Source organism: Amblyomma americanum, chromosome 9 (assembly GCF_052857255.1).
Source record: "Amblyomma americanum isolate KBUSLIRL-KWMA chromosome 9, ASM5285725v1, whole genome shotgun sequence".
In the NCBI taxonomy this organism is placed as follows: domain Eukaryota; kingdom Metazoa; phylum Arthropoda; class Arachnida; order Ixodida; family Ixodidae; genus Amblyomma; species Amblyomma americanum.
In genome coordinates, this window is record NC_135505.1 from 145,517,910 (window position 1) to 145,623,770 (window position 105,861).

General features: G+C 45.3%; 6 protein-coding genes across 11 annotated transcripts; 2 read left to right on the forward strand and 4 right to left on the reverse strand.

The window, feature by feature from the left end:
• Window positions 1-15,707: 15,707 nt before the first annotated feature.
• LOC144104748 (protein-lysine N-methyltransferase SMYD4-like) lies at window positions 15,708-19,466 on the reverse strand. Its single transcript, XM_077637917.1, has one exon. The coding sequence runs from the start codon at window positions 19,048-19,050 to the stop codon at window positions 16,729-16,731; it is 2,322 nt and encodes a 773-aa protein (XP_077494043.1). The 5' UTR covers window positions 19,051-19,466; the 3' UTR covers window positions 15,708-16,728.
• Window positions 19,467-28,684: 9,218 nt separating this feature from the next.
• Window positions 28,685-67,653, reverse strand: LOC144104749 (uncharacterized). 5 transcript variants are annotated; one of them, XM_077637922.1, is made up of 12 exons: window positions 67,074-67,653; window positions 63,144-63,379; window positions 59,541-61,589; window positions 55,414-55,585; window positions 51,221-51,364; window positions 48,274-48,370; window positions 45,112-45,230; window positions 42,461-43,151; window positions 36,876-37,277; window positions 33,598-33,713; window positions 30,184-30,262; window positions 28,685-29,042 (listed from the first exon to the last, which is right to left on the reverse strand). In XM_077637922.1, exons 1-12 carry the CDS (start codon window positions 67,443-67,445, stop codon window positions 28,942-28,944), a joined length of 4,578 nt encoding a protein of 1,525 aa, XP_077494048.1. In that variant the 5' UTR covers window positions 67,446-67,653; the 3' UTR covers window positions 28,685-28,941. The 5 variants fall into 5 exon arrangements, with proteins under 5 accessions (XP_077494048.1, XP_077494047.1, XP_077494046.1 ...); XM_077637921.1 differs by having other exon boundaries at window positions 30,184-30,259; window positions 33,598-35,858; XM_077637920.1 differs by having other exon boundaries at window positions 33,598-35,858.
• A 216-nt stretch (window positions 67,654-67,869) lies between these two features.
• Window positions 67,870-75,786, forward strand: Fibp (acidic fibroblast growth factor intracellular-binding protein). The gene is made up of 9 exons (XM_077637923.1): window positions 67,870-68,067; window positions 68,293-68,491; window positions 68,944-69,070; window positions 71,420-71,520; window positions 72,811-72,944; window positions 73,995-74,170; window positions 75,232-75,318; window positions 75,402-75,499; window positions 75,616-75,786. Exons 1-9 carry the CDS (start codon window positions 67,983-67,985, stop codon window positions 75,692-75,694), a joined length of 1,086 nt encoding a protein of 361 aa, XP_077494049.1. The 5' UTR covers window positions 67,870-67,982; the 3' UTR covers window positions 75,695-75,786.
• On the reverse strand, window positions 75,536-77,227 carry pen-2 (presenilin enhancer, gamma-secretase subunit). The gene has a single exon (XM_077637924.1). The coding sequence runs from the start codon at window positions 77,099-77,101 to the stop codon at window positions 76,796-76,798; it is 306 nt and encodes a 101-aa protein (XP_077494050.1). The 5' UTR covers window positions 77,102-77,227; the 3' UTR covers window positions 75,536-76,795.
• Window positions 77,228-80,586: 3,359 nt separating this feature from the next.
• Window positions 80,587-90,099, reverse strand: LOC144104754 (protein YIPF4-like). 2 transcript variants are annotated; one of them, XM_077637926.1, is made up of 7 exons: window positions 90,015-90,099; window positions 88,026-88,258; window positions 86,903-87,074; window positions 85,707-85,878; window positions 84,335-84,412; window positions 83,599-83,712; window positions 80,587-80,981 (listed from the first exon to the last, which is right to left on the reverse strand). In XM_077637926.1, the coding sequence occupies exons 1-7, from the start codon at window positions 90,044-90,046 to the stop codon at window positions 80,844-80,846; spliced, it is 939 nt and encodes a 312-aa protein (XP_077494052.1). In that variant the 5' UTR covers window positions 90,047-90,099; the 3' UTR covers window positions 80,587-80,843. The 2 variants fall into 2 exon arrangements, with proteins under 2 accessions (XP_077494052.1, XP_077494053.1); XM_077637927.1 differs by lacking the exon at window positions 90,015-90,099 and having other exon boundaries at window positions 88,026-88,644.
• tos (Exonuclease tos) lies at window positions 88,874-101,867 on the forward strand. The gene is made up of 11 exons (XM_077637925.1): window positions 88,874-89,189; window positions 89,474-89,593; window positions 89,734-89,857; window positions 89,949-90,086; window positions 90,854-91,069; window positions 92,180-92,370; window positions 94,042-94,138; window positions 95,385-95,595; window positions 97,003-97,168; window positions 99,459-100,468; window positions 101,679-101,867. The coding sequence occupies exons 1-11, from the start codon at window positions 89,029-89,031 to the stop codon at window positions 101,783-101,785; spliced, it is 2,541 nt and encodes an 846-aa protein (XP_077494051.1). The 5' UTR covers window positions 88,874-89,028; the 3' UTR covers window positions 101,786-101,867.
• Window positions 101,868-105,861: the final 3,994 nt, after the last annotated feature.

Sequence of the window (105,861 nt, forward strand, 5' to 3'; positions counted from 1 at the left end):
GTTCTGGTAGTCCTGTCATTGTAGTGGTAATAGTAGTAGCGGAAGGAAAGAGTACTAGTAGCAGCAGCAGGAGCTCATTAGTATCCACCCAAGCGAAGCCATATACGGCTACAAATTAAGCAAAGCTACACAGCTTTCTCAGAAACTTCTCAGTTGAAAAATTCCTCCTGGTTCATGGTACAAAGCACGGAAAACGAATCCTTATGGCTGCGCTTTAGTAATTATTCCCCTATTTTCAATACTTCTCCACCATGGGGGATCCCTTTAAACATTGGACTAGTAGTCGAAGTATTAGTCTTAGTAGTGATTCTAGTAGCCAAAGTATTCGTATTGTTGTAGTATTAGCAATGACACCAGCACAGCAGCAGCAGTAGTAGTAGTAGTAGTGATAATAGCAGCATATCTATCGTAGTCGAACACTCAGCGGTGCCAGCCCTCTGCATGGATACTGTGACCTCCTTTTGACCTCTAAGAACATAGTACAGTTGAGTCTCGTTATAACGAATTTGAAGGAGCCCGGCGATTACCTCGTTATAGCCGTAGCTTCGTTATATCCCGTGTTGACCGAGCTTCCAAGGGGAATCGTCATTCCTTCGTTATATCCATTATTTCGTTATAAAGCGTTTCGTTATAACGAGGTTGGACTTATTCATGATTATTCAGATGTTTATGAGGAATTCATTATCTAAAACAAACACTGTTAGCGATCGGCTGTTACTGTGGTGGGAAAAAACACTACACTATATAAGTTTATATATATATATATATATATATATATATATATATATATATATATATATATATATATATATATATATATATATATATATATATATATATATATATATGTATGAAGGGGGCCAACAGTCACCGAAACCAAGGTGCATAGGGGAACGTTAATTTTTTTTTTTTAATGTGTTATGCTTATGAGTGGGATAATAATACTTAGATTAATAAATTGCTTAAAGAAAATTACTTATAAAGCAGCAGAAAAAACAACCATGCCGCCGGTGGGATCCGAACCCACGACCTCCGAATATCGCGTCCGGTGCTCTTACCAACTGAGCTACGGCGACGGCTGTCCAATCTGCTGCTCTCGTGGGTATTTATGTTTACTAGGTGTAAGCGAGCCTTGAGAGTGTTCACCAGCGCCACCCTCGACCATAGCGGCGGACGTAGCACGTCCTGTAATACCGCGAGCGTGACGTAGAACGTCAACTAACGGTGAGGGCGGAAACTGTGCGAGAGCCCTCTTATGCTACCTATGGCATCAAGACTGCCAGAACCGAGACCCTCGTTAAGCTATTAGCAGACAAGTTAAAGGAAATGAGGGGCCCGTTTGACAAATGTATGAAGGGGGCCAACAGTCACCGAAACCAAGGTGCATAGGGGAACGTTAATTTTTTTTTTTTAATGTGTTATGCTTATGAGTGGGATAATAATACTTAGATTAATAAATTGCTTAAAGAAAATTACTTATAAAGCAGCAGAAAAAACAACCATGCCGCCGGTGGGATCCGAACCCACGACCTCCGAATATCGCGTCCGGTGCTCTTACCAACTGAGCTACGGCGACGGCTGTCCAATCTGCTGCTCTCGTGGGTATTTATGTTTACTAGGTGTAAGCGAGCCTTGAGAGTGTTCACCAGCGCCACCCTCGACCATAGCGGCGGACGTAGCACGTCCTGTAATACCGCGAGCGTGACGTAGAACGTCAACTAACGGTGAGGGCGGAAACTGTGCGAGAGCCCTCTTATGCTACCTATGGCATCAAGACTGCCAGAACCGAGACCCTCGTTAAGCTATTAGCAGACAAGTTAAAGGAAATGAGGGGCCCGTTTGACAAATGTATGAAGGGGGCCAACAGTCACCGAAACCAAGGTGCATAGGGGAACGTTAATTTTTTTTTTTTTTAATGTGTTATGCTTATGAGTGGGATAATAATACTTAGATTAATAAATTGCTTAAAGAAAATTACTTATAAAGCAGCAGAAAAAACAACCATGCCGCCGGTGGGATCCGAACCCACGACCTCCGAATATCGCGTCCGGTGCTCTTACCAACTGAGCTACGGCGACGGCTGTCCAATCTGCTGCTCTCGTGGGTATTTATGTTTACTAGGTGTAAGCGAGCCTTGAGAGTGTTCACCAGCGCCACCCTCGACCATAGCGGCGGACGTAGCACGTCCTGTAATACCGCGAGCGTGACGTAGAACGTCAACTAACGGTGAGGGCGGAAACTGTGCGAGAGCCCTCTTATGCTACCTATGGCATCAAGACTGCCAGAACCGAGACCCTCGTTAAGCTATTAGCAGACAAGTTAAAGGAAATGAGGGGCCCGTTTGACAAATGTATGAAGGGGGCCAACAGTCACCGAAACCAAGGTGCATAGGGGAACGTTAATTTTTTTTTTATTTTTTTTTTATTTTTTTTTAATGTGTTATGCTTATGAGTGGGATAATAATACTTAGATTAATAAATTGCTTAAAGAAAATTACTTATAAAGCAGCAGGGTGGCGCTGGTGAACACTCTCAAGGCTCGCTTACACCTAGTAAACATAAATACCCACGAGAGCAGCAGATTGGACAGCCGTCGCCGTAGCTCAGTTGGTAAGAGCACCGGACGCGATATTCGGAGGTCGTGGGTTCGGATCCCACCGGCGGCATGGTTGTTTTTTCTGCTGCTTTATAAGTAATTTTCTTTAAGCAATTTATTAATCTAAGTATTATTATCCCACTCATAAGCATAACACATTAAAAAAAAAAAAAAAAAATTAACGTTCCCCTATGCACCTTGGTTTCGGTGACTGTTGGCCCCCTTCATACATTTGTCAAACGGGCCCCTCATTTCCTTTAACTTGTCTGCTAATAGCTTAACGAGGGTCTCGGTTCTGGCAGTCTTGATGCCATAGGTAGCATAAGAGGGCTCTCGCACAGTTTCCGCCCTCACCGTTAGTTGACGTTCTACGTCACGCTCGCGGTATTACAGGACGTGCTACGTCCGCCGCTATGGTCGAGGGTGGCGCTGGTGAACACTCTCAAGGCTCGCTTACACCTAGTAAACATAAATACCCACGAGAGCAGCAGATTGGACAGCCGTCGCCGTAGCTCAGTTGGTAAGAGCACCGGACGCGATATTCGGAGGTCGTGGGTTCGGATCCCACCGGCGGCATGGTTGTTTTTTCTGCTGCTTTATAAGTAATTTTCTTTAAGCAATTTATTAATCTAAGTATTATTATCCCACTCATAAGCATAACACATTAAAAAAAAAAAAAAATTAACGTTCCCCTATGCACCTTGGTTTCGGTGACTGTTGGCCCCCTTCATACATTTGTCAAACGGGCCCCTCATTTCCTTTAACTTGTCTGCTAATAGCTTAACGAGGGTCTCGGTTCTGGCAGTCTTGATGCCATAGGTAGCATAAGAGGGCTCTCGCACAGTTTCCGCCCTCACCGTTAGTTGACGTTCTACGTCACGCTCGCGGTATTACAGGACGTGCTACGTCCGCCGCTATGGTCGAGGGTGGCGCTGGTGAACACTCTCAAGGCTCGCTTACACCTAGTAAACATAAATACCCACGAGAGCAGCAGATTGGACAGCCGTCGCCGTAGCTCAGTTGGTAAGAGCACCGGATGCGATATTCGGAGGTCGTGGGTTCGGATCCCACCGGCGGCATGGTTGTTTTTTCTGCTGCTTTATAAGTAATTTTCTTTAAGCAATTTATTAATCTAAGTATTATTATCCCACTCATAAGCATAACACATTAAAAAAAAAAAAAAATTAACGTTCCCCTATGCACCTTGGTTTCGGTGACTGTTGGCCCCCTTCATACATTTGTCAAACGGGCCCCTCATTTCCTTTAACTTGTCTGCTAATAGCTTAACGAGGGTCTCGGTTCTGGCAGTCTTGATGCCATAGGTAGCATAAGAGGGCTCTCGCACAGTTTCCGCCCTCACCGTTAGTTGACGTTCTACGTCACGCTCGCGGTATTACAGGACGTGCTACGTCCGCCGCTATGGTCGAGGGTGGCGCTGGTGAACACTCTCAAGGCTCGCTTACACCTAGTAAACATAAATACCCACGAGAGCAGCAGATTGGACAGCCGTCGCCGTAGCTCAGTTGGTAAGAGCACCGGACGCGATATTCGGAGGTCGTGGGTTCGGATCCCACCGGCGGCATGGTTGTTTTTTCTGCTGCTTTATAAGTAATTTTCTTTAAGCAATTTATTAATCTAAGTATTATTATCCCACTCATAAGCATAACACATTAAAAAAAAAAAAATTAACGTTCCCCTATGCACCTTGGTTTCGGTGACTGTTGGCCCCCTTCATACATTTGTCAAACGGGCCCCTCATTTCCTTTAACTTGTCTGCTAATAGCTTAACGAGGGTCTCGGTTCTGGCAGTCTTGATGCCATAGGTAGCATAAGAGGGCTCTCGCACAGTTTCCGCCCTCACCGTTAGTTGACGTTCTACGTCACGCTCGCGGTATTACAGGACGTGCTACGTCCGCCGCTATGGTCGAGGGTGGCGCTGGTGAACACTCTCAAGGCTCGCTTACACCTAGTAAACATAAATACCCACGAGAGCAGCAGATTGGACAGCCGTCGCCGTAGCTCAGTTGGTAAGAGCACCGGACGCGATATTCGGAGGTCGTGGGTTCGGATCCCACCGGCGGCATGGTTGTTTTTTCTGCTGCTTTATAAGTAATTTTCTTTAAGCAATTTATTAATCTAAGTATTATTATCCCACTCATAAGCATAACACATTAAAAAAAAAAATTAACGTTCCCCTATGCACCTTGGTTTCGGTGACTGTTGGCCCCCTTCATACATTTGTCAAACGGGCCCCTCATTTCCTTTAACTTGTCTGCTAATAGCTTAACGAGGGTCTCGGTTCTGGCAGTCTTGATGCCATAGGTAGCATAAGAGGGCTCTCGCACAGTTTCCGCCCTCACCGTTAGTTGACGTTCTACGTCACGCTCGCGGTATTACAGGACGTGCTACGTCCGCCGCTATGGTCGAGGGTGGCGCTGGTGAACACTCTCAAGGCTCGCTTACACCTAGTAAACATAAATACCCACGAGAGCAGCAGATTGGACAGCCGTCGCCGTAGCTCAGTTGGTAAGAGCACCGGACGCGATATTCGGAGGTCGTGGGTTCGGATCCCACCGGCGGCATGGTTGTTTTTTCTGCTGCTTTATAAGTAATTTTCTTTAAGCAATTTATTAATCTAAGTATTATTATCCCACTCATAAGCATAACACATTAAAAAAAAAAATTAACGTTCCCCTATGCACCTTGGTTTCGGTGACTGTTGGCCCCCTTCATACATTTGTCAAACGGGCCCCTCATTTCCTTTAACTTGTCTGCTAATATATATATATATATATATATATATATATATATATATATATATATATATATACGAACGCCAATGAATCGACCTTGTCGCCGCTGTCATAGTTTCTGGCCGAAACGGAAATTATTACCCCCCCCCCCCCCCCCACACACACACACACACACAGTGGTCGCTCACTGCCTGGCATTCTCCTACTGAGTTCAAGGTCGCGGGTTCGACTCCGGTCGCGCCGACTCTGTTTTCATGGAGGCGGATTGCGAAAAAAAGACGCCCGTTTACTGCGACTTCGGTGCGCGATATTTGTGGTCGAAACTATTCTGGAGCCCTCCACTTTGTCTTGGCATCGCAATGCATAGCGATGCTTTGGAGCGGAAAAATCCGCCAATCTTTTTTTTTTTCATGGTCTACTTGAAGATGTGCTCGATATATTAGAAAAAAAGAACCTTTTTTTTGGTCTTGAATAATTTCTTGAGTGAAATTTGATGTAAATCAGAAAAAAATAGTGTGGGCGTTCTTTCCGTCGAATGCACCAAGTGCTCAGCGGCTTGGTGAATTCCAACCGAGCAATAGGCGCCCGAACATTGTTCACAGGGAAACGAATTGAAGAACCAATGTATTTCGAAACATTTTTTTCCGTACACCATCAGTCAATGGAAAAAAACTACCACAACGGCAACCATGAAATGTTCGTGAATGTCAGCCCGAGATGTCACTTCGGGCTCTGTTGTTAGATGTGTAATGGATTGCTTGGTTGCCATTTTTTGTTTCTAATTTTATTATGTGAATATATATATATATATATATATATATATATATATATATATATATATATCCTTGCAATGGCGTCATGCAAACATTACTAATCCCTCTCTTTCCTGCAATGCCTTTGGATGGAGCAGGTATGTGTGAATGACTCAATTAATAGATCGATCGATAAACCAATCAAGATGAACAACAAAACTTCACTGAAGTGAGACTTGCAACATAAGAAAAAGCTGCGTGAGAATGACTATACCACGCAGTGACAGTCGTGCTCGCGAAGCGCACGGGCGCCCGCCATGTTGCGAACGTGACTTGCCGACGGTCCTCCATGGACTCGGTCCCTGATTGGCTGAGACGCGGGTCGCAGCATCAACAGTGCTGCACGGCTTCGGGAAGGCACGGCACAGTGCTCATACATACGAATACGGCCAATTTGCCCGGCTCCCGCGAGCTTTAGTTAGCTCGGAGGCGTGCTTACATAAGCCGCCGGCAGCGGGCACAAATAGCAGGGTGGCGACGGTAGGGACGTATTTAGCTCGTAAATGGAGCTAAATTAGGCCAGCGGGTCTCGTATAGAGTACTATAAGCGTCTTCACTACGACAGCTATGTGCGTATATTGTGGTGGGCTGCGTGTTTCGTAATGACGCCCACCGTCTGCGCCTTATATTTTTGCACCGTTAAAGAACAAGGCAGTGCAGGGGGTTGTATTGGCGTGTTTTTTTATTAATTATGACTGTGCGCATATCATTTGCAACGGTATTATAAGCAGGACAAAGGCAAGGAGACAGAAACGCTTGATGCAGAACACGGGCTTGCTTATAATAATAATTGGTTTTTGGGGAAAGGAAAGGGCGCAGTACCGGTCTCATATATCGTTGGACACCTGAACCACGCCGTAAGGGAAGGGATAAAGGAGGGAGTGAGAGAAGAAATACAGAAAGAGGTGCCGTAGTGGTGGGCTCCGGAATAATTTCGACCACTTGGGGATCTTTAACGTGCACTGACATCGCGCAGCACACGGGCGCCTTTGCGTTTTGTCTCCATCGAAACGCAGCCGCCGCGGTCGGGTTCCAACCCGGGAACTCCGGTCCCAAATCCAGGGGCGGGTTTAGAAAGGTAGAGAAGCCGTGCCCTGCCTTATAAAGCCAGTGCACATGAACTTGTGGCTACTAAGCTAAGTCTGTTATTTGGACCAACATGTGTCCTTTGTGAAGAGAGTTTAACGAACCACTGTGCACGCATACACGAGAGAGCGAGTTGAAAAGCTGTCTCCTCCGACTCGCCGCGCACATGTCTCCGCTAGGACTTGTGCGTTGTATGAGAGAAAGAGGGGGAAGGAAAGGTGGGCATAGGTTGACAAAGAGCTCCTTGATATTACCATGGCAGCTGCATAACTTTCCAGGACGTCAAAGAGGTTCCTCGGTCTGGGCAGCAGCCCGTGTCTGGCTGAGCAGCAACACCTCTCAATGTTTGTTTGTTTGTTCACTGGCGACAACTACAAAACAACACTTGTCAAGCGCTTGTCAGTCGTCATTTGTGTTTCTTCTCGGTCCTTGTCCAAGTTTTGCGCCCACTTCTTTTATATCGACACCTAGCCACACCTTATCTTACTAAATAAAAGCTACTCCTCTCCATACACAGATCAATGCCGAATATGCGGCAACTACTCTACTCTGCTACACACGACAAAATGCCACTCTCAAGGGGACTTCCCCCGCGGTCATTGTATTAGAAACGGCGGTCTGATTGGGCCTAAATTCGGCGGTTTCCAGATTGTCGCGACGCCCATGGTCAATAACATAAACTGTTTTAAAGTTGCAAACTCCGGGACTGTTGATGAAAGCACAACCGCCAGGCGACAAGATCAGTGAAACAGGTGATTAACAACAATCCGCGTAGTCATAACATAAATGGGAATGGGCACAGAAAAACAGATACATAAAAACAGACAAAGGGGGGGGGGGGGGGGGGGGGTGGGGGGCTTTTCATAGGTATTACATAAATGAGAGCGGGAATTCAAAAATACATATATAAAAAACTTTGGGGCCTTCTTAACTAGATTCTTAAAAAAGAAAATGCGATAGCATACAGGGGTGGGCCGACCTACAAATTTTCAACTTTGGCGGTGCCCTCTGATTGGTCCACTGGCGGTCTCACGGTGCTGGTGACGTCACGACTCTCCCAATCGCGTTCATAGATCGGTGGGCTCATCACATCTCTACTGCCGCAGTGGTGCAGCGATTAAGCGATGCGCGACAGCAGGTTGCTGTTACAAACACAACCACTGGTGCGAGTTGCTCTTCCCGAGTGTGTGTGTAAAAATAAAATTAATGAACAGAATAAATTGCAGTTAGCGGGGCGGGCCCTTATTCCAGGAACCTGTTGGCTTTTGTCGCCGCTCTTGCACGAGCCAAAGCCGGTCTTTCTGGAGTGAGCTGGCAGCGCCGCCTCTCGGTGCTCACTTGTTGGGTGATTGATATTTTCGCAATATCTGGAGATATCGCGGTATCTCATGCGCAGCGCCACGGTGGGCAGGTGGGAGCTGCATTGAGTTTGGCAGCGGTGGACAGTTTGCTCACGGTCCGGTGGTCGGAGGTGGGCATTTGACCTCAAAAATCTGGACCTCACCTCAACCTCAAAAAGAATTTGCCGACCTCACTCATCCTCAACCTCATCAGTTGAAGTTGAGGTCTCCTTACACGCCCTCACCTCACTTTTCCTGAGGCCACTGCTGACATCACTCAATTTCACCTCAGCCTCAAGTTGTGAGGTTGAGGTCGGCTGCTCGACCCAGAAAACAAACGGAAAACAAAACAAAAAACGATTAAGAAGTTTTTCAGTTAAAAACAATTCTGAGAATCCTGCGAGACAGGAAAGCCAAAATGATGATTGTATTATTTAATAAAGTGTGTACAGACACTACTGATGTGCACGCAATAGGAGAAGCTTATAATCTGGGATGAACCCTCAGAAAGCATATGGCCTGCGGTCAGGGGTGTCCCATACGCGGTTACCACCAGTACATCGGTAGGTACTTTATATGTGTCAATATTTCGCAACCTGCTTCGTGTATGCTTGTTCGTATTGGAAGCCTCTCGCTCAATCACGCACGAACCGGCAACTGACAAACACAGCCCTTCTACACCATCTACCAGAAATTGGGAGGGGGAGGTATGGAAAAAAAAAACCCGCCTAAGTGCTCATACGCCTCAACAGAATTCTGGGTACCATTTCGTCAACCAGTCTGAGACAAACTGCTTTAAATCAATCACTTGTTTTCCCTCAAAACTGAACTAATCAATGATACGCCAGCATCCTCGCTGCTTTTTACCCACGAGCCCCGTGCGAGCATTCTGCGAAGACTTTTAAGGTGAACAATCGGTCTCTGCAAAATAGTTAAATGAAATATAACGTATAGTGCCTGATCGTCTGCAAGGCACCCCGCCAACCTAACTGATCCTATGCGAGAAAAGAAAAAAAAAGAATGATTAGAAACATACACACAAAAATCGCTCACTAAAAACAGAAGGAAACAACAGTGTGTCCGATTAAACGTCGTATTACAAGGTTTGAAACAGCGACTAATCAGCACAGCGCAATAATATAATCAGTTCCATTCACACATCTTCATTTAATAAAAGGAAAAGGAATCAGCTACCACATCACCATACACTCATTATAGGTTTGCATTTTTTCGCCGCTGCAACACCGCTATGCTGATACGTTCACTTCCTGCTGCGGTGTGTCGGCATAATAAGCGAATTTCTGAGTAGGAACAAGGAACTGGAGATGAAAAGAGAGGTTATTCGGAAGGATAAAAAAAGTGAAATTATACTTGCATCTGCTTGCATTACGGAAGGGGAATATACAGAATTGGTGTGAGATTCGAAAGGGGAAGTTACCGATCAAAAGCTTCGACGGTGTTATACAGGTTTTTCTGGCTTCGTGCTTTTTTAACCAAATCGGCAGGTGTCCTTATTAAGAACCACCTGAATCACATTCTCTCGCCTGTGCCGACTACTCCAGTTTCTGTTAAGTCAGCTTGTAATGTACAGCAGGATCCCCTTTATTCGACTTCAAGGCACGAGCCATGACGCCAGCGCTGGCAACGAGCATGAACACGAAGCAGTCTTGCTTGGGGCCATCCGCGCTGCGGTAAATTTATTGCGTGCTTGTTGTACTGAACTTATTTGTTTGTGGCATCAAACAAGGCAACCGCGGGTCAACGTGAGTTAGGTGCTTTGCGCGCTCCCGGGAGTTCGAGCCGACCGGCAGGCAGCTACGGATGCTACGCCAGCGGGGCCAGGGGGAGGGAGAGTGGCGTGCTGTGACAGTAACGCTCCTTCCGGGAAGACCAGAGGGGTGCGTACTCCTCCTGTCGGCTCGGGCTGAACGGACATTACGGCGCAGCACCGGAAGCTAAGAGGGAACTGTGGCATCCTTTTTTTCCAAACAGGGGAAACCAAACACCAAGCGTCATCACTGCATGAACATTGCGGCGGTGCCCTGCAACTCGGCTGCGGAAGCGGCACTCGTCGGAGTAAGACGTGGTAACTGCAAAAAGTCTCGACCTCACTGAATGACGACCTCACTCAACCTCAAACTCACGCGTGAGGTTGAGGTCTGATTTGCTGACCTCACTCACAAAATTTCTAGCCGCCGCCGACCTCACCTCAACCTCACCTCACTACGTGAGGTTGAGGTCGACCTCATGAGGTCGAAACCTATTAAGGTTGCCCACCTCTGGCGGTGGTCAACCACAACTCTCTCGAACAAGGTATTTCGCGGGGAACTTCAAATTTTGCGGTGCTTTCTTATTGGTCTATGGGGGTCACGTGACACTGGTGACGTCGTCAGGTAACTAACCAATCAGGAAATTTAGTTAGGGAGAAGCAAATTCTTGAAACGACAGCCTAAATGCTGTCGTAGAACGTTCTTGCAGGCTAGTTGATTGCAGGTAGCACTGCGCGAATAAAACAAGGAAAGGAGGCATAGAAATGAAAACGACATAGGCGCAGCTACGACATATTACGTCATCGTGACGTTCACTATGGCTCAACTGTCGCTGGTAGTGGCTGCGCCTCAGAGAAAACACGCTCAAGTCTCCGGTCATTTGCGCAGTGCAGCGCGCACTCGAAAAAATAAAATAAAATGAAAATTGGTTTTGGGGGAAAGGAAATGGCGCAGTATCTTCCTCACATATCGGCGACACCTGAACTGCGCCGTAAGGGAAGGGAGGAAGGTGGAAGTGAAGGAAGAAACTGGTGCCGTAGTGGAGGGCTCCGAAATAATTTCGACAATCTGGGAATCTTTAATGTGCACTGACATCGCACAGCACACGGGCGCCTTTTGCGTTTCGCCTCCATCGAAACGCTGCCGCCGCGGTCGAATCCGGGCACTCCGGACCGCACGACTGTATCCCTTCTCCTGCGGCGCGGTTCAGGTGTCCGCCGAGATGCGACAGATACTGCGCCATTTCCTTCCCCCCCCCAAAAAAAAAAATTTCAATGGGTACAAAAACAAGCTTACATTTTTAGAACATCAGAAATCATAAATCCTCGAATACTGGCCGTTTGGCATGCTTTCCCGACAGGCATGTCGTAATAAACTGCATTTCATGGGCCGCAGTGCAGTGTGACGTCACTCGACACGAGAATTGCGCACGACTGCAGTACATACGACTGTGCTTGTACCGCCGAGCGCGTGACCTCGACATCGAGACGACCCCTCGGGGCGATTCGTCGATCCCGGCGCGTTGCAGCGCGCCTTCCGAACAGTGCACCCAATGCGGCGGACCCGAGGCGTGTCTCATACCTCACGCAACTTAATCCAAGGCCACGGATGTCTCACGCGAATGTGGGTCGGCACAAGGAGGTTCCTGCAAGGCCCGTCCTATTGTTCGTTCGCACTCTCCCAACGCTTCTTGTCACGCCATCCGCGACACTCTACCGTGGCGCAATTTTTCATTAACCAGGTCGACAGCGGCACCGTGCTATTTTTTCAACGTGCCTTTACAGCTTCCTGTATATCCTCGCCGCGGTGGCAACAGCTTGGAAGAATACCGCTACCACGACAACTCGAAACAATTGTCGGGACCGGCTGATAGGTATAGAGATACCTCAATTACCTGCATCCATCCAGATAACCGTTGCACTGTTACGTTTATGGACGAGCCAGTTTGAGCTACTCGGCAAACGTGACGTTCTTCCATCGCCCTGAGACCCTCTCGCAGTATATGCATAGGACACAGGACCAGGCATAAAGTACTTATGGTTTTACTGCGACGGCTTTCACGCAGTACTCTTCCCTCAGCCATTGCCAGATATTTGAGGTAGGCCCTCAGCAGTTCAATTTGAGACTTGAACTCAAGACTATCATCAAATATGCAGCATAAAACGTCACAGATGTGTTTTAGACAATTATTTTTCGTCTTCTTCTATAATTAAGACAGATACGGTAATTAAGCATAAATAACAATGATAATGCAAGCTGTTTATTAGTGCTTTTTTTTGGCAATTGGAAGTCCAACGAGGATCAAGGAGAGAATGGAAATGAAATGAAGAAAGAAAGATACAAATATATGTGCATAAATGAGAATTAGCCTCTACCGCGAGTAACTGTAAAGTCACTAAAGCATAAAAAATAGTCAAGCGCTGTTGAATTGAAACGATCAATAAAGGAATAAGGCTTATAAAGCAGTAAACAATGTCTGACTAGAAGCGTCACCCCCGCACACACACCCCGCAGAAAAAAAAAGAAACGCTCCAACTTTCCCGTTTTCACATTTTTAGTTTCCACTCAACCAAGCATTGTTTTTCAAAAGCAGATAATTAACCGAGTTGCGTGATTACCGGATCCTAATCCCGAGTTCGAACCCGACCGCGGCGGCTGCGTTTTTATGGAGGAAAAACGCTAAGGCGCCCGTGTGCTGTGCGATGTCAGTGCACGTTAAAGATCCCCAGGTGGTGGAAATTATTCCGGAGCCCTCCACTACGGCACCTATTCTTCCTTTCTTCTTTCACTCCCTCCTTTATCCCTTCCCTTACGGCGCGGTTCAGGTGTCCAAAGATATATGAGACAGATATTGCGCCATTTCCTTTCCCCAAAAAACCAATTATTTATTTAATCCCCCGCCCCGTTCGCAGCGTTGTTTCGAATTTGTATCCCATTTGTAACGCACATACCGTTTCGAGGTTAGATGTTCATTTTTAAAAGTGGGCGTTAGAATCGGTTTTTCTCGCTCTGCTAGTTCACACTCTCACGCGAAGTAGCAGTTAGAAACTCCCACGACTTTCAAGCACTAAGGCACAAAGGCGCCGCTATTCTTAGCCTTTCCGGTGTCTTATATAAAACACAGTATGCAATCCGAGTAGCAGCCTGGTTCGCCGTCGGTCGTTAACTGCGTGCAGCTTCCTGTTAAGCTTCCTTACGTTCACCGTGATATCAAACTTCCTGTTGGCTTTAGCGACGGCACCTCACCACGAAAATGACACGAAACGGCGCGCCTCTGAAGTTCTGGGCTCTACAATAGCTTTTGGAATGCTTTTTGGGGACCGCAGTTCGACATCTGTACAAGTGCATCGAAGGCCCGCGTTAGCGCTAGGTGGCACACGCTGGCTAAAACTAGTAAAATGAAAGTTTTCTTCCGCAACGGCCAACACTGCACAGTGCTGCCCGGTTACAGTTCTGGCCACGGGCGAAGGAACTTCCGAAAAACAATGTAGGTATACGCCCGCCGCGACTGTCATCGCGTGTCCGCATTGCTATCTCCCCAGCACAGCTGGGGCTGCAGCAAAAGCAACAACCCCAATGCCCGCACACGCAAGCTCTCGAAGCGAACCGTGCGGGGAGGAAAAAGAAAGGAAAATCTGCGTTCTTCCTCTTTCGAAGCGCTGTGCCGGGGCAGTGGCTCGGCTGATTTACGGCCCTGCCCGTGGGAATGAGATCACGTGGGAGAGGCGGACGTGCTTCGGTCCGCGCTGCTGCCTCCTCCTGACGCCAGGCGCAACACTCGCCCGGGCCGAAATCGAGCGGCTCCGTTTCGTTCTTTGCAGTACGCGCCGTTGCCTGGCCCCGCCCGGGCGCGACCCAGATCGGCTACGGCGAACCGCGACGAAAAGAAAAGCGCCGGCCAGCGGCAGCCAGGTGCCCATTAAGCTCGCCAAGGACTGCGCGGCATTCCGCGGACTGTAGGCGTACGCGAACCGACCATTCTTCCATGTTATACCACCTTAGAACGCGAGGAAAATTACCTCCTAAACTCAAAATAACCACGGTAAACACATTTCGCCATTCATAACAATTCACCCTTTTGTACTTCATCCAGTTATCTCAGAAATCGGTTCAAGGAGAGCATAATAAACAATAAATACCAGCATTCTGTACTCACATAAGTTCCTCCAGCAATTTCATCGCAATTTGTGCTCTGTTTGTTAACGTACTACCCCGACTGATCTTTGTGTTATAATGTGGATGCATGATAGTGAATTTCTATGGTGCAAGGACATTTGCAGCCAAGCAGCACCATGGCACAAGGTATTTTCGTTTGCTCAAGATGGTGTCAAAGACCCATTTCCCAAGCATTTCACCCTAAATAAGCCGAGCACCAGGCAGGGGAAAGAGCTGTACCCCTTGTATCACAGGTGAGTACCCAGCGCGGGCAGATGCTCAACCACTAGGCCACCGCTGCGGTGCTGTTATAATGTTCACACTTGCTTTTCTTGGCTTATATACTATCACAGCTGTTACTACTCTGGTTGATCCCTGTGTTATAATGTGGATATATGTTCACACTAGCTTTTCTTAGCTTATATACTATCACAGCTGTTACTACTCTGCTTGATCCCTGTGTTATAATGTGGATATATGTTCACACTTGCTTTTCTTAGCTTATATACTGTCACAGCTGTTACTACTCTGCTTGATCCCTGTGTTATAATGTGGATATACGTTCACACTTGCTTTTCTTAGGTTATATACTGTCACAGCTGTTACTACTCTGCTTGATCCCTGTTATGATGTGGATATATATTCACACTTGCTTTTCTTGGCTTATATACTGTCACAGCTGTTACTACTGTGCTTGATCCCTGTGTTATAATGTGAATATATGTTCACACTTGCTTTTCTTAGCTTATATATTGTCACAGCTGATACGTAGGAATGTGCAACTCTTTGCTATTTGTTACACTGCCTTGTCGACATTACCAGAGAACTGAGAACTTTTTCATGCAAGCCATCCGTTTGCCTTAGCTTCCCCCTTTCATGCAAAGGAAAAATAAAGAACTGCAACATATGAAATTTCACGCAGCATTTAATATTGTGTGAGGTGCACAATTCTTTTCACTGGTATGGATGTGTTGTAGTAACAAAGTACCCTCTCTCTCTAGAAGTTGTTAACCAGTCCTGTTGCTCCACTGCCGAGCTCAAAACTCATCTCAGACACCTGTTGTACATTCTCGATATGAAACACTGCAAATACCAAGTCTATCTCGGCAAGATGGGCTATTAGTTTGTTAAACAAAAAAAAAAATGGATTTCTCACTAAAAGCAGGTTGAAATGAGAATGGACAGGCCTCGAGATGATTTCAGTAAAGTAATATTTACTACGGCATGTCTTTCATCATACAACATTACATTTCAAGCCTTCAAGCTCACATGTACAATATGACAACTGCAGTTTCAATAGCAAGTACTAATCACATTGACATCAACGACCATGCATTACGCATGGAGGTACACTATTTTCCTAGCAAATTCTCTTGAAATTCTGCAGCATTAAAGATATACCTACTATTCATGAACTGCACAACAAAAAGGGCAGGTAGGAATACCAATTTATTTTTTTTAGTTACTAAAGCTGGCAACTCAATCAATATATTTGCCCTAACAGTCGGGCAAAGTATCTGCAAGGAAAAAACGATGCTTATATAGCAGGCAGTTGACGCAACTGAAAATTGTCACACAAAATCTAAAGCCTATTCAATATGCACAGCACGCTCAGCAAAGAACAAGCATGTACCCACAGGCAATAAGCTGGTGCGCATTTCGAAGCCCCAGGGGAAAGTACTCTCATATTCGAGCATAGATATGCAGTTCAGCACCAGCCGACACTCAGTACACTGGGTGCACTTTGAGCAACTGTTTTATGTGCTGCACATATGTAAAAATGTGCTACACACTAGCCCATGTTTCTGCACTGAAACCTGAAGCCCAATTTCCTTCACAACAGCAGAACAACTTCCCTGACAATGTACTTCTTATAATGGCACCAAAGCTGTGGACAGCCTCATGGATTACCCTGTTAAGACACATGCCTGAAATGCACATTTTCATATCGTACTGCTAGACAGCTCACAGTGCTAGTATTAATACCAAAAGTCTCTTCATTCCACGTGCAAAATAGACAATAAAAGGATTACAGTTACCATTTGTAACACTAAAAAGAAAAATTTCCTATTGTATACTCACACTCACTGGCTTGAAGAGTCTTATGTATATAAGTGCAGGAAACACACAACACCCAATTTGCAGGCAGTGCACGCACAAGTCAAAGTCATGGAACGTAAAAAAAAAAAAGCTTCGAAAACACTTTTATGGAACAATCTCAGGACACGGTAGCCAGCATTCTTCGTTTCGCCTGCAGATCCCGAGTTGTGTGATGCCTCCTCCCATAGTGAAGAATGTAAATAGTCATTGCTTCATCAATTACAGCATCGGCATCCCTTATGAGGTGGTCAATCTCTTCAGCAGATGCCTCTTGCCGGATCGCCTGGGGCACAGCGTTAACAAGCACGTCAGAGAGCTTCTGAAGCTCATTGGCAAGCTCAATGCTGTTCTCACCATATATCTCACGGATTGCGTCAACAGCAGGTCTCAGCACATCACATGCTGAACGAAAATCGCCAATAGCACAGAAACATTTTGCCACCATGTCTTTGGCTTCCAGGAGCTTCAAGTTGTGTTTGTACATCAACTTTTCCCGTGCTTTCAAGCACTTGTTGAGGCGCTGCAGAGCTTCCAAGTGGTTCCCCTTCTCAGCAAGCTGCACGCCCTGCACATAAAGGTCATGCATTCGAAATGCCTTCTGCTCACGTGCAAGGCACTCCTGAGTTGTGCCACAGTCCAGACAGGCAGCTTTTCCACCATCATCCGGTGTATTCAGTGGGCCATCACAGTACTCGCATTTCAGGGCCTGCAAACGCTGTTCAGCGTCTTCACCAGCATTGCAGGCCGTGCAACCACAAGTGAAGAAGTACTGCTCCTGCAGTGTCTGGCGTCGTTCTGCAAAGGACATCCTCTGGTAGTGAGGGCCATAGCAGTTCAAGACTTCTTCTCCGGCTGCAATCTTTCTCACGGCTCTCACCACAAGAGTCGAGCCGCAAGGGAAGTTTGAAATGATGTTCGGGCTGCAAGCATGGTTCATGAGACTTGCACTTGGGTAAATGGCTGTGGCTATTCGAACCTGCTCAGTTGTAACCACCACGTCGTCTTCCTGTGTTGTCCTCGACTCCAGAGAAGTAATAGCATGAGCATTGCATACAAGCTGCTGTATGTGGCGTAACAGGAGGCCTCCAGCAAAAGTTTTTAAAGCAGCGAGATTAGGTTCTTTCACGGGCAGGCCTGAGTGGTGGTTAGAACCATTCCTTCCGCTGAGACTCAGCATTGAAGCCTTTGAAGCCACGTCATCCAGGTTGAAAAATTGGACTTGATCCAGAAGCAAGTACAGTAAAGCTGCTGTTAAGGAATACTGTAGCATGTCATCGGCATACATTTTCTCAGAATGTGTCACCAATTCATACACAGTGTTGTAACTGTACTCGCTAGCTTCGTCATCCCCTTCAGCAAGAGCCCGGTAGAACTGAGTGAGGTTTGCCAGACCTGTGACAAGCAGAATCCTGATCGCCAAATGTGCAATACCTACAGAGTACAAAAGGTTCAGGTTGCCACATTCCCACTGGTGGTACACGCTCCAGGACTCCTTGGCACAGCTGAAGGTACAGTACCGAACTTGGTTGCACTGTGAACACGGGACAGCGTTCTGGAGCCTCTTGTGACAGTGGTGACAGTGGGTCTTGGTGTGACCGGGTAGCAGAACCGAGGCGTATGGTTTCTCGACGAAAATGGCGTCTCCAGTCCGCAGATCCCGGTTCGCCACCACAAACCGTCCCTTTTCCGTACTGTACAAGATGTCCACAGCACTGGTGCAGTTGGGCACAGAATCGTGTACGCCGTGCGCGACACTTGGCACCTGCGATTCGTCGTCGGGGTCATCTTCGTCACTCGGAACGGGCGGTGTCTGGTTAGCTGTGCACGCTTGTTTGAACAAGTCGATTTCCTTTGCCTGCTGCGCATGCTTTCTACTGTCCAACCCCGCGCGTCGAAGAGCTTTGCTGGCCAAGTCGAAGTTTTCTAGGGCTTCTCTGGGCTTCCCGAGGCGGAGGTAGCACTGGCCCTTCCGCAGGTACAACTTATAACGTAGATGGTTGGGATAGCCAAGTTCGATAGCGTAGCGGACGTCGCACAAAGATCGCTTGTACTTGCCTGCATGAAAGTACGCGGCGGATCGATTTGCGAATCCCAGCGAGATCTCTTCGGCGTGCCCTTCGGCGTCCGGCGTGTCCGGGAATGGAGCCGACAGAATGCTTTGCGTATAAAACTCGGCGGCTTTCGCGAACTGCTTGCGGTTGAAGCAGATGTTCCCCTCGCTGCGAAGTTCGGAGGCCTTCTCCCAGAATTTCCGATGCTTCGACGAGCAGAGAACGGCGAGCCAGTGCTTGATGCGCGGATGGGCGACTTCGTGGCGAAGGCAGAACCTGACCCGCTCTTCGTTCGTCTCAAGCGCGCTGAAGAGGGCGAAGCCGTTTCCCTGGCGTATGCGCTCCGCCGTGCCGTCGAGAACGTCCTGCCAGGTTTCGATCTTGGCCATCGCGAGACAATGCTCCCCGCTGCTGACCTACGCGAGCGAGCGAAGAACAATGCTCATGCTCGGCGAGCAGCCGGCCGTTTGACCAAGCGGACGGACAAGTCGGCCCCAGCGGCGCACAGACACTACACACACTTGGCAGTGACCCCAACACGCGTTCACGGCAGGAGCGGCGGGGCACCGCTATCAGACACGACAGCTGCGCACGTGATTTCGGAATTAAACGTCGTCGGCTGTTTTGGTCGGAGCAATTTCCGTGCGCCTGCGACCGCTCGAGCTGTGTGCGGCCTTCGCGTCGTCGAGTTCCCGGGGCGAGATCCAGCGCAACAGGTTTGACTCGCCACTCGCCACACGACACGAACAGTGGACTTCCGCGTTTTGGATTGGCTGCGGCTGTGCGCGGCTAAGGTCGGCTAATGGCTTGGCTCGTTGCCAGACGAGCATTTTTCACGGCCTCCGATAGCGAGGATTCCCACTCACTTTGCGCCAGCCCAGCGCTCCAGGTGTACTCATTTCCACAGAGGCATTGTTATGCAACAAATTTCGCGGAGGGCAAGTGACAACTGTAAATGCTGTGTTTAAGTGCGACCTGAATAGCTCTCTGGGGCTCTTAACGGTGAGAAGTGCTGTGCCTTTTGTATTGCTGAAAGCTTACAGCGTGAACTCTAGCACGTAAGAAGAGAAAATAAAGAATGCAGATCCAAGTCATTGCATTTCGCCTGTCTTGACTCCCGCTGCTTGTTATCTGAAGACAGTGGGTTTTCTTTTTTTTCACATGCACCGGTGAAATCTAATCACGTCTTTGTTCTCATTTCATAGGGCTTACGAAAACCGTACCTTTTTTTCTTTTTCGTGGTTATTTTTCTTCGTGCAATTCTCAGCGCTTTGGAATGGTCAGTCTTTTTTTTCTTTTGATCAAATGATCCTTTCGACACTTTTCTTTATTATTATTCACCGCGTGTTGCCTCAAGGCTTGTGCTCAGCTCTAAAACAACATTGCGCTCCGAGAAGATTTAGCGAGAGGTTTTAAGCAGTCATTTTGACTGCCACCGTTTATTTTAATGCACCTTATTGCTAATTAACTATAACAGAGATAAATTAGCTACTTTTGCTATCCTTTAGCTTAAATTTTTGAAGTGAAAGTTGTAGAGTGTGATAAGTGCAGTGTTCCGTGATGCAGATGTGAAGTAAACTTTTAAAGGAACTTCCGCTGTTCATTTATTTTTCCTGATAATAGTAAGCACATACACTTTAGGTCGGGTGCCGTAAAATAAATAAAAACAGCAGGTACAGTTTGTATCCTACTTAGAGAAAATGCAGACGCGGCAGCTATTCGCGAAGTGCGGCGACCACGCATTTCCTGCCCCCTTTGAGCGTGACACGTGTTGTATACGTACTTGTGGGATTTTTTTTGTCAAATATTTTGTCCGCGCAAAAAAAAAAATGCATCGAACGAGCAGAAACTACTTGGTGTAGATTTATTTGAGTGACACTGCCCAGATGCGATAATTTTCTGCAATTATGTGCGAGGCGAAATAATTAGTCGCACTTATAGTTCGCAATTCGCTAACGTGCGCCGCAACAGAAGTGAGCATGCCTTTTCCGCCCGTTTCAAACGGTCCAGGCATGCATTACCTGTTCCCTGATTGGTGCACGAATGCGACGCTTCCCAAGCTGCACAAACGCTTATCCCATACTCATTGCAACGCGTGAGCGTTTACGGCAGCTGGCTCCGGTGTTTATTCGTGCATGCGGGACGGTGAAAACCATTTTCGACTTCAGGCAAGCTTATCGCACAAGGTGGACTCAATCGAAGTAGCGAAGAAAATCACATCGACCGACCTCGTCGCGCAAGGTCGGCCAAGAATAAACGCCCTAATTATACTTCCAAAAGTGGCGGTTCTATGTTGCTCTGAAATGTGATTATTCGCAGGGCTCGCAACAATAAATTGAGATATTCACCCGTTTCTTTCAAGGTGACTGCATGTTATAAATAAAAAGCAAGTCGATGCACGTAACAAGGTCTTATAACCGGCCGACTGAGATGCCCTTTAGAACGAAAGCTTAGCATGTATGCGATTGCGCGTGCCATAAAGTAGCCTATGTTAAGAGACGTTCTCATTCGCGAAGGACCTTGTACTTCATGGCAGAATGATGTTTAAGTACTGGCCGTTTTCACGAGTCGGTCGAGATCCGCAAGGTGCACTAAACTTTCAACTGCGTGCTGCTGCGCAAATGAGGTTCTCACCCAGGTTGTTTCACGGGAGCTCGGCTCCAGAGAGGTACCCCGGTTTCATAGCACTGCCATTCGACAGATTGACTGCCTAGAACCTGACAGGTGGCTCAAAATATGAAGTGTAGAGAGGTATAATTGCTCTCGCTCAACGTGCGTCAAGAAACTCCTCCTCGATGTATAGCTATGGCTGAAGGATCTAAATACTAGCATCTTCGTTCCCCCTCCCCTTCACCCTCACAGGGTTGAAGTGGCAGCAATGCACATATGTGAACAATAGCCAAACAACTGAGGCACAGTTGCAAGCTTTCTTTATGTGCGCAATAGAGCATCTGCATGGGGAACGAAATAATTGAGAATATATTTCGCGAATGTGATGTACATCTTTTTCGCCATGGGCTTACAAGAACATGAAGGGGCCCAAAGTAACGGTTAGCTTCCCTTTTCTATCTGCCAAAGACACCAGGCAAACCATTGCATGGTCGCATACAGGTAGGGGTTAGAGTTTTCGGTTTAAACCGATGAAAACCGAAAAAAACGCGTCGATTTCATTTTTTGAAATTCGGTTTCGATCCAAAAGGGTCAATATCCTAGGACATATATGCCATGCTTGCTGGCTGTTGAGTATGAGTACAATGGGTTATAGGAGAGAATGTGCAGAAGCCAGGAACGCGGTGAGATTAAGTAGTGCAGCTTACGTCTTGAGGTGTTGCTCCGCTATTCTTTAGACGCACGCCGGGTGCAGACCAAGGGGCTCCGCAGCGCCTTCTGCTCACACTGTCATCACGTTCTTGGAGCCGTTAGTCGTTTAAGGAGGTTTTCTTCACGTCATGTATAACGTATAGTTCTTTGCAATCGAAAGCATTGTTCTTGTAAAGCCCCTTGCACTTGCATTTATTGCCGTCGTGATCGTTTTTTCGGCACGAAGGCTACTAGCTAGAAGGACTTGGTGCCATTAGAGGAAATTGCATGTGCGATTCTTGACAGTTGATTTCACCTGTTTTTATTGTTTATTTTGTTTTTACATAAGTTTTAGAAATAAACTGGTTTTGTCTTGTGGCCCGATTTACATAAGTTTCTAGAAATAAACTGTTTGTCTTGTGGCCCGATCATTTAACTTCTGCCCTCTTAGCTTTATTTCTTAAGGCGAGAACGTTTGTAACCAGTGCCTAAAACACGACTATTTGTGTATTAATCACCGCACAGGCATGCCACATATACCAGCGAAACAAAAATGATGCTCGGCGCCCAGGAATGACGGAGCCCAAGGACACGTTTGACCCTGTGAGAAATAACTCGCCAAAAAAGGCGAAAACTGCACTGTGAAATAAGCGCCGAATTTCCAACAAAATAAAAACCGAAAAGTCCAACTCCTACATAAAGGCTGCAGGGACAGACCAGTTGACTGTTAAATCCAAAACACGGACTCGTGTTGAGCATTTCTCTATGCAGAACATTGCCAGAAAAATATGAACTCACCCTGGTTCGCGCACTTCCCCTGCAGTTGTCTTCGACATATCCTAATCAAAATCAAGAGGAAGAAATGGGCTTGGGGAGGGCATGTAATGCGAAGGCAAGATAACCGCTGGAAGGGTAACGGAGTGGATTCAGAGAAGGCAAGCGTAGCAGGGAAGACAGGTGAACGGCCTCACTTTTAAGGCACTTAGCACAACCCACGCGGAGGAGGTAACAATCGCCCTAGCCGCCTCCCACGCTCAATCTAAATTCATCATATCCGACTCGCGAGGGGCTTGCCAGAATTAGGAACTGGGCTGGATAACGCCAACAGCGCAACGAATACTTCGGAGAGCAGCTCGGGATCTGGACTCCACGACCCGATTTCTCATTTGGACTCCAGGCCACCAGGGCCTACCAGGGAATGAGGCCGCCAACTCGGTTGCCCGCGCACTCACTAACCGGGCCCCCGACGTAGACCCTACCGATCTGGACCAGGACACCTATCCTCTGTTAACGTTCAAAGATATCTCTGCTTATAACCGGGACTCGCACCGTCAGTACCCGGATCCTCTCAAGGGGCTAGGGAAAGCGGACGAGAATACTGCTTAGACTTTTTACTAACACTCTACTGTGCCCGGCAGTGCTCAAACATTTCGACACTTCTTTCTCTAGCCTCTGCTCTTTCTGTGGGGAGGTGGCCGACACGTTCCACATGGTCTGGGCATGTCAACACAATCCTTCTCTTCCACCCCTAACCCCTTCCCGAGAGGGCTGGGAGGCGGCCCTCCTCAGCTGCCTGGATGCTTCACCACCACCACCAGGGTTTGGCACAGACGATAAAAGAAGCGACAAAGACAAGTACGTAGGTTGCGTACAATAGTTTATTTACACAGACAAAAAAAGAACATTGGGGGTGGGGGGAGAAAACTCGCAGGCCTTTTTCGTCTGACGACTAAAGTGGGCCCTGTTATGCCTCCCTAACCCTGCTCAATGCGCGGAACACGTGCGTCTCGATGCACGCGAACTAGGCTATAAGGGCGCTCACCTATCGCAGCCTAGAAAATGTGGACACATACCTTGAGCTTTCCAGGGATCACACTTGTCGAGGACCAGTAATGTGTGCGTTCATGGTAGGCATTTTTGTGAACGGGCCGGCAGAAATTTTCGGCGCAAGATGCATTTCTATATCAGTAGACCTAACACTAGCCTGACATCACTATTTGGGGTCATACTGTGAGAAGTAAAATGACACTGCCCAAACCCTAGGCGCACTAGTGCGAAGTTTTTGTAAGAGATGGAAAAAGGGCGGGAAGAGTTGTCACTACTGTGAAAACAGGCGGTTTCTTGAAAAAAAAAAATCATTTACAAAGCTGCGATCCCAGTGACCTTTGTATCACTGTAATATCTATGAAGCTGCAGCTACAACTATTCCAGAATACCAATTAAGGGATGGGCTAGTTGGTTTTCAGCAGTTATATTCGTCTCATGGTTTAGAGGGTTTAACGTCCCAAAGCTACTTAGGCTATGAGGGACGCCGTAGTGAAGGGCTCCGGAGATTTTGACCACCTGGGGTTCTTTAACGTGCACCGACATCGCACAGCACACGGGCCTCTGGAATTTCGCCTCCATCGAAATTCCACCGCCGCGGCCGGGATCGAACCCGCGTCTTTCGGGTCAGCAGCCGAGCGCCATAACCACTGAGCTACCGCGGCGGCTTTATATTCATCTCATTTAGCGCAAAACACAGAACGAAACACGTTTTGTCCTGTGATAAGATATGATGACTACAACTGTTGTATATATGCAGCCCCGTGAACCTCCGGGATGTCTACGTCGAGTACACAGCCAGACATAATTAAAAGCAACGAATCGGTGTACCGCTCTAAGAGCGGCATCAGTTGTTGTTCAGTTCACTCTACTGCCATCAGCAAAACAAAATGCAGTTTTGCCGCTCACGTGACATCAGGGCAGCTGGACACTGCATGCGTGTGTAATGGCAAGCCACTCAGCTTACGGACACTTGTAGAACCGATGTGTTTAGATCTAGCTCGTTTCGGTCTAAACCAGTTTGTTTCGTTAAGCTTTTTGCTACCCCTTGGATCTTAACTGCCGCTGCAACGTATGTACGGAGCATTTAAATTGCTGAAAATGGCTGCTAACGTGGACTAGTCCCATGTAGCGCGCCAGCATATCATGGCCTTAGCTCAGGCACGCTTTTGAGCGTCACTAGCTCAGAAAAAAATTTGCTGCGGTTCAACTCCTGCTGAACCTGGGTAGAGAGCGAAAGCTGTAGTGTATCGGGCAAGTAGACGCGGCTTGGCCACTGTAACGTTGAGTGCGTTCAGCACACTGGATAGGCAGTGCGCCCACCCTGCCAGTTAAATTAATGGTTGCTCGCGAGAGCTTGGTCACCCAATGAACGCTGCGGCTTATTGGTGCTGTGGCGCGTCTGACACAATGCGGTCAGTGATAATGCATGCAGCCCACATTTCTCACCACTGCCATGTACCTCAGAGCGCAATTGAGGCGTCCACTGCCACAGGGAGGCAGCTATGCGCCCTCCTTTCCTCAAAATGACCCGAGTCTAGAGCGTTGTCAACGCCAACGAACACAAAGAACGCTGACTGTCTATAGCTTCAGTGGCGCGTTTCTGCTACAACGTTGTGAATGCCAACGCATGCAGCGCACATCTGTCACTACCGGCACATGCGACAGACTTAGGTGTCCACCGTCCCAGAGGGCGTTATGCGCCTTTCCTTTGGTTCGGAAGAAAATTTAAGATTGGTTTTTAAAATTGGTTTTGAAGAAAGTAAATGGCGCAGTAACTGTCGAATATATGAATATATATTTCGGGGACCCCCATGACCGGTTTTGAGGAAAGGAAATGGCGTAGTAACTGTCACATATCAGTGAACCGAACCACGCGATAAGGGGTTTGACCTCTGGCTCACTTGAATATCAAAACCGCAAGCACCGCGAAATCGTTGAGAGGTAGCGTACTGAAGCTTTCCCTTCAAAAATAAGCTGCGGTTTAACTACTACTGAATCTGGTTAAAGAGGGTAAGTTGTGGTGTAACAGGCAAGTAGACGCGGCTTGGCATCTGTAATGTTCAGTGTTCCCCACACTGGACAGGCAGTGTGCCCACCCTGACAGTTAAATTAATGGTTCATCGAGAGAGGTTAGCCACCAAATGAACGATAGGCCTATTCTACTGCCATCTACCGGCGAATCGAAAGGTCAAAGGTCAAGAGGTGCGACACCATGGTGGACCACATATGGTACGACCTATAGCCACACTTGACCTCTGGCTCACTTGAACGCCAACCGGCGACGCACGGCGAAATCGGCTTCACCTAGCGCAGTGAAGCTTTTGCTTCAAAAGTCCACATGGTACAAAAAGTGGACTGTTCTTTGTCTAGCCCCGAACGTAAGTAGGCAATACAACGATTCAGGGTAAATTCAACAGTGGCACATGGAAGTAATAAACCTTGCAGCTTGTCGGTCACAATGAAAATCAGCTACAAAGGCGGCACATTCCGTTCATGAACACATAAGGCACCGAAGACGGCGACACAAACGCTGATACCGGAGTAGCAGCTGACTCGCAATCGCAAGAGTCGCCGTCCTGGCCCAGTCACGAGACTGTACGGCGACAGCCGGAGTTCACAGTCTGAGTGCCAAGAGAGAACCACTGAGCGTGCGAAAGGTTCCCTCTTGCAGACAAAATACCTGGCTTTCCTCAGCAGCAATGCTACAAGCATCTGCCTTAGTTTTGATTTTTGAGAAAAGGGAATGGCGCAGTATCTGTCTCACATATTGGGGGAACCTGCACCCCCTGTAAAGGATGGGATAAAGGAGGGAGTGAAAGAAGGAGTTGTAGTGGAGGGCTCCGGAATATTTTCAACCACTTCAGGATCTTTAATGTGCACTGAAATTGCACAGCACAAGGGCATCTTTGGCGTCGCCTCCATCGAAATGCAGCCGCCGCAGTCGGGTTCAAACCCGGGTGCTCCGGATCAGTAGCCGAGCGTCCTAACCACTGAGCCACCGTAGCGGGTAGAAACAGAGGCGAGCGCCCGGTTTCGGCGGCGGCTAAGTGACGTCACAACGCGCCTGAGTACATTACATGTGCAGTGAACTCATTTGCGCGTTGCACGGAACCTTACCCCACGCAAGTTGTGCGGTGTGCATTCGATTAATGTATATATTTGAAAATATAACCTTCTCCACTAACGTTTCTTGCTCCCCCAATCTCTGTGCCACCTCCCTTTCTGCTACCTTGTCCATTCCTGCCAGCTACTTATCCCCTGCTTGATTATTATACAGCGGTTTCCACGGCCAACAACAATCCCTTTCCTTCCTTCTTTCTTTAAAAAATCTGGGCCCTTTTTGCCGACGCGACATGACCATATCATGCTTTCGCATTAATAAAAACTACTACTTGTCAGGCCAAGTGCTGCTCGCAAATCACGGCTTCCCCAGTGTTTGAACACCTGCAACAAACATACTTATGTTCGGTAATCGGGAACAAACATTTGCGTGACAGCACTTCTGCAGTCAAATGCATAGCACAGACATTTGCAAAAACATCCCTTCCGAACGTACAGATAGAACCAGCACGGCAAAAGACAATGCGGGGCCAATGTCGGCAGCTCGCCACGTGGACCAATATGAGTGGCCAACTTAACGCGGGGGGCGTCAGTGCTGCCACGGCACAAGGAAATTACAACACACCCCTCAAAGCACATCCAATATGTAACTTGCATCCCACCGTAACAGTTTAATATGTAGTAATGTCTGTTCTTGGACCAGTTTGCAAACTTTCGTCCCTTCCTGCTTGCCAAGTATGCCTCAAAAGGGCAGAAGCCCGTTGACTTCCTCTTCAGTGGTGAACTGAGCCCTTCTTCCACTGAATTCAGGCATAACAGAAAACATCAGAGGCGTCCGTCTTCAACAAGCAAGAACAACCACAAGTACCAGTCAGTGGCATGAAATTAAAAAAGAATTTGCAAAGAAATTCAAAATTTTGTTTTTAAAACCTCATGCAAGTTCGGAAATTTCTGCATATACACACACCGACAGATGCAACAAATCAGTGTCTGATGCAGTGTGCAGAACGAAAATAAAGGACGTGAGGAATAGCTTAGTGACTGCAGGGCATCTCACTGACTGTGCGCAATAAAACAAGCCATTCCTTTAAATGAACTAGATAATCTGGCATGGTACACTTCATAGATTAAATAAAGAATTAGCTAGTTGTACACTAATGACAAAGCTCAAAATGTAGAACACTGAAACTACAGAACTTTCATTACAATCACACACAAAAACTAGGGGATCCATGTCTAAGGGCAAACGCAACAATAACAGATTAGGGGATGAAAGCATAACACTTGAAAATGCACCATTTTCAAAAAGTTTTGAGCAGCTAAATAAACTGAGCCATTAGACTTCTGCAATGATCACCGTAAAGCTTGATGATCCAAGAGAAACGATAATCCAAAGGCGCTGACGTTTCACTCCAGAAGTGATCGAAGAGAATTTCTGCTGCACTTCCCTGGTGATGGAGGTGCCAATACTTTCTTCAAAACCTACCTGGTGACACCATACCTTTATGAAAAGGCTTGCTTGCCCACAATTCTGCCCCGAAAGCCAAGAAAAAGAAAGAAGGGCTGAACAAGGCACTCACAATATTAATTCGCATGAAATATTAGTAGTCACAGGAGAAGGCTCATAGCAATAGAACTTACGCTCACAACCTTTCCTTGAGCGAAACTTGAATGCCATGGCGTCTTCACGTTGAATTCTGTTTGCTATTATTATCCTGCACACATTTAATTTGCAATAGTTCCATGTTCTTTCCTCTACAAGTGAGTGGTCTTCTATGTATAATGTCTTGTATGCGTTACCAAGGGTTTCTTATATGGGGACTCCATGCGGCCGTGTGGGTAGAATGTGCCTTTATTGAATTCATGAACATGTTACTTACAGAAGAAAAGAATCATGAAAAGAGCCTGGTGGTTGTACAATGCTACAGCAATACATAGCAAACATAATGTAAAGACCACTGCTCAGTACGGTTTACCAGCAAAGAAATTTTAAACAAGGACACGATGCGCACTGAAATGGCCAACACAACAAAAGTATGTAAGGCACACTAAAAAAAAAATGAGAATACACCATGAATCATGTCTGTCCCAAATCATGCTTGATCCATGACAACCATGTCGTCGTCTTCATTAAGCGCCACCTCATCCGAGCATTCATCCACCACCGCGAAGTCTCCGTCTGGGGTGCATTCATCTGCGATTTTCATTTCACAAGAAATAACGCATGTTAAACGTAAGCAGTGTGTTACTCACGCTTAATTAATGTTCATTCAAAACCTCACTCCATGGTATAATTCTGAACTTGTGACAGGAAAGGATGCACAAATTATATATAAGCAAATAAAGAGATCACATTATCCTATGCAACATCCCCTGATAGTCTCAGCACTCAGCAGGCACGACAGAATTCACTTTTTTTTTTTCATGCCATTTGAGAAAGTACCAGCACTGGGCAGTATTAGCGTAGGTGTTTACAATCAATTGCAGATAGTAATTACATATGGACCAAGCCTACTTGGCACACACATACAAGTTCACTGATTTCGCAGAAAAAAAATACTCCAACACAATTATTTCTTCCCAACATTATATTGTTTGGCCGAGCCTTGCATAAAGTCTTGATGCTCAGATCAATTAAATTTTTTATGAAAACTTTCTCTGAGCGCAATCAGATTTAGCTTCTCAAATTTTCACAAGTACACTTATGAGTAGCATGTTTATGTGATGAATAAGTACAGCTGAACACAAATCAAATGATCTGCATAGCTGTATATTTATGGGCAGCAGAACTGATGAACACTCTTGAGTTTTACATTCTGGTTGGATGCTATCTTCTCAATAAAGAATAGTCTTGGACCATCAGTTGCAGAAGCTACCTGTCAGTATGCTTACAGAACACGCAAAACATAAAGTCTAAAACCTACAGGCAATGTAGTTCTGGGATACAGTAAACTGCATTCAGTGCCATAATGATGCTTCACAGAGATGCTAGTGCAAAAAAACATTTTAGCTAACAAATAAATTTATTTGCGCGTTTCTCCTTTTCAAAATTCTCTCCACGACTGCAGACATCGCTGCTGAATAAATTTTTGAGTATTTTTGAATAAAGGTGCCAAAAGCTTCTTCACAATTCGCAATTACGACGGACATGGCAGACTGTATAATTTCCTTTGCAGGCCTGAGTTACAAGATGCCAACCAAAAAGCAAGACAACAGGTGCAAATGCACACAGCATACTGTAAAAAGTCAAGCTCCTCCAAATTGGCTGCACTACAGACACGCAACACCACATGTACAGTCACACACTGAAAGGATAATGCGCTGTGAATTCGCACCTTCTAAGGCGTCTCTGGCGTCATCAAGCACTGGCTCGGCAGCAACAAGTGACGCGTCTTCGAGTGGTGCTTCAACCTGCTGATTTGATCGTCCCAAACGGTTTTGCAGGGACATGGGACGGAAGAAAGACAGCAAACACATGCAACTTTTAGTACAGTTGAAAAACTCAGGCACCTATAGAGACAGCAGGTTATGAACAGATCACTGCAGTACTCAAGGAGCAATAGGCACACCTGCCTAAGAGAACGCACACTTTATACCACGTCCACTAGAAATGGCGCAGAGACGACCATCTAATGTGCAAGCTTACAAAGAAGCAAGCTTGTATGGAGGCCACATACATGTTAGCCATCTGCATATTTATCTTTTATTTGCAAAGCTTTCTTGAGAGCCTGTCAGTTCAAGGTAAAAGAAGTTCAATTTGGCTCCATTCCAAGAGGACAAAAAGAAAACCTCTTGACATTCTTTTAGCCAGGGTGCCAGCATGAGTTAAGCACATCCTTGGCAGTAAGCCAAGATCACTGGAAAGAGGCAAGTGACTATAAAGAGGGTACTTACGCTGGGCCATCACACCGAGACATATCGGGTTTAGTGCGAAACAGCTACTTCGCAATTCACCAGTACTGCTCTGATGGCAATTGCAGTCTTTAAACATCCAACATCCAGTGGTGTACTTCGCACAAAAAGCGTCCCCCAACACGTCTCTCAGTTCAGACGATCATGCCACGTCGCCGCCTGCCGCTTTTTTCTGATCTGTACGGACTATTGCCAGACAGCTAGGCTCCTTTTCGCACGCCTAAGGCTAAAATACGGCCTCCATTTGCTAAGCGATACAACAGTGGCTACAAGTGTAACTGCTGCAGTAATGCCAAACTGACATCCGGCCACGCAGGTGTGGCACCTTCGACAGGACGTGCCGCTATCAGTCACTCAGCATGTGTGCATCTTGAAACAAGGTGTTCAAAATTTGCTGAAAGAGAAGTGAAAGTTATGCAGTGCTGCGAGAACACTTTGGGTGTACAGCAGAGCACTGCTGACATTTAAAAAGAGACAAACAAAGACAGCAACACGCTCATCCGTACAAACAGGCAGAACAAACAGCACCTGCAAAGCAGCTATCAGGCAATTGTAAGAAGCAGAAGATGGGATTTTACTCATCTGCAGCACATCTGCTAAGCGGGCAAAGAGATGACCATCAGCATCACCACACCGTGGGTACAGCAGGCTCATAATGCTGATTACAGCTGTAAATTAATGCTGTTTGATTCAAAGAGCCATTCAAGACAACTGAATGTTTTCATTCTTTTCAGAAATGGCTACCTGCAAAGTGCAAATTTCACTAAGAAAAAAAATTTTGCACCATGTAACACTTGAATCAGTGGTTGTTAACGTGAGGTGGCATTTGCATGAGCAAGCAGTCGCCTTCTTACAGAGAGTAGCGAGCCATCCTGTAAGCTTCAGTCTAGCATCACCAATGCTAAGAAACACTGCCAAGGGTGACGCCTCTCTGAGTATCATAAACTCTTGGGAAATTTGGCGCATGACACCAAAGTCAGAAACCGAACAAGAATTCCAGCTGTTGCTATCTACCAATACCAGCAAGCATCAATGTCACAGCAAAACAGGCACAGCAATCTATGTAGTGACTTGTCACCTCAAGTAGCATGCCTAAAAAGGACAATGTAAATACAGCACCGTACAAATACTGTTGCTTCTTGCAGCCCATTCTATAAATAACTAAAAAGCAGTTTTTCAAAGGTTACCAGATTGCAAACTATATTTCGGAGGAATCACACCACCATTTAGGGACTACCTTGATGCTTTATAAAAGAGCAGCATTTTATGCAGTCAATATGATTAACGAGTGCAGACTGTCTCCTCCTTCAGTTAGCAGTACTCTAGCAAACAAAGTGCAGTGCATCCTGGCCTCAAAATGACTACTGGGCAGCAAGGCCACCACATGGGTAGTGTGCTTGGTCATAATACCATGGTGGCATTTACCGATGTCGGCTCAGCGCGTGGTGCTTTTCTGTCATATAAGAAACAACCTCTTGTCCTTGCAGTAAAGTATATGTGGCAGATGGATGTGCGAAGCCCAGAACAAGCAATAGGTGTACCCACTGTCCCAGTACACGTATAGCGTTCACATGCTACAGAAAAGAGCGGCAAGAATTGCACGGGCCTCTGGTTACAGTAATGACATGCAGGTCTACACACCTGAAGGCATGATCCAGCTTTCTTTAATGTTCAGCACAATGACATACTTCCCTTTGACTTCACTGTGTGGGTTGGCAGCGAGACTGATAAAAATGGCCCTAGACTCTTTTTACAATGTGACAGCAATACAACAGAACAGAGGGTTCAAACAACTGAACCATCAGCGCAGCGCTGTGGCCGAACACTGCGAAGCATGTGACCACCGAATTGACCTTGACGGCACTATTGTACTGGAAACCGAAGCTAATCTACGCAGGAGGCTTCTACTCGAGTCGTGGCACATCCAACATGCACGGAAGAATGTTAATCGCTCCCTGGGGACACTTTTCTCTCCTTACATCCATGGTTTGCGTCCACTGACCCGGAACTCTTCAACACGAGGGCTTAAAAAGCCAAGCTGCACCTCGCCCGTAGTCACATCATGAAGAAGGGACCGAGCCGGTCCCGAAACATTGTGTTTTTAAAAAATTAACTTCGTTGGTGTCAGTCATCTTTCCACTAAATTAAATTTCCCAACCAGACAGACTTCTGTCAAATGTTTTCTTTTGAATGCTAATGTCACTTACACAGTCAACACATCAGCCTAATTTGGCTAATCTGAAAGCTGAGTCCCTGCCTTTTTGCAAGGCTAAGCAACAGTAAACTCTCCATGTCATATTAGTTTAGTTTACGGGACTTAAACATCTCAAAGCGACTCAGGCTATGAGGAATGCCGTAGTGAAGAGCTCCAGAAATTTCGACCACCTGGGGTTCTTCAACGTGCACGTCGCACAGTACATGGGCCTCTAAAATTTTACCTCCATCGAAATTAGACCGTTTGCAGGCAGGATCGAACCCATGCCTTTCGGGTCAGCAGCCAAGTGCCATAACCACTGAGGCACCACGTGGCTTTTCCATGTTATATATGCATTTCACTAGCACCATGTAGAATGTTAGTGTCACTAGAAGCCATGTCTTATCTGCCTCCTTTCTAAAACAGGGGAAAAAGAAGGTGGCCTGAGCAACAACACATAATGGGACATGGACAGACTGCCATTTCCTACGCACTTCCTCAGCTGTCAATTATGCTTTGAAAAAAAAAAAAAACTGAAAACAGAACTTTATAGCCTACGGTCAGCTCTCCACAAGGGCCACTAGCAGAAGAAAGCATAGGCAGCAGCAGGCACTGAGGTACATGCTAGCCTGTGGGAACTCACCAGCTCTGATTGGAGCAGCCCGGTTTCCGGCCGCTGGCCTCCTTTGCCAAGCCCACCGTCTTCAACTTCTGCGTTCTCTTGGGTTGCCGCCACTGCGCTCGTCGCCAGCAACTCCGCTGCAACAGAGGTGCTGTTAAAGAGGCTCTTCCCCGGCTTAGTGTTGTCGAGGTCAGCCACACACAAAATGGCCGCCTTCCAGTCAGGGCAGTCGTCCAGAAGACTGTCTAAGCCCAGTGTGGGGACCGCGGGCACGGAACAATCTGTGGATGGCTCATCAAAGGACATGAAAGGAGCCTCGGCATCAGATCGGCAGCCAAACGTCTCGTCAGCAGTGCCGAACTCCATGCAGCTCTCGTCTGCATCGATCATCGCTTCCGGCTGCCCTGCTGCCCTGGCCACACTGTTCAGCACTTCCGCCTTATTTAAGTCAGCACCTGCCTGCTCTTCACAGGAGACAAACTGAGCCACACCATCATCTCCCGAGTGTGTTGGCGTGTATTCAGCGGTACAGGCAACTTCTTTATCTTCTGGGACTGACCTTTCAGTGCTTTCGCCTGGCGTCTGTGTAAAGGAAGCATCCTCCACAGCAGGTTCCTCTCCCTCAAAACCGACTTCTTCATTCATGGCTGCGGACGGGTGCTTCTTAGGACCTCCATCTTCAACGCTCAGTAGTTCTGCTTCAGTGGCAAGCGGCACACTTTCTTCTGAAAGCGCTTTGTCATTTTCCACAGTAGCCTCTCCACTGTTATCGTAACTGGCTTCCATACTAGCAGAGACATTGTTCCCACCAGCGTCTTCAACAGCAGTAGTTGAAGACTCATCAACCTGATTACTGAGGATTCCCGACACTTGGTCTAGCACGCCGCTTGAAATCCTACTGGAATCCTCTGCTCCGCTGTCAGCTTGACTCAACTCTTCTTCGATAATCTTAACACTCAAAGCAGTGTCACCAGCCGCATCCTCGCCCATTGAGGACCCTTCCCGCTGGGGACCAACACTTTCGCTTTCAGCGGAGAGAATTTCACCCTCCGCTAGTTCTCGAACACACAAAGCTTGCAAATGAGCACCTGCACTCTCCTGCTCTGCCTTCGCAACTGCAATATCTGCCTGATCCATGGATGGCACCCTGCTACCCTGCTTCTCATCGGCTGCCTCCGTAGCTTCTAGGAAATTTCGGCCGCTATCTTCAGCTAGCTCGCTGTTTCTGCCACCTTCAATATGTGCACCTAACGGTGGAAGTGTTTCCGGTATTGGCGAAACAAAGCTAGTAACACTCACTTCTGGTTCTCCCCCTACTTGTGCGCTCAGTGCATTGCTAGCTTCCCCACTACCCAATTCCTGCATTTCCTGAACTGGCTCAGAGGTATTGCCGACAGTGGAGCTGGCTGTGGCTGTTTCAGCCACTGTACAGGAAGCTTCTGCTTTGATAGAGGCTTTACTGCCGTCATGATTTGTGGGAACATCGGAGGCAAGGTGAGAGGTCAATGTCACTTCAGCCTCATCTCCAGAACTTGTGGCACACTTCAGCTTATCATCACTGTTGTATGTGACAGAGGCGGGTGCATTGGAATCGGTTGTAGAGGTATTGCCGACAGTGGAGCTGGCTGTGGCTGTTTCAGCCACTGTACAGGAAGCTTCTGCTTTGATAGAGGCTTTACTGCCGTCATGATTTGTAGGAACATCGGAGGCAAGGTGAGAGGTCAATGTCACTTTAGCCTCATCTCCAGCACTTGTGGCACACTTCAGCTTATCATCACTGTTGTATGTGACAGAGGCGGGTGCATCAGAATCGGCTGCAGGCTCCTTCGGCACTGCCGGCTCTGATGATTCGGTTGCTTCTGGCGCCACACTTGGTGCCACACTGGTTTGGTCCACGCTGCCCGACGCAGTACCTGAAATGGTAGCTTCTGTGTCTTCTGCTTCCGGTTTCACTTCTGCAGAGGTGACCACCCTGGTGGCTTCCACATCACTTGTGGCGGCCACAGACTCGGCGTCGCCTCCACCCGATTTCGCAGGTCCCTCCGCAGTTGCACTGGTCACATGTTTCCCATCACCCGAGCCGAGAGAAACCACAGAACCTTGCACGGGCTTCACGGGAGTTGCGCTGATTGGAGCCGCGACACTCTTAATGGCGACGCCAGTGATTTTCTGAACGGGCACGCGCCTTGCCATTGTTGCCGGTGACGGCGGTGGCAGCGCTGATGGCACCGGCTCGGCAGGTGGCGGCGGAGGGGGCAGCCGCAACACTTGCAGGGGCACCACTGTGTTACATGTAACTCTTTTGTTGCTGGGCCTGACGTAGCCAGCATTTCCCATAAAAGGTCTGCCATGGTTTAGTAAATGAGGCCTTGCATGCAAGGAAGCTGAAATGAGTTTCGGAGGCATCGCATTAGGCCGCTGCAAGGGGCTACAGAGCGTAAAAGGACGTTAGGGCATTACACGGTCCATACAAAACACTCCAGCGGCACACTGCATTAAAATTTAAACTGGTTAACCCATTGATGCCTCGTGTGCTTTGCATTATCCCACTCCGGAGGCAAATGGCTCGCACGGTTTGACAATGCTTGGGCATCAAAATAGGCACATAGCCACACGTGGCCGTGGTGCGCACCGTGGAGCCACACACTTCCCGACGTGATGAAAAACAAAGCACAAATGATAGCTTAGGCACTACAGCAAGCCACTCTGTGTTATTACAGCTGCACTTCCCACTCTGCGTCACTCCAGACTACAGTAGAGGAAAAAGTGACCGGTGCCTAATGCTTGTAGGTGCCTCTGTAATGTGTGCTTAACACTTCCAATGCAAACCTAAGCTGCCAATCTACTCTGCTCAATGCATTCCAATCATTTCTGTACAGCTGGCAGAGAAAGGGTGAGTTGAAAGAGTGTTTACGTTATAAAACATCTTAGTATCAGCTGTTAGGGAGGTTATGTATGCTTAGTAAGGGGGGGTGGGTGGTTATGGTCATGTGCAAAGAGTTTGATGGGTCGCGTGCCCTTACTATGTGATGACGTCATTTCAAGTGGATGACAAACATGAGATCTCGGGGAAGCCCGGCTAGAGCAGAGCACTGTGCTAAACGATACGTCTTCAAAACTATTATCCAGCAGCAGATGGTGCAAAGTGCAGCGACTATAACTACAAGCAGCCTGAATGAACAGCTTTTCGTTCGACACTACAGCCAATGCAGAAATAATGAAAGCAAAGCATGTCTGTGATGAGATAGCATGGCAGCCTGCAAAAATAATGCGTTGAGTCACTGGGATCAGATGCTCACCTGTAGGCGGAGGCACGTTCAGCGGAGCCATGGTTGGCGGCGGCACTGTGGCAAGGTACCGGGGTGATGGCAACAGGGTGCGTTTGGGCGGCGGGACAGGAAACATGGGTGGGGGCACCGACAGGTTGGGCAGCTGTACAGGGGATGTCGGTGGTGGCGCCGGACCAAACGCCGGTGGTGGCTTCACTGGAGCAATCGGCTGGATGTCGTCGCGCTCAATGCCAAGCAGCTTCAGGTCCATGTCCTCTTCAGACATGCTCGACCCCGGTAAGGGCAGCAGCGGCGTCTTGGTCACGACACCAGACTTGAGCGCCTGCTTCCGCGACACTAGCATGGCAGATGTTGGCGGTGCCGGAGTTGGTACCGTTGGGGCAACACTGGTTACTGGCGTCGGCAACAGGCCTGGGGTTGCAAAACAAGGCAGACCGAATGCCATCTCAATCTACCAATTGCTGCAGTCTGCCTATAATCCTCACTCTTCAAAGAAGTGATGACACTGTTTTTCCATTTTTTCTTACTTGTTCTATTCAATTTTGCAGAAGATTGGAAATACAAAAACTAGCCTTAATGGCTGTTGCCCAAAAAAATCTGTACATGAGGAGCAGTCCTCAATAAAAGTATCGGCTAGGCTACATAAACGCAATAGAACAGCAAGTTGGGATAGTTGTGCTCTGGTTCTCTGGATAATTAGTTTACATGGATCAACCAAATGTGTGCATATATTGTGTTATGACACCAGTCCTGTTTTCGAAGCATGGAAGAGTAGCCTCCCCTTGACTGGTGAATATCAAAACCAAGGTGAATGAAGACGAATTGGAGGCATTCGTTAGATAAAAGAGATGAAGCGTTTGGCTGGATTTTCAGCTAACTAGAATGTGATGCAGACACACAAACTGCAAAACTGAAATGTGCCAACTGACAACCATAGAAGTAGAGAGAGATCCAAGGTGCAAGGTTTAAGCGAGCTGCTGGGCCTCCCTTAAACAGTTTGCCCTCAGAAAAAAGAAAGTGCATGCGTGATTAATAAAGATTATAAATGGATGCTTGTAAGTAGCTATTCACGTCTTATTAAAGCTAGCAACTAGGCTAACTGATCAATTTTGCTCACGATGACTAACTCAACTATAGTAAGTGCCCCATGTTGAAGACCAGTTTAGCAGGAACAACCTTCAATTCAGCCATTTTTTCTGGACGGAGACAAATGCAATTACAGCTATAAAGAGATACCGCAAAATAAAATAGAGGGACAATATCTAATAGAGGATGGAAGTTAAAAATCTGTCACCATTTTGTAAACCAGTCAAACTACCACGTTAAGGACACACTGGTCTAAACTGCAGGCTTGTCCCAAGAAGTTGTTTGCCTCACTGAGCCTTATTCAACCCCACCTCAAAGAAGGTAAAAGATACAGACACAAGCCCATTGCTTTTTGTGAACATTACATCATTCCGTCCACTTAAAGCTGTCAATCAGTGCAGGCACAGGCTGCCATCTAGAAGCCACTCTGTTTAGAGCAGCTGGCGGAGTGACTGATGTGGTCTGGCATAGGCAAGGATGACCTTTTCTTTAGTCAGCTCAAATTTTAAAAAGCCACGCGGCTATATGCCAAGCAGGTGTTCCTTGCAATTACGATGCCATAAATGTGGCACGAATGGCAAAGAATGGCACAAAAGCTGCAGCTATTACGCAAATGATTGCAGAGATGCGCAGGCATTCAAAACCAAATCACTGGCTAAGCACATTTAGGCAAATGGAGCCCAAATTGCTAACCACCAGATGTAATAAACTTTACTGCTAGTTGCTGGACAAGTGCTATGAATCTGTTTTTTTTTCTTCTTCTTTTCAGGTGGTCAGCACTCATCTGAAAGCACTTGTGAGCCACGCTCACCCAACATTAGCCTCACTGGCCGTGTGTTGTGAAACCATTTACACCTAAAAAGAGGGCTATGGAAAGCAGGTAATCAAGGCTGCCTCTTTTTGCATTGCAGATGATTTAGAACAGCTAAAAAATTTTCCTGTTAGTCGTGTCAAGCACTTCCACACATGTATTACATAAAATTCTTATGGCAAACCATGAATACAGAGCCACGAGCATGACTACACCCGAATTCAGAAACATTAATAGACTGGGCCACCTAAAAAGCAACCACCCATTGCTCTGCATAGCATGTTTCTGAATACATTTGCTGTCCAATAAAATGGCAAGCTGTGCAATCGAAAGAAAAATGATCAAGAAAAAAAGAACAAATTTACCTTATTTCATCATTCAACCTCACAGATGAATACACTGCACTTTGTAATCCTGTTTGGGGTACAGGCCCTCACTGTAGCAACAGTGAACTGGACTCTGAGCCTGGCTGCTTCAAAACTCACCACTATAACTAAGTCCATTTTAACTCTTCATTAAACCGCATTCAAAAATCACCCCAAATGATTACAGCGACTGCTATGATTACAAATGGTTCCTTGAATATGCAAGTTCGTCAACACATAAAGCTGCGTGCACTCCACATGCTTATCACCCAAACTACTGTCTGTGAAAAATCAAAACTGATGATCCACTAATACACATATTCACAACTCCATGCCTGCAGAAGTGCGAACAGTTGAACAGCGAGTACAATTACGTTCTCCCTCTTCCCAAGAACTCTCTTAGTTGTCTCGACAAAAAGGTGCGACAACATTCTGTGAGCAGATCACTTAACACTTCTGAGCAACATAGCCTCAAGACTGCCCAACAGCCAAAAAAGTGACTTCGGAAATGTGCTTTCCAATCCCCTGCAACATCCCCTTTGAGTCATGCACCATAAATGAAGTTCTTGAAATGTTTTCCACGCTTTGCATCAACTAAACCACCTCCAGACGCTGGTATGATATGGCATGGTACATGGTGTTTAATGTCCCAATGCTGCACATGGACTATGAGAGGCACCATACTGGAAGACTCCCGATTAATGTTGAACTCTTGGAGTTCTTTAACGTGCACCAGCATCGCACAGCACACTGGCATTGTTGCATTTTCCCTCCATCGTAATGTGGCCGCTGAAGCTGGGATTCGATCCCATGACCTTGGCTTTAGCAATTGATCAACACCAGAGCTACAAATCCCCCGCGGTGGGTACCTCAAGATGCTAAAAGCAGCTTGGATAAAATCAAGCCACTCAAAGATGATGTAGGGCTTGGAATCGGATCTCTCTGGTGGCAAGATGCACTGAAGTTGGCATCCTCCACTGCTCTTGCACTTCTCTGGCCAAATGCTGCAATCCATATGAATTGAGGCTCACCTTGACAAAGCTGATGGCAGGTGACAAGAGGGCAATGTGCAAGGGTAATTCCTTCAGCCAACTCCCGAAAATGTGACCTTTTTATCCCCCAATGTTCTACTGTGTTTCCCACGCTGCCTTACAGACGCTGTATGCCTCTAGTGTACTGCCCCGAGTAAACTACGAAACACAACGTTTGGATAACCGAAGGAAATGATCCATGCCTGCCACAAATGCACATCAGGTCTGTTCATTTCCCACTAGAAAACTGCACACACAAGCATCACGATACTGAAGTAATTAGCAGGTACCAACACTTGAAAGCCCCCTGCCAATGCAGAGTAGATGCTGGTAAATGGCCAAGCCCAAGAATTTTTACAAACTTTCCTCATTGACAGTAACGTCTTCCCATTGTAAGGCAAAGGTACCTGCTAGAAGCAATGGCAGCTATGTGCCTTCTTTCAGGTCATTGCCATGTTTTTGACTTTTTGCCATAATTCTCAACTGCTCGACTTGATTTGCAAGTGTGCCCGACATGGCCCATTCCGAGGCTGCACACAGCCTACGCAATCAAACAACTGTTGTCTGTCTGTATTTTCAGTTTCTCCATGTGGTTTCTCCATGTGTGGTTTTGTTTCTTCAAACCATGTTCAAAGCAAGTGGAGCTCTTCAAAGAATAGTGACACCAAATTCTGGCTACATGATTTCTTCTTTGCAATGATGTCTAATGATGGATCACCACATGGTATTCACTTTTGACTGGTAAACAATTTAAAACTAAATTCCTCCTCACACACTGTTTTCAGTTTCAACATTTGAACGATGACTGTGACGAGAAAGTTCAGCACAGGTTACGTGAGGCATAAATAGTGAGGTATAATTGCTGCTTAGGTGTTTTAGTTCACTACAACACTGAAGCCAGCTGCTTCAAGAGCTGGAATGACAACAAACTAACAAGCAGTGGGTACATCACAGTCTTTTTGTGCCTCACAAGACCTATACTAAACTTTGATGTCACAGCTATTGTTCAGCTGTTGACACTGACACTGAAACAGCACGAGAGTAGAAATTAAATATGTTAGGTACCAGCCTTAGGCAAATACCACACGATGATACATCTGCACAAATGTCTTATGCATTACAAAGGAGAAACATCATCAAAATAACTTGGTGTCAATACTCCTTTAACAAGAGAGACACTGATAGTTTGCAGCAGCAGCCCGCTAAGCAACGATTTAGGGATCGCCTTTTCAGAGCCATGAACAGCTGTTCTTTGCATGAATAGCAAGTGCAGCACGAGTCGCAAGGGAGCGTGTGCATGTGCAGTAGCACCAGCAAATCAATGGTTGGGCCAAGTACTGGGCTGAGTTCAATGCACAGCACAAGGAAAAAACATACCTGACAAGGTTATAGCGTGTAGCGGCAAATAGCCTCCCTGAATAGTTACATTAACAGTGCACAGCAAAAACGCGCCAAGTTGGCATGCGTTACAGCTATGGACTTGGCATGCCTGGTTAAGAAACCTAGGAGTGTTTACCTAGACAGGATGACTGCTGTCACTTAAGTATGCATCAGAATAGACTAAAGAGTTCCTCTAGCATTTCAAAAGCTGGGTAGCAACAAAATTGCCTCGGCCAAACTACTTGAACTCAATGCGATTCCAGCAATAAAAATTTAGAACTACCGTGTTGCCAGTGCCCTGCAGCTTCAATGGTAATGGAAATCTAATGCTTATAGAAGAACATTAAAATGTAGCAAATGAGACCAGTCAGTCATGGCTGTGCAGGTTCAATACTAACAGGCTCTTAAAGCATGGCAGCATCTGTCAACGACCTTATGTCAGAGTGAAAAAAAAAAGAAGCCAAGACAGAACACCACGAAATGAAAGCTTGGGAAAGAGAAGGCTACGAGCGAATCATGTTCAGCTCGAAGCGATATTCTTGATAGCTTGCAAACTGACGACTTGCAGCAATACAGCAATGCCCAATGTCTCATGTAGTAGTTCCGTGTGTCGGTGGATTGCGTAGGCCATATGCAGGGACAGAGGCCGGACAGCTGAGTACAGGCGAAAAGACAAAGACCAGGCACCACATACTTTACTTAATATAAGATTCAGCGGCTTTTATTCCTACACTGCATGAAGGCAAAAGATACAGTTGATACGAGACGGACCAGAGCTGCACAGATGGCTCGCTTCTTTAACGAAACAAAAATTAATGATGAAGTGCAGAGGGTAATCCTCACTTTAAAAAAAAAAAAACGGACTTTAAAAATGCAATCAGAAAAAGACCTTAGTGAATGACTTGTCGAGTTGAAACTGACCCGGCTTTTCGGAAGCGGAGTTGGGAAGCGGAATCTCCATGGATTCTTCATTTTTCTTGGCTTCTTCTACAAGCTCCGCAGCCGTAGCCGAAGCCAAGTTTGGAGGCAGCGCTGGGCCGTATGGCTTGCTCTCTTCCTGCTTTGCTGTTGTCGCTGTTGCAGCCGCCCCGACTTTGGGTTTGCCGGACAGGAAGGACGGCCGGAAACAGGGCGCCTTGCCGATGATCACAACTGGAGTCTGCTTGGGCGGCTGCTTCTGTGTTTTCTGACCCTTGAGGAGCTTCAGCTTGATTCCGCATCCACCAGTGTTTGCCCTCGAGGGTGGAGGCGATGCCGACTTGTCGCCACCCTTCTTGGGGCTCACGTCCGAGTCATCCAGCTCCTTGACCGAGCGGCTGTTCTCGCGCTCTGCTTTGAGGAGTTCCTCGCTCTTCCGCCGGATTTTTTCCTGCTCTTCCTTGCGGCTAGACTTTGAGCGCTTCGATGAAAAATTGTGCTCGAACGAGGACGGTGCCGTCGGGGAGCGCGAGCGAGACCTCGACTTGTCCCGCTCCTTTTCAAACTTCTCTTTTTCTTGCTTTTCCTTCTCCTGTTTCTTCTTCTCCTTCTCCTCCTTAATGGCGGCCCCAATGGCAATGTCCTTCTCCATCTTCCAGCGCCGCTCATAGAACGGATTTAGCAGTATGTATTTCTGCAAGAGACAAGAATGGCTCGAGATGCGACACTGCACAACCTAAATGTCTGAATTATTTCTGCTCTCACAGCAAAACAAATGACCAAGCCACTGAGGTCTGGCACAAATAAAAAATTAAAAAGGAATGGCAAAAAAATGCGGGAGCATTCATGAGCTCATCACTAATGTAGGGCTCGCTTGGTAACCCATGCCTTGTTTTCAGGTGTAGAAAAGGAACATCGATGGAACCACTGACTACTAGTTAACTATCACTTAGGCACACAACAATGAGCAGTTGCAACTAGCTGTCCACTATGGAATAAACTATTATCCACAGACTATAAATAACTAGTACTGACCACACCACTCATTTACTAACTTCGACTTACTAACTACTGTGTTGACGGTATGATCAACATACTATGCAAACAGATAGAATTTATTACCACATTTTAACCAATCACTTGACAATGGCAAAATAACTCCAACTATTAGAGGCTTGTAACTGACGTGAGTCTCTCGCCAAACAGCTTCAATGTGAGCACGGAATTCCTCGGGCTGGTGGCCCAAACTGCCTTTGCATTCAAATAAGATTAAAATAAAAATGAGCCCTGGTAACTTGCAAAACCTCTTTGCACTGATAACAGCCGTGACACTGAACACCTTGGATGCATGTCAAGGGACGACATGTTCTTTCTTTACTTCTGTTTACACAAACTTTAGCTGCAATGACTGCAGCTGAGCAACAATAAAAATATCTCTGGCACCTTCTGACATAAGACCACCTACACTGCACTACATGGTGACAGATCAGTCCACAGCCTGACTAACTTCAGCTCACAGTGAGTGTTTTTTACGTGAATAAGAAGCCCTTAAGGCATTTTAGTAAGCGTGTTAAACCAAGGCACAAACTGAACCACTTCCAGACAAGTGCACTTGTTATGCCAGACTGAGCCAAGCCCACAGCTCACATTAGAAGTTTTTCACTCAACAACTAAACCCACCTAGCAGCTACAACCGAGCTTTCTCATGTAAAGCCTTAGTAAAAAGTTTAGAGCCCAATAGGTTTTGCTTCCAAGCCGTGTAGTGTGACTCGTGTGATATCCAACGCAGAGGAAGCACGAGAAACACGGCCTGGCCCAGAAGCAACCCCCACCTCTCCTTGGACTTAAGCTTATGACAAAGGGCGATGGACAACATTCTGAATCAAGCTCACATCTAGTGTTCAGTGTATGGGGCTATACATATGGCTTCACATTTGAACTTCTGCTGATGAGTGTACAAAGCAACGCAAACAAAACCAAGGTTATTTCATCCCCCACAAAAAAAAAAAAAAGACGATGCGACAACAAAAGCTAGCAAAGCTAGCTTGGGTATTTAAAGCATCCTTTGTACTAGCAGGACAAATGGCGGTGATGTTAAATCAACATGTATAACTTTAAACTGAGACAAGGCCAGGTTACAGCAAGCTAACACTTGCACTCCACGAATCCATTTGGATGCTTCAGCATAACTCTATGGCAATCCTCCACCACGAAATCAATATTTCAGTTTGTGTTATTTGGTTCATCGCATGATACAGGTAATGGTAAAACTAGTGCAACTAAATGCGGACATCAAACATGCACACAAGACATGCCACAAGACAAGGCTGGCATCCACTCTATCATTGCTCAAAATCAGTTGCTGGCCGAGTTGGTATTTCATGCTTTCACTCACACAGCGTGAAGAGCGTGAAGACGAACACGGACAAGAGAGGAGACACCACAAAGCGCTTTGTGGCGTCTCTCCTCTTGTCCGTATTTGTCTTCGCGCCATGTGAATGAAAAGCCTGTCCTTTGATTTCCTCATATAGCTGCACTCATTTTATCTGCATCCTCTATTACTACCTTCTTTGTTAGAATCCATTTCCCCTGCATGGCAGCCAACTGTACTCTTAACAGTAACGCAGACGTGCAAACGGGCGCTGCCCACGTACCGTGTAGTTCTGATTGTGCTCAATACTGTGCAGGTGATTGCGAGCCATCGCAGAGTCCCCACTCATCACCTTGCAGAGCTTGCAGTAATAGCCGGAGATTCCGACCAGGAACTGGACACCTGCAGGACAGTAGAAGACAAGCAACGCCATAGGGGTCGGTGAGCAGTACTTCCCGAAAATTCGACAAGGTTACCTACCCGCAACCACTGCAAAGCTGGCCGGGGAAATTAAAAAAAAAAATGCAGCACCATTTTTAGAATCAAGGCAACCATAATTATGGCGATTTATCCCATCTGTGCAAACTGCAAATTGGTGCGAGGGTAGTACCACACTGGCCCACAAATATGAAGATAAAAGGAAGAAAGAGGGGTCATTAAAAGGTGCAGCTTTTTTAGTGAAAACCCCCACCCGAATGGAGAGATTGACTTCTTCCATCCCTCCGAATAAGGCATTACAACGGCAATGCAAAATAGCAAGGGATCCCTCTCTTGTCTGGGAGAACAGTGGCCCAGTGTGTATACCCAGTGACCACACTGCCCTGGTGCAGAAACCATGGATGAGGGCATTGCTGGCTGATCTAACCACTGCTATGCCCGACTGCGTCAACTTGTAAGGTTAAGACCACTCATGGCACCACATACAATGGTGCTGCATTCTTCACCAGCAGCTGCATGCAACTTGGAATCATGAAGCTTGAAGAAATAAAGATGTCTCAATTACTCATTAGCACCCACCAAAGCGCGGCCATATGACTACAGAGGAATGCTATAGAACTCTCACAGAAACATTAGGACTAACACTGCTCCCCCTTCAAGCTGGTCATCAATTCAAACTTGGCCTGCTCTCTGCCAGCCGTCCCAGTTAGCTTGGACAGACAGACAGAGCAACTGCATGGACAGGCCCCAGGCTTGACCCCTGGACCAGGGCAAATTTTTCTTCAAATGCACGCTTCTTGTGTAAGCTGTACAGTTTTTCTTTACAGCCACACTGGCACAACTGGGTGGATGTTAATAATTACTCCCTTACTTCGAATCTACTCCACCTTGGGTGTTTACCCCAAGCATTTTGGAGTAATCATGAAGCCTGAAGCCGGAGTTTATCAAAAAGAAATATCTTATTACAGAGGAAGACTTCTAGGTTGAGTAAAATAGATAACAGAATTTCCTATAAAACTGTGGACACCAAGACAGGTTAATTCCATTATTCTTCAGTGCCAATGCAAGGCAATGCAACTGTGCATACAAATTTCCTTTTTTTGTCCAAATAATGCTGCAAATACTTTGCACAGCTAATAGTTTTTCAGCGCAATGGCACACAGTCAAAGAAAGAAGAGAAGGACGAACACAGCGCTGTATTTGTCCTTCTTCTCTTCTTTGGCTGTGTGCCGTTGCGCTGAAAAACTATGAGCTTCAATCAAGAATACCAACTAGCCGAAGAACTAACTCTACTGAAGTACATTTTGCACAGGCTGTTTGAAGAGTTATTCGTTGTTCTAAACATCTCTGAGATGCACAACCAAGAAAAAGTAGGTCTTCTAGAAAACTTACAGCCACGACACTCTCCAAAGGACGCTTATTCAAATATTTGACACTACACAAAATTGTTTACTGCTCTAATACACAGTACAAAAACATGCACCATCTACGTAACTCAAGCTAAGCATTCCTGGCAAGTAAAACAAAACTAGAGCCATGCCTATCCCTATCATATTGTGATAGGCAAGACGAAAGCTTTATCTACTATATATCTGAAGATATCAAACATTAGCTATTCCGATATGAAGAAAAATGCTGCAATGCGAACATAGCTGGCAGTTATAATAAAAATATATTTTTTTCCACTAGCACACAGGCTCTTAGGCACCATGACACCATACATAATGATGAGAACACACAACTACGGTTCCATGACTCGGTCGAGCTTCTCCCATGTGCCAGGCTATATAAGTGATAAGTACTTTATCCCGAAATGCACGAGGACTAATATTTATCCCAATGAACTTGGAACACAAGCCCAAGCCAGAAATGAAATAGCAGAGCTGACAAACTATTGGCAAGGCAGAAAACTTTGTCTTTGCCGACACACAGGTGGCAAAGTTGCAGTCTGCCTCAGTGACATTAATTGCAGCACTCAGGGTCACAAAAAAGGGCAAATGCACGCAACAATAAATTACTATTTACCATATGCATTGTACAAAAGGCTATGAGAGACGCAGCATCAGCGCCTGCATTTCACACCTACAGCCCAAACAAACTCGAAGTGTAGTTTATACGCATGGCCATTTTCTTTATCAATTTGCAGACCTCCCGTACATTGAAGTCGCAGTATAGTCCAAGTGTCCAGAAAGAACTCGTCATAGTAAAGCCGGCTAGATTTCACACACTAAAGGCACAACAGAAGCAAAGCGTTTGTAAACAATTGAGTTATGATAAATTACGCGAGAACATGTCCTTTACTTGGAGACTAGAGAAAAGACTAAGCAAGTGCTCATTAAGTTAAAACAGGATTTAGACACGGCACGTGACATCACATAAAATGTTGCCATCATCCTGAAAAAACTCTTAGCTGGAAACTTATTTTCACACACGGATATAAGCCAGATGTAAGCACTACACTTAGGTCATGGCAAGTGCCTCTGTAATGCACTTGTAAGCCATAAAGATCCATAACATGAAGGAAGCTTTCATGTGGAGCAAATGATATATATCCTGCAGGTGAGGTACCTAAAGTTTAGGATAATGGCTGTATTAAAGTTTATTCATACTCACACTAGAGATAAGCAGCAATAGGGCTACATTTACATGCTTCTAACAAACTTCAGCTGCACAAATACTTTAAGCAGGTTTTGTGTATCTCGGACTGTGTTCCAATTTCCAACACTTATCGCAAGCCTAATTTAAGCCTGTAATTTGTTACAATATTTTTGGGGCATCCAGCACTGCTCTCTAGGTGTTTTCTGCGCCTTCTGCCATGTCACTAAAATGAGTCTCCTCATACAACTGCTATCTGCCAAGCGACCTGTTATAAAACCTTTCTTGTGCACCCGGTTCAATGCAGGACTCTGTCCAACCTGCACGCCTACCAAATCTCAGTGATGCTTTGCAAACGCGTGCTCAAGAAGTGCTTAACAGAGACAGCGCGAGTCAAAGCTAATTAACTTACCTTTGACTGCAGACACAATTGTACGATGGAATTTTTGGGTTCCAGCCTGCTGCTGCTTCTCAGCCTCAGCCCATGGGCGTTCGTGAGATGGCGTAGCCTGTGGGAAAATGGCAATAGCCACCATCAGTTTCTAGATGATGAGCATTACTGAACAAAAAAAAATGGCAATAAATAAACCACTTCTGCGCAGTGGGATGTTCTTGCTGCCATGTGATTGGTTTCTTTTCACACCCACAATAGTTAAATTTAAGAACATCATCATGCAGTACTCTATCAACCGAAACCATTGCACACAGTACGCAGAGGTTGTAGCTTTTATCCCACCAAAGTGCGGCTGTCTTTTCTTTTATTTTAGTAAGATCACACTGTACGTAAACGATTATGCAACTCATTTTTCACCCTAATCAACACTGCGCTATATAAAGGAAGTTACTTTCCCCTATGCTGCCACTGGTTTCAGTGACTGTTGACTTTTTTTTCCCTACACACAGGCACCCACAAAAGTTTTCGGAACATGGAAATTTAAGAGAAATGATGATGATGCTCGTTTACGCATGTAGCTATGAACTGAAGGGTGTGTTTTGCACTTCCCCACTAGACCTACACAGTGCACCCCTCAGGGCCTGGCCACATCTCTATACACAGTTTGATACATCAAGTACAACGTTGTGAAAGGTATGGAAGTAGTCCACATGAAAAAATAAAGCGAGGAGTATTGCTTCACATTTGTTTTGCGGCCGAGTGGTCTCGGGTATGAGGAAAAAACAATGTGTCGTTATCAATAACAGCTTATAACAGATGCGTCATGTAATAAGTATGCAGGCAAAGCATTTGTTATTTTTTGCTCACCACAGGGAATGCATTACTTTTTCATCGCAGATGTAGGCAGCACAAACAAGAGCGCTAGCTTTGATAGTGTTGCACCTGATGCATGAAATGGGGTACAGGCAGCAAGGAAATTCAGCTTTACCGTGATTTTGGCATTCCAGAAAATTTTGTTGGCACCTGTATATCCTAATGTACCCCTCATCCACTTACCCTTGTCTTCTCCCCAGAATTATTACTCAATCTAATGTAGCCAAGAAAAGCCTGACTTTTTTTTGTTAATATGCACCCTCCAGCAATGCCTTAAATGGACACTAAAAATGATTTCCAATAAATTCAGACCTTTTTCCAGCGAGTGTCGCCAGAGCATGTTAAGTGCATTTTTCCACACTTTTAATAGTTCTAATGAAGTCACTTGTAATTAGTGCCAGCTAAATGCACTGACGATGTCATCTGTAATGTCCCCACAGAAACTCTGACAGCCTTTGTTGACTCTGACAGCCTTGTTGACAGAACCCATCTGTCTGGCCGAACTCTTTGAGGTGCTTTGTAAACAATTGTTTGCATTGTGAATTCAGAGCTTTTTGTGGGAGTGTGCAACAGCTAGCAGAGATTCCTATGTTCCAGATGTACCTTTTATATCCAAAATGGGCCCAGTAAATGACATTACCCAAAATAATGAGCCTAGTAGCACGTCTTCCTCCTATTTTTACACACACAGGTTTTGGTACCCTTAATAATGGTTTTTGTCCTCTGCATCATGCTCATCTTCAAAATAAACAATTTCGACCCCCTGATCCCTCAAGTACTGCTTGGACAAATCATGGTGCTTTGACGTTACAATTCCTAAACATTGTGACACTTTGTACGAAATTTTGTACATACCCTTAAAACAAGTACTGTTGCTGTTTTCCAGCGCAAACCAAACTAACTGTCTTTCTTGAGGTCCGCGCTTAGAAAAGTACACTGCTAATTACGCCGATCTACTCAAGTCAATACGACTAAAATTATGCATGATCTACTACCACATCAAGCAAGTAGTTAACACAAGTGACAGTGACATCCCCTATTTTTACATCTTGCAAACACATGAAAAACTTACAGAGAACAGCCGCATGTTACAACGGAGTTTTGAACAGTTATTCTACAATGTGTAGCAATTATTGAAATTCAATTCAGTAAAAAATTATTTTTTTTTGCCTCCTTTTCTTGCGTATTACAAACTCCAGGACATACAAAAGCTTATCACAATGGTATACTAAGGAGATCGTAAATGAATACTATTAAAAAAAAAAAAAGCTTTTGAATGCACATGCTAGAAGCAAGCCTTTAACTGTTCTATTAAGTGTGGCAAGCCAGAATCGAGCAGCCTTCTGTTGAACAGCTAAAACAAAAGAAGAGTTCCTGAACGGGTAATAAGCGCAGCATTTCGAGCCCATACTATGATTCATACCTAGTTTTACATTTTGATAAAAAAAAAAAAGAATGCTCACGGATCTCTTGCCCTCATCAAAGAGAAAGCAACAAGCTATGCCATCCAAGTCCCTGAATGTACTGCGAACACCACAGATGAGTCACAATACCATAGATGTCACCACACCCCATCGGCCAGAAGGAGTGAACGTCCTAACCCTTTGCCCTGATTTGTCAGAAGGCAAACACGTGGCACCACGAAGTGACAAATGGCATCTATCTTTTTTGTTACGATGATGGAAAAAGAGGAAGCCACCATGACAAAGCTATACCTGTTGAAAACAAGAAGCCTAACAAGTATACACAAGCGAAAAGCAGTAATAAAAAAGTTAACCAGAACAGAAACCTGCAACACCACAGATGCCAATCACAGCACATATGCAGTCAGCGCCTGTGGTGTATTCAGTGTTGCTTTCTGTTATGGTCAGCTTCATTTTTACTGCCTTTTACATCATTTCAACAGCTATGAAGAGGTGTTTTACTGTGTGTCTATCAGTAAATGGGATAATACTAACAATACCAAAAGAGTACTATTCAGTATATGTACATATAGAGGCCTGCTAAGCAGAATATGAAGAATTTAGAGTACACCATGTAAATAAAGCACTATGTGAAAAGTACAGAGTACATTGACATGCCAGCTGCTTACCTCCTTGTGCTTGGGTGAGTGCAAGTGGCGGAACATATCGTTCATTGACGGCAACACCACGTTGCACGTCTGGCACCAGTGGTCGCGTGGGTCTTCGTAGACAAACTTGATGCCAGCCGTGTCGGGGCTCTCGGCAGCCAGAGCCTGTCAGAGCCAGATCCGCCCGGTGACGTTCGCCCACAATGTGCCCCACAACACAATGTGCCTCACAATGCGCTTCATAACACGACGAGTGACCCTCCTTTTTCTCTCAACACACGACGCACGCTGCCTAGGCTTCCCTAGTTGTCATCAACAGCGAACCTGTCACTGACAAGAAGGCACCAGAGTCAGGCTCCTCAGAACCACCACTTAACAATCCCAATTCATGCAAAAGCTACATATAAAGAAGTACAACTACTACTACTACTACTACTACTGCTACTACTACTACTACTACTACTCCTCATAGAACTAATAAGCAAAAGTAGGCAAAGGTATGAAACATTATCTATCTATAGGGAGTATTCACCACTGTCACAGCAGCCACCATTTTGTTGTCTACAGACACTGCAAAAGGCCATCGGTGTATCCAAAGGGATTATTCCTGCTCCAGCCTGCACTGCTGAAGCTACATGCTGGACAACAAAGTGGTGCCAACGAAGCACGAATACCCCCTATTGCATCTGTGCCTTTGGCTGAGTCTGTAATGTTCAGCAGAAAACAGCAGTAAATGCCGTTTTCTCAGCAAAATTGGCTTCTATACATTATACTGGATGTCCCAGCTGAATGTAACCAAGTTTTTAAAGCGATTGAGTGTCCTAGTCTGCAGTGATATTTTTGTTCTGCAAAATTAGAACTAACTAGCCAACTTTTTAAATATTGGCCTCAGGAAAAAAAAGTGTCATTTGAAAGGTGTACATCATTTGAAGAACAGCCAGCTGAGATGTCAGCAACGAAGTACCACCTAAGCAGCTTCATTTACCAGCACCAAAACAAAGCGCATAAAATTCAAAACCTACCACTTTAAAGTGGTGCATACTGAATGCCCCAAGATGCATTGTCAGAGAGCCTCTTGTCTTTGGAATGCTGTCTCTGACGGGGCTTCGCATTCGCACTGGGCATGGGACATAAGGTAAGAAAATTTTTGTCTCTCCGAGATCACGCCTGGGCGTTAAGTACCATCGCTGTCAAGTGGTAGATTTTGAATCTCACACACTTTCTTTTAGGACCAGTAAGAAAAGCTGCGCAAGCGGTACCTTGTTGCGAACATTTCAGCCAGCTGTGTTTCAAGGTTATCCACAATTTTCAAATTGACACTTTTTTCTCACGCGAATATTGAAAAAGTTACTGTGCAGAACGAAGAAATTATGCAGACTAGGCTACATGACTGTCAACACTAAGTTTCACTTGCCTAGGTTACTCCACCTTTTTCACCTGGCATGTGCATACACCACGAGACAAAAGTTTATGGAAGGCTATATTAGAAAAAAAATTCAATTCCAGTGACGTCTTTCCATGCATCCTGGAATAGATATATACAGCCCAATTGTGATTGTGCTAATCACACATCACACCCTCATGTCTCAAGCAATACGCCACGGATACAAAGAAACAAATTTTTCGACAGAGGCGCCTTGCACAAAATTTGGAGAGTGGGTGTGCCTCTAAGATGATTAATGACAACTTGTGAATGTTTCCTAGAGATAGTAAGCGCAAGTTGTCATGGGTTTTCTAGTGGTATTTAGCAGTCTTTGCAGATTTTGTGGATACTACTGGCTTGGCAAACTTTGATCAACTGAAAATGAAACAAGCACAGCCGGCCATTTGACCAGGTGAGACAATTAAAGGAATTGCACTAATGCAATCATAAAGTTATCCAGCTAATTGCAAATAGATAGGCTTAAAACAAAGTTTCAACGAGAGACAAAAGCATTTCATGCTTAAGCCAGAAGGCAATAAAACTTTGACAAGCACTACATCAACAAGCTCGAAACAAAGCATGTTGAAAACGGTAGTTGGATGCTGTCCTAATCATGCCCAAAAATAAAAGAGCAGACAGACAGAAGGCAGCAAAAAGTAATGTGAAACAGGAGCTCAGAATCTCCAACTGTCCGCACCACTTCAGAGAAGCGGCTTTGCACAAACTTAACCACCTGCATAAATTAATGACAGCACCCCTTTTTAATACAATACAGTTCTGCCTAAAAAGTTTCAATATCTAAGTGTCTCGAGCTAAAATGCTGTACACATCTCACAGCCATGGTTACAATGTTAGCTTCCTTCCCTGAAAGTAGAACAAAAGACTAACAGATATCACAAGAAGCCATAAAATGCTGCCCTGATGAAATCATGAGAAGGTCGTTAGAGCAAATAATTCATGAAGAAACACGGAGAAACTTCAATGCACATTATTAGAGTGAAAGAAGAGCGCAGCGATACCAACTAGCAATCGCCCTCCTTCTCTGCAAATGCATACAAGTGTAGCACTGTGCAAACAAAACATGAAGCAACAAGAAAACACAAAGATTGTTAGGTGCCTAATCAAAATACGCAGAGCTGTCATAAAAATCAAATACCATGAAATGAAAACACATTAAGACATCAGATTAAAAATTAACAGGACTGCTGGTCAGTTTCCTTAGTTACAATTGCCACCGCTGTGCCTCTGCCCTGCAGTGGGCGTAGTCAGGCTGATGCTGATGATGACACTTTCACCATTCTAATACCAAATCAATTCAGCCAAATAACTCTACTTCATGTTCATAAAATGCCTTGACAACTTAGAAAGTATGGTGACAGACAAAGGACTGACACTAAACATCCAGGTATCTGTTTATCTTGTATATGAATGATACTGCTGTTTGTTAAAGGAGTAGCGACACCAAATTTTTGGTTTCAATATTCCCCCTACCCCTCCCCTTGAAATGGTGCATATAAAACTGGTATGCATAGATCGCCAAGTGAAATTTGGAAATTTGGCTCCAACACTTACATCTGCCTATCCAAGAGCTAGAACGATAACGAATGAACAAACAGTTGTTGCATTGCGATTTTTGGATGCCTTAAGCAACCTCAACATTGTCTCAACTAAACCATAACAGACTCCTAGTTTCGCATGGTGATCCATGTTTACTGATGCCTTGGGCAGAAAGAATACACAACTTAAATTTGGTGTCCTACTACTCAAAACTAAAATTGCCATCGTATTTAAGTGACTTCTGGGCAAGTTGGTTTTAATTTTCGGACAAAACTGTAGCATCAAAAGTAAGTTCACACACAAAAGAGGACACATTACAAAGCCCCGACACTGTAAAGCAAACTCTATTGTGGCCACATCTTTTTATGTTGCAGTTAAGTTAAAAAAATCCTGAACTTTATTTCTTTACTGTAGCCTATTAATAGAATGCCTTGAACACAACTTCCCTATTTTTTTGGCAAGAAAAGGTGTATTTTAGGCAATAAACTCCAGAACAAGTGAACTCTTAGTCTGTTGCTGAGCAAATACATCACCTGGCCATCAACCAAGACAATCATCCTGAAACTGCACATCATGAACGAACAACCTGTCCAGCATAATGACACATAGCAGTTGCCCTTTTTTGTCATTTAGATGTTTCTTTGCACATCATGCTCTAAAAAACTATGCATGTATGTATTACACAAATGGACTGCTCAAACAAACTCTCCTCATTGATGTAAGCATCATTCTGAACTCATCATTAGCTGAAAGCAAGAACATCAAATTGCAACGCTAACCAGTACTTAAGATTATTTCGTTCCAAGTGCCGACTCAAACTGGGACCACCTGCCTGCCAATAACACCTACATATACCAGAACTTGTAGCCTTCAAATCTGTCCTTTTATATAACATCGTGAAATCTCTCCTAGCACTGTTTACTTAAACTATTTATATTTAGACTTGGGTCTGTTAGACATTACTATAATGCCTAATGGCTCTGAAGTAACAATAACAAAAAAAACAGGTGTAGATGTGAGACTTCCCTACCCTGCTGCTGGTGGTGCTTGACATCCAATTCTAATAATTATGCATCAATTTCCTTATTGACGTGGCAATGCTAGCAGCTAAAAGACAAGGTCAGCAGATGAAATAGAGTCAACTGGAAGCTTAGTGCCAGTCCTTTCCCTGCCAGTATGTGTACATTTTCTGCGCAGTGCAGAGAAGGGCCCCGGCCCCAGCCGGCTTGCTCACCTCTTCCTCCTGCCTCTTCTTGTAGGCAATGGCCTCCAGCTTGACCTTCTGCGAGACCTTGAAGATCTTGCGCGACACCTCCTCCATGTTGCTGTTCACTTCCAGCACCTGCTTCTTCACATCTTCGTACATGCTGCTGCTCTCCAGCAGCAAGGGGTCCCTGTGGCCGTCCCTTAAGAGAGCGCCCCCAACCCAGCGCTGTAGCCATGCCCTGTCCATGCACACTCGGTTGCCCACCATAATTTGAGGACCAATTTTAGAGCAGGAACAGTCAAGGACAAAAAAAAAAAAAAGGGAAAATGTCCAACCAGTGCTGTCACTGAGAGCAGGTCTACAGCGTGGTATGCTTCCTTTCTGCTTCACTTGGTTCCTCGTATGGCCCAGAGCATTTAGCAGAACAGAGCATATGTTAAGATAGGTTATAGCTCTGTCACATGGGCGAACTCAATGCCCAACGAAATTACCAATGGCCATCCAGATGCACTGCTACCACACATTAAATTTCAATGATCATTCAGTAGTGAGCGTGCAATCCTACAGATGGCACTAGTAGTAGCAACACTGCGTGAAAACAAGTGATGCAGTAATAAAACGAGCCTATTATTAAAGACTTGGGTTTTTGGAAGAAGCTATTCAAATACTTCACGGTTCGGCACAATCCACAGAGAACGAAGGTGAGACGACAATGGGCAATGATGCGCACTTCGTTTCGGAAGCATTCATTTTGCAATGGCAAAGCTGCCGCAGAGAAGTGACTGCCTTTGTTGCGTTCACAGCTGTGTTGCGTTGCAGCACTTGTGGGGCACTTCTATGGCTATGCCGCGCAACAAGAACAGCGTCGGTTTGTTTACATATGACCACCAGACAGTTTGTGGAGCTGTCTTCGTGACAATCGAACAAAAATTTAGGTCACGACCTGATTAGTCCTTTAACCGCCAACCACGAGCTGTAGTCTTCATGGAAGATTATACCAATCAATATCACCAATGACGAGTCACACTTGTCCAGCCTGATGTTATGCTGCTCTCACTGCCAAAGACGAGTTATGGCCGGCAATTGTGTAGCTTGCAATTTTCAGCACCAGAGGGCGGAAGTTGTCTATGAAAAAAAAGACCTTTCGCGCCTTTAGCACAATTTAAGCTTAAGCTTGATAACAGGCATTTAATAATGATGTCATGCATGAAGAATGCCGGCAGTGGCGACGTCCCTAAAAAAAAATAGAGCTGCTGCTTTGATCAGTTCCGACAGCAGCATTGCTGGCGACCTAGCATTTGTTTCCTACAGTGACTCTGACTTTGCGAGCTGAAGACGACTTCAGATGATGACAAGAGCGACAGCGATGACGGTGATGCGCTGTGTGGAGCACTTTAACTACTAACAATGAAATCTTGTTTGTGTAAGAACAACTCAACATCTGTGCACTTTGTAGTGTGTTACAGTGTATCAGGTCAATAAATACGGCGCATTTCAGTACGTTGTAACATATTCCTATGGCATGCATTGATGGAAAGCCGCCCTCAGGAGCAGCTTTTTCTTTTTTAATTTCTGCGTTCATTCTAACCAGAAACCAATAAAGTAATATATTCTCAGAATCAAAATTACATGAAAAAAATGATTACTTAAAAAATTTGGAGATCTAGTTCGTTTTCTGGGAATTAATTTAGCAGTTAAAAGGTTAATGTGGTTTAAAATTTTACAATTAAGTCAAAATGATTTTGTTTCCTTCAAAGTTGATAGCACGCGAGACTGCTCTGAAGGGTCCTTGAGATTCCTATGACTTTTTGCAAACCTCTGTTCAGTCGATCCCGTATCAAGTTAAACGGTCACTGAAAACTGCCGTGGCGTCGGTTGATCCCCGTTGAGTTCAATGTCCATTGCCTAAATGGGCATTGAAAGTGCCCGTGCAACACAGGTATTAATGCAGCATAAGAGACTAGCAGGCAGTAGTCATGGAAGGTATCCCAGACTTCTTGCCCTTCCCCAAGGGCAAGCAGCTGTCCCCCATCCCTTCCATCCCTTGTCAGTGTACCCACATCCACCTAGACTGCATGACCACAGATGGCACATGCCCTGGTCCACATGTCAGTTATGGACATGCTCTCTTTTCGACACTAGGTGGACGTCGGACCTCTTCGTGAAGACATGCAGTGGTAGCATCATATGGCCCAGAATGTCTCGCATATTGCTACCATGCAGTAAGGAACAAAAATAATTTACGGGTTTCAAGAGCAAAGTGTAGGGAGCAACTACACAACGGGGGACTCTGGATTAACGTTGGCCACCCGGTGTTCTCCGATGTGGGCAGTTTTGGCTTAGCCGCGAGTACTACGCATCTCGTGCCACTGCCCGTTCTTGCCAGGTCGTAGGAAGCTCCAGATATTTTAAAAAACAACACTAAACCGCATTGAAAACAGTTCCGCCAAGAAATTCTTGGACTCAGCCCCGTTTACCCTGTTCCCTCGCAATGGTGGGCGCTTTCCCGAATGAGCAGTAGGTAGGGAAAAAGCAAACTTCCGGGAACCTCCGGGGAGTGCATTGCCGGCATTGCAGCAAAACACAAAACCACACTGAAACTACACGAATGTTGGCAGTTCAGTTTACCGCATACCAGGAAAGTCACAGGTCGCAGGGCCATTACCAAGAGTAGAAGGCGTGGAAGATGCACTGTTTTATCGCTATTTACTTCTACTTGTCGCCAACTGCTGGCACCACAACTGCATCATTGTGCATCCACTACTTTGAGCTGCGTGCACAACGCGATGCCATCCCACGGAAAATGTGTTGCCAAAGCGTGCAAGGAAAGTTTTCAACTGCGCAGGAAGTCCATGACAGGAAGGTAACCAAAGATGGAATCACAAAAAGCTACTGTACACACTTATGTGAGGGTGTGGTCCTTACACGGGACCAGAATTTTTCCTTAAAACTTTTCCGACTAAAGCAGAGCCCTCATCATAATACCTTTTTTATGCTGCAACACGCATTTTCGTGACGAATTAGTGCAGCACTCCCTGCAAATCCTTCAAATGCATAATGCACTGAAAAAATGAATGATAGGACGTGCACCTGACGACCGCAGTAAATTAAGTGCATGAAGTAATACAGGCTGCCAATCAGTTTACCAGCAAACGTCACGAGATTTTAAGCTAAGATCAAGACCCTCCAAATATCTGGTGCTCGAATCACAGTAATGCCTTGTCCGACGGTTCGAAGTGGCGCGACACATACGTGGAACCCGCGGCTGTCAGCGTGAGGTGGGGTTCACCTGGTCTGGTTTTTGCACTCTTCGCTGTCAAAGGCCTTGCGGAAATCAAAACTCCATTTTAATGTGACATTATTGTATGACGGTTAATTGGTAACAAAGTTACTTCTATAGTAAATCACGACTATCAAAGCATTTCTGCTGTGGCTTCAATGCAAAGCATGCAAGGCCTCTGGGCACCACGCGAATGGTGCGCTCCTACGGTGTGTATCACCGAAGCCCGGCAAGGAAATAGGCCACTAGAATGGGTACTCCCCATTCTAGTTTTTTTGCACAGCAGAAAGTTTTGTCTTATCTGGTGCGAACGCCGAGCGCACAAGATGAGTTGGCAGCGCTGAGGCACTGCATGTTTGTGGTCCCAGGCAGAGTCCGGCACGTGGGACGACACGTGCGTGGTCGTACAGTGTCACAGACAGTTATCGTCTATCAGCTCCCAGTATAACGAACCATGCGGGGAATTATTTTGGCTGACTTTTTTTTTTCCCCCGAATTACCGGCTGCCAAGTTGGGGGTGCGGCCCTTAGATGAGTATATACGATATGTCTCAAAGATAGAGACGCTCCCAGGGCAAGGGGGGGGGGCGGGGGGGGGGGGGGGGGGGGGGGGGCAGAAAGGTCTCTTATTTGTCACTTTCTTCTGGCCCACGCGAGATGCAACTTTCAGAAGCGGGCGTGAGGAGGGCACTGACTTATATTCAAAATTGACTTGTATGGGGCAATTATTCCCTGAAGCTTAAACAAAACTCATCAGTGGGCTAGTTGTTGCCCGGTTTGATGATCGGGCCAGGAAGGTGTGCAAAGAGCAGAAGCAGACATAACAGCAGCATCTCCAAAGCACTGGGATGCCCTCACAAGATGGCCAGACTCACCGATCATGCTGCCGCCGCCGCATTATTTCATTTTGGATCTTCCCCAGCCGCACGAGCTCCTGCTTGAGAAGATTGATTTTTTCCCTGTAACTGTCCTTCGTCTCGACAAGGCGCAGGTAGTTGTCAATCTCCTCCTGAGTCACCGTCTGCTGCTTCTTGGCGATCACCACGTTGCTCTCTTCCTGCTTAACGGATGTGCACAATGACGCCTCTTGTTTCACTGGCACCATGGAGTCATCCATCCCACTGTGGAGTGGCACAACGCGGAGGTTGGAGCGCGCCTGCTGCTGCTGAGATGCTGGAGGAGGGTAGGAATAGTCCGGTGGTGCCTGGGCAGGCGGTGGGTATCCAGCAAAATAGGGTGCTGCCTGGGGTGGTGGAGCACTGATGGGAAAGTTTGGTGGCGGGACAGACAAATTTGGCGGCGGGATCAGAGGTGGACCAGCAGACTGCTCGTAGTAGCCAGGTTGTGTCGGGGGTGCCGATCCCTGATAGTACGGTGTTTGGGATGAAGGGTGCTTGGGCGTTCTCTCCAGGCTGCTTCGTCGCGGCCTGGGTGGCGGACTCTCGGGACTCCACCGACGTCCTGGAGTCCGGCCCTCTTGCCTTCGGGAGACGTGCCGCGGCGGTGGGCTCGGCGACCAGCGCTTTCCCATCGAGCGGTCTGATGACGGCGAGAGGCTGTTGGCTGGTGATGGAGAGTATCGACGTGCGGATGGCGTCGCAGCCCCGCGGTAGTAAGGACTCTCGCGTCGCTCCCTGCGGTATGACGGTGGTGAAGGTCTACGATAGCTATCACCAGGGCTTCGTCCACGCCGTCGGTGACTTGGCGAGTAACTTTCGCGCCGACGCTTGACAGGACTTGGGCTACGAGCAGCTCGGATGTAAGAACCCTCCTCTGAGGGTGACCTCAACCTCTTGCGCTCACGCTCGTAACTGTCCTCCTTGGCTTCCTTCTCTCGGCTAAGCATCATCTTCAGCTCGCGCAGTTCTTGCTTCATCGATTCAATGGAGTTGAAGCCCAACATTGATTGCTTGGATGAGGATGATGGTTTGGGTGCGCGTGAAGCCATGGGCGGTGGGCTTGGATTTGGTGATGGCGTCCGATGCCTCTGTGATTTCCAAGAAGTCTCCAACGGTTCTGGGTCATCGGGAATGCGGTCCATCATGCGCCGGCTGCCTCGCTGGACAGGAGGTGGCTCAGGAGTGCGCTGCTGCTTGCTCTCGAGATACATCTTTCCCGCCCGCACTGACTCGGCAGTTTTGCGTCGATCAAACGGAAGCTTTAGGTCGATGGTCAGGTCTGACACATCTGGCGATGCGGGGGCGGCACAAAAGCGCTGCGACGTTGGCATCCATGACTCTTGAGGCAGAGGCTTCTTCCTGGGCGGTTCTTCGATGAAAGGCTTTTTTTCCTGCACGGATGGCGTACGCGCTGCACTCGGAGCTTCGTCTCCGTAGAGGAATGCGTCTTCGTCGTCAATGTTGTCATCGATGCCTAGACCCGGAATCAACGTGGATGATTGCCGTTGGCTCCTGCTATTCTCTCCGTGAAACCTTGACTCCGCCTGCGAACCTCCGTGGCTCTCTGAGAGCAGGTCCGCATACAAGTCAGTGCGCGAGTCGGGCCGGTGCGACTCGGGACGTGAATCGGGGCGACGATCCATGCGCAGGCTGCCACCACCGCTTTTGCTGTCCCGGCGGTCCTCCCACGCATCACGCCGAGGTTCATATTCGTCAACATCCGGAAAGATGTCATCAATGGGTTTCTTTCGTGTTTCCACAGGTGTAAACGATGAAACGAGCTTGCCTCCCCCTGCTTTCCGCGTTGACTCCGAGCCACCTTTGCTGGCTATTGGGAACAGAGGCTTGGGGAGGTCATCGTAAAGGTCCTGCGGCGCTTGGTCTTCGTGGTCAGATTCCTCCGGTGAACGTGTGCCGGAGTAGCTCTGAATTGCCTTCAGAGCAGAACTGGAGCTCCGCGGTGAGTCGAGCTTGTCAAGGCCAAGCTTCTGCTTCTCCTTTAAGGCTAACTCCAGCAGCTGGGCCCTGCACATATTTGTTCACACGCTTATTTAAAATACCACACAAGCCCCATTGTGAAATGCAAGCAACTTCTGTGTTTTTCGTCTAAGGTCCTTTTTTTTCCCTCACATAACCTTTCTCCACTCTGTTACTTTGTCTTTGTACTACCAGAAATATCCCTCATTATTAATTAAAACAGTTCAATGCAACTGCATCTCAAAGAGTGCTGAATCACCATTCTGTTTAGTAGAGGGAGCTTGTACTTACATACAACATACCCAACACTTGACAAGCTCGCACGTAAAAGTGACCAATGACGCTGCCTTAGAGCCCACTTTCACCTCAGTGGTGCGTTATATCCAGACAGAATGCATACTGCCCATGCAAGCTCAAATATTTAAAATTTCACACTGCAGTGATGGCAAAATGCAATTTGAAGCAATTTTCAAAGCACCAACATTTACAATATGGAGCATTTTGGGGCAAAGGAACATCGGTTTAGAAGCAGTCTGGAGCATTAAAATTTCCAACCTGGAGCACTTTCAAGCAATAAAACATGAATTTAAAAGCACTCAGGATTATTTACCTTTTGACTTCCAAATCTCTTAGGTTGGCAAACAACATTGCAAAGCTTGAGTGTCATGTAAAGGTGCACTACACCATTAAATTTGTCATAATCAGCACTGAGTCACACCTGACGGGTCTTCAGTTTCAAGTTTTATACTCTATAACTAAAAAGGAGAAACCTTAGCAAAATTTGCCATTAAATGTTTACTTGAAGAGCACATACTTTGCATATATATCTATTTTGCATACACAAAAGAGGTTCCGATGAGTTTTCATGTCTTATGGACACCTACAATATGGTGGAAGAAAACCACTTGCTGCAAGAAATGATGGAAAGGATCTTGATAGGTGTAATGTTGAAAGATAAAAGGGCAGCAGAAATTAGGCAGCAAACATCAGTTTCTGATGGTCACCTAAAATTGCGATGATGAAGTGCATCAAAAGAGTGGAGACAAGCATTGTCTGCGTGCTTTCTTGCCTGTTACTTTGTTCCATGCTACTTTGCACATTATGAAGAGCATACAACACTACAGATTAGACAACCAGTGAAACATTAAAGTGACAAAAAGAATGATGAAAACAAAAATCACCAACAGACGTTTCTACCTATGTGAGAGCAGTTTGTGGTAGTGAAAAGCACTATTTCGCATCGCTGCGTACAGAGGGCACCACGGGTCCATAGAGTGCTGAACAGTGTAAGCGCTAGTTCGTGCCACTGCCTCTCCCCTTTCCTCCTTCGTGTTACGCCGCCACCGCGGAACAGAAAAACATGCCCTTGACAGCTCTCACAGTAAAAGAACGAGAAGGAAGAATGAGGAAGATCACAGAAAAGGATCAGATGGAGTTAATCCGGCAAAGAGGTTCATGGATGAAGGGTAGATGTGGTCGTTGACACACACAGACAGTTGGACAGGACTGGGAGAGAGGTCTTCACCCAAGTGTCCCTTAATTCTGAGGATAATGAGAGAGGTAAAACCAATAGTCGCCAAAGAGGACGCAGCCACCACCAACCTGAATCCCGAGTCCCCCGAGTCCTTAGGCTTGTGCTGTGGGGTCTTGGGCCTTGAGACTCCATAGTCCCTGGATGATTCATAGGGGCTGTCATTGCGAGCGACTGGGCTCAGGCTTCGACGCGTGCTGGCCAAGCTCGGAGCATCTATGTAGCCAGACCGTGTCCTAACTGGTGTTTTGGGCCTCAGCAATTGCTCTTTCTCCTTGTTGATTGACTTTGTGACGGCGGCAGCAATCTGCGAGTAAACAATACAGTGCCGTTCAAAAGCTGAACACCACATCCACCTTAAGGCGTGAACTGTTATCCACAGAGGCGAAAGCATTGAAATTTTCAGATTTCATTATGGAGCGCGTCAAGATTGGACAAAAAAAAACTTTCCGTCCTCTCAGACGTTAAATTTTGCGGTTTCTGCACACCTCACTTCTACCCACATCATAACTCCACACTGGTTTTAGGATCTCAATTATGCTGGTTTTTACTTATTCATGTCATAATAACTAGTCATGTAAACAAATGAGCACATTTGAAGTGTTTTAAACCACATGCAGCTACAAAAAGAAAATGCACCGTGACTGGAGCAGTACCTGAGCTACACGATTTTTTGCACTTATTTTGCATGCTTGGCTTCAAATTGCTCTTTCGATTTCGCGTGTTCTGAAACTTTATTATAATAGTATGACATTCTGTAGGTATGACATTGTGTACGACACATGTACAAATGTACACGCCATCCTTGAAGGGGACATGTACTACCATCCCTTTGTGGGCAAACTGTCGAAAACTTTGTAAAAATTCGAAACCACGACCAACTAGTTGGAAGTGCTTGACTGGTAGGCAAAAATAAAATGCACATCTGCTTTCAGTACAAAAAATAAATTATGGGCGAGAATTGAAACTATGTATGCATACTAAAGATACTTAAGGTTAGCAATAACAGCTCGCAGACCAGTGTCTGCCTTTAAATAATCATGACCCGGTGAAATTCATAATATTTGGACGGCAGCTGGTGGCCAATTAGTCGGCAGCAATGTAAAGGGTCAACTTCTGGCTTGGCCTAATTGAAATAAAGCAGTTTGTTGCAGCTTCTTTTTGTGAGAAGGTGGAACCAATTTGCTGTCACTTTCTTCTTCCTCCAGCCTAAGTCATCACTTTCAATTGCAGTTTAAAGAAGAGAATTGGTCTCATTCAGTCAATAAGCAACAAGCCAACTTCACTCCATTTCAGACCGCACCCCAACAGCTCACCCAACTGCTGTTTTGACAAGGGAAAGCCTTTTGTTGCTTGATATCCATTACAAAGCGTGATAGTACCCACACTAGTACACCCTCACTGGTCCTAACCATAGTCCAATACATCCAATTCAACTCAAGAATGCAGCGGCAAATACCCCTGAAGGAGGCCCTTCAGCCAATGGATTACGACATGGTAATCGGCGCCGACTGTTTGTGGAAACCTTGCACCCGTTTTTGGATAAACCTCACGGAGAAACCAGGTAGGACCAACGTGCTTCAGGCCGAAACTGATAGGTGCAGCCAATCAAGCAGTCCAGCAAAGTCTGTCAATCTGCCGGGTGGAGGCCAGCGTGACGCTTCCGGTCAAATTCGGAGCTCTGCCTACCTGTATCGCCTTACAGTTATCAGCTTTGCGCGTCAACACGGACCTAACACCTCTCACATAATGCAGTGAATATGAAGGGCAGCAGGTGTTGAGTTCAGTTCAAAGCACGATTTGCTTGCCAATAGTCTCTCTCCAAGTCGGGACTACGGACGACACAGCATGCCGAGGAGCATACATTATTCTTCGTAGTTACAAAATTGAATACAAGAAAAATGCATGCAGTCTGGAAACTATTCCTGACATTGCAAAGCAAGCAGGAGCCAAGATTGTCATGCGCCAAATTAGTCGCTGGATCAAACCCAGGCAATGCCGACCGCATTTCGAAAGAGGCAAAATGCAAGAATGCCCCCATGGCGCACAATATGAGCACACGTTTAAGAACCCAATGCAGTCTAAATTAATCCGGAGCTATGCATTATGCATGGCCCGCATAGCCTATCTGATGCTTCAGCAATGCCTGCTGCTAATACATGCTTAAAAGGGATATAACCAGCCAAAAAAAAAAAAAAACAGCACACACAACTGGACAAACAACAGATATGTTTACTGAAAACAGACTACTGAAAAACAACAAAGCATGCAAAACGTAAAAAACGCTGTTGAAGATCCCTAAGTGGTCAAAATTATTCCAGAGACCTCCACTACCGCACCTCTTTCTTCTTTCACTCCCTCCTTATTATGTCTACAGAGATAGCCAGACAGTTACTGCCTGCGCCATTTCCTTTCCTCAAACCCAATTTTCATTTTCATGCTGCCTGCCGTAGACGAACAGCGACTTCAACAAACATAGCAGACTACCCACTCACAGGAGCCAAAAAACTCAGCTGAACTCTTCAGCGTCGGTTAGCAAAGTGGAGCTTTGGGCTAGTTGGTATTGCATTTTGAGAAAGAGACTTAGTGCAGAACCACAGAACGAAGGAAGTAAGACAGGATGAGCGCTAGTTCCGTCTTCTTTTAACATACAAGCAAATCTCCTCATCTGCTTATCTGAATCTGGTGACAAGCTCGGTGAAAACTGACATGTTCAAGTTCCATTCATATAAGGTCAATACAAATGTATGTAATGATTTGAAACATTCATCAATAATCATAATCACAAAAATGTAACAACCAAACCAGGAGACAATGTCTGATGAGAGTACACAATGCACACTGTCAACAATCAAAAACAAAAAGAAAATAATAGGAAGCACCTCAGTACACTTAGAAAAGCTAGTAGGCATCTTTAAAACGCCTCGCAAGTTTTCCTGCGCTTCCACTTTTCTTGCGCTCCAGTCAGAGAGATTAATGCGTATTCTCATAGCAGTAGTGGCACAACGATAAGCAGCAACCTCTATCTGCTAAGGGCATGGGCTTTGTATTACTTTAGAGGCGGCTAAGCTCATCAAATGCCCCAATATTTACAGCACGTCACATATTCCGCCTAGCTGAAATACCAAGTGGCAACAGTCTGCGCTAATTTTCGCTCTTGTCTTTCTGATACTCAGCATCAACAGGTGGCCACAAAAAATGGCCTTCTGTTGCAGCATTCTCCAGATCCAACACAAAGATTTGTGGCGGCGCCGTTGTGGCAGGTGGCATGAATGCTTTATATTATAGCCTCAAACAGTGCTGAATGAGAACAAAAGGCTAAAGCTGCCAACTATGCAAAATTGCTTACTGAACTCTTCAGTGGTTACAAGCAATAAAGTGGGTCCTGGGCTTTCGAAACAACAACACGGGGTCGTTAAGGGCAACAAATGAGCTTCTTTGATCAAAATTAACAGCTGGAAATAACGCTAAGCGACACCCAAATGAGGCAACCTGCCTCCTCTCGTTCGCTAAGGCAATGTGATATGTGCAATTTAACCTCCCAAAGTTCCATATGAAGGCGCCGTAAGGGACGGGGGTTTAACGTGCAGAAATCGCACAACACACGGGCCCCTTTTGTATCTTAACTCCATCCAAATGCTGCTGCCGCGGACACAGCAGCCGAGCCCCACAGCCACAAAGCCACTGCGACGGGTTTTGCAATTACTGTTGACTTCCATACTCTGACACAGTGAAAAGCCCAAGAAACGACCCAATATTAGATTGTCCGTACCGAAAAAATCGCATATCCAAAGTACTGCTGACTACCATCTTGCATGGCACTTGAATTTTTGCAATGCGCTTACTTTCGACATTGCACGCTGCTATTTCAAGACAGAGAGAGTAAAAAGCATGTTTCCAGCAAGCACGAAATTAATCAAACGCGAAGGCGACTCTCAGCTGCACCATTGGAGGAATGACAGGGAATCCGTGGAGCCCGGAATGCACTACTGGGGACTCACCTCCTGGAGTTCTTTCTTGGTCGGCATCTTGCGTGTCCGCGTCTCCCTCTGCGGTGTCTTGGAGCGGCTGCGCGAGCGAGACCGCGACCTCGAGTAAGAGCGAGACCGAGACCGAGAGCGGGTCCGGGATCGCGAGCGCGAACGCGATCTCGAGTAGTACCGGTCCCTGCTGTACCGGTCCCTGTCTCGGTCCCGGTCGCGGTCCCGATCGTCGTCGTACCGCTTGTTGTATCCGTAGCCACCCCTTCCCCGACCACGGCCCCGGCCGCCCTCGAAGGGTCCTCCTCTGAAGCCCCGGCCCCGGCCGCGGTACGGGGCCCTGGGAAAGTAGCCACCACCGCGCCGGCCGCCGCGAAAGGGCCGCCCGGACATGTCTTTGCTGGGCCTCCTTTTTTTTTATCCCTCTTAGCGAGTCTTGTGACGGGGTCCGCAAGGACCGCGTCAAGTCCACTTTACGCCCGAGTTTAAGCTACATGTGGTACTGCGCCAAGCGTACACACGCAGACGTATTCTCATCCAGAGAATAGCGAGCTAAGAAGAACCACGCACCACGCACTAAACAATGGCGTCGGCCGCGACTGGTTCTCAGTGTTCCCAGCTGCGCAAATAGCTTGCGATTAGAACGAATCTCATACACAAAAATCCCGTTTATTTATGCAGAAACAAGCGGACTTAAAAATATTTATCAAAATAAATGTTTATCAATAATGTGGAGGACAAGAAGCGAGCGTATGGAAGGTCATCACTGCGATCCAGAGCGCGCCAGATTAGGCGGGAAACACAGGAGAAAGTTTTGTAACCACACCTTCTCCCTGGAGGCAACAACAGTATTTTGGTTTCGCTTTAAACGACGGTGTAGCGTGGTTAGCTGCATACATTCCCTGTGTTTGGTTAGCTCCCGGCTCATTTATGCTGGCCGAAGTGGATGTTTTTGTGGGAAACAACACGTTGATTGACCCAGAAGTGTTCCAGCTATGGCTTGAGGGCTATTCAGGTTCGATGTTGCATCCGTTTGACCACCACCATACCTTTCGACACCGGGCTGAGCGCACATTGCTTGTCACGGAGCAAATTTTCCTATTTCAGAATATTCTCATGAGTGCTTACCTGTAAGATGTGTGTATGTGAAAAGTATTTTAACCCTTAAGCTGCAGGCAAACAACCCAACAAGCGCATGTCAAGCGGCGCTAGAATATACTGATCTTTTATATATTTCCAGCTCAAGATGCAGCCGTCACGTTGCACTACAATGAACGTATGAAAGAGACGGACATTCCTTTGGACCTGCTTAAGAGCGATGTCTTGGATCACTACCGAACACTCCAGATGCTTGAGAGGCTTCTGCACAGTCCCGTACACCTTGCCGAGCAATGGACATTCCAACTGGCGCCGCAAACTCAACGAATGCTGATTGCGAGGTAACTTTAAGCAATGTACTACACGGTGCAGTATGTTGGGCTCATGAGTACTGCAGCAAAAATTGGGGTTATTCGAGCATAGGGATCGCAGCCTGCAGTGACTCTCAAATTCCGGTGACACGTGCAAATGTTTGGCGACAAAGATAATGCCAACAAAATACTTCGCTTTGCTCAAAATGTGCACGGCGCCAAAACACACGTATATATTCCCTCATGCGTTTTGTGTTTATCACTTGCAGCAGTTGCGTTACCTCGAGCTGTATTAAACTGCTCAACTCTCACATGCCTTATTTTTGCAATGGAATCATGCCTTTTCTCTTGTCATAGAAAATATTGTAGTGTGCTGCTACTGGTGACCAGTGGGCTGAAGTCTTCTTCTTAGTGAATTTGCTTTTGCACTGATCTGAGTCTTGTCGACATGAGGGTGCATTTGACTGAATGTTTTGCTTCAGGTACTATGACTTTGACCAAAACGTTGTGAGAGAGTTCCTTGGCAAGAAGCTGTCTTCACGAAACCGTAAAGACCTGGATGAAGTCAGTGAAAAGACTGGCGTCGACATCAAGAGCTGCAGGCGTCAGGTCTGCGATGCAGTATTGGTTTACTTGAAGGTGTAATGCAGCGCTGGCTCTTTCAAAAGCACATTGAATGACGACACTATTAAATTTTGCTCTGTAGTGCTTTGTGTCGTGCTCAGCGCTACGCAGGTTGGCAACTTCTCAGCATAAACATATACTCATGTAGGGCTCTCCATACGGCATGAAGTACTACACGTTTCTGAATGGAGCACATGTAATGGTATTTAGGTAATGTACAAACAACTAGCCTGAATTGCCACTATGTCAGTGATGTTCGCATGTGAAAAGCTCTTTACATGTTTCTTGAGCTCTTTTGCTTGTACATGCTGTTTAGTAGTTTATGTTGACAAACAGTAGCTTAGTTGACCACGCTGTTTTATGTCTACCACATTCACTGTTACACATAAGCATGTAGTGGTATCAGATTGAGCAAAACTCAGTGAATGCACAGGTCAGATCACACACATAAAGCAGAATACTGATGTGTGTTGTCGTAAATGCCTGAACACAATGGTGTGGCACCTTTTGCTTGGTACCGTTTACAAATTACTATTGCATATGTTTTCAGTTTCTTTGTTTTCTTAGTTATGACATTTGCCATGTCATATTTTTGTCAAAATCTTTTGCCAAGCTGGTCAGTATATTCTTGATAGGTAAGAACCATGTAACCAGACAGTAGACACAAGAATGAGACAATCAACTCAGTGTTTTATTTTTATACACCTACTGTCCTTAGCAATAATATTTTTTTTTTAATTTAGAGGCCAAAACAAAACAAAAACTGTTTGCTGCATCTTTTTTGTTGCAAACTTTTTACATTTTTATTTTTCTGGTTGTTTGCTATGCAAGATGTCAATTTTGTCCTTTAACTTTTTGTTAGGTTATTGCTGCTGGCAAAGAAACTTGCATACTGCATGGAGCAAATGTAGTTCATAAACATTAACATATAGAACTGGCACTGAAGGTTGCTTAAGAATATGCTCATGATGACCAGGGTGTATGAATGATTCTGAGTTCAGTTGGTACATTTCTCTCTTTGACATCGAATGGAAGAGCTGGGCTATTTTTTAGCCATCAAAAGATTGTTGCTATGTTTATGCACACTCATTTATGCTTTACATGCTGATTTTGTAGAAGTGGCAGAGAGGAACAAGCACCTTCATTCAGAAATCATATCAGGGTCGGACTTGTGGGGGCGTAAAAATTGGCATCTGAAAGCTTTTTTCCAGTTAGTGGCTAATGTAGTCCTGTACACTGCCTGCTGAAAGGAACTGCACGTCCTTAGGAGTTGAAAAGGAAAACCATGACGAGGCAAAGCATACACCTGGACATGTGTGCATGCATGCATGTATTCCGTAGATCAGGAATGAGGGATTCATGTTGTACCTGATTTTGTTCTGGTAAATGCTGCATGACGGTGCTTCCTAAGCTCTCTTGCACTAACACTTACCCATCAAGTTTCATTCCAGCTTAGTTGTTACAACAACAATGGAAATATTTTTGTTTCAGTTCGTGAACAGGAACGCACGAAGCTGATGCTTCTCATGATGATGATTCTCATCGCAGTCAAAGTGAATAATCTAGAGACTAAAGTGAACTTTCTTGTCATAGTAGAACTTCTCCTTATGAGGTAGAATCACTTAGTTGCATGGCACACCACTATGTATATGTGTTACCTATTACAAGGCTTCTCAAACTCTTGCAACAACAATACTACAGCATCTCTCATAGCCAGCGTTGTTCTGTGATATTAAACCCCGCAATTTGCGATGCTAGTTTTTAAACAAGCTTGGAACTTTGTCTAATAAGTTTTATGAATTATGCAGCACATTCAGAACCATTCTGAATGCATATGCAATGGACGCCGCAAGTTGGCATCTGCCCTGTGTTGTGAAGGTATCACTACATAGCAGCTCAAAAAAAGTATACAGACAGACACACTTTGTGAATCTCGTTATTAGGTTGCCTGATATGTGCACCTGTGTTAGTGATTTCCTTTGCAGCATAGATTCTGAATGTGCACTGTGCAAAAGTGAAGTTGGTGTCAAAGAGCAGTGAAGAATAATATTTTGTTGACTATGTCACGCCTTGAAACTGTGGCCTGCCCTTGTTTTGCCAACATGTCAGAATTCTCTACTGCGAACTCTCTTCTTTTTTTTGCGTGCGTGCATGTGTGTGTGTGTGGTGGGGGGGTAGCAGAATGGAGGGCATAGTTTGCTATTCATTTTTTAAGTTGTTAATCCACTTTACCGTAACTCTGTTAAATCCGCAGGGTTTAGGAAGCAATGCCCTAAATTATTAGAGTTGGGGAATAAAAGGGTAACCTGTTTGTGTGTGTGCAAATTGTTGCAGTTTGACAACATCAAGCGAGTCTACAAGGTAGTTGAAGAGCTACCAGGGTCTCTGACAAAGAACATTCAGACTCATTTCCTGCTTCCCGAAGAGCTCGCAAGGTAACTGCCAATTTCCCTTGAACACTCTGCTGAAGTCTGTTTGCTTTTCAGTTTGTATCCTGCTTTGAGCATCCCTTCATTCATGGGTAGAGTAATGTGAAGTCCAACTTGAATGCACGTTGGTTTACATCCCAATTATAGAAGGACACGTCGTTGTGGGCCTAAATTAGGCGTTTCTGTCAGCACAGATGGAGAGTGCTAGGAGGCTCTCATTAGGCAGCTGCTGCATTGTTCTGGATGAATTTGCTTCATGAGAGAGAAAAGGTTAACGTTAGTGTCTCTTACGAAGCAGCATCTTTACATGTTTCATTATTGTATTGAAAGAACCTCAAACCTAGAAAGTCCTGGGACTTAATTCAGTAATGCTGTAGCTATGTAATGAATGTGCATGTAAAAATTAATATGCACATGTTAATGTAGGCAGAGTAGACAATATTGACAACTTGAGTTGGTTGCACTGCACATAAAGTTATACTAATGATCTCGAGTTTGTTACAAAAGTGTTACTTGCTGGCAGCATACACTAGAAATGAAGGTGTTAGTGTTGTCTGCTTCAAATGTTCTGCTCTTATGTGGTTAATTTTTTTTTTCTTAGAGTTGTTTTTGCTACAGCTGCAGAGTTGCAAAAAGTGGGCAGTAAAGCTTTCAACCTTATGCCTCCATCATCTAGTACACTAACTTTTTATAGGCAATAGTTAACTATAGGGAAGATAGGATAATTGCTGCATACTCTGCATTAATGGTTGCTTGACAAAAAGCAGGCGCTGCATTTGCATAAGCAAGCATTCAGTACTGTAACCATTTTAGTAATGAAACCCCAAACCAAATTCTAAGCATGTCCTGTGGTCAGTTTCTGGAGGCAGACATATATAAAGGCACCGCCCATAAATTGCTGACTTGCACAGTAAATTTCTTTTGTGTTTTCATCAGCCCTTAATAGTTATTTTGAATAAGAAGCTAACCTTTGAATTTTAGATTAATCAGTGCCAAATTGACAGATTTTATGGCTGTTTTGTGAGAGCATTTAAGTATTCTCCAAGTATTGACAGCAGGGAAACCATATTATTATAAGTCCCAGCTAAAGCTACCTCATGGCATCACAGTTAAAAAACGATCAGGTATTCATCTATCGTTTGAAAATTGCTTCTAAGTCTGTTTACTCACTGTGACTGTAGTGGTCACCAGCTGAGTTCTTGATGGTTTAATTATTGTTGTCGGTGCCTTTCAGGCCTCAAACAATTGCTATTTCCGAGCCACTCATGGCACCTCGCCATCATTGGTTGCTTGCAGGAAGTATGCTGCCATTGTCTACATAACTCACAACCGGTTTGAAACTGGCAAAAAGAAGCTCGGCTACCTGCGCCTAGAAGACTTTGTCTTCTGCGCTGACCACATGATCCGTCTGTGGAGTTGTAGAAACCCAAGTAAGCATTCAGTTCTTCATTTGCCCAACATGTTTAAGCCACTTGCAAGCATCAAATGCTCGCTGTATTGTATGCACAAGGCCACCTGGTTCTGACCGACACCACATAAAGAGCTTGCAGATTTGTCTGTAACTAGATCTTTTCTATTCTAAGTGTTGCTCCACACTTTCAAACAAATGATTTAGTTTACACACTTGATATTTTCTTTCAATTTAAGCATTTGTTTCGTGTTGATTGTGTTGTAAAAATTGCATATTGTGGGGTTTAATGTCCCAATGCAACACCTGGGTTATGAGGGACGCCATAGTGGAGGGCTCCAGATTAATTTAGACCACCCGGGGTTCTTTAATCTGCTCTTACATCACACAGCACACAGGTGCCTTTTGCACTTTGCCTCCATCGAAACATGGCCACTGCAGCCTGGATTGAACCACTTAGTAGCAGAGCGCCCCAAACGCTGAGCCTATTCCTTTTTCGATAATCATGGGCATAAAAAAAAGAGGGGTGCAGACCCCAGTAACCACATGTGGTATATGAAGGCTTCACTTTTAAAAGCTTGCACTGTCAACAATTTTGCATTGCCATATAGCTGGCTTATAACAAGAAATGCTATCTTGGGATGAAATCATCGTTTGCAAGCACCGAACAGTCTCCGTTCTGATTAGTACATAACTCACTACCGGTTTGAAACTGGCAAAAAGAAGCTCGGCTACCTGTGCCTAGAAGACATTGTTTCAGGCAAACACTGAAAATAAGAATCACCGAGCCACATTACGTTTTGGAATCCTGCCTTATCACTGGCGCTTCCTTTACCCCGTTGCACTGTCCTTAGATGCTGCAGCTCTGCAAAGCTGTGTTTTGCCTGCACATTGAATTCTTCGGGTCAGATTGATGTTATTGAGGAAGCGTAAAACAAGCCAGCCCTAGCGTTCGTGCTGTAAGACCCTCACACTCTGGGGTCGTCATCGTCGTCCTCAGATACAATTGTGTGTGTCAGCGATGCCACTGTACATTCAGAGTTATTTGGTGGACTGGATTTATTTGTTGCAGACTGCAAGTATGAAGAATCTGGCATGGAGATGGACCGCGAGTTTCTCCAGCAGCTGCGTGAGATGAAACTGCTTCTCGACAAGGACCACATTGACCGACTGAGGGACTCTGTGCTGTTCTCGTTACGCAATCAGATTTCCAAACATACTTTGCAGGACGTGGAATCAAATTTCAAGGTGGGATTTACTGACCACCTACAAAGCATAAAATTATGATGTATCAGTCACTGTGACGGCTCTATTCATGAGACGTTTATTCCCTAATGCTTCAAATTAAAGTGGATGATATAAATAGTGGAGCAACAAACGCCCCGAAAGAAAACAGTGCACGGAGCAAGGACACAGGAAGACAGCGGTACACACAAGCGCTGATTAACAATTGAAATTTTATTTCAGAGCAAGAGACAGTAGGAAAGGGCGGAAAAGTGTGTATTGCTGCGCGATAGCTGGGAATCAGTGTGGTCGCATCATAAAAAAGGTTATGAAAGCATCGTGACAGGTAAAAAAACTTTAAAACAGGTAAATATGATTACACACATGGCAAACACGCCTTCAACCCCCCCCCCCCCCCCCCCCGGGGTGGGTGGGGCTTGTTTCTACAATTGCTCTATTTTTATTCTTTTTTGTGCCTCTATTATTTTAATAGTTTACCCACCCTTTTGGCCAAGTGTTAATGTATTTACCTGTTTTAAACTTGTTTACTTGTTATGGCCCTTTACACCATCGATTCTTTCCCTTTTAGCTTGTTTTGCACCTTCCTCAGTAATCTTTTTACTTTGCGATGTTACTATGCTGATTCCCAGCTAGCGTGCAGCAGTCCACATTTTCTACCTCTTCCTACTGCCTATTTATACGGCTTGTTCCAAAATAAAACGCAGATGTTAATCAGTGCTTGTGTGCACCACCTCTTTCTTCCTGTGTCCCTGTTCCATGCGCTTTCTTTCAGTATGCAGTACCAGCTAGTCAGACTCCTTGCTCTCGTCAACACCACAGCTAACGATTTGTGTGGCTTTGTCAAGTGCAGTTCTTGGCACTCTTGGAAACAGTCGTAATACTCCAATGTGTTTATGCAAATGTGCATGCATAATGTAAATGGCACGGGACAGTTCCTGTGCGAAATTGTATGTAGTGCTTGATGGTTACAAGCATTTTGGACAATGCCTCACAGCCTACAGAAGCTATGACAACTGGCTACCGTATTTTTGCTTGTGCTATTTTATGCTCATTTATCTTTGCAGTCACTGACACGGACACTTGTCAACATAGCTTATGGGCTGAACCACAGTAAAGATCTGAGAGATTTCTTCATTGATGTTGTTGAGAAGGTATGTGTGCCTTGCAAACCAGAACTGCTGGCACAACTTCAAAATGGGGTTGACTGTTGATCCTATTGACTTTTGCCTTGCAGATCATAGAACCTTGCAGAGCTGCTCACTGGACCGTAGATGAGTTGCAGTTAGTCATGGATGCCTTTGTGAAGAGCCCCCAAAGTGTCACTTTTGCACAGTAGGAACAAATTTTTGTCAGAATTTCAAACCACAGTTTTCCTTTCTCTTTGAAACAGTCTTGTGAAATTTTATTCATTGTAATAAATTCTACAGTAGGCTTCCTTTTTTTTGCAGAGACCTGCATCTTCATGAAGTGTGGATGCGGTACATGGAGACAATGGCAAAGTGCGTCTACAAGCTGTACGCGGCATAGGTTGTCGCAAATGCGTGCTGTAATGATGATGCAACAGGAAAGTGACTCGGCAGAGAACATTCAGAAAAAAATAAAGAATACGCAGCAAATACCATACTGTGTAGCTACATATGTGGTGTCTCATAGCGGAGTGAGGCAGCAAAAACTAAATTGTAAATTGTGGGATTTAACGTCTCAGAAGCAACTCATGGGGGCCTATGAGGGATGCTGTGGTGGAGGGCTCCGTATTAATTTAAACCACCCGGGTTTAATGTGCACTGACATCGCGCAGCACATGTGCACTTGTTGCATTTCACCTCTGTCGAAACACAGCTGCCACTGCCGGGATTGAACTCATGTCCTCCTCGGTAGCCGAGCACCCTAACCATCGAGCTGGGTCCTAACAAACTGCCTTCTTGTGGGTCCTAACAGCTGCCTCACTCTGCTATGCATGACCAACGAGCCCAAGCTTTTAATTTAAGGTTTTTACTGCCTCGGCATCTTATCGACAATAGGGACATATGCACCCACAGAGTGACGTTGCCACAGTGGTACGAGCAGATAGCCTAGCTACTGCCCATTCATACTCTCGTAACTGCTGAGCGCTGTTTCTTGCAGCTGATAAAACCTTGTGCGCCTAGAATCGGGCATTTTCCAGGGTAGCAGCAGTGTATGTAGAATTGCTCCCCCCAACTCCCCCTTAAGACATACCGTTGAACAAATTCAAATTCTTGGTAATTAAACTAATGACTACTCACAATTGTAAGCTTAAAGTAGTATGCTTTCCATTCTGAACTGACAACAGCTTTGAACAAAATACAAGAAGCCTGTAGCGTGTTGGAGGCGTTGGCCATTCAATTTGGAACGCGCAGTCACTCCTGTAGTTGAAACCGGCCATTACAAAACATGCGCTGGCCGCCAAAGCAAAGACCAGCCTCGCTTTGACCGACCAGTTCGTGACATAGGAGCATCATTTTACTGCAGGCAGTCACAAGGAGCCGTTCACGTTGATGGCACAAGCACTCAAGAATGTAAAAACAGTGAGTTCGCAAGCAGGATTCCTGGACTTTCCGCAGACGGCGCGCATCGCTTTCTGCAGGTCTGTCGTTCCGGTAGTGGGCGTCAGGGTATTCCAGTCGGCGTGATGAAAGATATGGCGTCGCCGAATGCGCCCCACTGGACCCGGTTCAGCTGGAAATACGTCACCCAAGCCACCAGCACGATGGCCCACAGAGTGGCGCCGATCGCCGACCTGATAACGTAGGATTTGATCATCTTTTGTTCCTCGAACGGCTGTCGAACGAATGCCTCCCGGAAGAACCAGACCGCGTTCACCAGCCACAGAAATGGGAGGGCGAAGAAGCCGCCCCGGTAGTACCATCGGCACAGCCGCAGCTTCTCGTCGTCTTTGACTTTTCGCAGGTCCATCCTCGCCTCGGCGCTTCAAGACGTGAGAAACACACGCAGCTCGGGACGAAACTTTGGACGACCAACGAACAGCGGATGACAGATTACCAAGATTAGCTCGTTCGTTGGATTTCAATCGTTGACCGGATTGGCTTCAAAGCGGCTAACGGCTAATTATTGCTTACTATGGCGATGGGGATAGCACAAAATGATGGCTTCATTTCGTTTGCTTTCAAGAGAGAGGAAAGAAAATCGCCTATTTTTTGGGAGTCAGTCCTAGGATATTAACTATCCCAAAATCTTGGACAGCAACGCTGAAAGCAATGCATTATAGCGAACCACCGGAACGTTGATCAAAGCTCATAAACGTACTCCAAAGGAACGCTTCCCAGGTCGCTGTGCGTGTTGTTAGAAGAAAAAAAGGCTATTTCTAAACTGGACTGAAAAATTAAATGTAAGCACTGTTCACGCGTTTAGTCTGCAATGCCATCGATAAATGCGTCATTTCGTATGATAAAACTGAAGAATTTCTTTTTTTTTTCATGAATGAAAGTTTTTTACGTGAAGCAGCCCAGAGTTTGTCGCCGTGATGAGTGTGTGCCCTCGGGCGCCAAAATACGTCCCTTGCCGCCTCCACGGGAGTGAAAGAGACCGAAGTTACCGTCCCTTCTCACACCTGCAAGAGCTCTCTTACGACTCCTACAAGGCCCCTGAAATTCAGGCATAAATCCCCACCGTATCGCGGCGATAAGTGCCACCTACATATTAATTCCTAACACATATTTGTTCCTCTCCTCATCTAAACTCCTATCACGCTCCCTTCCACCAATCCTCTAACCTCCACTTATGAAAACTGGCCACATCCTGCAGATGGCCTGGCCGTTTTACAGCGAAAGCTGTCAAAGACCCGGTTGCGCGTCGTCGTCTTAGCACGCAATGTGAGGAGGAAAGAGGAGAGGGAAATAGACAATAGGTGCAGCGCTTCGCGCTGACTGGTTCTCTCCTCGCCCGTTTCCCTCAGTGCGCTTGAAATGCCGGTCGTCCGCATTACATGGTGTTTGAGCTACCGTGTGCGACTTACGCCTAATTACACTCTACCCACAACTCCACACCCATGCTCAGAATTACTAAACACTCTTAACTGACATCGTAATTTTCCTCAACCCCAGCTGTCGCTGAAATTTGCATTACCACAAAAGTTAATTCGTACAGTCGGGGACAAAAGTCTGTGGACCACGTGTTCCTCGAACGAAGCCGATATAGCTTTGTTATTAGCCGGCAGCTGGAGACCACACTTGTTCAGATGAAAGAACAAAATTTTGAGTTTCAGCTGCGTTTTTATGGAGGAAGAACGCAAAGGCGCCCGTGTGCTGTGCGATGTCAGTGCGCGTTAAAGATCCCCAGGTGGTCGAAATTATTCTGGAGCCCTCCACTACGGCACCTCTCTCTTCCTTTCTTCTTTCACTCCCTCCTTTATCCCTTCCCTTACGGCGCGGTTCAGGTGTTCAACGATGTATGAGACAGATACTGTGCCATTTCCTTTCCCCAAAAACCATTATTATTATTATAAGCTCCACAAGCGCAGTCTCCAGCCACCTGCTAATAGCAGAGCTATCGGCTTCGTTTGAGGACCACATGGCCCATAGACTTTTGTTCCCGACTGTACATCTGGTGAATTTTTAAAATCCCAGTGCACCTTGGATCTTTCTGGTGGCGTCATACACTGGGGGCTAGAGGGCCTTAAACTTCATAAAAATATGCCCTACTACTTCCCCATCTTGCATGCACCAACAGCAAATACTTTGAATTATTGGTTATGTCGAACACACAGATTATCTCTTGGATATTCTTTGTAGAAGTATAGGAAAGTCGCGTGGTATATCGAACTCCAATTTTGCTTGTCATATCGACACATCGAACTGAGGGCCGCGCCTCTGCAACTGGCATATATCCTAACGACGCAGTGATCACACGCTGAAAAAGGTCGGCGGCGCGGCCTTGAGCGGCATGCAAGCGCTGTGAAAAATATGTTACAAGGTGAATGTGGTGTGTGCTTGAGGTGGCCTTCGATCGCTTGCAGTCATTTTCTGTGCCACATCGCTGTCATGCAGTGAAGCCAACCTAAATAACTAAAGCCTTGCGGCGGCCCTCGCCTAGAGTGCTTCGTTTGCTTCGCTACCGAAAGTGTTGTGGACACCATGTGTGCATTAATTTTAGTAAGCAATCATTCCACTTATAGAGTACCACTAGAAGGATTAGACATCTTATAGTAGGCTGCGGCTTCAATGTAAAGCAGGTTACGCATTTCAACGTGGAGCAACCGGTCCGCTGCCAGCACGCCAGCTTGCGGCACATCAGTGCAAGAACCGCCGTCACTAGCATGGGTGCAGAGTACCCATGCTTCTAGGTTACAGATAAGCTCATCTACTGCCATTTTTCATATATTGAATTATCGATATATCGAACTATTTCGCAATCCGCTTCGAGTGCCATATATCCTCGAAATATCTTACGTTAATGCATGAAAGCTGCACCAGGGCTCCAGACATTTTTCGGATGCCTAGGATTTTTCTATGTGCACTAAAACCTCTGTATACGAGCACTTTTTGTACAGGCCTCTATTGAACTATGGCTGTAGCAGCTGGGAATTGAGCCTGTGGACTGGTACAGCCATTGAGCCACTGTGGGCTGTTTTCACAGTGGCACAATCTCATGAACGATCAACTCACAAGTGTTGTTTACTTTGCAAAGTATTCCCAAAGCTGCCGGTGTACTTACTCCATCACAGGATTACTAATGCCTAAGTGGAACATTACAGTATCTTACTGCAGTACGCATATGCATTTCCAGTCCTAAGGCTAACCTGCATAATGGAGTAAGGGTGTAGAACATGAAATACAAACTCCACAAATAGCAGTGATAGCAGAGAGCAGTGATAGCACAAATAGCAGAGAGAAATCATTGAGCGAGATGAGGTAAATGAAAGGCATGGATGTCAACCAGGCTTGCTACGATTTCCTACCTTACGCACAAGTGGGATAAGGGACAGAAAAAAAATTAAGGTGAGAGCAGAGAAAAGAGTTTGGTTTGGTTTAGATTATGGGGTTTAATGTCGCGAAGCGACTCGGGCTATGAGGGACGCCATAAAGGAGTGCTCCTGATAATTTCGACCACCTGACGTTCTTTAATGTGCACTGACATCGCACAGTACACAGGCCTCTAGCATTTCGCTTCCACCAAAATGCGACCGCCACGGCCGGGCCGAAACCGCGTCTTTCGGGTCAGCAGCCGGGCGCCATAACCACTGAGCCACCGTGGCGGCTTCAACGCAAAAGTAACAAATGTATGTATATAAGGGCAATAGACAGTTTCTCACACTTGTTGACAACATCAGTGAACTTCCACTAACACTGCTGGGTGGCAGCAATAGCGTGCACAGGGAACTCCACTATGTATCATGTCTTTCAGACGTGTAGGCACCTGTGAATTGCAACAAGACGCACAAGCGGGTTAAACCATCTCTTTTATTTATGTACAAGTCGGATCACACAGCAAATGCCCACACACAGCTGCAGATCCTCAAACTCTGTCCTAATGACCCAGTCGAAATGTTTCGCTGAGAAAGCGCAGCTCTCCAGGGTGTATTTACAAGATGTGAACAACAGATCTTGAATACAAAATTGCAGAGTCCAGAAGTCATAGCAGTGTCCGCTTTAACCACACAATCGGGAGAGACAAGGAGCACCAGCCGCGAGAGACGAGGTCAGACACCGGAATAGAGCGAAAAAAAGTAAACGTAGAGGAGAAACACTGGGTATAAGAGGAGTGGCCTCTTGTTCTGCAGCTCCTGAACGCAGAGCAGCGAACCGGCACTGTAGGTCGCCCACACAACGCCAAGCAACTGTAATTTTAAAGAAAAAAGAAAACCGTGTTGGCAGCCACAACTTTTCACACAAAAATACAATGGCACAAAAGCTGTAATGTCAAAGTGTAACTACACAAGCAGGCAAACTCCACTGAAGTGGCAGTGATAGCTTAAATGAAGCAACAAATGGCAACATTAATCTTTAAAATTGTAGCAATGCTTATGGAGTGTACCGTAATTTGCAGTAAATAGCACATGGACTGTACAACATTTATATATTTTTAAATAATGCCCAATATAGCATGATATGCCCAAAAGTGATTCTATCATGAAGTTTTGCGATATTTGCGCTGTGTTTCTATTCCCATTGTGAGGCTGACTGGATGCATGTTTACTGGCACTAGTTGCTACCTCAATGTTGAAGAATATTAACCTACCTACAAGTGTGTAGTGGATGGCGGAATACTAGAAAATGAACAGTTTTTGTTATAGTAAATGGTGTCCTACTAATCAGCACCTGCACATGCAATTTTATGTGCCGATCACAAATCTGTCCCCTGCGGACTGTGTAGCAGATGCGGACTACCTAGTAAAGATTTTTTTTTTTTTCAGCCAAAATTGAGCCCTGTGGACTACACCTCATATGCAGACCGTACACCAGAAATTACGGCAATTTTTAAAAGTTCTTCAAAGAAGTAGCTTGAAAACTGCACCTCTTCCACCAGAAGCTTCAGGCTCAACGCTTCTGAACAAACACTGACATTGCCACCGAAAGGGAGACAGTCGAGTTTCACTAAGAACAAAACTTCGATACAGTCGTCTTCAGTGCTCCTCTAAAGAGGTCCTTGCCTAGGCATGCTGACCACAAAGCCATATCACTGTCGTGAACAGGAAAGTGATCGAAGGATCGAAAAGCAGTAACGCTGTCCAATCTACTATTAAGGTAGACATACTACCACTGTTACTGTCAAATGAGAAATCCCAGTTCTATGCAGCCTCATTGTTCTTCAGTCTGCTGTTATGCATTTGCAAGTCCTTGAAACCCTCACGCACTACCAATAGAAAACAGGCTCACATGAGGTTCAGCTCAGTGCAGCACATTATTTGTGCATCACTTGCTCAGTCTTTAAACGGACACAATGGATTTAATTTTGGTTCTCAGTAAAAATAGACCGTTTACCTCTGAGTGGCTATGCTGATGTTTTCGTGTCAGCAAAAGATGCATTTATTCCTGAGTTTAAAAATGGAACAATTTTTTTTCTGCCACCTAATCTAAACTCATAATGTCAAGACCAAAAAGGGCTCAGTGACTGCTATTAGAAAGTAAAAGCACTGTAGCCTGGCCTCACAGTTCAGTGCACAAAAATACGCCTTGACATCCAGGCAGTTTGCTTGCGAGAGCGGCTCTTCATGGCATCATCTGTGTTTCATTTTTAGGCCTTTTCTATTCTCCATTTCAAACATAGCAGGCAACGCTGCCAAAGCTAGTGTGCCTGTTTGCTCAGGCCAATTCCGCGCCCAAAAAGTAGTTCACCATACAACCAAAATGAACACAAGCACAATTCGTTGCGACAGATCTTAAGTGCTGTGACTGGCATATCCTGGACTTCGTTTGACCTCTTGCCACATTTTGATCCTGCGACTCATCGATACTTCGAGAAGCAAGACTAAAATGTGGCGGCATGATTCGCGGTGTGTATGGCGAATCACTCCTACTTAGTCCATGCCCAAAAAGTATTTCACATTCACTGAAAATTATAGCCAGAGGGCCCAAACACTCAGCGCCTCACAGCTTCAACCATGATTCTCAATGCTACCACATTGTTTTATACTGCTCTTCGTTTTCATCCAAACACTCAACGGAGTTTCGAGAAAAACAATGATACATGGCGGAGTAATATGCTTTCGCAGACACATTACTTCCACAACCTCTGCAGCACTGCCCGCTATGCATGAAACGGCGTATAGCTTATATAAGCTCTGTATTCAGCTAAAGTAATGTCTTTGTCGTTAGAACACAGTAATACATTGATGCAGGCCAAATTCAGTTTGTCCTCGACGTCCGTTTTAAGAGCAGTTGTTTGACAAGTATGCACCAATTAGACCAGCAACACATTCAACTTGTGCCTTCCTCAAGTAGCCTCTCATGCCAGCAGCTGTGTGCCCAGTAGCGCCACCACATTCACTCAGAGCCCTGCAAAACACTGATGCAAATGAAAAAAAAACAACAAAAACACAGGAATGCATGATGCTCAAACATGATGCTAGTGCAGGAAAAAAAAAAAAGGCACTGTCAAGACCAACCAGAGGAGGAGCACATATTAGCCATTCAAATTTATTTTTGTTTGGCTGCTTTGAGACTTAATTCCCATGTAAAGCGGCAAATCAAATTGCCTGCCACTTAAACATGACATTAAAGTTTTGGTATGGAGCCTTGATATAGGTGACGTCTTGGCCAACACAAGGAGAAAGGCTAGTACTTCGTGATGACAGCTGAGTGAAGGGTGCAGGTATCAGCAAAAAATCAGTCTCTACCATGAACAGTTATCTCGTTCTCCCCCCCCCCCCCCCCCTTCCCCCCTACAGAAAAAAAAGGCCAAAGAATAAAAAGGGAGCTTACAAAAGTCCCACCAGACGACTCCTGGCTACTCACCTTGAATGTAAATTCCACATAGTGGAATGGTCGGACAAGGGGGAGCACAGTTGCAGTGACCACAAGTGGTAGCACCGAGTAGCCAATCACCCCGAGGCATTGGGAGTAGCTCACCTGAAAAAAAAAAAGACGACTTCTAATGAGCTCTACCATCTTAGCTGCATGAAATAACGCTGAGATTATCAATTTCCATTAGCTCGAGGAGCATTCCCATGCATAAAGTGCACCATCCGGAAGCATGAAAATCAAAATTCTATCTTCACTACACGTACATTTCAACATAATGATCTCACCGTCATGTGAACCAAACTGCGAGCTGTAGGCGTGAGGTACATATCGCAGAGTGAAAATTAAGGGCAATTACGAAGCCTTGACTCACTGTTTATTAGTACAGCCGCAAGATGACCGACTCTCGAATCTATGTACGCTACTCTGGGTGCTCAGACCACAAGGCAAACAGCACACAATTAACTCATAACTTTCCGGGTGACGTACACGAGAGAGGATTCATTTACAACAAACAACAAAGCTAACACCGAACCCTTCATTCTTTGCGCTAATCGCAGCTAGGAAAAGTGATGGCTCTTGTAACATAGGTGCAAAAAATTGCACTCTGTTTTTCAACGGAGACATCGATGTCCTCTTGGTTCAGATTTAAGGCGCATATTGTGGATATGCCCCCACTTCTTATGGAGTGATAAACACCAAAAGAAAAAGTACACAAGATGTATCTTACCTCTCCACCCAAAACTCTGGCCAGAAGAAAAATGACTAGTGATCCAAAGATCCACATGGTGATGATCCACGAGACCACCTGCACACAAAACACCATCAAGTTTCAAGTAGGGAAGCATAGCTGGCTAGTAATGAGCAATGGCATGTCAGCTGGACAACACTACAAAGGGGATCCCAAGAATCTTGGCACCATGCTCCGCTAGCAGCACAACACTTGTGCATGTAGGGTATATTTTACTACTTCCACACATTTTTTTTCCCGCATTGAACTGATTTTCAAGAGCTGCATATGCATCACAGAACAACTGGACATCAGTGATTAAGTTTCTTTGTGTACCACTGGATGGCAGCACTAAGCTGCCACTGTGGAATTACGATAGGTATGAAGTGGTAAGAGGGATCTGGAAAGGGGTGATGGTTCCTAGCCTGACTTTCGGTAATGCGGTCTTATGCATGAGACCAGATGTTCAAGCAAGGTTAGAAATTAAACAACGTGGCATAGGGAGGCTAGCTTTGGGAGCACATGGCAATACACCAAATCAGGGGGTACAGGGTGATATGGGATGGGCGTCGTTCAAGAGCAGAGAAGACAGCAATATGATAGCATTTCGGGAGTGATTGATAAAAATGGGGGAAAAGCAGTGGGCTAGGAAAGTTTTCAGACACCTGTACATAAGGAATGTTGACACGAAATGGAGAAAGCGAACTAGAAAATTGACAAGCAAATATCTGGACAGCAGTAAGGGGGCAAATCAGCAATTATCGGTTAAGAAAAAGGTTAAAGAAACAGAGAGAGCTCTGTGGAAAACAGGGATGCTGACGAAATCGGCACTGGGAACATACCGGACCTTTAAGCAGGAAATTGCCAAAGAAAATATCTATGATAATTGTAGGGGACGCTCTTTGTTGTTTTAGGCCAGGACGGGAGTTTTGTGGACTAAGACATATAAAGTCAGGTACCATGAGATAGACACGTTGTGCGTGCGGAGAGGAGGAGGAAACGGCTGAACACTTGATACTTTTCTGTAAAGGGCTCCACCCTACAGTGGAAACCAGCGGGGCTGATTTACCCAAGGCATTGGGGTTTAAGGACAGTGAAGGGAAAGTAGATTTAAAGTGGGTAGAAGTAATCAAGCGGAGGTTATCCGATTGGTGGCTAAAATCAAGACAAAAGTAAAACTTCATAAGTCATGAATAGGTGGCTTGAGCCACCGCCCGATTTAAAGGGTTCAGCCTTATCCATCCATCCATGCAGGAATTCTCAACATAATCCCAGGTGTGCTCACTCCTTTTCTCAGCGGCAAGATAACTTAGCGATCTCTCGAACGTCGCAGGAGAGCTGCAATCGGTGCTGGTTGGTGGCAGGGACTCACCGAGAACTGGCCATAGATGGAGACGAGTGAGAACAGGATGACAACCAGCAAGGGGCCCCAGAAGTCGGGGCTGTCCCTGACCAGCTGCCTCTTGTAGCCCATGAAGGGGAACGGCAGCAGCACACAGCACACCTTGTAGTAGATGTCCCTCAGGTCGATGTCCAACTCCTCTCTGCCGGGGTGAAAGAAAAAAAACCAGACCACCAGTTTATAAAGACCAAAACAAACTAGGATGGGTTTAAAGGTTAGCCTCTCTATTCATCTCCAACAAATATCTAGCTCTTCGATCAAAACGACGTCGCATTGTTTTTCCTGACAAGCCTAAGTTTCTGTTCCTTAATATCACCAATGAAAAATCAATACGACCAATTATACTGAAAGCCTTACTAAAGAACCCTCTAGACACGTCGCCACAGCATGTACATTCCATCTTCCTAAAGAACCGTCTAGACAACGCCACATCATGTATATGCAGTCTCCAGTAATTCGCAACAATGCATTTAAATATAATTTCTTCCCCGAAACAATAAGAGAATGGTACACTTTTCCTGATACCGTAATTCAGTCTTCTTCCCTTCGTGCATTTTTGGTTAATTCAGACCCTATTATTTATTCTGGCAGCATGGTGTGCTAGCATATTTGCCTTTTGTTTGTATGTACTAGTGCCTTCCTGCATACATCCTCAAGAGTACATGATTATGTAACTAGTTTTTTTCTGCCGTCCAATGTAAGATACACATTGTATAGGTTCTTTGTTGTTCGTTGTAATGAGTTGTTACGTATACCGTACGCTTGGTGTTATGACTTGATAGAATGGCTTGTTTTCAATTTTGTTATCAGTGCTTCAATGGCCTTTCAATACGGTTGACAGCATTAACAAACAAACAAAGTGGGGGAAGGGTGTAACTATAGTCAGATACAACTGAGGTCTGCAGCGAAGGCAATAGAAAAAAAGAAGCTGGAAGTTGTCACCTGAACAACAACCACAACACCTGCCTGCCTTGAGATAAAACAAGGCAGATTGCACAAGCGGGTATGAAACACAAAAAAGAAGAAGGGGAAGAAAAATGAGCAAGAAGTTAAGAACAACAGTGAGAAAACTTAAATGCCTATAGAGAAACAAAAATGCCATGAATCATTTCAGGGAACAGCGCTTCATGCAAGGCAGTCGTAGGACCCTGGAGTGATGCACTTACAGGAGAGGAGCATTGTCATCGTCATCTGCGTCGTCTACCTCGAGTAGCCAACCAAAGCCCTTCTGATGCAGAAACGAAGAGCCAGGTATGGAAGATGAGAAAGAGGCACTGCCTTTACCACCATGCTGGGAGGACCACGGGTGGTCCATAGTGCCAGTGAGGTGGCTGTAGTCTGTCGAAACATGATGCCAACATGAAAGTGCACAGAAAAGAAAACAAATGAATGCTTTCAGCACGTAAATGATTTAGATATCTTATATCCAAAAAGTGCAGCAGCGCAGTTCAGCGACATGAACCTATTTCTACGTCTTGCGCTGCTGTAACATGTATTAGAAAGGTCAATACACAAAGTTAAACGAAATCATTTACCCAAGCTTCTTATTAATGAAACGTGAACGTCACAAGTAGTTCATGGGTCGTTCATGCCCTTGAGCTGCAAAAGTTTGATATCTACTTCTGGAGAATGTTTGCAAACAAAAATGATGCTGTGATGTGCACAAAGGTCAGAGTTAATCGTGGGCACATAAGTGGAAAGCAGACCTAAGCTTGCCTTTTTAGAAGAACTGCCTGGCATGTTTTCACATTCGCCAACTAATTCAATTAGCTGCAAAATGTTAGGGCTGGGCACATATTGTTGCCTGCATTTTATCCATTGGCTCCAATTCGTACGACTTCGAGGTGTCCAGATTTGATAAATGTACTGTCTTGCGTTGCATCGGAGAAGCAGTGCACATTGAATAATGGCCACCCCAAGCAAACCTTGATGCTCGTGTCATGACAAAATACCGACAAGAGACCATTTGGTAAGCCATGTTAAATCAGACAGCGCAGTTATGACCTGCGAATGACGGTTCTAATTTGCAAACATCACACAAAAAGGGATGAAAGTGAGGTGATGGGCACGTTACGAATGTGCAACGCGAACATCAATTTCGGCCATGCTGAACACCCTGCGATTACTGTGGTTTCGCATCACAGGCTGCACACACTTTAGACACTCTAGCCTTTCGTGGTCACCAACATCATTTTCAAAAGTTTCGACAACCGCTACGAAGAACGCCAATGCGAATGCGTTTAGAAGTTGACCGCAAATACACGGGACGCCTCTTGAGGATTGTCGTACCGGGACTCGTGGATGACGTCGACATGAAGACGAACTCGTCGAGCGCCTTGCCCGAGGACATAGGCGACGACAGCACCGGCGCGGCCGGTATCCTCGCAGTCGCGGCGGCGGCAGCCTGGACGATGGGCGAGTCAGCATCGAAACCGTTCGCCTCCTCAGTGTCCATCGAAATCTTCACGTAGCTGCCCGATCCCGTAGAGCTCGAGTCCGAACTCTGCCCGTTGTCGCTGTTGCTTCCGTGAACGGGAATATCCATCATGCCTCCCGTTAGTTATACTAAGCACCAATAAAGCAACCGTCTCTCTAGGACGCACTGTAAATGCCACAGCGAAAGCGTCTCGCAAGAGCACAGATTCACCGCGGGCCAAGCTCATTCATGATGCGCCAATACGCATTGCTATGCCACGCGGGCGGTTTTCTCTCCGACTAAACTTGAGAGGAACCTCGCTAGCGGGTCGCCATTGCCAGCATTTTCTCAGACGTGACGACGTCTTGTCACTGTAGGGTGAAGAACAGATGGACACGAGGAATTCACACAACAGTCAACAAAACGTCTATCGGCGACACGGGCACACCTTCACCACTTTCGTGCTCACGACAAGCAACATATCAACAAAAAGGTGCCATCTCGTTGCCAGGCGCACTCATCGAATTCCGGCTAAATTTTGTGCGTTCCACTGGGGCGTATTATCTTGTTTTACCGGTGTTCTTCTATTAAATGATGGTTAGGAAAACGCATTTACAAAGTACAACAAGTTGAACTTGATGTCCTCAGCACATTCGGTTTAAAAGAGACTTTTCAGGATTTGTAATATGACGTCACACGAGACGTCAAGAAAAAAGTGCGGGAAATGGGTCGAGCGATTTAGCGCGCTTTTCTGTCGGCGTTTGACAACTTCGCCGCTTCGCAACATGTGTGCGAGGAACTTCATCCAGAGCGTTTAAAACAGTGAAAGCATTTTAAATAGCCGTAGGAGAGCGTACGCAAGCTCACAGCCAAGCGATGGGAATTCAAGGCTTGCTGCCGTTCGTTCAGAAGGCGACGAGGCAGGCGAACATAAAGGAATTTAGGGGGAAAACAGCAGCCGTGGACACTTACTGTTGGCTTCACAAAGGTGCCTTTTCGTGTGCTGAGCGACTAGTAAAGGGCGAAAAGACTGATGCGTGAGTACTATGCTTTGCTGTTCCTATTTTAATGCACAGAGTGCACAGTGCAGTGCTTGGTTATAATAGACGCTGCCAAACAAACCAACTCGGAGCTACGTTTCCTCAACCGTAGCTTTTTGTTGTTGTTGTTTGAAAATAAACTTCTGGTTAGGAAACGGCTCTCTAACCCTTTCATGCATATATGCTTGTTTGTGCAGTTCGGGTTGATCTCAAAGAAATGGAGTTGCTGGTTGCCGTAAGCGTTCGTTCTCCGTTTTTCTGCATTGCACTTGTATCTGCAGGTATGTGACCTACTGTATGAAGATGGCGGACTTGCTGATCATGTCAGGCGTGCGGCCGATTTTGGTGTTCGACGGACGGCATTTGCCATCGAAGAAGGTGACGGAGAAAAAGCGCAGGGAGTGGGTACCTTTTGTTCTTCTACCAGCTCCTTTTGTTGACATGTCTCGTCTCACAGTTCAGCATGTCGATGGTGGCACTAGCGTCCGAGTTTCAGGTTTGAGCTAAGCGAAAATCTAGCTGCTTCGTCTTGTATTTGCAGGCAACGGGAAATCAACAGACAGAAAGCCAAGCAGTTCCTCATTGAAGGGAAGATTCAAGAAGCACGCGAATGTTACCAGAGGGCTGTTGACGTGACATCTGCCATGGCCCACGAAGTCATCAAGGTGGGGTCACACTTTCACAGTATAATTCTGTGTGACGGCACCTTCACAATACATGTACACCATTTTGATAACTGGCATCATTTCCCCTCAGGAATGCAGAAAGAGAGGCATTGACTACATAGTGGCACCTTATGAAGCAGATGCACAACTCGCTTACCTGGCCCAATGCAAGCTGGCTGATGTGGTCATCACTGAAGACTCTGATCTTATCCTCTTTGGATGTGACAAGGCAAGCAGCTGCTTGGAACTTACTCATACAGTGCCGTAGCTGGCATGACTGTGCAAACATTTAACTAATTTTGATAAATTGTGACATTTGAACATGCTAGCTGGTCGTTTGGCCTCTGCTGAAATGGCACATATCCACAGCTGGTGGGCTTTTGCAGGTTGGCCACTTCATCTTCTTTTCTGGGTGTTTTTCACTTGAAGGAAAATGATGGTGATTCTTTGGCAAGAAAAAAAAAAAGACTTTTTTTTTTTCAAGCGATGTTTATTGCCTCAGGGCATAAAGGTTATGAAATGAGAGATGAGTAAGATGCTTAAATAAATGCAAAAAGGTGGGCTGATCTAATGAAATCAATTAGTGAACAATGATATGGACCCTGTGTCCAGGCAATATAGGAATCCGGATTGAAAAAAAGGACTTTACTGCACTTGTTGCATATGTTACTTGATATGCTATACTACACAAGAATGCAAGAAACGACCGGATAATTAAGATGCTGTATGGTAGTAAGCTTGTTTGTTTCCAGTGCATTTTTTTTCTCCTATTCTATATTTGCATTTTGGAACCAAAGACATTAGAATTAAAGTGAATGGAATGAAATTGACAGGTAGTTTAAATTCCTGGTTGAAAAGCAAAGTGGGGTCCAGTCTATTGTTGCGAATTTGAAAATCGGAGGGTTTCAGGATGTAGTGCATAATTTTTGCACCTATCGTGCTGTGCCCACCATTAGTGCTGTTTCATGTTAGCCTGTTGCCCATTCTGTCCTCCAGGTGCTGTTCAAGATGGACAGAGCAGGCTTTGGCAGCCTGTACGAGAAGTCTGAACTCAGCAATTGTTTTGGACTGCTGGCAGATCGCTTCACGCACGACAAGTTTCGCCAGATGTGCATCCTGTCCGGCTGTGACTACCTCCCTTCCCTGTCCGGCATCGGATTAAAGAAAGCCAACAAGTTTTTCTCGCTTATCACTAATCCGGACCTCCGAGCTGTAAGTGACACACTGAGCATGCGATTAATACATTTGAGCTTCGTGCTCAAAACCAAGACTTAGCAGAGCAGAATAGAGAAACGAACTTGACCCAAGCGTCACATGAAACTTCAGTGTGCTGTAGCTGCTCATGTACTTGTATGCACAGCTCTGGATGTCGCCACTCAGTGTGCTGAAGAGAAACTGCTGTTATTATCTGGTTTATTGCAGTTCTGAACACAGTCGAGTGTGGCAAGTAAGAGCTTATTTACTGCAACATGTTATAAGCAAAGCATATAGCATGTTGAACACCTGGTATAATTTGCTGGCAGAGATTGTTGGAAACATATTCGTAGTTTACGAGCTACTAATAAAGATGCTTGTAATTTCTGTTAATACTTGCTCTAATCTATCAGTTGTACTTAAGCCCAACCTACTGTTTTCTATAGTGAGGCTTCCTCTCATAACATAGCAAGGTGGCTCTTTTTCGACTTTTTGTTGCCTTCTTAAACAGCACAATGCTTGGGTCTTACCTTTAGAAGTGCCCATTCTGGCCTGGAGCGATTGTGCCTGTTTTTGATTTTGTCTCAGGGCAGAAAGAATTTGTTTGGTTGTGTTTGTGGGCATACATAACGCTTTGTAATCACTAGCAGGATCCTAAAACTGCAACAGATCTTCGAATATTCTGTAGCAGTTTTACTGAGTAGCTTGTATATGCCAATATCTTTTTGTGACAGCTGAACTGTGAGACTCTTTTGTTGTTTGTAGTTGTGCCTGAAATTCACATGCTAGTTTACAGTTGTATTCCGTTTTCTTTTTCTGGACAGGGGGGGGTAGGGTGAAATGTTATATGCGATATTTCTACTACGTATTGTGTTCATTATCACTGTGGTGAGTTTTTAGGGTTATAAGGCTGACATTTGTCATAAATGATGCCTTTCTTGCTTGCTTAAGTAACCATTGCACTCATTATAACTTGTCCTGAAATGCAAGCCCATTGACCCATTGAGCATGATTTGATAAAAGCTACAAGAGAAGGGTTTGATTGAAACATAGTGTTATTTAGACCTGCCTGCTGTGTCGTCTCAAATGTTCTCTCATTAAGGACAATATGTTTTTCCCTGGGACCAGACATTACCAAAGCTGCCATCATATCTGAAAATGCCGACGCTTTCTGTGGACATCCAGTACGTCGAAGAATTCCTGAAGGCTGAGAACACATTCCGCTATCAACTGGTCTTCTGCCCCGACCGGAATGAACTCGTGCCCCTGAATCCCTATGACCCAAGCATTGACCCCACAGAAATGACCTATGCTGGACAGTATCCTTTTCCTGAAAATGCTTTTGAGGTGCGTTCATACTGTGCGAATTAACTTTCAACGAGTGTTTCTGTAGTTGCCACGTATGTTCGAAATATTTGATATGTAACTGCATGAGTAAGGGACTATGTAAAAGCTAGACTTTATAGTGTTACTTGGAAGGTATTAAAGGAGTATAGACAGCAAACTTTTGCTTTCTTGCATGCCTTGAAGTGATGCATTGGACTTTATAGTATACTTGGATCATTTCATGGTATTCTTCAATGACCACTAAATAATTTATAATTGAATTTCCTCTTCACGCTGTTTCAGTTTCGGTTTCATCGAGACGATGGCTGTGGTGTGCAAGAACCCTTTAGGTCACATGAAGCATGTAAAAAAAACTGCGATATAATCACTGATACATAGTTTTAATTCACTACAATGCTAAAAGCCAGCCCGTTTCAAGAGCAGAAATGACAACAAACGACGTATCAGTAGTTACATGGCAGTTTTTTTCATGCCTCATGTGACCTTAAACACTGATTACACGTCACAGCCATCATTTTGTTGATGAAACCGAAGCAGCATGAGAGAAGAAATTTAATTATAAATTATTTAGCGGTTATAGGCAAATATCATGTGGTGATCTATGTATTCAAATGCCTGATGCATCATTGCAGAGAAGAAAACATGCAACTGAAATGAGATGTCTATGGCTCTTTAAATGTTGTATAGAAAATGTTAGTATGTTGTGCAGGAATACTTGCTTCTGCAGCTTCGGATCTTAACAAAGCTTGTTAACCATTGCTTCAAAAATGCCTTCTTAAAAGCCTAACCTGCTTGACATTTGCAGTAGTTGAAAGGAAGGGCCCCACTGCAAGATCCAAAAGATAGACATTATATTTTGACTTCTATAATCCGCGTTTGTTTTTAAATGATCGCATTTAGTGGCTGACAGCTTGATCCAGAGATTGTAGCAAAATGCAGAGGAGAAATGAAGTTTAATCTCTTACTATATCAAGAAAATGCGGGCGACACTCAAGGACTGAAAATGGTGACTAGTGAGGGGCTTCTCCTAGTTGCACAAGCCATCCTTGTGCTGACTAACTTTGGAATCTTGGAATGGTTGGTTTGTTGTCTTACTGTTTGCAGTGCAAGACTGGATACTAGCACGGACTGGGACATGGGCACAAAGCCGATTCCCAGCTGAAGTGAGCGCCTGTATATGGGTACAAAAAGGGAAACAACGATGGTATCAAACAGCATTCGTATCTGCAAGCAAGTCCATGTCACAATCTTTTCACGCTGAAACTGCACTGGTCGTGAATAGCAGTATTTTTCTGCTGGGAATTCCGCTAGGGCTCAGCGCATTGCTTGTGTGTTTCCGACTTGACCTGCACTGTAAACGGTGCATCTTTGCGCGCTTTACGAACTGCGTTTTTCCAGTGTTTAGAGAGGTGCGAAGCACATTTTTAATGAGGATAAAATCGTTGCTTGTTCTGTCTTTTTTTTGTTTCACTCTTAATGAGGATAAATTGGGGAAACAATTACAAACCTACTGCCGTGTGGTGTACACTTTAAATGCTAGTTTCACATACTGCTCCATATAGCAAATTCTGTCATGTTTGAACTGTGCGCATTGTGTTTCTTTTGGCTAGAATAGATTCCTTGACCTATTTTGTAAATCCAAGGCAGCTTCCAAGGGAGCTGGCCTTTGACATTGCAGTTGGGAATATCGACGTAAACACTGGACAGAAGATCGACAGCTATGTTCCAAAAGATGGAAAGGTAAACAAGTAAACAGCTTGCTGTTTGATTTCACTAAATTGTATTTCATTCAAGCTCTTGGGGCACCTTCTCTGTACTAAAACAATGCAGTGCCTATCTCTCAGTAACTTGCTATCTTCTAATCAGCGTTGTTTTCAGCATGAACTATTTTGTGGATATCAATTTTTTTGGTTTATTACCAGTATTCGCACCAGCCTACATTTTTTTCTATCAGAATGGTGCCATTGTTATTGCCTTTTCAAAGGCTTTTCATTACGTTCCGCATCGGCAACTCTAAACAAAGCTAGCCCATTTGGTAGCTTCGGTGTATCCCTGGTGTGTCCCCCATCTGGTGTACTCCAGGCATTTGTCCTGAGTTTTTATTACTTTTCCTAATTTGCATCATTTGCTTTCCTAACTCCATGTCATCTCATGTTCATATCTGGGCAGAGTCCTCTGTAATCCATATTCCGAGACTAACGCTTTTAGTGACAAACTAATATTTTGAGTTGATATAAATTTTCTGTCTTTTTGGTGCAAAAAGCTATTGATGCAAATCAGCAATGACACGATTAAGGTAATTACATTTAATATCTGTGGCCCGTTGCACTCACGTGACTATACCATAGATGAATCTTGTGTTGAACACCTTGGTGTTACCATCACACCTGGCCTCGCTTGGAGTCGACAGATTGACTGCATTAGCAACAAAGCAGATAAAGGACTAGGGCTTCTCAACAAATCACTGTATGCCTGTGGCTACTTGGGAAATTAAGTTTATTGCAATTAAATTATAAGTAAGACCGCAACTGAAATCTGTGTCTACAATCTGGAACCTTCACCAGAAATGCATAACATTTCCTTGAAGCAGTAGATTATAGGGCCATCCATTTTACATTGTGTGATCACTTCTGCACCTCTTACCTTCCATTCATTTTGCTTCCTCCCTGCACCATATGTTCCTGAGTGCATCAATCGTCTATCAATTGTATATTTTTTACCTTTCACACATCCTAACCACTACACGTTTTCTCTACTTATATCCGCAAGATTACAGAATGTCCGGCTTGTCGTGTAGGACTAGCTAATGATCGTCACTCATTTTGGTCAAAACTATTATTAATCTGTTCAGCAAATTTAAGTTTGTTGTATTTTTTGCCCCTTATGTAATTTCTTTGGGTTCCGTGAGTGTTGTTATAAATAAATAAATAAATGGAAGGTGCAAATATAATTACCTGATGATACCCATGTCCCTTTGTTTTCTAAGGTACTGAGAGCAAGGAATCCCTTAGGAGATGCACAAGACCAGACAGAAAAGGTAAACGTCAATGAATGCATGAAAGACTCCTCCACTCCAAAGAGGCTGGGCGCATTTGAAGTTGCTGAGCGGAGGCCGGTGCAAACTCCGAAGACCCCAAAGACTCCAGTCAGGTTTCCTCAGCGTTCTCAAAAACCACTGACTTCACTGGAGAACATTGGTGAGTTGTGCGAAACCAGCACGGGTAGAAACTTGTCGTTGTTGCACGGTTTAGAATAATCGAGGGAAGTGCTGACTGCAGGTGTGGATTTTTGTGAGGGATTTTCTCCCGGTTCACTCAAGCTTCGAGCCCACTGCACCTTACACAGAGTGCTTCGAACTAGTTGATGCATTTGCTATATTGCTTTGTGAGCAGTAAAGAATGTGCAGAAGCAATGAAAACAAAGGAAAAACTATTCTGGATGAGATTCGGTAATGTTGCAGCGTGGTTTAGTTGGTTGGCCAATTTGCTAATGAGCAGCTCACAAGAAACATAGAACTTGAAAGACAGGTAAAGACGGGCACTATTGTCATCTGTCTGTCCTTAGCATAGCATATTTACGCTTGGCAGAATGTGGTGCCCTGAACATGGGAACCAAGCCACACGAGTACCTCATCTTCGAGATTCTGTCTCGTTACTTGTTTAAGATCAAGCTGCTTAACTTGTCTGTTTTTATTAACACATCATTTGCAGCTGAGTGCAACTTATCACTCAGACACGGTATAAAAACATACTGTAATTGAGAAGGCTGGAACCAGATGCAATCCCCAAAGAAGTTTGCCTTGCTCAATGCAGCACTCTGACGACTGCTTCTAATATTTGTTACAGTCGGCAGCTTTTCTTATTTTTAGATAGCTTGGAGACATTTCCAAAATGCACACATTTACTGCCAGTGTGCAATTGGGTATACTACAGCATGAGGCATTACAACGTAAGGAAGTACTAGCAATGTGTTCATGCAGTAATATGCAACTGTTCATGCTGGGTGCCTTGCTTGAGTCAAATGGCAGAACTTAAATGTCATATGTGTGCCAAGACACCATCTAAAGCAAGGGAAAAATATCAGTTCAATGTAAATATCAGTTCAATGATTTTTAGTGACACAAATATGTTTATATTTTACCAGTTAATTCAAAGAATAGGTCAGGTGATGTTTCCTATACTATATGCATACATTAGTTCTGTGATGTTCTGTTTTGCAGTTCCATCTGCAAATAACAAACCATTGCAACATGTCTCGATATTCTAGAATTTTAAAAACAGCATTTTCAAACGCCAGTAAAATACCAAGTCACAGCCATGAACCTTGCTTCAATGTATGCCTGTCTGTTTTATCTTTTGTGAACCCTTAGAGGCTGTAGTAGCTTTGCAACATGCGTCAGTGTTGAATTTCTAAATGTAACATGGAAAGAGATGATCTGCTGATGTGTAAAAGCATCGTACATATGACCTAAACTGTTTAATTACCTGTTTAGAATTCTTGTCCTTTGTTTGCTGCCACCTCTTCTTCGGTTTTTTAGCCATTTTTGATGTTTTTTCGAAAAAGTGTTTTTAGCGTTAATTGATTTGCGTGTTTTCACTCTGCAGATGTTCAGTATGACAAGCAGGAAAGTCCCTTGCCATCATTTGAAGGAAGCTTGATAAATAATGAGTCACCTGCTGATAACAAAATGTCGGATTCGTCTCCCAAGAGCTCGGGTGAAACGGGGAACGTTTTCAAAGTAACACCAAAGCCACGCGTTGTCCGCAGCAGGTAAATGCAGACTGCTTGCCCATCTTACTCGCTTTGCTGCTACAGTCGATCCCGGATGTATCATACCTGGATATATGAATTGTTTACATCAAACAGTCGGAACATTTGCTTGAAAATCTTATGCAATGATATAGCACTATTTTTCACTTTTATTGAAGTCTGTTCAGGGACATTATATATATCAAACAGAACATTACGCCCCCTGCAGGTAGCACTTCTCCGAATGACGTTCTCGCAACCATTTTGCACGGGGTGGAGCTGTGTCGGCTGCGTGTTCTCGAGCACCTGCTAGTGGCACTAAAATCGCGTGGCGATATAGTGATTGCGTCTAATTTTTAGTTCTAGTCACAGCATGTGAAACGGGCAATGACCTGGATATGGGGTGTAGTTGAGGGTAGCTTTCAATCTCTTGTGCGTCTTTTCCACGTGGCACCGCTGTCATGCAGAAAAGTCATCGTTTAGTACACCGAATGATACACCATTCGGTACACAGCTTATCATTTGGTGAAGCCAATCCAACTGAGCGAAGCTTAGTGGCGGCTCTTGCCTGGAATCCTTCGCTCGCATTGCTGCCACAGGCGCTACAAAAACGAACTCTACCATGATTTTATTGAGGTATAATTCTATTCATAGCATACTGGTAGCAGATTAGACCTCATATTATAGGCGGCGGCTAGTTCTAAAGCACCGTCCGCTGCGGATTCTTGGTGATTTAGTCTGGGTCTAGCAATGCCTAGCGAGCAGTATGTTGCCAGGGTGCTGGTTGGCAGCACTACGCTGCAAGAAGCGCATTGCTATTTTGGGTGCACAGTATTCTTGCTTCTTTGTTACAGATAAGCTTACCTATTTGCCATGCTTTGCATTGTGGAATTATCGATGTCGAACTATTTTGCGATCCCCTTCGAATTCGATATATATTTGTGATCGACTGTAGTAGTTTTGTGGCCTTACTAGTTTTTGTATGCTTCTCAGTGTATGGTACGCCCATTTGCTTTTTTTTCTATTTTTAGCAGGAATTTTGAAAATTGCGCGACACGAAACTAGGGCACGGAAGGCACATAAAAATGACAGCAATGGCGCCACTTGAAACTGAGTTTTATTGTTGACACATGCCTGCATTTATATGAGACAACCAAGCCATATGTCCTTGTTTCCATTTGTGGTGTCTTCAAAATATGTGACTGTTAACCAACTGGCCCATAACAAAGTACAGTAGAACCCTGCTTTAGTAAACTTGGTTATAGTAAAAACTCGGATATAGTAATTAAAGTGAAGCTGCGGTCCCATTTTGCCTTCTATAGACGACTACTTTTTTTTTTTCGGCTATACTAGTAAAGAACGTCTGACCGTGGCGATTTACTTCCCATGGAATGATGACATAGCGGCACGCGCGAAGTCTAGGATCGCGAGGCAGATACCGAATGTGCTCTTTGAGGTGGCTTCACCGCCAAGCTAGAGAGCCGCTAGGAGAAGCCAACTTTTTGAAGACCTTGAGGCCGTGAGGGAAAGCGCGCAGTGCGCACAGAAAAAGTAAAGCTGGCTATGAACGTAGAAAGGCGTAAAGGGAAAGGAAAGCCAGTAAAAGTGCAAGCGAGGGGTAGAAAAGGAAAGAAAATTGCATACGTTCGTAGCACGGCAGAACTGTGTAGGCGGCTTGCCACACTTGACTTTTTCATGCGCGTTCCGAACTTCTGCCTCTTAAATGACACTGAAGCCACAGAGGATGACGCCGTGATCATGGAAAGCTTTGGTTTTCACATGGAATCAAACTCGCTTTATTTTTGTAGCCACGTTCTATTTATATAAATGCAGTACCTCCACAAGATGTAAATGATGTCGAAAACCCAATAACATGTGATAACTATAAATAATTATCAGATGAAGGGACGATAAGAGCAGGATGTCAGATGTTTCTGATCGTTTGTTTTATAAACCAAGACTTAGTGCTTGGTAAGCAACCAGAGAGCATAGTCAGAGCGATGCCATCACCAACAACTGATGTAGGAAAGACCCTGACATAGTAAAGATTTTTTCTGGTTCGAGCTACTTTACTGTAGAGGGGGTTCTACTGTATTACTTATCAGAGGCTGTGAGCTTTCACTGTTGCTTTGAAGTGACCACGAGCAGACTCAAACTGGGTTCCAAAGAAATCTGCTACCTGACGTGAGCCTTGCCGGGCCTTCAGGTTAGGCCGGGGCCCATACAATGCTTTAGCTTGAAATGCTAGAAAATAAGCTTTGTAGGTTTATGTTTATTAAGAATTGTCTTTGTTTTCTTTTTGCTCTGCAAGGTTTTTCTCGACGCCAGCTGCCCCTGCTTCACCGGAGAAAAAACTGACAGATTGGCAAATCCAGCTGTCGGAACGAGTTTGTGATAGTGGCAAGGCAAGGCAGAATAAGATGCCACAAAGCAATGCTGCTCTGGGCAAATTTCAGTGGAGTTCAAGATTCGCACCACAGGATGCTCCGATGACACCGGTCTCGAAGCGTGTGTCAACACCTTTCAAACGACTGAGGCTGAGCGTGTCTGCACTTGAAAAGGAGAAGAGGAATTCTTGTGTTCTTGGCAACGATGTAGAAGATGAAGAAAAGGTTGTCTTGGCGGAAGAGGACGGCAGCGCTGCAAGTCAGTCTAACCAGTTCAGCAAGACACAGGACTCGGGCTTTGCAGAAGGCGATTTAAGCAGCTTGCCTACACAAGATGACAGTTCACTTTTAACTTCCACAGATAACTTGCAACTGACTAAAGGCACTAAGTCATTGTTTGAGGTATTAGATGAGAAAAACAGTTCGACTCCAACTACAGTGCCCAGCGTTCCTCGTGTTGTGTTCAAAAACCCTTTTGCAAAGGTGCCAAGAAGCCCCCCTGCAGTTGCCAGTGACCTTGTAATTCCAGAATCTGACGAGGAAGATCCACTTCCACCATCTTTTCGAGAACCATTAAAGCAAAGCGGCATCGAGCTTCCCATGAAAAGATTGCAGGATGATCCTAGTGCTGATGATATGGCAGATGTTCTTGAAGAAGGAGTAGAGTCGCCAATCCCGAAACTTAAGCCCAGATGCGATTCCTTCAGAGCGATAAAGAACCATTCAGAAGATTTGGATTACCCAAATTATCTAGATGAGTCACCATGGCCCGTGACAGAGAAGACTGAACAGTGCCCTAGTGTGACGGGAGTGGTTGAAGAGAGTGATGACGATGAGCTAACAATTACTAGAGGTTTTATTGTAAAAAGACCGATTGAGACACCCAAGTACACAATTGTGAAGCCGCGGATTCCACCCAAACCCATCAAGAGAGGTAGGTCATCTCCTTATCTGTGATTAGGCTTGATTAAAAAGAAGCTGAAGTTGTAAGTAGATCATTAAGGGGACGCTAAGGAACACTGGTCTCAATTTTTTTACTCAGTAACAAATGATTCTGTGGCTCTTTCTTGCTATCTAGATGTTTATCTGTCACCAAGAAGTGCATTTATTGCAGAGAAAATGGGTTTACAAATTTTCCACGGGATTCAAACGTGTGATGTTGCCACTGAAAAGGGCTCTGTGGTCACCATTTGCAAGTTGGTGGTGTAGCCTAAATTCAGGGATCCGTGCGAGATACACTGTCTCGGTGCACTGCAGTTTGCTTTTGAAAATTAATGGTAGTAGTGGCGACACTTGTAGTATTTCATTTCTTGGTCTTTCCAGCTGATAAAAGCATCATCTTTGTTATTCGAACACGGTAACCCATCGATATAAGCCAACTTCAGAGGGTCCTCAGTGTCCCATTAACACTTGTAGCTTACCGAGTAGCTAGTGGTGGTGTTGTATGTGGCTCACTATTTTCATTGTTCTGCTTTGGTCGTGAGCCACCGAGTTGCGACCATTAAACTGTGCAATTAGGGAATATGTTTGTTGAGTTTTGGACAGAATGAAAGCGTTTGAAGAACAGCATGCATCATCTGTGAAATTTCACTACAAACTGGAAAAAAACTGCTGTAGAGGCATTTCGTTCGCTTGGCAAAATGTAGAAGTGATTGCTTCAGCTGTATACTGGGTTGATAGTAGTTTGAGCGTTTTGAAGAAAAAACACCCGTCGGTCACTGATCTAGCAAAGCGGGACAACCTTCCATGTTGGCAAACAAGTACCATGCTGAAGTAGTTCTAGCCATGGTTTGTGCTACTCTTTATAAGTATCTAATGAAATGAGAGTTAGTATAGGATTTTGAGAAACATTCCATTTGAGAAAGATGGGATGTGTTGTGCTGGTGTTGAGTGATAATTTGGAAGAATCAGAGTAAGAGGAGCCAAAGAAAGGTGGCAGCTACATGTCCATGGCCTTTACCCCGATTCTTTGCCTTTTTGCTTTAGACTAATTTTCAGGTTACCTGTTGCTATGTGTGGGAATAGTCATTTTGGTGATAAGCATCTGCTCTGGCAAGATGGCTTTGTTTATGACACTTATTAAGATCTGCTTATGCAATATAGAAAAGCTGAAGGCGGTTGTTCTTGTTTGGTTTTTCTTGCAGTGCCACCAAAGCAGCGACGGCTTGGCTTGCCAAAGTCTGCAACGAAGAGAGATGCCAAACAGCAAAGCTTGTTAGAAAGCTTTGCCAAGTTCCAGTTTAAGAAATAATCCTGCCTGTATAGTGTAAAGTTTGTAAAAAAAAGTATAATATTGACTTTGGAGACACCCATAAAACAAGTTTTTATGCTTCATGAAATGGTTTGTGGTTTTTATTTACATGAATAGCTGTATAAGGGAGTTTCTCCATAGCAGATAGGGCTGCTGTTGGCATAGTGGAGGGCTCAGGAATAATTTCGGCCACCTGGAGATCTTCAACATGCACTGACATTTCCCAGCTAGCATACGGGCATTTTTTATGTTTTGCCTCCACCGAAATGCGTCACGGCGAGGAGCGCTGCTGCACGAATGTATTCATGCCGCTGCACGAATGTACCGGAAAACTTTTCACGGTAAATTTTGGGGCTGCTGTAAATATATATAGTTGCTTTCAGATGAGCAGCAGCGCTGAACCTGTGCCGCGTGCAGCCGTATGTGTATTGGAGGCGCCAATCAAGTCTACGAATTGTCTGGTCAGCAACACGCTAGCCACTCGAATTATCCTGTGAAGTTAGTGTTCGAAATATTGGGACCTCAAAAAATTTTCGAAGGAACAGATTTTGAATATGTACTGGGATTTCGAATAAGCCTATTTCAAAATTTTGCGGTCTTTAATATGTGTGGATCCCTCTGCACCTCGTCTCAAGAATGAACTATAGTAGCATCCATTTGACGAGGAGTAGGATTCCCTGGATTGCCAGCCAATTGTAAAGACGACAGTTGCAGTAGAACCACACTGGCACATTTTTCTCCGAACCATGGAAAAATATGTGCCAGTTGAGAAACATGGTAACCTGACATTTGACGGAACCGCTGTCAGTAGAAAGGAGCTGTGGAGATAAGGGAGCACGCGAAGCTGCTGCCCGCGTGCACTTCTGCACTGTTCTCTCTGTGACCGTTGTAATTCTACTCATTCTCATCTGTTAGAATCAAGAAACTCGTTTAAGCCATGGGGAACTAAGAAAATGCGGAGGCCATTAGCAAAAGTCCTCACGCCCTCGCTGGTGACAGTTTCGTTTTGACGCTTTTGTTTGTGTCCGCCTGCCTTACTGCAGCGATGGAACTTCAGCAGCTGCAGCAAAAAATTGGGGGAGGGGGTGGCACGTAAGCTCTGCCTTTAAGTGTATGACTCGAGAGCGATTCCTCTTGTTCATGCAGACACGGGCACTGTTTCCTCTTTCACAGTCACAATCGTATGTAAAAGACCACCCACACGACACGCATATAAAGTCCCACTTTAACCTGGGCAGATGCGGTCATTAAGAATACAGCAATGGGCCTGCTGTGTAGCATCTTGAGAGGCAGCGCTTGTAACGTGAGTCATCGTCTGCCCCATGCTCATTTGAGGGTGAGGAGGAAGACGGCCCATGCACTTGGCACGTTGCTCCCGGTTGTTTCGATCGCTAAATATTCCTGTGTCATTAGTGTGGCTGGCGCCATCTGTGGGAGCTTTTTGTATCTGTCATCTTTTCGACCAGTCTGGGTTTTTCAGTCATAGCCGGAACACCAACACAGGCTGTAACACTCGCGTTAAAATTTGCGCCGCCCGTAAGCACTTGATTCTTCGGCATAATCTGGGCATGTTGGAAACCTCCGAACACACTGGAGTGCAGTTAAACTTTGATGGGCATTAACAGGGTGCCAATATGGCCGGTGTGCCGTAGTCGTTCCAGGTGCGCACGTTAAATGTGCCTCGAGGCAACGTTGCCTTGAGGCGCTTGCAGCCTGTGCAGTGCTTGCCGCAGTTGATACTTGTGTAGTCAAGCCAGGTCAAGACATGTCGAATTTTAAAATATCTTCTGCCAGTCGTTAGACGGGCAGACGCAGGGCGGAATTCGAGACGTGCACTGCAGGAATGCTCCTTAAAATCTGATGTAAGAGCCGAGTTTGCACTGCACGAAAATCTATGGAAGCTAATGTGGGACCGGTCCCCAAGAACATATCCCAGCCAGGAAGTCGCAGCACATGATAACGTGATAGCTGTGTGCTACCGTATTGGGCTCATAATGAATAACGAATGGGCTTAAGAATGCTCTCTGTGCTGGTACAGTTGTGAGCAATATGAGAAGGAGTGAAGTTTGGGCATTAATTTACTGATTACTCTATAATTATATGTCACAAGCACAGTTTTTCGTTTTCGAACTGGTTTTCCTCTTGGTGTATAAAAGCCAAATGTCATTCTCAAATTTAGTTGAGAAATAATCAGAAAATTCGCAATTTTGTGCAATAGGTTTGTGCTCTTTCGTATTGCTCACGGGTCATGACTGAATGTTCTTTGCTGTCCCTGATGCATGGAAATGCTGGCTGAAAATGCAGCAAATAAATGGCCAATCCTAGGAATTGTGGCTATCAACAGCATTAGCGAAGTAAAGATGCGCATAAGCCATTTTCACTATGATCTTTCCAAAGTACCCTAGACAAGAGATTTCCTTGAGGCAGTTGGATGTTGGCTAGAATTCAGTTTCTTCACATAATTACCTGTTTCAAAATTGGTAGCTTGATGGGAAAGCCATGTCTTGAAATGGAGCACATAAGCTCCAAACTGCTTAGAAATGCCTATTTCACTGCTCTGAATTGTTCCAAGAGAGCTCTAACTGCTGAAAAATCTAATAAGGGAGTAATTACTGATTAGCAACCACGCAAGATTAGCCATATGGTTACAATGCAAGGCTATACAGCTCTCATGGAAACTTTGTAGTGGAAAAAAAAAGTATTTTCGTAGTTGAGAAAAAGAATCTCAACTACGGAGTTTCTTTGGGAGCTGTATCTTTCCTTTGTAGTCTTATGGCTGCTCTTCGGTGGATGCTAATTAATTCCTTATTACAAATATACTTTATCTTGGGGGATACCCCTGAACATTGGACTGCTCAAAAATTTTTCTTCAAATCGCGGTTTGGTGGTAGCATTATGCTAAATTTCGCGATTTATGCTACATGCGCGAACCTCATTTTCCTGCGTTGAGGTCAAACATTGGTGACACGTAGTTTTTTTTTAGCCTGAGAGATGGGTTATAGGCAGCGAGGTCAACAGGGTAGTGGCCATGAAGCTTCTGCGGTACGCTGCCTAGAGTGACTGCTCCGCATCGATCCATGGTCATTTTTCTGTGGCCGTACATTACTAACTTGGGGTCAGTACGCATACCTGAATTCCATGGTGCAAGCTGAAGCAAGTGGAGACTAGACAATTGCGCATATTTTATCAGAAACTTTTTCAGGTGCTTTGAACGTGACTACATCTTACATGAGCTTAGCGCTGCCTCAAAGGGGTACAGACAAAACTTGGAATGCAAACAAAGGTTACGATTTGTTGAATGGGCCTAAGGAAATGCCTTGAAGCAAGTTTCTCGAAGATGTTGAGCGGAACGTAATTCAATGCGATTTGTATTGTCCGAGGAGCTGCTGGGCATTTCTACCCGAACAGAGTGATGTCAATGTGCACTTGCCCCAATTACTGCAACGTCATTGAACCTAGTGGTACACAGGAACAACCAGTGCTTGCTGCAATTTGTAATCGTGTATAATTAATAACGCTGCACACTGATGTTCATAGCTCATTATTTTTACTAGGCCCGTAGGCCTAGCAATGTAATGATACATAAGGCATTCACACATGGATTACCATGTCGTGTCCTACGACCGCTGAATACTTTAAAATTAATTTTTCTTGCTGTTTCGGTTTCAACAGCAGAACCAACACCGACATGACTACTGCAGTTTCCTCCTCACCCTCGGGACAGCTCCTTTCCCGTTGACTCTGGCGGCAGTCTGCTGAGTTTCTAGATTGTTTAAGCAGTGTAAGCGCGGGTATATTCGTTTTATTTTACTGGTGTGGCATGCTTTTGAGTCAACAAAGCAGTGTGTTTGGCGTGGTGCCGTCGGCTGCTCATTTTCTTTGGACAGGTGCTTTGTGGTACCTCAGAGCGGGGAGAGCTGCGAGGACAGTATAGTGTAGAGTTTTCCACTCAATCCAGTTAGTAGTCAGTCCTCGTGTTCCACTGTGTGCATGTAAGCTGCTGCCGGATGATCTTCATGTCACTAATCACAAGACTTTTTCATCCATTGTCTGATGCGTACAGGCTCGCACACACA

Coding starts and splice junctions, on each gene's coding strand:
- LOC144104748 (XM_077637917.1), bottom strand. CDS start 19,050: ATGGCCAAGATCGAAACCTGGCAGGACGTTCTCGACGGCACGGCGGAG.
- LOC144104749 (XM_077637918.1), bottom strand. CDS start 67,445: ATGTCCGGGCGGCCCTTTCGCGGCGGCCGGCGCGGTGGTGGCTACTTT. Junction 61,590..63,143: donor TCGGGGGACTCGGGATTCAG/GTTGGTGGTGGC, acceptor AAATATGTGCAG/GGCCCAGCTGCTGGAGTTAG. Junction 37,278..42,460: donor CTCCGCTTCCGAAAAGCCGG/GTCAGTTTCAAC, acceptor TTGCAACCCCAG/GCCTGTTGCCGACGCCAGTA.
- Fibp (XM_077637923.1), top strand. CDS start 67,983: ATGCTGGCCGAAGTGGATGTTTTTGTGGGAAACAACACGTTGATTGAC. Junction 72,945..73,994: donor GTGGAGTTGTAGAAACCCAA/GTAAGCATTCAG, acceptor TATTTGTTGCAG/ACTGCAAGTATGAAGAATCT. Junction 75,500..75,615: donor CAAAGTGTCACTTTTGCACA/GTAGGAACAAAT, acceptor TTTTTTTTGCAG/AGACCTGCATCTTCATGAAG.
- pen-2 (XM_077637924.1), bottom strand. CDS start 77,101: ATGGACCTGCGAAAAGTCAAAGACGACGAGAAGCTGCGGCTGTGCCGA.
- tos (XM_077637925.1), top strand. CDS start 89,029: ATGGGAATTCAAGGCTTGCTGCCGTTCGTTCAGAAGGCGACGAGGCAG. Junction 89,594..89,733: donor ACGGAGAAAAAGCGCAGGGA/GTGGGTACCTTT, acceptor TTGTATTTGCAG/GCAACGGGAAATCAACAGAC. Junction 100,469..101,678: donor ACCCAAACCCATCAAGAGAG/GTAGGTCATCTC, acceptor TTTTTCTTGCAG/TGCCACCAAAGCAGCGACGG.
- LOC144104754 (XM_077637926.1), bottom strand. CDS start 90,046: ATGACCACATCAGCCAGCTTGCATTGGGCCAG. Junction 87,075..88,025: donor GACGTCATCCACGAGTCCCG/GTACGACAATCC, acceptor ATGTTTCGACAG/ACTACAGCCACCTCACTGGC. Junction 84,413..85,706: donor CCATCTATGGCCAGTTCTCG/GTGAGTCCCTGC, acceptor TTTTGTGTGCAG/GTGGTCTCGTGGATCATCAC.